This window comes from Protopterus annectens, chromosome 1.part1, assembly GCF_019279795.1.
Source record: "Protopterus annectens isolate FY-2018-M chromosome 1.part1, PAN1.0, whole genome shotgun sequence".
Lineage (NCBI taxonomy): Eukaryota > Metazoa > Chordata > Ceratodontiformes > Protopteridae > Protopterus > Protopterus annectens.
In genome coordinates, this window is record NC_056726.1 from 1,280,964,198 (window position 1) to 1,281,108,376 (window position 144,179).

The following is a 144,179-nucleotide window of genomic DNA, read 5'->3' on the forward strand; positions in this document are numbered from 1 at the left end:
TTGATATTGTGAACAACTTTATCAGAAGAAATCTTAATTTTTTTCAATTATTTATCAATAGATTCCCTGTCAGAAGTTCTGTCACCAGTTACAGACTGAAACAGCTATGAGTCACTCAAAGACATCTTTACAAGACAGCACTATGAAAAAGGAACTTCAAACAATAATTACCAGCATTCAAGATCTTTCTATAAAAACATATAATTTAGAGAAGATTATGGAAAATATGATGAAAGAAAGCAAAAAAAAAAAACAAATTGATGACTTAAATGAAATTATTACTACTCACTCTGACCAAATAGAAGCTATAGAAGAATCAGTAAATGAAATAGGTGGCAGGTAAATGGAAAATGATAACCAGATAAACTTTTTACTAAAACAAATAACCAGTTACTAGAAAAGGTGGACGCCAAGAGTGTAGATCCAGAAAAAAACAACATTAGGATCTATGGAGTTCCAGAGAAAATGGAAGGAAATAATATGATTCTCTTCCTAAATGATTGGCTTCCAAAAATACTAAACCTTCCTGAAGCTTTATCTTTCGGAATCAAGAGAGCCCACAGGTCCCTGTCATATACACCTGGATTAAAAAACTCAAATTCTGTGAGATCTATCATTGTAAAATTCATATCTACAGAAGACAAAGACTTAATACTAAGAGCTGCATGGTCAGGAAATCCAGTCCAAGTTGATGGGAAAAATATAAGTGCTGACAATGATTACACTTCCACTGTGATCACAAATGAAAAAAAAAGTGTGTGTCCCACTTATTAAAGACTTAAAAAAGCCAACATTAAAGCCCAGATTATGTTTCCAGCCAGAATTAAATTACCCTTTCAGATGGTCAAAAAATATTCAATTCTCTTGAAGAAGCATCAGCCTTTGTAAAGAAAAGCAACTTACTTGAGAAAGTAGAATAAATGGACCTTTCTTTGCAAAGTCTGAAAAGACAAGCTACTAATGGTAAAATAACTACAGCTGACAAATCTAGTAAGAAGCTTAAGATGAAATAGTATAAAAAACATTACTCTCAAAACTTGCTAGCAAACAATATATCTGAAAGCACAGCATACAAATGAGATCATAAGATACAAACTTTCTACTTATTTATTAAATATATATATATATATATATATATACTTAAACTTACTTTCTTCTATATTACATATCTTTATTTCTCAATCCTGCTTTCCTTTTTCATTTTATTCTTTTGTTTTTCATTCTTTTTATTTTTATTTTTGCATAATAATATATACAGTTGCTAAGTATTTCAATATAAATAAACTTGTTTCTATATTTATTTAAAAATAAGCTGCAGTAATATAAACACCCTACAGCAAGCATGTATTATGCAGACTATGCATTACATCAATGGTAACATATCATTGCTAGCCAGTACTTATTGATATTTACTTTCCTATCCATTCACACTGTTCTATTAATCTCACAGACACAGTCAACAAATGACAATAGCATTCAAACAACAGCTTCACACATTATACAAATGATACACACTACTTCAATTTACACTTATTAGTATTAACACACTATACCCATCATATAAAGCTATAATAAGATTTCTGTAGAAAGTATACATCTGCTATGACCATACAAACATTCCACACCGATTTTTGACTCTATAAATCAACATGAGATAGATAGCAGGAATGCCTTTATTTTAATATGTAAATAGTGCCAATTTTATATTTAAAAAGTATGTTAAAGTTCAAGGAGGTGGAAGGGGAAGGAGGGCTTTAAAATGTACAGATTTACTGTTCAAAGAGAAGTATTTTAAACATTTTACTGTATGATTTACTTAACTCTCCCTGTGTGTTTTTTTTTTTGCTATGTACGAGCGCCATACAACATTTTGAACACAATTTACTTGTTTAAATTACCTTCGTGCTGCATTTTGCCACCTAAAATTCAAAAAGCTTCAAAATAACCCTTTCCTGAGCTCAGAACACTTCCTGCTTGTTTATAAACTGATTACATCACTGTAACAGCGCAAATAGATGTGCAGTGTGACCTTTGACCTCTCAGCACACTTAGATGATGTTATCTGAGCAGAATAAGGAAATTAATGCCACAGAATCACCAAGAATAGAAGGACTACTTAGAAATGAAAGGATTTGCTTTATGTAAGTGCTAAATGCTGCACATTGTTATATCTTAATGGTAAATAATTTTTTGACTTTGTTAAAATGTGTATTCAGTCTTTTAATCACTTGTAATAATGCAGATACTTTAAAAAGCATTTAACTGAAGTTTACAGATAGGTCTGCAGAAAGGCTTTTATGTGTTCAGTTAATGAAAATATTTAATATACAGAAAACATTTTTTGTCTGTTTTTCTCCTTTTCTTTGTATGACAATTATTGTGCTTTCTACAGTTCAACTAACCTACCTATATCCCTAGTTTGATGAATGTAAGATATATATGCTTTTAAAAGACCAAAGTTTTTATTTAAGTACAATCTGTAAAAAAGTACCAGCTCTCATAAATTTACAGAGAGAGTTACTTACTAGTTTCTAGATACGTGTTTTGTTTTCTAGCTTTAATAACTAGCCTTTAGCTTATTCTAAAATATATATGCACAGATCAGTAACCACAAACTTTTGTATACATTTATAGCTCATATGCATTGCTCTATCTAGATATACATAGGTATGGCCCTATATGACTGGCACACAACCACCTTTATAATATGCAACTAGATATGTGCATTCATTCCATTTTTTTGTGATAATTTTTACACATGTATTGAGATATTTCTATTACTGACAGCAATTTTGCAACCTGATACATTATGTTTACATAACAGTATATATATATGAGTTTGAGATAATCAAGCTCACTTTACTTGTGTATCTATAGCATTTGCTGCTCAGCTGTTGCATATTACTGTGTTGTTTCTGCCATTTATACACATATATGTTGATAGTTGTCCCTAATACAGTATGTACAAAAGTCAGGTATTAGTAATTTCTTTCCTTGTTCTTGCCAGGACTTGCAATACCTGTTCTCATTAATTCACAGAGAGAGTTACTTACTGGTTTTTGGATAGCTATTGTGTCCTCTAGTTTAATAGATGTATACTTATGCATTGCTTAAAGAAGACAAGATATTTACATTACCAAATGATTATAGTCTCCCTAGTTATATTTTTCAGATAAAGTAGGCTGTAATTTCATATAGTTGCATGATTTGTTTCACACTCAGACATGAGATGCTCCCTTTGTAAGATCTGTGTTTCCTGCTTGTGCTAACATGAGATTCTATCAGATACTTTAGTCATTTTCCGCATCTCAAAACATTAGTAAATGATCTGCTGACTCTCCGGACTGCTAATAGACATAATTTTAGAGATTTATTCTACTCAACATCATCCTGCTTTTCTAATGAAAGAAAATAGTAACATCATACAGATGCAGGTTATTGAGCCAAGTACAGATTTAAGTGATTTGCCTAATTTTATTGTTTATCTGAACTCTTAATAGTCTTTACTTAAAATCATTGATAGTTCCATGTTTTTTATTAAATTTATCTGAAAAAATTTTTAGGTTAAACAGATAGCTAAAGGCATTACTCTTCTCCTACTCCTGTAATAATACACATAGGTCTTTTGTTTTAAGATGACTCTCTGATTTGGTTGTACAAAGATAATTATTTCTAATATGCATAATTACCACAAATAATTTATTAGCCTTAATTTCACACATTTTGATATTTACTGTTCAAATCAGTAATAATTTTAAGGAGTAGCTCTTTATTTTATTTCACTTCTTTCACTCCTTATTACATTCTGTACAGTTATTGTAATGGCAGTAGCACAGAATGGACAAAGAATACTGTTCTTAGGATGGATGAAGGTGGTTTAGATGAATTTCTTATCAAACCAGGAATTGAATATTCCATGTTTAGACTTGTAAATGGTTCTAAATGTTTTACAGTTATACTCAGTGTTCATGTTATGTTCATAACAGAATCTTTACTATCTAAGACAATCTATAGAAATGTTTTCTTATAAATGTATGTCCTTATATGTAAATGGACTCAGCAGCCCTATAAAGAGAGGAAGCTTAACTAAATATTTGAAAACTAAGAAAGTAGATATTGCATTCTTGCAAGAAACTCATATAATAGAAGCAGATTTTAATAGGATGTCTTTCAATGGCTACTCTATACTTGCAGAATCTCATTTTAAGACCAAAAGAAGAGCATCCATGATATTGTGGAGGAAAGCACTACCAGTTCCTAAAATAACTGATACATACTCAGACAAAAATGGCATCTTCTGCTTAATTATTCTAGAAAAAAATAAAATCTTATCACATTAGCTAACACTTATCGGATACCTGGTAATGGTGCTGCAACAGCGAATAAATATCTTGATTTACTTGCAATCAAATCTAAAGGAGAAATAATATATGCAGGTGATTTTAATTGTATCCTTTCCAGAAGTGACACTACTAAATCTGATAAGCTTAAGATATCTGAACCTGCTAAAAGATTGAACAACTTCATCAATAATCCAAATATAAGAGATATTTATGAAAAAATAGAACTCGAATCCCTAAAATACACACATTACTCATACAGATTCGGTACAGAAACTACCACTGACAAGGTATTGGTTACAGATTATTTATTCTCAAAAATTAAAGAAGTTTTTATTAGCTCCTGTCCAATGTCTGACCACAACCCTATTTGCTTTAAAATCAACATGAAATCTAGTCATCTAGCATATTGGCAAAAAACACCAGCATACATTGTTAAACTAACCGGGTTTAAGGAATGGTTACTGAAAGAAATTAAAATATTTCTGGACATAAATGATAATGATAGTACTTCTAAAGTTATTGTCTGGGATACGCTGAAATCTTATATTTTTGGTAAAATCAAAACCTGGTACCTAAACAAATGAAAGGAATGGGCTAGTATGCTATCGAAAATACAATGAAAAATTGTTGAACTAAAAAGAAACCTGAATAATAAAGACATAAATGCAAATACAGAACTGAAACAATTAAACATTGATTACATGGAAATTCTTAATCACAAAGTGGCAATAAATTTAGAAAGAATCCAAATATAGTCTTACTCTGTTAACCCAAAAAACATGCATAAATTAGCTGTGAAATCAAAAAACTTAACCAATGTCAAACATATAAGGGAAATTATTGATGAAACTAAAAATAAAACTAAAATTATAACAGATTTAGAAGAAACTTTTGAGACTTTCAGAAAGCATCATGAAATAATAAATAGCACAAATCCAAATATCAACAATAATGTCCTAAAAGATAACTTCTTAAATGAGAACATAGGCAATAAACTATTAATAGAACAGAATACCAAACTTCTCAAACCAATAACATTAAGTGAACTAAAAGAGAGGATTCAAAGTCTTAAGAGTAATAAAGCTCCAGGATTAGATGGATTAATAGGAGACATTTATAAAGTACTCACAGACGATACACTAAATATACTTTTAGAAGCTTTTAAGGAATTTAGAAAAAAGACAACCTCATTCCCTTCCTGGAAATATGCCATGATTTTCCCTATCCTAAAACATGACAAAGACCCCAAAATAGTAACTTCGTATTATCCCATTTTACTATTAAATGTGGACTATAAAATCTTTACATCAATATTAGCTAACAGATTAAATCAACTGATGCCCAACATAATAGGTGATGGTCAAACAGGCTTCATCCTAAATAGAAGAGTACAAGACAATACAGGTTATTTTCCTTAGTAGATCATGCTAACAAGAAAAAAAAGAACTATCAATTATTAGCCTAGACTTAAACAAGGCTTTTGACTCTATAAATTGGTCCTATTTAGTTAAAGTATTGGAAGTATGTAACTTTTCCCCTGACTTTATTGATATAATTAACAAATTATATGTTAACTCAATATCATACATCAAAATTGGTGCTTTTTTATCAGGTCCGCTCAACATCCTAAAAGGTATTAAATAAGGCTGACCACTTTCCCCCTTATTATTTGCTTTATCAGTAGAACCTCTAGCTAACTACATGAGAGCAAATTCTAATATAAGGGGGTTTTCTGTTAGTCCAAATTGCAATTCTAATATACAACTTTTTGCAGATGATATCATACTAACAATTGGAAATATAGATTCTTCTATAGATCATATAACAAAATCCATGCAAGTTTTTGAAGAGGTTTCAGTCCTAAGCTTTAATCACACCAAAACAGAAACATTATTAATAAATAAAAAAGTGGACACTTTATTAAGAAAACATAACAATTTTAACTGGGCAAATGATACCCTTAAATATTCAGGAATATACATAAAGTCAAGCTGGAATAATACTTTAAAAGCAAACTATAAATACCTTTTATCCACAGTTAAGGATTTTTTAAATAGATGGAATAAAATGTATTTCATGATAGAAAAAAGACTGTTATTAATAAAAATGATCATATAACCCAAAATTTTGTTCTATTTCCAAACTTTAATTGCCTCCTCATCCAAAAGTTAATGAAACAACTAAACTCTTAATAAATTTCCTATGGTTTCCTCAAAAGCCAAGAATCAGCCATGCTTGGCACTACAGAAGCTGGAAAGATGGGGGAATAGCATTCCAAAATTTAAAACTTTATGCAGAATTGACCATACCTAATGTGATGAGTCAATGGTTAAACTCCAAATACAGTTCTAACTGGAAAAATCTCCATGAAAGTATCTTATTATCTGACATAGATACAACTATTGATAATAATATGTTCGCAGAAAATAAAAAAAAATCTTCCTTGTTGTCAAAGACCATTTCTACAATACCAATAAGAATAAAAAAACTCTTTTTTCATTAATCATATTCAGTCTTTTTTCATTAATCATATACTAGATAATTTTAAAAATATAATAAACAAAAATAATATGATAAAAAGCTTTATATTTTTAAAATTTCCCATAGCATACACGAAGACATGTCTTAACTCTTTCAACGTATCTAAAATAAAAGTAATGGAAGAAAATGGTTTAGTTTCTGGCATCAGTTTTTATGTAATAATAATAATATCCACAAACCATGATCTCTTATAACCAGATATAACATAAAGCATAACAACTGGTTGAACATACAAATATTTAGAGAATATATAGTTAATGAATTTAAAATATGTCATATCACCAACACAACATCTATACCTAACATACTTTCTCTTCTTTGTGAAATAAGCACTTTGCATGTTAATAATATTCTGTCATTGTCAAGTATATATAAATCTTTAAGAACCAATATGCAAATCCCAGAGGACTCCTTACGAAATTTCACAGAAAGTATAAACAAATCCATTTTTTCAGATAGTAATAAAGAATTAGTACTTAAATCAATTAACAACACAACGTCACCCCCTTCTTGGAAAATCTTCACTTGAAAATGCATCCATAGGAGCTTTATTACCCCACATAAGATGGATTTGATATAAAAAAATAATCTTAATAAATGTTGGAGATGTGAGTAAACACTGCACAGATTGGGTACACATGTTTCTTACATGTAAAATAGTAACTCCATTTTGGATAGAGTTCAGAAATTTCATAAAAGCCATGTGGTCAGACAAGTGTGAAGTATCTGACTCATTATTACTGTTCAATGCAGCGATAACAACACATATCCCCAAAATACAGGTGCACTTTTTCTGGTCCTTACTTGCAATTGCAAGAAAAATCATTACGTCAAATTGGAAGTGTAAAAAAATCCTATCATTTACAGATTTTTTACTATTAGCTAAACTTGTATGCAATAGGGAGTTGCAAACTATTTCAGAAAGAACTACTAAGATAACACATAAGAAATTAACTTGGTTAGAGCTTGAAAAACTACTAGATAAAATATAATCACACAAATGACAGGGTCTATATCACTTCAACAAAATGGCTGAAGCTCGAACACCATATGTTCGAACTTCTAACCTCGAAGTGCAAAAACATCGAAGTCTAAGAACAGCGATTTTTTTCCCATGAAAACAATCACTGTTCCACCAAAAAAACAGCAATCCACAAATATACACTTAAAATCCTACATCTAACTCTACACTAAACTATACATACACTACTATCTATCCACTTACCTTAACCCAAACCCTAACCCTAAGGTCCATCACTATCGCACACACACCTGACTCGCACCCTAACCATAACTCACCTATCCTGCCCTAACCCTAAAGTCTGTCACTATCACACACCCACCTCACCCGCGCCCTAACCCTAACTCACCTAACCTGCACCCTAACCCTAACATCCGCACAATCGCACACTTAAGTGAACCCGACCCATAACTTTCCACCGCAGCGCTGACTATAGCAAAGCCACAGAAATACCCCAGGTGTTCTGCAACTTCGCAATAATCAATTTTCGGACATCACAGTTTGAACATATGGTGTTCGAACTGCTGATGTTTCGACGAACTGATAGCAACCCAAATGACATTGTATCTGTTATGGACATTGTAAATAGTTATTGTTTCATGTTATGATGTTTTTAAGACATGTAGTGTGTATATTTATATATCATATTTCTTGTATTATTTTATTTCATGAAAATCAATAAAAATTAAAAAAAAACTGCAAGCCTCCACAGAGCATATTTCATATAAACTACAAATCTATAAAGCAGACCTTCATCCATGCCCAAAGTAGCATAAAAATGAACAGAAAACAGTCTATTCATTTAAAACTATTTCTTTTAGAATAGTCTAGACTAAAAGTGATGAATACATGTACCATCTGGATGTTCCCCTTCAACGAAAGATGATCATTTTTCATCCCCTTTACTATTAGCAGAGCAGGGCTGAAAGTATATTTCATACTGTGTCACATTGTGTTACGTTAAATATAAGAAAATACCTCCCAAAATGCAGTAAAAGTTTATTCTGCTAGGGCTATTAGTTGTGCATATGCAACATGTGTAAATCTGCACAACTTTGTAAGATCCAATAACCTGGATGTGATTGCAAGGTTTGTGTCAACCTTTGGGGCTACTATATATTATGTATTCCATCATGTTGCTGACAATGATTAGCAACACAGGAGGTCTGGCCCATTGTTGAAGTGAAAGGACTGGATTAGATAACATATAAGCATTTTGTAATTACCATCATATCACATCTTTATGATCCATGTCTATTCACTCCAACATGCTTACCACCATCTCTCTACTGCGAGACATTTTCCTGTGTTAGGAATTTGAGAGTAATGCTTCTAAGGCCTGCAATGTAATATAGAGTTTTTAGGAGTTAAGTTCTCAAAAGTGGCAAACTCAATCAAAAGTGGAGCATAATGATAAAGCGAGGGGAGATTATTAAGCAAAAGAGAATGTTAAAGGTACAGAACAACTGCTGTCTGTGGTATTCTAGTCCAAAGAGTCAGCATGGGAGCCATGGGTAGTTTGTCCCCTGCCCTAATAAAAATAATAGGCAACTTTACACAAATGTAATTTTAGGCAGTTAAATATTCTTATGGCAGTCTTCTACATGCATACATCTTATACTCAATAACATTAACCTTGCATGTGTGCATTTTACTGGATTGTCTATGAGTGCTCATAGATGTACTCTTTATTTTCAGGCCAGATTTTTTGAGGGATTCAATGCCTGACAATTTATAGGTTCAAAGGTTTATACTAGAGTAAAGAGCACTAGGGCCTTTTTAAGCCTAGGTGTGCAATTCATCCCAGTTGTGTCCCTGTGTATTGTGTGTGCTTATTAGGAGGGAGTATGTTATGATGTTTCTACACGTTATGTGGGAAGGCTATGTTAGTTAGGGCATTACTATGTTCCTCTGTCTATCAGAAACTTAGAGGTCCACCCTGGGGCAAATTTCTGATTTCCCATCTATTGGTCAAGGTTACACCTAAATAGAGGTAGGGATGGACTCTGCGTCACATGGAGGGGAGTCTATTCCAGAGCATGGGGATCCTCTTAGATGCATTTCTGTCTCGCCAACATGTCTAATTTATGTCACAAGCTTATTTAAGGATATAAAATAATATGTTCTATGAATTTCTGTTCTGTATCTTATTTATTCCATTCCTGATATAAAATCTATAGCCCTGAACATTACTGCTCCATGCGTCTCTTGTCAAAATGTCACTAATAATATGGCATTTGAGATAACATGGGCCCTACTGTTTGTGACCAAGAGAATATTTTCTCTGAATGAACACTGGCAATTAAGGATCTGTGAAAAAACAAGCATCTCTTCTAAAGGGGTGCATCCCTAAACTCATATCAGAAATGTGAAACCCGTAACTGTTCAAAATTCCTAAAAATAAAAAGATTTTTCAGTATCATGACATAGAGAGATAACGTCTTAAATGTGACTTAGATGACCTGGGTTTGATTAGTGTCCTCAGAGATTATGAACTGATAAGGGACAATGAGAGTGCCTGTCCTATTTTTGTGAGTGCAGCGTGGGCTGTGCCATGCTGTAATGACTCTCATAGGAATAGGAAGACTGCCACAAAAATAGCCACGAGGTATGCAAATGTCTCAGCAAGCCATATGCTATCCTATAATGTGGATGGCTAATGACAGCCCTGCTTATCCCACCTATATCAGTCAAATCACTCATCTATGAATGCTGCATACAAGGCTACACCTAGAATTTTATGTTAATACTGTACACTGTGCAGTAGTTTCTGTACTTATTTGCTGTTGATTGCCTACACAGATTTCTGTCTCTTTTCTTTCTTGTTGCTGATTATTAAAGGCCTATAGCTGTATCTGGAACATGTATAGAGCAAATAAAATATTTCTGAACTGCAACTGTTCTACTTAGTTGTTTTTAATGTTTAAGGTATTTTATTGATTTTCTCTTTTGGGTTAATAGAGAGGCTTACCTACTCATTTGAATAACATTGCACTTTTTCAAACCGTTAACTGATAGCTGTTTGTATTGCTTTTGTAACCTTTTGTAAAATTATTGTATGTGTTTTGTGTGGAGATTTTCTGCCCTGGCTTTTGCTGAAAGGGACCTTGTGCCTAGTCAGAATATTCTGGTAAACAAATGTTAATAAATAAATAAGTAAATGCATAAATAAATAAATATCAGACAGCTAAGCTCAAATGGCCAATGAGTGTGTGTGTGTGTGTGGGGGGGGGTTGTGAGTCACTATGTATGTAATAGGCTGCAGTGAAGACAGATGACTGATAATGAAGGATGATGGAGGGAGGGGGTCTATCCATCCCCATACCTGTGGAAGGATGGTTTGAGCCAGATGGCTGCAACCCAGAACATTGACCAAAGTGTCACTGACCAAGAATAAATAGGCTTGACATTAGTAAGAAAAATGCTGATGATTGGTAGGCAAGTATAAAAACAACACAGAATATAATACATAAATAAATAAACTGTGTGTACAAGAAAAAAAAGTAAATTTTAAAACTCATCTTTGCGTAATTAAAACATTCTTGTAGGTGCTCTTTGCTACTTGCATTCCCTGATGTGGGGGGGGGGGGGTTCTGTGCCTCTATGCCCATGCTATATATTCTGCAATAAATTATAACTTCAAGATTGCTGTAAGTCGGAGAAAGGGGAACACAACCTCTGCATTTGTATGTACTCCCCTGTCATACTTGTAGTTCCACCATTCAAAGTATCAGAATTATAACTGTTTAGAATTTAAATAGGCATGCTTTCCTTACCATGGCTCTAAATAGTAAAGGAGTAGATAGGAGTGTCACACAGTTCAAGTCAACAAATACTATCTTGATGGATTTTGGGAGCGCTCACTTTCACTCATTATAAATTGTGTGTAACAATGATACTTTCTTTACTACATTGCTTTCTTCTGTTCATTCATCTATCCTTTCATCCCTTCTTCTAATATCAGTTAGGGATTAATGCATTGCAGGGTTGTGATGAATCATGGTAGCTAGAAAACACTGAGTACAAGACTATGGAACAGAAGCCTTTCCATCATTAAGCATCACTCACACAAGGACACAGCAACATAGATACAACATGGTATGATCAAACACACTCTGTTGAGGGAAGAGGAAAGTGGAGTATCCAGATCAACCACAAATGGACATTGACCGTGTAACACTCAAGTGATATGATTTAGGGTGCTATGGTTTTGGCCCTCACATTTAACCTTGTTCCTCCTAGATTTCTGATGTTACTCATAAAATCAAACCTGATTATGAGTACATACTTTATAAAATACACAAACTAAGCCCATGCAATGGCCTATTTATTACCACTAAATACACAGGGTTTAGTATATAAAGACCTTCTATTGTCAAATATAAGAAAATAATTTTCTTTCTGACCTTCTGCTATGATTTTAAAGTCCATTGCTATACTTTTGATGCTTGTAGGTTGAAAGGTATGATTGAGAGGACATGCAAACATCATACACAATTATACTTAAGATATGACCAAGCCTCAGCTCTACAGATGAGATGGATTAATTCTAAACACTCTGCCACTGTGCTGTTTCAGCTGTGTATGCATTGTCTAATTCACTTTGGCTCTAAGTGTTGTTTTATCCATCATATTAATAGCTTTAGTTACATCTGTCTGTGTGATTCTTCCTTTTCTTTGTACTATGCATAAAACTGCATTTGCAAAAATAATTTAAAATTACAGTACTTAGATAAAAAAGCATCTAGCTGAAACTTCATTTAATTTCCATATTTCCATTGCATATGGCCTTGGTACCAGGGTGCTAAAGTATCTATGAGGAGAGAGGTGAATATACTCACACACACACACACACACACACACACACACACACACACACACACACACACACACACACACACACACACACACACACACAAGTATGCACAGAGGGGACAGATCACAGGTTAATTAATTCAGCTTAAGTAACATTTTTATGTCACAGGCATACTTGCGAGTTCTATTTAAAGTCTACAGCACCCCATACAGGTACTTGGATGGATGTTTTTCAGTATGACACAGTTTATTTGTGTGACTCACAGCTACTTATTATTTTTTGCCCTAACTACTGTTTAGTACTTTTGTGTTAGCCTTAGCAACTTTTGTAATTCTTTAAAATGTTTGTCTGAGTGATGTAATTGTAATGTTACTGTTTTCAGTCCTGTTTAGTGTATAAGTTAACAGTTGTCCGAGCCAAGAAACTGAATATTGTATGTATGCTTTTCTCATTTTTCACACCTTACTAAAATTACTCTGCAAAGAAAACATAGCCAAAGTTAAATTTGCATTTATACTCTTTGTGTAGTGTATGTAGATAAATCTTTATTTTATTTAATTTAATAGAATAAGATCCTGAAGCTATTGTTTTCAGAACTCACAGTTCTGGAGTCATTATAATGTACTCAGAAGAGAAAATGATTAAACAAGCCACAATCACATCATCAAAGGGCCAGATCAAATGTTAAATGGCATTTCTGAAAGGCACCTATTGAAATATATGTGAGGTATGCAAAACCTCATCTGGTTTTATATTCAGTGTCCTCAGCAACAGTAACAAATAATACTGAAATCCAGAACAAAATGACAACATGCAATTAAACTTATTTTTAATAATGCAAAATCAGGTCTCAGCATTGCAGAGTTACAAACTCCAGATGGAAAATGTGACAATGTTCCACACATTGCATCATCCTTAGCAATACAGACCATGTTGCATGTTTTGAGTCAAGTTAAATGCCATCAAATGGCAGGCATGTGCCAGTGGGTAAGGTCACAGCAGTACTTGCTCATATTATACATGTTTTGGTATTAGATGTTAATGTGTACTGTATTGTGCACTTAATGGCAAAAGTGCAAGTGTCTTCTTTGTTAAATATTAAGAAAGGATGTGTGTGTTATAAAGTCAAGACTGATACTTTTTAAAGCTGACTAAAACTGTCAGGTCACATTTTCCACACTGAATGCAGACTATTACTTTAGTGGTTTGCAATAATTTTGTTCTGTCTTTTCAGCATGTGTTTTATAGCCTTTTTGTGAGCATTTCTCGTGTAAGTGGGATTCAGATGGTAACAATGCAAATACACAATCTCCATCTGAGTTGTAAAATAAAAAAAAAAGTAGTTTGGAGCTAAGTTTCAAAATGGCAGCTACCACATTCATTATATAATTTAAGGGAAAGAGAGTAAAGTCCCCTTTTAACTCTAATAAACTCCACAGACATATCCCTCTACATTTGGATTTCAACCAAATGATTTTGGCAAAACTGTGTGGTCCCCAAAATAGGTCACTAGCAATGTAAAGGTTTGTGTATCCTTCCTTAATATTGAGTCTGCTACTTTGCAGAAAAAAAAAACATTGCATTCTCAGAAAATATCAGAAGAAATAAGGAAATAGAAGAATCTAAAAGATTCCTACTTGACCTGATCAAAAAAACAGGGCATTGAGATGCATGATGATAATGATTCTGATGTAGCTAAGCAGCAATTTGTCTCAGGAATGTCAGGGTAAAAGGCACCAGAAAATGCAAGCATGGTTTCGCCACAGTTACCCTAAATTACATCCACAATATGTACTCCTTCTAGGAGAAATAAAAGAGGTTTCAATTGCACGTTATTGAGATAATGGGTTTCATTTCCAGCTACTTGAATTATTTAGACAGCATTCCAGACACAGTGACCATGGTAGTGTAGCAGTTAGCATTGTCGCCTCATAGCAAGAGGTTCTCCAGTTTGATTCTCAGCTGGGGTACCTTCTGTGCAGAGTCTGCATGTCCTTCCTGCAGGTTTCATCTGGGTGCTTCAGTTTCCTCCCACATTCCAAAGACATGCAGTAGGTGGGTTAGACACTCTAAATTGCCTGTGTATGCGAGTGAATGGTACAGATGAATTACTGCTGCAGGGCTAGCCACCCGGTGGTTTAAACCTTGGTTTGAGGTGATTGTGACAACCTGACTCCATGTGCAAAAATTGGAAAAAGGGATAGAGAATGGAATTCCAGACACAGTATTTGTCTTTTTTACACCAGAGGTTATTAAAGCTATATCAATTTTCTTGGGTTTTGCATTATACCTCATGCTGTTAAGTGCATTGACCTACTGGCACTGTATCCAAATTCAGTTCCCATGTGGAAGACAAGATGTGTCCAAGGTTTCTCAAGCTGACTTGCTCCCCTCCCCTCCCTGTTCATATTTTAACTGTCAAAATCTTGATTGATCTCCTGGCAGTACCATGGAAAAGGTCACTAGGGTCATCTTCCCCAGAACTTGAGGTTTAACTCAGCTAATCAAATACAATCTTGCATCCTTTCTTCTCTCTGCGACAACACTGTTAGGAAAAGTAGTAAGCCTCCAGATGCTGATTTATATCTGAAAGGAAAACTCTACTTTAGAATTAAAAAAATCTATTTGTTACTATCTCTGCTTCCTGAGCTATTTTAACACACCAAAATCACTCTGAGCGCTTCTTATATAATTTTAATATATTTTTCCACAAATGGTTGCCAATGGGGATTAACATATTAACATGATCTTGTTTTTCTTCACCCCACCTCTTTCCCATAATCCACATCAACTCTGTTTTGTATGAGTCATGTTGACATAAGGAAGTATTGATGCATTCCAGTGCCATTCACATATAATGGGATAAATGTCAGTTACTATCATCTTATATACCTTCTACAGGGTTCCTATTATACGTTGTCGAATGTTTAGGTTGTTGAATGCCTAAACGTCGACAGCTAAATGTCGAACGCTCAAAACCGTGACCAGCCAATTCCATGAATTTTTTCCCAGGGAAAAAATACACTTGTCCGTCATCGAATATTTGCCCTTTTTTTCCGATGTAGAACAATCTTGGAGTTGGCATATTTAGTTAGGGGTGTATGGGAGGCACAGCCAACCATATTGGGGGGTGTTGTGGGTGAAGCCCCCCACTTGATTAGGGTTTTAAAGTATATATATATTTTTTTGTTGGCCAAGTGAATTTTTTCAGTGGGAAAAAATTCACGTAATTGGCCAGTCACGGTTTTGAGCATCCGACATTTAGATGTCGATGTTTAGGCATTCAACAACCTAAGTGTTTGATGTTCTGGTATAGACCCCCTTCTTGTAACACTCTCCTTCTTTTTTTTCTGGGAATGGCCCTCATTTATGTTTGTGTCAGAGCCTGTTTTACACTATACTAAGGAGTTACGTATACAGCTGCAACCAAAAGTAGCTAAATTTCAGGCCTTTGTTCAAAGTATCATTTTGTAGTCCCAGATGACTTTGCAGTCCCCTTCACCCACACATGTAATTTCATGTGTGACAGCTGCTACAGGAAAGGAAGGGATTAGGGAATAAGTCTGTTCCCCAATGCCTGCGGTGGAAAGATTACTTATTTATTTTTTTAAACTGAATGTTGTAGAAAATGTTATATTATCATTTGTTTTAAAACTAAAATCATGTTCTTGTTTCCCCCTAGTAAATAAGTTTTGAAACAATATATGACCAACTTTCTATTCTTTAACTTTGGATAACTATTTTTTTCTGAGGCACAGATGTCTTGCAGCATTATAGTTCTATCTTTTTTTTTTTATTCTGCTCATAGAGTGATTTGTTAAAGCACAGGTAAATTACTCTTCTGCAAACCTGACTTCTCGATAATGGGACAGTAAAATTAAGGGACTGGAAAATTATTTTATTCCCCAATCCCTGCAGTGGGTAGATTTTTTTGGGGGGATATGGAATATTGTAGGAAAGCATTTATCAGTTGCATTTGTTTTTTTTTTAAGTAATGTAATGTTCTTTTCTTCCTACTACACTGTTCTGCAATTCAATAGCCATATATTATAAACCTTCTATTTCTTACCTTTGGATAACTTTTTTTTTTTTTTTTTTTGCTGTACAGATGTCTTCCGGCATTATGTTTGTCTCTTTTCTTTCTTCATCAAAACTGACTCCTCGATAATGACCCAAGTACTATTCAAGCTCTGGCTGTGTAAGACTTAAAAATCACTCTGTGTACTTTTATTTTATTTTTATTTTATTTTATTTATCATTTGTTGACCGGGAAAGTCCGACTAGGTTCCACAGAGCCTGTTTTCAGCGGAGGCCCAGGGAGAAATGCTCCAGATGCATGTCTTTGGAATGTGGGAGGAAACCGGAGTACCCGGAGGAAACCCACGTGAACACAGGGAGAACATGCAAACTCCACACAGAAGGCACCCCAGCCGAGAATCGAACCGGAGAACCTCTTGCTGTGAGGCAACAACGTTAACCGCTGCACCACTTTTAGAGGAAATTGCACTTCTTATGGTTACAACCATCAGTAAATTAAGGCATGCAACAACCCATTCCTATTTTATTAAACAAGAAACATCTTATTGAATTATCACGTATGACATAAACAAGCATATATTTATATAAATGAAAACATACTATATTGACATATTTTCAGTTGCAAACAATATACTTCACTTATAATCTTCTATATAGTCATGCTCAGTCAACCAGTACACAGCTCACTCATTTCCTGCCTTCTCTTAAATCTCATTCCTCCTTCAAAATATTATCCTGCTTATATTCTACCCACAATTCCCATTTTAGTCTATGTAATTTGCACCTATCCTTTTCCAAAGATCCTACTTCCATTTCTTTTACCTATGCATTCATTACTTCTAGTATAGTTGGTTTAGACTTTGATTTCCACTTTCTATTTTTTATTTATTTTTTTTTGGCAGCCACCGTAATTAAACTCAGCAAGGGCTTATTATGCCTAGGCAATTCTGATGCTGACAGCTCAAAAAATCATTTCCATAGTTACAACAATTTCCTCACTAAGTGTTTCTGACAGAGGGGTCTGCTGGGAATTTTTAAAATCTACCAACTCATTATATTACCAAAAATATGTTACTAATTATCTCTTTCCTCCCCATTATATCTCCAACATTTGCAATCTACTTGAGGAAAATTTGAGTTGACTAGAGGTATAAAATGTCTATGCAAATACTTCCAAGTAAAGATCCTAAATCTTCTAGACTTTATTGCATATATGGGAGCCATACATATATCCTCCCAATGTTTCTTTGTGAATTGCTTATTCAGTCACTCTTCTCAATTCTTGTTAACCTCCTCTAATTGATTCCTATATCTATCATGCAATATTTTATATGTACTACTGTGTTGTTTAACTGCAGCTTTTCTTCTAGAGTCTACTAAAAACTCTAGCATTGCTTATCTTTCACTTAGGATCCCCATATCCCTTTCTCTTTGCCTATACTCTAATATCAATCCTTGATAAGGAAGGCAATCTCTAACATTCTTGGCCTTTTCCCATTCTATTACCTTTCCCTCTCTAATTATTTGCTCCTCATACCTTGGTTCCTTTGTCAGTTTTATCCAGTAAATTTCAATCCCCTTTTAAGTAGTCTCTGTACCCCTAATTGCACTCCTCTATCAGCAGAAAATCCTTTCTCCATTCTCATGAATATAATGGATGGTGCAGTGGTTTAGCAATTGCATTTTTACCTTACTTACGTTCTCCAGTTCGATTCCCAACTGGGGTGCCTTCTGTGTGGAGTCTGCATGTCATCCCTGCATTCGTGTTGGTTTCCTCTGGGTACAAAGACATGCATCTGGACCATTTCTCCCTGGACTTCACATGAAAATTGCCTTTGTTCCAAGGTGGACTTTCCTGGTAAACAAATGTTAAATATAATCTCTCTCTCTCTCTCTCTCTCTATATATACATACATATATATATATATATATATATATATATATATATATATAATATTCTGTGTGGTTAAGGCTCCACATCCAAAATCCCAGTCTCTCATTATTTCTTGAGCTCCCCTGTTTCATCATCATCACTTTCCATTGTTATTATAACTTTCTACTTGCGCTATGTATAGGAGATTTAACTGTGTAGCTCTGAATTACCCCTTCAAAACAGGTAATCCCAAGTCACCTTGTTCTATTGGAAGGATTAACTTATCCCACTTGACTGTTTCCTTCTTCCCCATCCAGATAAAATCCTTCAACTTTTTATTAATTGCTATCCACAACTTCTCCTCTGATTGATAAAAATATACTTGACCTGTGTATAAAACTAAAGGGACTAAAAATATTTTCACTGTTTGTATCTTGCTATCCATATCCATAAAACTGAGTTTCCATTTTTTCAGTTTTTGTATTATCTTTTTTCTCTTCCAACATATGCTTAACTGCCATAACTGCATCCTTTTTATTCCATACTCCTAAGTATTTAATTTTATCATGTCCCAAAAATATGGGTATTGCTGAAGCAATTCATGTATGTGTACATAGTTTACAGCTATTGCCTTTGTTTTTACCTTCATTCGTTGTGTTTCCTTTAAGGACTATCTATCTCCCAGTTTTTCCTTCACCTCTTCTTTGTTTTGATGGATTCCATGACTTCTGCATCTGTGAATGGAAAAGAATTCTTTTCTAACTGACCTTATGCAAGAACTTTTGAAACTCCAAGAAGAAAAAAGTTTGAGTTAAAATTAAAAACAAAACAAACTGTAACATAACAGCTATGATAATAATAATACTAATACTACTACTACTACTACTAATAATAATAATAATAATACTACTACTACTACTACTAATAATAATAATAATACTAATACTACTACTACTACTACTAATAATAACAATACTACTACTACTACTACTACTAATAATAATAATACTACTACTACTACTACTACTACTAATAATAATAATACTAATACTACTACTACTACTAATAATAATAATAATAATACTAATACTACTACTAATAATAATAATAATAATAATACTACTAATAATAATAATAATGATAATAATAATACTAATACTACTACTAATAATAATACTAATACTACTACTACTAATAATAATAATACTAATACTACTACTACTACTAATAATAATAATAATACTACTACTACTACTACTACTAATAATAATAATAATAATACTAATAATAATGATAATAATAATACTAATACTACTACTACTGCTAATAATAATAATAATAATGCAAGTATCCAAACCTTAAATGAGTAAGTCCAATCCAAAATCAATATGCAGTCAGACAACATCAGATCACAATCACACAGCACTTCATCTAAATAATAATGCAGCTAAATACAAATTGCTTGCGGGATAAATGCAGGGATGATTTAACACTACATTATTTATTAGCTGGAACTTTAAGATAAAAAGCTGTGTCATGTCTAAGCAGATTATGTTTGCAGTTATCAGACCTATTATGCTTTTTGGAATGCTCAACAAATTATGACCTGCAGAGGTTTTCTGTTTAAAAAATGTGATTTGATTGCTTGATTTTTTTATCACTAAGTTTGCGTCTATGAGCTGGCCTCTTATTTTGTAATACACTCAGGAGGTACTGATAGTGACTGCAGTGATTTTGGTAATTTCAAAGTGGACTGAGCTTAGATTCGTGATTATAACTGAATTCCTGATGTTAGTTTTGAGAATGTATCTCGTTATATGTGGGTCAGGGCCTTGCCTCACTTGATTGGTTTCTGCTGGTCTAAGTGGTCTGGGACCAATTATTGGATCATTACTGCACAGGGCCATGCCTCACCTGATTGGTTTCTGCTGGTCTAAGTAATCTGTGACCAATTATTTATTGGATCATTACTGCACAGGGCCTTGCCTCACCTGATTGGTTTCTGCTAGACTAAGTAGGCTGGGACCAATTATTTACTGGATCATTACTGCAGCTGTGAATTGTGTGATCATTCTGCTTTGTTAAATGAGGCACTAGTGTCATTAGTCTGCAGAAACCTGCGCTTCATCTTGTCAGCCTTTGTAATTTCCATCTCGTCTCTTACTTTGCATTTATCTTTAAGGTTATTTAAAATGTGGTATATGCAAAATTTATTCCTTTATGACAGCTTATAGAATTCACAATAATTTTCAGCCTGACTTTTCAACTAGGCATAGCCTGATTCACTCACATACACACTAAAACACACACACACACATAGTCACACACATACTCTGCCAGTGTCATCATCAACCATCCAAACTCTTTCTCAAACCCATAATTTATGGTCTTACATTATCCCAAATTAAAATAACTTGCACACTTTATCACATCTGGACATATTTTCCAACAAACATGCCCTCATGCTTTTCTTATGGTCTCCTTATTTGTCTTTGCTGACATCAAACTTAATCCTGGCTCAAATATTAATATCTATGTCTATGACTAAAGGCTCCCAAATCACCATAACAAATACACTTCACTCCTCTTTCAGTTTTAACTCCCTTAACTCCCAGTTTTAACTCCCTTAATTATGGTGGTATGAGCAACAAATTATACCTACTTCATATCTAGATACTTCAACATAATCTGTATACCACATGTATGTGACAGACCTGACTCATACAAGATACACTGAATATCAGTGCCCAGTTCCCTACTTATAAAAGTGTCTGCTTGGACTGCTCTGGTTCTTAGATGGAACACGGATGCCTTCTTCCACTCAAAGGCCATCTCAGCAATTCAGTTCTCAGAGAATGATCTTCTCCGGCGAATTTTCCCTAACTAGCTCATTGTTGATAATTATCTTAATCAAGTTTGCACAATCCCTCAGTGAAATGTCAGTGCAATTTGTCCATACTGACATCATCAATTTACTCCCAGAAAACAAATATATAGGTTCATAGGTAAGCCCTAGCTACCTGCTCTTGTAGGCCATTGTAAGCCTGCTCATTTCCCTCAGAGGTGTGAATCAAACCCTGTTGCTTGTGTTTAGAGGGTAAGCACCTAAACCATTGCACCAACCCCCAACCCTAAATGGGAGAAACAAGCCCTGCACCTTTTTGTATGGAAGGGAAACACCTTAACCATTATACGAACCCCCAAATCAGGTAAAGACACTTTAACTCATTGCCTGAAATAAATACATACTTACACACACACATATGTACATGAATACATAAATAGCACTGATTGGACTGAGAATGCTATCCAAGGAAATGAATGTTTTATTGTAGAAGGTATCGCTGACTGTTATAAAGTTATGCTTTGCCACAGTGGTACTAAAAGGAAGGTTAAGAGGGATGAGTATGGTAATTTCCAAATACTAGGGAATCGTATCCTAAGATTCAAATAAATGCTAGACAAGAAATGAGTCATCACCTTCTTTTACTTTTAAAAGATGGCATAATATGAAAGAAATGTTTCATGTTTCTGGTGTGCATAGATTTTATCCACTGATGTGGAAAGCCAGTTATAGATGAAGCTATTATAATATATAAATTCCCATGCCCTGGATCAGCTTTTCCACAACCCCACCAGGGGTAACCATATCCTAGACCTAGTCATTACCAACATGAGTGATCAGTATTCCACACCTGAAGTCAACTCCTCTTTGGTCAGATCCGACCATAAGCTAATCACCCTAGATATCCACATCCCGCCTCCACCCCCCCTATTAAGAAATTCATGGTAAAAAATTTCTCCAACGCCAACTTCATGCTTCTTAAGACAGAAGTGGCAAACTTCATGACACCCATGCAGACGGATAATACAGTTACGACTGCTGAATCCTACACAGATGCACTCATTAAGCACTTACATGAGTGCATGCATCATGCTATCCCAAACAGAATCAAGATGCTATCCTCCAAAAAAAGGAAGCCAATCTGGTGGTCCCCTTCCATAAACAAACTCTACAACAGAAGGAAGAAACTGTTGCAAAAGAGAGTAAAATCCCATGAGTGGAGGAGCTCCGTGGTCAGCCTCAGTAAGAAGCTGAGATCCCTTATCAGATCCTCCAAAGCTAGCTAGGAAAACAAAATCATCACTGATTCTAGGGAGAACCACAAAGCATTCTATAGCTATGTCAAGAATCTCAATGGCAACACCCTGATATGCTCTAAGTTACAGCATAACAGCATGAAAATTACAGAACCAACTGATATTGCCAACGTCCTGGAAGGTTGGTTCAGTCCTAACTTTACCCCCCTCTCATACCCTAAAGGGCCCATAGCTATACAGGAAGAATGCAGAGTCCCTGTAATCACAACAATGCAGGGAAAAGCTGCACTCTCTAAAGCCAAAAATACTGCATCCAAGGGACCGGACAACATCCCAGGCTGCGTTTTACACGGACTTCAGAACGAACTTGCTCCCCACCTAAGCACCATGTTCAATCACAGTCCCACATCAGGCTTTGTGCCCACTGAATGGTGCACAGCAACAGTTATCCCACTCCACAAAGGGGGAGCCACCACTGATCTCGGGAACTATCGCCCTATTAGCCTGACGAGCCTGGTCTGTAAGGCCATGGAATGTATCATCATGGAACTCATAAACAAAGATATTGATAACCTCTAAACTCTGGACCCTACCCAGTTCGGGTTTGTGAAAGGCAGATTATGCCTCCTGAACCTGATCGACATCTTTGAGGCAGTCACCAAAGCAGTAGATGAGGGTAAGGTGGTTCACACAGCCTATCTTGACCTCGCCAAGGCTTTCGACACCATCCCCCATTCTGGAAATATAGCTAAACTCACTAAACTAGGTATAAATCTCTACATCAATAGATGAGTTACCAATTGGCTCACTGACAGAACCCACACTGTAAAAATTGCAGACTGCAAATCTGACTTCAAACCAGTGACAAGTGGAGTACCATGGGGTTCAGTCCTGGGACCTCTCCTGTTTGGTATTTACTTCTCTGAAGTACAGGCTAACACAGAAGGCCTTTGGCTAATGAAGTTCGCAGATGATTGCAAACTAGGAGCCATAGTTGAGTCCCCAAATGATGTGGACATCCTACGGAAGGGCCTCACTGAGACAGATGACTGGTTTCAGAGTCATGGCCTCAAGCTCAATGCCAAAAAGTGCATTGTCATCCCCTTTGGTAAAAACTCTGTACCCATGAACTACCACATAAGCGGAAGTCTACTTAACGCCGAATGTGTGATAAGAGACCTGGGTTCCCAGGTGGACAGTAGTCTCTCCTTTGTTAATCACATCATCACAGTAGTCAGGAAATCCTTCTATGTGGCACACCTCATCACAAAAGGGTTCTCATCTAGGAAAAAAGAGGTCATTGTTCCCCTCTACTCGACACTCATTAGACTCATTATAGAGTACAATGCCCCTTTTGTAACGTACCTTACAAGACATCTGCAGCAGCTGGAAAGGCCACAGAAGTACCCCACAAAGAGGATTACTGGCCTCAAATGGATGCCCTACACTGACCATCTCAAAAAACTCCAGCTCTACTCCATAGCATATCGCCTACTCCAAGGTGATCTCTGCCTAACATATAAAGCTATGTCAAACCCAGAGCTGTTGGACATGCTACACCTAAAGAAATCCCAGTCCCTCCGAGCTGCACGCTCTAGGGACCTAAACCTTGTCACCACAATAAACAGGACATGCTGGAGGGATAGATTCCTGTCCCAGAGACTTCCCATACTCTGGAACAAGCTACCCATCTTTGTCAAGCAAAGTTCCTCATTAGCACTCTTCAAGAAAAATCTTGATAAGTGAATGGGAAATAGGAAATACACCCTGGGGATCACTTCTGTGGCTCTGCTCGACAAGGGCACAGGAAAATAACTTTCTTGGGTGGCATAAGCCAGGGAACCTTGTTGGCTAGGCTTACTTAGGCCCTTGGGCCGATACCCTAGTACCTACCTATGAACCTATGAACCTATTATAATATTGTGTGTTGTGCTCTGTTACAAAAATAACTTTCTGTTTTGATAGTTATGCAAGCTGTAGAAATCCTATACTGTTATATGTATAGCCAAATGTATAACCTATTCTTATTTCTATATGGGGGTGACACTAATAATAGGGTTTAAAAAAATATATTTTTGTTTATTTATTTATTGCTTTTGTAGACCAGGAGAGTTTGACTGGGCAAAAAGCCCCTTTTCAGTGGAGGCCTGAGGAGAAAAGCTCAACAGAAAAACCCTCATTACAATGACTAAGATTATAGATTTTTTTTTATAGAATTTTTTTTTTTATAGATTAGTACTAAGCTAACTGCCCTTGTGGGCCATTGTAAGCCTAGCCAATTATCCCTTGTGAGACTCAAACCCTGCACCTTGTGTTTGTAAGGCAATCACCTTACCCATTAGGCGACCCTCCCAACCCTTTGCTGTCTTAACATAGTGTAGAAGATAAACACCTCACAGGGTTTATGATGTTAACAAACACAGTGGAAATTACGTACAATACAGAACATTAGTACATGAGATATAGTCAGTACAGTATAACACTGTTAGTAAACTATTCTGTTTTCTTATAGAGTGGTAGTAAAAGTAAGATAGGTAAAATTAGTGGGTACAAAAATTTAATTTGCATTTAATGGATGATACAAATACAGTAGATTTCATTTGATGAGCTACATAAGTACACTGCATCTGTTTAGGGTTGAGGCCGGAGAGCAGACGTGATGCATTATACCCGTAATAAGATTTTGTTATATGCTAACAGAGTTACCCTTGAGATAGGCATGGACAAGTTCCTGTAAGGAATTGCCTCAAGTTAGTTTTGAAGAGTGTTAGCTTGTCTAGTTGTTTCACTGAAAGTGGTACATCATTCCATAGCTTGGACATATAAAGAGAGTTTAAGGAGTCACCTGCGTTGTTGTTAGATTTAGAAATAGTAAGTAGGTTTTTATTACTTGTGTGAAGGTTCCTAGGTGGAGAGTAGCATAGAAGGATTTTATTGAGAGATGGGCAGTTTTGTGGCTTGTATATGAGGCTGGGGATGTGAGTTGCTTAGAACATGTGAAGTGGTAATGTGGTTCAAGCCAGTTGAGCTGTTTTAGAGATTTGCACTGGTGGGTCCTATTTGGGTGGATTGATGCAAACTTAGCAATTTTATTGTAGCATATTTCAAGCTTTAATTTTTGAGTAGAATGTACATTTGCTAGTATTGGTAAGGCATATAGGAAAGTTGGGAGAGCATATGCCTTGTATAGTACACTTAATAATATGTTAAATAGTAAGGGACAGGGTAGTAAGCCTTGGTGGACTCCAAAAGAGATGAGATAGCTGCCTGCCATTTCATTTAACATTTGTTTACTGGGAAAGTCTGACTGGGACAGAGCCCATTTTCAGCAGAGACCCAGGGAGAAATGCTCCAGGAACATGTCTTTGGAATGTTGAAGGAAACCAAAACACCCAGGGGAAACTCATGTGAATGCAGGGAGGACATGCAGACTCTACAAAGAAGGTTCCCCAGTCGAGAATTGAACCAGAGAATCTCTTACTGTGAGGTGACAATCCTAACTGCTGCACCAAATACCTGTTGCTTGTTCCTAAGACAGCTGTGAAACAAGAAGAGTGAAGAGTGGGAGAAACCAACGAGGTATAGTTCAGAGAGTAACTTGATGCGAGACAGTGTCAAAAGCTTTTACTAAGTTACCAGTGTTTCTATGGAAGTTAATAGTATTGGACATGTTTAGAAGAGCAGTGGAGGTTCTATGGTTAGGGTGGAAACTGTGTGGGGTTTTGGTAAGGAGATTATTATCTAGCATGTGTTTGAGGAGTTGTGTGTGTGTGTGTGTGTGTGTGTGTGTGTGTGTGTGTGTGTGTGTGTGTGTGTGTGTGTGTGTGTGTGTGTGTGTGTGTGTGTGTGTGTGCATTTTTCCAGGATTTTTGATAATGGAGGTAATAAAGCTATAGTGCGATACATAAATGGTTCACTGGACATCCCTTCTTTGTGTTGGAGTATATTGTCAGGTTTTTTCCACAGGGCAGGAACATAGTTTTCATTAAAGGATTGGTGTTTTAAAATGGAGACTGGGTAGGTGAGTATGTTTACTGCCATCTTGATGTATTCTATAGGAAGATTGTCATCAGCTAGAATAGCAGACCTTAGGTTATAGAGGTGTTTTCTTATGGCTGAGGTAGGGACCTGAATGTACAAAGCTGAATGTGGAAGGAAGAATGACAGTTTGCCTAAATGGGAATAATAAAGGGTGAGGAGTTATTCCTAATTGGAGAAAGCACTGTAGTAATGGAAAAGTTGTTGAACTCATTAGCGACAGTATCAAGAGCTTAACCTATTGAGGGTGCTGATGTGTTTTTAGGGATGCCCAGAATTTCTTAGGATTGTCTTGATTAGTCTGGAGTGATACGAATAAATAGGATTTTATATCTGCTTTTATGCAGTATTTTGTATAGTTTCTGAGATTTTTGCAATTTTGGAGGCCAGTATTAGTTCTGTTATGTAACCACTGTTTTTCAAGCGTTGCTCGTTAACTGATATAAGCTGTTTAGTATCTTTTGTTAACTACCATGCTGGGTTTGCTCTTATGCATTTTGTACAAAGTTGAGCTAGGTTGTTAAACATATTTAGGAAGTGGTGTTAAATCAGGAAAGTGCATCATAGTCCAGTTAAAAAGTCTTAGGTGGGTTAATGTGTCTTTATTTAATGGGAAATGGTCACTAAATGGGTCAGTAAGACAGCCAGTTGACAAAGTTGTGAGGGGCTGTTGTCATTCTCCAGCATAGGAGTGATTGTTTATTTATACATTTGGGAATTCCTGTGGGTGCTGAGATTATTTAGGAGAAGTTGTGGAGCATTTGAGGCAATGTAGATGTTTTTATGAGTATTTAGTGTTCGGTAGGAGACTAGAAGTTCTGTATTGTTAAGTTGTGGAATTTTTTGTAGATGTGGCGATAGTTGCAGTTTGGCAGAATATTACATTGCAAGTCCTCTTAACTTTTTTATGTTCACAACAATTTCTGAAAAGGTTATATGCTGGGGGGCTTCATTTTAAATTATTGGTTTTAACCAAGTTTCAGTGTCTACAAGTATATCTGGGGAATGCAGTGCTAAGTGTGAATGAAGATCGCAAATTTAGACTTCTTATGTCTATATTGTGAAATAGGTTTGTTTTTTTTTTTTGCTTTGTGTTTCTCGGCTGTGATGCTATTGCTGTGGGGTGTTAGATTTGTGACTTGGTTTAGGATTGGGATGATGCTGACTAATTCTAAAAAAATGTCAGTATGCAGGGAAAAGTTTACATTTGTAGCTTTGTTTTATGGTTAAATTTTAAAGGTTAGGGTTCCAATGTTTATAGATTGTTTTGTAGAGTTATATAATAGAGGTGTTAAAATGATTTGGAGATACTGCATGGGGGTAGGTGGTTGAGTTAAGGTTTTGTAGTATTTTATGGTAACAGGCAAGGATACAACTAAATGCTAAGAAATGAGTAGGGATAAGAATGTAGGAGGAGGAGAAAGATAGAGACAGAGAGAGACAGGGTGTGAGAGAGACAGAGAGAGAGAGAGAGAGAGAGAGACACAGAGAGAGAGAGAGAGAGAGAGAGAGGGATGGGAAGTTAATGTAATATGATCATTATGGAACATACATACTATTACAACAGAATAAAGGCCAGCTAGTCTCTCACTGGTGTTCTGAATATTCACATTGTAATTTCTTCAATTGGACCAGGCACAGAGGGAACTTCAGATGCATTTTTGTCATTTTATTTAAGTCTTTCCTTAAAAGAGAAAAGGGTAACAATTTCAGTTTGCTATGTGTGTTGTTACTTTACTGAAATTTGAAGGAATCTCCCCCTTATTATCATCCCTGCTGTTAATGGCTGATACCTCCCTTTAGTTGACCTTAGCGTCTGAATATCAAAATACAGACCATTTTGTTATTTTGTGCTTCAGGCAATATTTTGTCTTTTTGCATTTTTGAGCATCAGCTTTGTGAAAGTTGTCGATTCATAATAGAACTATACCATTCATTTTCCAGTGGTAGTTCAAAACCGAACATCAGCTACTATACAATAAGCTCTGTATAAAAGCAGTCTGGGCTGCTTCCGTTAAAATTCAATATTGAAGCATTTTGCAGTTATACATGGCAGTACTACATGTGACGAGGAAGTCATGTTTACTAGCAGTGTGAAACCTTCAGTTTAGTATTATAGTTCTTATAATGAATATGTTTCCTAGGGTACATGGCCTCTGTATATTCTTTCCTAAAGGTATTGCATTTGTTATGCACTGTTTCTTAACATTGTAGTTAGGGTTTTATAATGTGCTTGTTTTATGTTTTTATGTTTTTCATCACCTCTAAAGTTGCACTATTACAATGTGGCTTTTACAGATACCTTTTTGGCTTTTCACTGAGTTCCAGACATAGAAATTTGTGTATTCTCTTTAACTTTTATATTGCTTCTATTATATATTACAGATTTGTGTTGGCTGTCACTTATACATTTGATGACTGATGTATTTAACTTTTATTCACTCTCAGCTTTTAAATATATTTCTGCTTAAAAAGGCTATTTTTAAAACACAGGTTGCCTTTCTACCTTCATAAAAAATAGGCTGATACTTGCAGTTCTACAGAAAGTGATACATGTTTATTAATTGTTGGTTATAAAAGCTACACCAAATGTAATCTTTTATAATTCATTTATAGGATTACCATGTGTCCCTCTTTTAGCAGTTGTGCCTGTGAGAAAACTACAAAAACAAAAATTGAAAAAAAGGCAAATGTCCTCGATTTTAGTACAAAAATATTTCCTATCATCCTAAGTTTTCTTTAATAGCTGCATGAAACAGTTATTTTGTATTTAAAACACCTACATGTTATAAGAAATAGCATGCACAGCTCAAATACTACAATAATCAGCTTTTATTTTGGCAAAAAAAACTGAAGTTCTGGTTTTCACACTGGACGTAGATATGTTTTATTCTGCAAAGTCTCACACTTCTACAACAAATGTCCCAGTTTTGTCATTTGAAAAGGCTGCAACAATACTCATTTATCAGTTAAAGAATTTAAATATATTGCTGTAATTCCCTTATGGAAAAATATTATTCAATTGTTTATAAGAATTGGTATAAGTTCTAGCTCTTTTCTGCCTCAATTTCTATACATATTTTGGGGCTGGTTTATTAATGAGAAACATTGCTTCCACCATAGATAATTGGAAAAGTAAAAGATCGCAACACGGATTACATCAATAAAATCACAACAACAACCATTTGGCATTTCAGGCAGCAATGACTGCTCACTTTCATTTTGAATACAAGCAGCGTTATACTCCTCTGCTGACTTTTTGATCATACCAGACTTATGAGGAGCATACCACTTCTCACATCACTAATGAACTAACCAAAAACCATAATATGTAAAACCATCGGGGGGGGGTGGAAGAGGGGCTTAAGCTGAACTCCTCTTACTCCACCCACCAGCCTGATTTAGCAGGCTGTTCCTCCAGCTCACAACTGTTTAACCAAATCCTGTAAGAATAAGGCAGTCTGCATGTTAATCAAGTCAAATTTTAACTTGCTCAAATGTACCCCATCTTTCCAGTACCATATTGGGTCCCTGTCATCAAAATCTCTATGACTAGTCAAAAACAAACTCTGTGACTGACAAAATACCTAGCCTTTTCCAAACCCAAAAACTTGTCAGCCTGCTTACAAACTAATCTAGGTACAATCTCTGATGCCACTACCAACATTTGAGGACATTACTGCCTTAACTTCACCAGCTCACCAACAATCCATATCAATAACCTTTTTAGGGAGCCAGCCCAAATCATTATATGGGGTATCTCCAACACTGACTTCATCAATTCAAACTTACCCCAAAATTGCTGTCATCTTAAACCTCTAAATCTATGCCACGATATGTTCCACCTGACCTTTGAGAGACCTAACGTCCTTCCTCCTTCATCTCCCTTATCATATATGATATTAAATTTCTCTAGATGGATAACACCCTGCTTTTCTGATGGCCTCTACTGTCCTCTTCTAAATCAGACACTCTCCCAGTCTGAAATGAATGTGCATAAAACCTGCTCCCTAAAATACATTGACTATCCAAAACCCTCTAAATGCCCCAACATACGTGACCACCGCCATTGCTGTAGAAATCATATACTCAAACAAACTTTCTGACACAAGAGACAAACCTTTGAATAGCACTCTAAGAATCTGCTTTGTCATTGGGAAACTACCATCCTCTTTCCTCCCAATGACCCTCTCCCAACCTTTCAGCATCCTAGTCACAGCACACGCTTTCATGATATCTTCCAAAACTTCCAACTTATTAACCACACTGATGGCAGACATATGAACCTTAATTGATCTAACCACCTTGCCCTAGCACCACCTGTGCACTAGATATCGCATCCTTAACCACATTCTATCTTTCAAAGTTATATGACTTGCAAATGATGAAAACAAAGTTAACGCTGAGTCATATACTAAGTAGACACTGTCCAAGATTGGTGACTTAACCAACTGGCTATGGACTTCTAATTTATTTATTTATGTATTTATTTATGTACTTATTTATTTGTCATTTGTTTACTGGGAAAGTCCAAATTACGTGATATTCCATTTTAGCAGTGGCCTTGGGAGTAAAGCTCCACACTGACATAATATTGTTACAGTTAAATAAAGTTATTGCAAAGCCTAACACAGAAGAATGACATAGTCACTAAGTGAAAATTCAGCTTCAGTTCATACAGTGTGAACTTATACATACTTAGTGCAAATATCTGGACAGCTAAAACAAGTTGAGATAGAACATTGTCAATAGATAAAGTATTCACAAGCTGCAATTCACAGAGTTGACATTAAACACACTTAAGTATACTCTTTGGAACAGAGATGATTAGATAATATAGCCTAGGCAAAATATATTTAATCTTTTTATACAAAATATATTTTACCAATTCTCTCTCTGAACATAGCTAAAGTATGCTGGTGGTGAAAGGGGGGGGGGGGGACTAGTTCAGTCTGGGATAGTGCAGAAGCAGAACCAGGTTTCATTTTGTACCACACATTCCTCTGGGAGTATTACTGGTTTCACCCTTGCCTTTGGTACCATTGACCAAAACTTGCAAAAATTAAACCAAGGGAGTCTGTCACCTATATGATTTAACTGACTGTTTACATGCCTAGCTGAAAAAGTTTAAATAATTAACAAGTTCTGCAAAGCCAACAAAAAGTACAGTTTTGTACCTACCATAAATGTAGATGTTCGAGGATCCACATTGCTGCAGTCCTAACTATTGGGGTAGTCCGCTGTCCAGTCGGCCCGAATACCAAAGTATATGGCTGACGTCGGTCAGGGCGCATTAGACTGACGTCAGTACGTCAGGGTACTAATGCGCATGACCGACGTCATATCCTCAGTCTTTTCTTGCCCCAGATGTCAGAAGACCCTGAAAAGATAAGGCCAAAAAACAAACACTCTCAACATACCTGCACCAAAATATATATATATATACAGAATATACAAAAATAGCAGAATATAACCTCACCTACACAACCACCCCTAAACACAGAGGGGAAGGAGGGAGGGTAAATTGGACTGCAGCAATGTGGATCCTCGAACATCTACATTTATGGTAGGTACAAAACTGTACTATGTTCTTCATTCCACATTGCTGCAGTCCTAACTATTGGGTAGAATCCCAAAGCAGAGGTAAGGGAGGCTGGCAAATCATAAGGAAGTAGGAACTGACAACATGCCTTGCAAAATAGCAGTGGCAAAACCAGCCCTAGACTTAGAGTAGAGAGGAAGGTGATAATGCTTAGCGAAAGTATGCACTGAACTCCAAGTAGCTGCCTCCAAAATATCCTTAGTTGCCACCCCCCTTAGAAATGCTGTTGAAGTGGCAGTAGCCCTAGTGGAATGAGGCCTAATCCCAGCTGGAATTTCCTTGCCATGATGGGAATAACAAAATGTAATGCAACACCCAATCCATCTAGAAATAGTTTGTTTTGACACAGGCTTGCCCTGAGAACTCAAAGCAAAAGAAATAAACAACTGCTGAGACTGCCTAAAATCTTTAGTCCTGCTCAAATAATAACGCAATTGCCTGTGTACATCTAAAGTGTGCAAAATCTTTTCCCCTTTATTTTGGGGATCTGCATAAAAAGTAGGCAAATGAATAGTTTGGTTTAAAGCCACACTAGAAACCACCTTAGGCATAAAGGAAGGATTAGTACGTAAAGATACCCTATCCTTATGAAAAATCAAAAAAGGTTCCACTGCCATAAGGGCCTGTAACTCAGAAACCCTTCTTGCAGAAGTAATGGCCAACAAAAAAGCAGTCTTCCATGACAAGTATTTCAATTCAGCAGTAGCTGAGGCTCAAAAGGTTGTAGAGTAAGTTTCTCCAACACAAAATTGAGATCCCAAGCAGGAGTAGGAGCTCTACGTGGGGTCTTATATTCTTTGCCCCTCTAAGAAATTGCTTGAACAAAGGATGCGAAAACAATGGTGGGTCACAATCATAGTGAGCTGAAATTGCAGCAGCATGAGTCTTAATGGAAGAGAAAGACAAACCTTTGTCCAGTAACTCAGTAAGATATTGAAGAGCCACACTCAAATTTGGCTCCGAAATCTCCAAATTGTTTGCTGCACTCCAAAATAAAAATCTCTTCCATTTTTCTGCGTACACTTTCCTTGTACTAGGTCTCCTGGCTTCCATAATCACATTTAAAACTTGTTGAGGAAGTTGAGACTTGCTGCCTTTCAAAACAGAATATGCCAGGCTGTTAGATGAAGAGAGTGAAGCTTGACATTGAGCAGGTGACCTTCTCTCTGAGACAACAGGTGTGGAATCAAGGGTAAAGGCCATGGAGGCTTCTTTACCAGACTCCTCAGTAATGGGTACCAGTGCTGCCGAGGCCAATCTGGAGCTATTAAAATCATCCTTGGCTTGTCTTGTCTGACCTTTAGAAGCACTTTTGGAAGAAGAGGCAGAGGTGGAAACGCATACACATGAAGATTTTTCCAACTGAAAGAAAGAGCACCCACTTTCCAAGCTGTGTGATGAAACCTCTTTGTGCAAAACTTTGGCAGCTGGTGGTTTAGTGGAGAAGCGAACAGATCTATGTCTGGAGTTCCCCATGACACTGTCAAGTTTTGAAATACATGAAGATCCAGTTTCCACTCGTGGGGATTCATGATTTGTCTGCTTAACACATCTGCTAAGGAGTTCTGTGCTCCCGGCAGAAACCTTGCCTGAAGAGTTAGTTGCAAGCTGAGCGCAGTCTCCCATAAAATCATTGCTTGCCTGCACAATGGGTAAGAATGTGTTCCCCCTTGTTTGTTGATGTACCACATGACAGTTGTGTTGTCTGTTAGAATCAACACCTGCCCTGGAAGAAGTAACTCCTTGAAAGCCATTAATGCAAACTGGACTGCTAACATCTCTTTCATGTTGATATGTAGATGCTGTAGTCTGGCAGGCCACTTGTCTTGTATCCACTTTCCATTTAGATGAGCTCCCAAGCAATGTCTGAGGCATCTGTTGTTAGAATCTGACTCGCCTCTGGCCGGGTCACAGAGAGTCCCTTGTTTAGGTGACATTCCTGAGCCCACCACAAAAATTCCTTTTGAATGCAAGGTATTATTTGAATGACAGTGTCCAAATCCTGGCAGTGCTGTGTCCATACATTTTTGAGATACCATTGTAGCTTCCTCATATGCAGTTTGGCATTGGGAAGCACCAGAATACAAGATGCCATGAACCCTAAGGCTTGAAGGACTGTCCTTGCAGTCAGCCCAGACTGAAGAGATAGTTGATGGAAATAACTGGAAAGATTCTTTTGTTTGTCCGGGGTTAAAAAGGCCATCTGGGCTGCTGTATTCAGTCTCACACCCAGAAAGCACATGTCTTGAGAGGGTACTAGACTGGACTTTATTTCGTTCACAGAATACCCTAGGCATCTTAGCACTGCTATGACATATTCCAGATGCTGTAGAAGGTCTTCCTTTTCTTGAGCCAGAATCAGGCAATCGTCCAAGTAAGGGTAGATTTGAATCCCTTTTAGCCTGAAGTAAGCTATCACTGGAGCCAGAACCTTTGTGAATACTCTGGGCGGAGTAGATAAGCCAAAGGGCAATGCAGAGAACTGATAATGAGAACTTCCAGCTCGAAAACGCAGATACTTTCTGCAACTTAGTCTTATAGGCACATGAAGGTAAGCTTCCTTGAGATCTAAAGTTACCATCCAGTGATCTTTGCCCAGTAGAGGTAAAAGCTGTTGTAACGTCAACATTTTGAACTTGGGAATGTCCAGATAAGTGTTGAGGATAGATAAATCCAAAATTGGTCTCCACGTGTTCCCCTTCTTCGGTACTAGGAACAGGCGAGAATAAAATCCTAGGCCCCTTTCTGGCACAGGAACTGGCTGAATGGCCCCTATTTGGAGTAACAGAGAAATTTGCTTGTGCGCCTCTTGTCTTTGTAGAGGAGGAATGTCTGGCATGCCTTTGAAAGGAGGCAAGGTATGGAAATAAAACCTGTAACCGTGGTGAATGATATCCAGAACCCATCTGTCTTGGGTAACTAAATCCCAATTTTCTTTGAAAAGAGACAGCCTTCCTCCCAACGGTGCTGCCAGGCGAGAATGAACTGGCAGCTGAAAAGGCAGGTCATTGGGTCTGCTTACGAAAGGGCTGACCCCTGCCCTCACCAGAAGTCTGAGCAGGGGAACTCCCTGTCCTAGGCCTAAAAGAACCCTGAGCTCTGCCCGTACCACGACTAGACCTACCCCTAGACTGGGAATCATAAGCAGGATAAGTCCAACCCTTAGCAGGCCAATTTCTACTAAACTTGGAGGCTGCACCTGCAAAAAATCTTTAACAGTTTGCATAGATTTAGCCTTGTCCTCCATTTTCTTCAAAACTGCTTCCACAGGCGAACCAAACAACACATCAGATTGCAAAGGAGCATCCAAAATCCTTGTCTTAACATGCTCAGCTAAATTCTGATCTCTCAACCAGGCGTGCCTACGAAGAACAGAACCAGTGGCAGCCACCCTGGAGGAGGCCTGTACAGCATCAAAACCACATTGCAAGGAATGTTTACCCACCTGTTCAGACACATGAACTAAATCCTGCAACTCTTTACAGTCAATACCTTCCGCCAGAGCATCCACCTTAGATTTCAACTGTGAAAGAAGATAATTCTGATATTTTAACATGTGGAACTGACAATTCAACGCCCTCATGGCTAAAGTGGAAGAAGTATACACTTTCTTTCCCCATCTATCCAAAGCCCTTGCCTCTTTATCAGGAGGGACAGGATTTTTAACAACTGAGGCCTTTACACCTTTAGGCCCCTGAGAGACAGTTTCCGGGTCTGCCCTAGGACTCTTAAAAAGATACTTATGAGCTTCAGGCACCCTATAATACCTATCCGGTTTAACTGGGGCAGGAGGCAAAGAATCAGGATTCAGGGAAGCCTCTGCAAAACATCTTCCACCACATTCAAAACAGGAGGTATAGCTAAAGGCCTATGCTGGGGTAAAAACAAGAACTCCCTAAGCCTTTTCCTGGAATCAGAGAAATCTTGGCCTTCCCATTTAAAATGCTCCCTCATGGAATGCAAAGTCTCTGAAAATGAAAAATCCTCAGGAGGAGAAGCTGAAGGAGTAGAATCATCCACATCAGAATCAGAATAAGGAGGAACTCCTGCAAGTCTTCAGTCAAGACTCAGAAGCCTCCGAGCATTGTTCAAAACTCTCAAGCTCAGGTTCCACCCTAGGCCTCTTATCAGGAGGGGCATAGAACCCTTATCATAGTAATCAAATCCTCTGCCATTTTAAGCATATGTTTCTTAGGCAAAGACCCTGAAGCACTAGGAGAAACCCCACTGAAGCAAAACTTGGCCTGCCCCTTAAAGAAGCCTTGGAAACAGAAGGGGAGGCCCTAACCACCTTAGGAAGTGAGGGAAGAACAGCCACCTGAGAAGCCCCTCAGCCTGGCCTACTTCCTGAGAGGAAACATCCTGTAACAGTAAAGTCTCTCCCTGAGACTCCAAAGAAACACCTGGCAAAACCTCCGGCTCCACTGAGCCTCTAAAGAACCGATGTCTGGGACTGTCGGTTCTTCCTCTAGGCTTTGCTGTTTTGTCCTTGCGTTTTTTAGCCGAAGCCGCGTCGGAGCATCCGACGGCATTTTATAGTTACAACGCTTCCCAAACACTAACCTGGCACAGTCTAACCTTCTCTTAATAGTGCGTTTGTTAAATCTAGCACAAGAACGGCATCCAACAACGCCGTGCTCAGGCCCTAAACAAGGTATACACAAAGTATGGTAATCCCTATGAGGTATCTGTTTCCCACAAGAAATACAGTTATTCACTTTTTCTGACATCCGGTTAAATACTGAGGCAAGAAAAAACCAAAATATTCCCCAACGGGGTACTTAGCCAACTTTGATTCGGTCTGAAACTCTGACTTCAGAAATTTTCAGAACGCCAACCTGCACTCGCAAAATTGCTTCTGCATCGGACCATGCGGCAAAAAAGACTGAGGATATGACGCCGGTCATGCGCATTAGTACCCTGACGTACTGACGCCAGTCTAATGCGCCCTGACCGACGTCAGCCATATACTTTGGTATTCGGGCCGACTGGACAGCGGACTACCCCAATAGTTAGGACTGCAGCAATGTGGAATGAAGAACATCCAGCAGTGAGCCAGCCATCTTCCTGGTCAAAACTTGCACCACTGCTTTGTTATCAGACAAAAACATCACCCTCCTACATAATGTCCAAAAATGCAACATCCTTCCTACAGTCATCTAACCATCCTTCAGGCTAACTTGCCCCAGCAGCATCTGTAAAGGAACATAACTCATCATGTACCACCCATTCTTTCTGCCATAGTAAAACACCTTTAAAACTGTCAAGAAAAAGTGGCTGTTAGCTAAAATCCTCCTTAACCACCTTGATAACTCTCACCCAGTAAATTGTACTCCTTTTTCCCCAGCCAAATGGCCCTACAGGCAAAATTATCAATCACAGTAATTCCATTACTTCCTTAATCCAGATCTTCTCCTTTCCTTTAACCCGCTGAATCTTATCCCACAACTTCAACAACTTTTCCTATGGCAAACAAAAAAGGCCTAGAGCCACATCCAAAGTAATCCTAAGAAATTCAACAATTTACTCAGACCTTCCTGCTTGTCATTAACTAATGGTACATCCAAATTAGAAAACATAGCCGTAAAAGCCAACACGCCTTTTGATGCTCCCTCCTGTCCCTGGTCTACCACCAAAAAAATCATCTAAGTAATGGACTGCCCTCTGATTGTCAGCCCGCTGTTGTCAAATCCACTGTAACACTGAAATAATCTTCTGAAATATAAAACACAGTGCACAGCCCGTAGGCATGGCCTAAACAAAATAAAAGTTGCCATTCACAAACATCCCCAACAATCTGAAATCTCCAAGCTTCTTCTTAGGCACTAAACCCAAGAGGGAGACCCAGTAAATTGGAAAAAGAGGATTCACTAATGGGCCAAAATCGTGTCCCCAGCAACCTCTTATCTATTAACATCTGTACGTCATCCTTGCCTTTAATTGTTTGCAAATTCCTACATACCCTGTCACTCTCCCCAACTGCAGACTCCATAAATCCTTGAATAACTTCTGCTGCCAATTTCAGATCTAGAAAACCCTCCAGTGATTATGCTAAAACTTAGACATTAAAGGGGGAGTGAGAAAATCTGCTTTCCTGCCATTTTCCAAAAATGCAAAGTTAGTCTTTGCCCTCAAAAATTACCTCTACCCCACAAACTGGGCTGACCAACAGTTACATGTCCTCCGTTGTCCTGCGACATTGCTGCCACCTATCCAGCTCCCCATGCTTACACCAGCAGTTCGCTGTCACATGGTCTATGCCACAGGTACAATCGACATGACCAATCAGCATATTGGCCATGAACATATGGCCCAATGAAAGGATCAGCAGGTCCATGACTTAGCCATTGACTCTTTCCATTGACTCCTTCCCATATTTACCTTCACCACTGGCACTAGCAAACATGGCTGCTAACCAAATGTCTGTGTGCCTAATCTCCCACCACAGCATCTTATCAACAGCTTTCCTCTTGCAAAAATGCTGATCATACCACAACCAGACATTGCCTGGATGCAACCACTGAGCATCATGAATAGTGAGAAAATAAGCCAACATTAGGACAGTCAAAAACCATAGCCATGTAGTACACAAAACCCTGGATCCAGTTTTCTAATGTTCATGCACTAAACTTGCCTTGTCTCCTCCTTTGCTAATAAAGGCATCAACAGATTCTTAATCCCAGGAGCATGTACATCAGCTAACCTCAAACATCAGTATATTCTACTTTCCAAATCTTCTCCTTGACCACCATAGTAATATGAGGGGTAATTAAGATCTCAGAACCTCCAGACAAAAAGGAATGAGTAATCAACCACCTTCCTAGTTGAATACTTAACCAACATTCATTCCCCTCTGCAACCTGAGCTACCTGGCTCCTTACCTCCTCAACCACTGGCTCCAAAACAACCAGACCCTCTTCAGAACCTACTAAACCCATGTGATTCCTTACCTTTTGTAGCTGTTCCTCAAATCTCAACAATAACTGCAACCTTCTACAATCCTTTATCCGAACCATGTAACAATTCACCTAGTCCAACTACCCCTTTAACAAATAACAAGAATTCTGATTGAATATTCTCACTATTACCTGCAGACAGTTAGGGTCCACCACTACTGCTCCACTGCTCACTGTCCTTGCTACTCTTGTCGACTTTCTGGACTGCTTTCTCCCGGCACCAGTAGTCTGTTAATCCATTTCTTTACATTTTATGTGGCTTCTCATCTGGTGCACTGTTGAAGTGTGTGAGGCTAGGTTGCCAGTGCCTCCACTTCCTTAAATAATTCTCCCACTTGAGCTAATGTTCTGACATCCATCTATGAAAAAACAAAAACACAACAAACTTGATTTACAGTTTTTTATTTTGTTGTTACAGACATATGGTTACTTATCCGGAGTTTGTTCGTCATTATTGCTGGTGTTTGTTCATGTAAAGTTTTGGTAATTTCATATTGGTCTTGTGGGATTAGAAATTTTGTCTTTTCAGTCTATTAGGTAGACCCATATATATATATATATATATATATATATATATATATATATATATATATATATAATATATATATATATATATATATATATATATGTATACACACACACACACACACACACACACACACACACATATATATATATAATATACATATATATATATATATATATATATATATATATATATATATATATATATATACAAACACACACACACACACACACACACACACACACACACACACACACACACATGCACACATGCACACATATAGCTAGATATATGAAACTGCCAGCTGCCTGCAGTCCAATTGCACTCAGCTCAAGAACTGGAGGCAAGTCACAACCCTGCACCCTACATCTATGAAATGTAAAGTTAGCTTTATGCCTAATGACTCCCCCCTTTCCACTATGGCCATGCTGCAACTTCCAAAAATAGCTTCCTCTGACCACCCTGTCACCATCAACCCCCCCCCCCCAAATATAGTTGTCATTTTCCCCCTTATTTTAGCATTAACCTACCCTCAACTCTAACTGCAACCCATCCCTAAAACATCTAGCTAATAACCAGAGACCAGAATTCAACTTTGCACCTTGTATTTATGAGAACACGACCTTAACTTTTACGCCAACTGCTCAAGGGTCTTATTGCAGTCAGTCTTCTCCAATCTTCCTGATCCAATCACACAGCCTACCTCTGTCTTCTGCCTTTTTATTTTTTTTTTTTATAAAACAGTCCAGCGGGCAACACAAAAGAATCATATAGCAACGCAAAAGAATCATATAGCCCAGACCTCTTCCCAGCTGTGGACTCAAACCACAAGACTAGCTTTGCCATGTTAAGCATCTAACAAGTAGCTCTAATGCAGTAGACTAACACTGCCATCTGAAAGTCTACTCCACATTACCTGTCTCCAACTAAAACCACTCTTCCATCCCTCCTCTAGCTTCTAGGCCCATAAAAAGGAGACTTCCAGCTCAACCCGGGAAGGCTACAGCAGCCAGCTGTTGCAACCACAACATTCGGGCTGCCTATACATCAACTTCTTAAACCCCATAGTGAGCAATAGAAATGGCCTACTCACAAGCACAGCATGACTAAATATCTTACTTACTAACCCTGGGGGTTAGCACACCACCTAAAAGCCTTCTGTAATCTGTTGCTACTAAAGAGCCCTCCCAGCAGGAGGAGAGGAACAAGAGAAACAAACATGCCCACAGCCAAACTGCCAGTCTGGCTCCTCCAATGCATGGCACTCTCCACAATACCAACAGAATTTCAGCATGATGGACAAGCCACAGTCATTGCCAAGGCACCTGAATTCAATCCAGAAATCAACATTCACCCAGATAATGCTGACCACTCAAATCACTGTAAGCCAGAAAAAACAGCTATACCGATCATTTTCCACCAACGCTTCAACTTCCCACTGACAAGCTTCTTTTATTATGTGCAAGCAAGATTCACTATTCAACATCTGCTGTGAATATGCCAAATGTTACAATTATTCTGTTTAGAATCTTCTCCTTAAACCAACCCCCAAAAGGCACAGCTAAGTTAATTCCCTGCCAGCAAGAAGTAACACTCATGAACATTGTGGCAGCTACCCACAATGTCTCGTCACGCAAGCAAGCAACTAGCCCCTCAGTCGGCAGTGTCCCCTCCTCATCATCCTCACAGACACACAAAAAATCCCCTACAACAGTATATACCATAACCTCTGCTCACACATGCTAACCATGCTACATAAACCCTTACAGCCCAAACAAAATCTTTCCTCCAATTTCTTGACCATTAAAATCCTCTTACCTTCAAACCATCTCCAACTACCCAGGCATATACTTTCCTGGTTGCTTCAACATGGATAAGTGATAATTAAACAAACACCCCACCAAAGGACTGAAACCCTCCCCTGCCTAGCCTTAAAAACATAGTCCCTGACTACCTCACTTCATTTCTCCCCGACAACTTAACCCATTTTATCCTAGCTGCCTGACAAAACTATTGTTATCACTTAAACGTTTTCCCTCTCCCACTATACTCCTCCCAGCCCCCCATGCCCCCTTCTCCAAAACAACAATATCTTCAGACAAATATGTTTGCACACAAACTATATTTGTCTATAAATATTGTACACTTTTAGTTTTAAATGTTACATTAACTTCTTCATTTCTACTGACCCTAACATATTTTAGAGTGCATGATTTTTATTTTGTTTTATTCCAAGCCTAAACAATACTACCTGTACTTTTGTTAAAGTATTGAAATAATGAACTGCTAATACAGGAGGTTTGCAGCATTAATTCACCTTAGATGGTGTCAGCATACCTAGTTTTTTTAATGTCTGATGGAAAGCAGGTGCCCGTTCAAAGGTTTATTCAATGAGGTCCAGTGATTCAGAAAGTAGTACCTTTGGTTGTGGTGCTAGAAAATCTGAAAGCTCTGGTTTCTGCTCCTCCACAGCCCGAACTTTCTATTACTAAGACTACAATGCAGTATTAGTGGTTGCATCTTTATCACATTGTCATCCTTTGGATGAGACATTAAATTAACATCCAATCTGCCTGAGTTGGGGATAGCTCAAAGGGATGCAAAAGATCTCGTAGCACTTATTGAAAAGCATAGGGGTCATTACTTACAAACATTTGCAGAATGCACACACACACACGCACACACACACACATACACGCACGCACGCGCTCACACACGCACACACCCACATATGCATGCGCACACGCACACATACACGTGCACACGCACACACACACAAATAACATTATGTCTATCATCCTGCCCTCCCTTTTATCCCTAAACAAAATATTTATTTCAGTATAATTACCAAATTCCATTTTTTTGTTATATAACAAGTCTCCACATGTAATTTTCCACAAGCACCGCAAGCTTAAAAAAACAAAATAACAAAACAAAACTAAACAGAAAAAACCCTCTTCTATCAATATTTTCAATACCTACTTTATTGTCACTGGAGAGACCATAAAATGTGTATAATATCATAAAAGTGTCAGTTTTTTTGTAAAACATCTTTCTGCCATAATATCTCCCTTTTTCCCCCAAAAACTTTGAACCATCTGACATTTTTAATTGAGCCAGATTTGGATAACTTTGTTCCACTGAGTAAGGGAATTTGTGTGATGAGCGTCCATAAATAATTATGTATGTATGATTCAGAGCCTCAAATACTGGTAGTGACAAATGAGAAACAGCGTATCTGGGGTGATGTATGCTACTGACCAAATAATGATATGATGAGGAAAATTGCTAAAATGTGCATCCTGGTCCATGAGAAGGAGCAAAATAAAAATAGCAGAATGATTCAGAAATGAGGAAACAGCATGTCTTGAAGTGGTGCACGCTACAGAATTCACTGCCATTGATTCCTGGTGTTGATGTATAATCCTTTAAAAGTTTTGCTTCAGATTTAAGTGTGGAATACAAGCAAATAAAACTCAGAAGTTAGGTATTTTAAGCTATAGAAGTTAGGACTTTTCTAGGTAGAGGTTAAGCAGGTATTGTAATTCAACAATTTTTTGAGCTCAGTCTTGGTAGTATGGACCAATGGTTTCTTCTGTAGTGCACTGCAAAGCTTTCACTCACACGTATGCAGGTGTCTGCGCTCAATGATTATGCAAATGAAGGTTCAATGTACAGAGTTTCTGAATTTCTCTTTCACATCATGCAGACTGGCTAAAAATCATACTGCCTTCCCTGTAAGATCATACACTTACCTGGGCATCTGCAGGCAGAAGCGCTCAGGCACAATTCATTTCACACTCTAGATGTATGTCTGTAATTCCATATATGCTTTGGGAGGAGGACCTGTAATGCATAGCTCACTGCTACCACATTCCAAGAAGCTGGGCTGCTATGTTTCACACCTTAAACTGCTATGTTCAACAATATTATTCATTATACTGGGCTTTTCAGCCACTGGATGGGCAAGTGAACTGTTGTCTATTGTGTGGCAATTTGTACATGTTAAAATAGGAATGACCGACAGTTTTCATACATTTTGTTTTTTTGCAAAGTACTGTAGTGAAAACTATGGCTTATGAGGGAAAGTTCAGAGCCGAAAAGTGATGCCCCAAGAAAAACAACAATCTTCCCGTTTCTCCATGGAAGACTCCAGGGGCTTCAATAAAAGTCAGAGGCCTGGTGCAACCTGGCATAAAACATGTCAAATGCCACTGGCATACTAACATGTGGTGACCAGTGCTGCCACCATTACAATGAAATGAAAAGGAGAAATCCTGACCACCTGGCCAATGGAAGGCTAAAGTGATCAGGCACCACCTATGTACTTAAAAAATCCATGGCTTACTGCCATGTGCAAATTGCCACCGTTTGCCGCAAAAATGTCTAAGAACATCCAATTTCCTTCTCCACAGTCCCTGAAGAGTTTGCAGGGAATGTGCAGCTGCACAGGGGGAGGCATGAGAACCCCAGGGAGTATCATGGAGTATGCCTGTTACATGTAGTGCATGCATACATGGTAACAATCCTGTCATTTGTCATAGCAAAATTCAGGGTAGGTATGGGTTCTAACCTGAGCTGTCACATTATCAAATATCCAGAGCAGTACTTTATTACTTTATACTTATGATTTAACAGCAGTGTCATAGACTGTGGATTGAATCAATACAGTGCAGGGAAGATGTATGTTGTACATGGTTAGTTGTTTAGCATCTAGCCTAAGATACAAATGTAGTAACTGACTGCAAGTACAACAGATATGTTAAGAAAAAAAATTCCCCCTAACACTTTGGGACGTTTTTCTATTTTGTCAATTATTTTGCAAATCACAAGTGCTCACACTGTCATTATCCAGCATAAAGGGAGAATGGTGTTAGACCCTATTGTGTACAGTATGGGCACTTAGGTTGCATATTCATTGTTGCGTGAGAGAACTGTATGATTGCCCTTTAGTGTTATGCAGCATCTAGGTACCATTCCTCTCTTGGTACACAACTGTGATACTAGCTATGTTTGAGTTTTGCTTTTGTTGTACTTAACAGTACTGTGGGTACTACAGTTAATCGAGCAATTATGTCAATTGTCTTCCCCCATAATGCCTTTTATAGGCAATGCCAAACTGAATGTACTTCCAACATAGCCAATCAAAACCAAGAAAATCTAAAGGTATTACAGATCAATGCTTGGAGTCTAAACAAAAAACTCCACTCCCTAGAAGCTCTCTTCATCCTAGAGAATGCTGATGTCTGTTCTTTCACTGAGACATGGTTTAAAGCTATGGACATCACACCAAAGGTGCAAGGATATAATGCTTCCACACATTTAAACCAGCTACTACACAGACAGGGACTAAAGGTGGAGATGTCTCTATTTATATCAAAAATAAATATACCTCAAGGCTGGTCTAACAGGACAATGCACTTAAGCTACTCCATGTTCAAATCACAATAGGCAAAATCTAATATCACTTCCTTGCCAGCTACATGTCCCCTCTATGACCCAGGAAACCCATACCATGTATTTAAACTTATTTTAAGCCACGGTGGTGCAGTGGTAGTGTGATTCTGCTGTTCGATTCTCGGCTGGAGCACATTCTGTGTGGAGTCTGCATGTCCTCCCCGTGGTCGAGTGGCATTCAAAAGACATGCCTGAGTGGGCATGCCTTCGTTGAAGGTTGGATATCGGGCTGGCACCTCGGCACTGTAAAAATCTACTGCCAATCATCAGCGGACTGGAGTTCCGCTGTGGCGACCCCTAACTGGGAAAAGCCGAAAGAAGAACAGAAGCACTAAACATCCAACCCAATACCATATTCATGGGTGACTTCAATTACCCCACTATTAACTGGAAATCATGTACACCAAATGTACAGGCACAGAGATTCCTAGATTTTGTAAACACAAACTTCCTAAAGCAGATAGCCATTACACCAATCAGGGGTGCAGCCATATTGGATTTGGTCCTCACTAATATGGGAGAATGCTGCAAACCCCCAACTATAATGTCTTCCCTGGTATGGTCAGACCACAAAATGGTCTCCTTTGAAGTAAAAATAAATCCTGGACCACCAGCTAAACTTGGAATATTCAGGAACTGCTCTAAGGCTAACTTCCTGCTATTAAGGGATAACCTAGCAGAATTTCATGTCCCTATAAACCCTGAGAACACTGCTGCCCATGCAGAACTGTTCACAGAATCCCCATACAGGCATGTTAGTAGCTGCAGAGAGGCAGCTGTACTCACCAGGAAGAATTACAGAACTAGCCCAAAAAACAAACCACCCTGATGGAATCACAAAATCAATAGGCTGTATAACAGAAGGAAGAACATCATGGCAAAAATTAGGAGTTGCAGCACCCAGCAGGATAAAAGCACTCTCATCAAACTAAACAAACATCCCAGAGGACAAATTAAGTCCAACAATGCCAACTCTGAGTTGAATTTGGCCTCCCAGGCCAAGGATAACCACAAGACATTATTTAGCTATGTCTGCAACCTCAAAGGCAATACACAGTTGTGTGCAGAACTCGTTGTAAATGGAGCCACCTGTACTGAGCCAGAAGATATAGCAAACCCACTGGCCAATAAATTCAGCTCCAACTTTACACGTCTCCCCTCTTCAAACTTCCCTCAGGAAATACCATCAAATATAACTCCAAGTTCTATCACTAGGGAACATATCCTTAATGCTATCTTTGAGACCAAGAACACTGCATCAGTGTGCCCAGACAATATCTCAGGATGCCTTCTAAATAGCATGAAACATGACCTATCATGTCCTCTGGAATTGCTATTCAACTATAGCCTCCAAACAGGCTGCATGCATCATGAATGGAGAACAGCAACAGTCATCTCTTTGCACAAAGGTGGGCCATCTATAGACCCTGGAAACTACAGACCCATAAGTCTCATTAGTCTTATATGTAAAACCGTGGAAAGAATTATCATGGAAATGATTGATAGAGGTATAGCAAACTCCAGAGACTGCAGCCAACACAGTTTGGTTTTGTCAAGGGCAGATCATGCCTAGTTAACCTGGTGGACTTCTTGAGAAGGTCACCAAAGCTATGGATGAGAGCAAAACGGTTCACACTGCCTACCTTGACCTGGTCAAGGCAGTTGACACAATACCCTACTCAGGCATGTTGACAAACTCACGAGATTAGGTACAACCTCATATGTCACCTAGTGGATAGCCAACTGGCTAACAGACATGACCCAGGAAGTCAGAACTGTGGAGTCCACCTCTACAAAGAGGCCAGTCACAAGTGGAGTCCCTCAGGGATCAGTCCTTGGACTATTCCTTTTTAGCATTTACTTCTCTGATGTCAATGGCAATGTCAGTGGTCTCTGGCTGACTAAATTTGCAGATGATTGCAAATTAGGAGGTGTCATTGAATCCCACACTGACACAAATGTTCTCCAGGAGGGGCTGACACAGACAAACAGCTGGTGTCAGAGCCATGTACTAAAACTAAATGCCAAGAAATGCATATTAGTATCTTTTGAGAAGTCATATTGCCCCTTAGAGTTGACCCAGTAGTCAGGGACTTAGGGGTACACATAGATAATAATCCAGCCTTTGACCAACAAAAACAAAAAAAAAAACAAAAACAAAAAAAAAATCTTGCTTTTTTCCCACTTTTCTGAAGATTCAAAAAAGTTCAAGTTACAGGCTTGCTGTTCTTGAACTGTTTTGTAAGTTTCTGTGAGGCCATTTTTGCTTGGGCTCCCTGTGGGAGTGGTTACTGACTTGAAACTGTAGCTTTATTGGCCAAAAGGGGTCATTTCTAAAATGCCTTCATCTTCCTCTCTTAAAACCTAGTTGCCTCGTGGTTTTGGCGTCTTTGCAGGCTTGTTGGCTGTTGGTGAAGCACCTACCAAGAGGAGAAAATGCTGAGAGAAGAAAGGAGCCACTTTTGAGATTTTAAGTATTTTTCCTCTGTTTATTTGATACGTTTTTCTGCATAGCTGCCTAGTTTGAGCATTTTCTGGCTTGCTAAACTGGATTTCTGCATTAGTAGCTGTATTTAGAGCACAACCAAAAGCTGTATACTGAATTTCCTGTTTGCACTTAATTTTAAAATCGTTTTTTTCTCAAAACTTGCATATTTTTTGTCTTTGAACCTAGCACTCTTGTGTGGGGTCATTTACTGCACTGTTATAACTTGATATTACTTGTGAACCTCTGCTATCTCTGAAAAAACAAAAACAAAAAAAAAAAAATCTTGCTTTTTTCCCACTTTTCTGAGATTTAAAAAAGTTCAAGTTACAGGCTTGCTGTTCTTGAACTGTTTTGTAAGTTTCTGTGAGGCCATTTTTGCTTGGGCTAAAGGAAAGTCTCTCTGTTGATCAGTGGCAGTGATAAACATTGAGCTGCTTCCCTGCCCCCCGTGGGAGTGGTTACTGACTTGAAACTGTAGTTTTATTGGCTGTTTTGGGTCAATTCCTGGCTCTTTCCAGCCCCTGCTATCAAGCACGCTTTAGAGTGCTTTAGAGTGATTTAGCACGGAGTTGCCACTAGAGCAGCATCGGGCAGCGCCATTTTAACAAGGTTAAACTTTTTCTGGCTCCATAAAGTCTGTTCTTCATTTTTTCCCTTAGAACTGCTCTACTAGTAATCTAAACAGTATATCCCGTAACTAAGAAGCACAGCACTTGTTCCTAAAAGCTTTTACTTGTCTTAAAAGCATCTTCTTTTCAGGTTTAGCACTTCTGTATTATACAAAGTCCCTCACTAGCAAACCCCCAGGAGTACCCACTTCCTTACTAAGTCCTCTCTTATTCAGTTACACCCCTAACTTCTAAATTTCTCTAGCATGTCGAAGGGCCAGATGCTGACGTCCTCTCCTGTCCAGTTGGTGAATTTGGGAATATTGAGGCAATGTTACAATTGCCTCATGTACACTGACAACCCTCTCCTCCTCCCACATAACACAAATACTTGCGAGAGATGCAGCTATTTAGCCAAACTGGAGGCTGAGCTCTCTCAACTCAGGACTGGCAAGACCAGACAGAAGGAGAAGGCAACTAGACACACCACAAAACCAGTCTCACATAAAGCTATCACAACAATGAATCAAACACATAAACACACAAAGTCATACTCGGAGGCTCTGAGCAAAAATTTACCTAAACAGCAGAGACCTCCAAAGCAGACATCCAAGCAACTGCCACCTCATGACACACCACAGGCAACACATAAACCACAAAATCAGTGTGCAAAGCAGTCACAGCCCTTAAGGCCAAATACAACACCAAACATACTTGTCATAGGTGACTCCATAGTCAGACACACTGACGTCCCACTCACCAGGCTGAACAAGGAGAGAGTCACAGTAAGCTGCCTATCGGGCGCTAGAATCCACCACATAACACAAGCACTCGGGTCACTCCACAGCAAGTACAAATATGACACAGTCATTGTCCATGCTGGTGTGAACAACCTGAGACGTACCTCCCTGGACTACATGAAAAGAGACATAGAGGAGCTCTCTAATTATGTAACCCAGGCAGGTATGACTCTGACCCTGAGCAGTATCCTTCCTTCACCAAGAATGATGCCACAACATAGAGACAAGATGATCAGCTTTAACAATTGGCTTAATTTCTGGTGTCATTCAAAGGGGATCCAGTGTCTGTCTGCCTGGGATGACATGCTTGACAAGCCACGCTGCTTCGCAAGGGATGGCTTGCACCTGTCACCCCTGGGATTCCGGATATTGGCTAAGGCTCTTGCCACCCCATAGTGCCTTTTTAGGCAAGGCTCAAATTCTAAACCTACCACCCTAGAAAACAAAAATGGGAAGAAACCAAGGGTAATGCTGCTCAATGCCAGAAGTCTAAATCTCAAAATGCACACTCTCGAGGCCCTTCTCAGTATGGAGAACATCGATGTCTGTGCTGTGACTGAAACCTGGTTCAAGGCTCCTGAGAGCACCCCGGCACTATCAGGTTTTACCTCATATCATGCGTTCCGGCCCCAAAACCTGGACCACACCACAAAAGGAGGGGGTGTATCCATATTCATCAAGGATACCCACACCTCCAGATTGGTGGCAACGCACGAAGCATCGGAAACCATCCAGGTGCAATTAACCATAGGCAAAACTGCTCTACAATTTGTAGCATGCTACAGGCCACCCTCTCAAACTCAGGAAACCCACACAGCCTTCCTGAAGACACTGGAGGGTATAAATGTATCTCCAAACACCATTATATTGGGTGACTTCAACTACCCGAAGATAGACTGGGAACATTACTCAAGCCCCAACTTTCTAGCCCAAAGGTTCCTGGAGTTCATAAATTCAAATGCCATGGAACAACTAGTCACCGTTCCCACAAGAGGAGAAAATATACTAGATCTCATCATCACAAACATGGGGACAAAATGCTCCACACCGGAAGTATATCCCTCATTGTTGAGATCAGATCACAAACTTATCTCACTGGAAATCCACATCCCACCCCCACCCCAAACAAAAAAGACCACAGTGAAGAACTTCTCTAAAACAAACTTAACACTACTCAAGACTGGTGTGGTATCCTTCAAGGCCCCCGAGCCAGTGGAAACCACAACCCAGATCCACTAGAGCAAGCAACTTAAACCTTAGCACGGATATAAATAGGACATGCTGGAGGGATTTGTCACCCAGAGACTCCATATGCTGTGGAATAAAATCCCAGTCCATGTGAGGCAGAGCACCTCGCTGGCTCTGTTCAAGAGAAATCTTGACCGGTGGATGGGAGATCGTAGGCTTACCCCGGGAATCATCTCTGTGTCACTGCTGGACAGAGGCACAACAAACTAATGGGCACAGTATTTTTTAACATAAGGGGTGGCGTAAGCCACACAACTTTGGGCTAGGCTTATAAATGCCTTAGGGCAGATAGCCTAGTATAAACCTATGAACCTATGAACCATCACATATCTACAGTAGTGAGGAAATCATTCTATGCTGCCCAACTTATAAAAAAAGGTACGGCATCTAAGTCCAAGAAAGTCATTGTTCCACTGTATTCGGCATTCATCAGACTTCTCATTGAGTACAATAGCCCGTTTGGTATGTACCTAACCAGGCATATCAACTGGAACATTCATACAGGTTCCTAAATAAAATAATACAGGTCTTAGGTAAAATGTCCTATGCAGACCACCTCAAGGCTCTATCCCTATATTCTGTCTCCAACAGGCTTTTGAAGGGAGATCTATGTCTGACATTCTGGACATTATCAGACCCCACTCTGATGGACCTCCTGCATATCTGCAAAATAAACAGCACCGGAATTACCCATTTTAAAGACATAAACCTTGCCTGTGATATAAATAGGACCTGCTGGAGAGAGCGGTTTGTATCCTAGAGATTACCCCATCCCTGGAACAGGCTCCCCATCCATGTGAAGCAGAGTTCCTCCCTAACCCAATTCAAGTGCAACCTGGACAAATGGATGGGGAACAGGAAATGTATTCCTGGTTTGGCACCTATGTCTCTAATGGACACAGGCAACCTGTAAATGGTTCATCTCCCAGGCCCTAACTTGTAAATGTTCCGTCTCCCAAGCTCCTGGTTACACTTACCAAGGGTATCAGAACTTGTCAGAGATTTGGGATGTATGGCTAGGCTTAAAAAGGTCTTTGTGGTCATTAGCCTAGTAAACACCTATGAACCAGAGATGCAGACATCATTGCATTAGTACACTTTCACATGTATATGATCTTAAACTGCCTGGACTGATAACATTAACATATATTTAATGGCAGCTTTCAGTATGATTGATCAGATAGCCAGGCAGATTGAGGCTTGACTTGTGCTTTGGATATGGTCATGGCTTTGCGATGTAGTTCCGACTCCTGCTCTTTTCTTCGGCTGTCACACACGTCTTCTAATGGTTGTTTCATTGGTCCTTCTGAGTTCAATGTCCAGAACAATGTCATTTACACATTAGTGTAAATACATGTTGTCGTTTTCATTTTGCAAGTGTGTGACACACACACATACACAAACACACACCACTGATGTGTGTTTAATGCAGACTTTTGATAGACTGCTGATGTAGATCAGCACGTAAATATATTGCCTTTCAGTTTACATTTACTGAAGTCCTCTATGGGTTGTATATTGGCAAATCATTGTTACGGTGGGGTGGCCATTGCCCTACAATAATTGTAAAATAGTCATTATCTGGTTATGTTGCACTATCATATTTTCACAGTATTTGTACCTTTTTTACACCTATCCTCTACCTTGTCATTTGTATTTTTTGTTTCCCTCCATTTATTTTACATTTATATGCAACAGCATCCAGGCCAGCACCCCCACCATCCAAGCCTGTCACCACCAGTGACTAGTTCACCACTGTCATCAAAAACAGACATCAGTGACCTCAGCTCTTGCTATCTTCTCTACACTTCCAGCAGCACCTGCAGTAGCCACTGTCATTCATCTGCTGAAGAAGATGCTGCTATAGCACCTGACTGAAGCAGTGAGAGTGACACGTACTACTCCAGAGACAGCTGGAGAAAACAGTGGAAGGCCTTACTGATAGATAGCCAGATGCTCAGATTGTCTATTTAAAGACCATCCTCTCATGATTCTTGGAGTTCTGTAACTGCCTGACATTGGCTTTACTATCAGTGTCATGTCCCAGTGGTGAGGGAGGCCAGAGGGGTACGAATAAGCTCACAGTGGGTTGTAGCTGGCAGTGAGTGCAGCTGTGTACCACATTGTATCCCCTCCAAGTGTTACCCTCCCTTTTTTGACAATGTTCACTCATGTTTGTTGTCCATCCTCTCTATTACCATTACCATCTGTGTGTCTGATGTCTCCTTCTCCAAAGTCTTCTTCATCCATGGTTTCGTCAGCAACTTCTATGTCAGTCTTATCTGTCTTCTATCCATGTTTGTGCCCTCCAGCTACCTTAACTCTCAAGTCGAATTTATTGGCATCCATGTCACAAACACATAATAAGAGGGCTGTGATTAGAGAACTGATCATAATCTTCTATAATATAGTATCACCCAAGCATGTTTATTTTTGTTTTATTTTGCTTTTCATTACTGGGTTTGTCCTTCTGTATTTGTCAAACACCACTTTTCTGTGGAGGCCTATGAAGAAAAGCATTAACATACTACAAACATTTTAAAAGACATTCAGTAATATACATGAACAGACATTAAGCAGTATGTATTACTGATTCCCATTAGTGTAGCTAGGATGGGAGGAAGCACAGTGGGATGATCCCAGACAATTCTACATAATAGTGCATACCGGCCAAGCTGAGCTGTAGTGCTCCATGACTGGTGTAACTGTAATAATTGCTTAATACATTTGTAGCGAGCTGAAGCTTTGTACAGTATATCACATGCACAAAGCATTGTAAGGCTCAGATTGTCTTAAAGAAAAAAAAAACTCTTTTTTTTTTTTATAGGTTCATAGGTTGGTACTAGGCTATCGGCCCTAAGGCCTATGCAAGCCTAGCCATAACAATTCCCTGGAAATTTCTTCCCACAATATTTACTTCTCTGGGCCCCTGTCTAGCAGGACGACTGACATGATCCCTGGGGTGAATTTCCTATCTCCCATCCAATCATCAAGGTTCCTTTTGAAGAGGGCCAATGAGGCGCTTTGTTTGACATGTATGGGCAGTCTATTCCAGAGTATGGGGAGTCTCTGGGTCAGGAACCTATCCTTCCAGCATGTTTTGTTCATTGTGATGATAAGGTTTAGATCCCTGGAGCATGTGGCTCTGAGGGATTGGGATTTCTTTAAGTGGAGCATGTCCAACAGCTCAGGGTTTGACATGGCCTTGTATGTTAAGCAGAGATCACCTCTGAGTAGATGATATGCCACAGAGTATAGCTGGAGTTTTTTTAGATGGTGGGCATATGGCATCTGCTTTAGGCCTGCAATTCTTTTAGTGAGATATTTCTGTGGCCTTTCCAGCTGTTGCAGATGTCTTGTGAGGTGCATACCAAATGGGGCATTATACTCTATAATGGGTCTAATGAGGGATACAGTGGGACAATGACCTCTTTTTTTCTGGATGAAAAGCCCTAGTGATGAGGTGTGCCATATAGAAGGATTTCCTGACTGTTGTGGCAATGTGGTTATCGAAAGTGAGACCACTGTCCACTTGTGTCCCAAAGTCTCTCATCACACTTTCGATGTTTAGTGTCCTGCCACCTATGTGGTAGTTCATGGGTACATGTTTTTTTCCAAAGGGGATAACTATACATTTCTTGGCATTAAGCTTGAGCCCATGGCTCTGGCACCAGGCATCTGTTTCTGTAAGGCCCTTGTGGGAGGTGGAAAGTAGAGGTGGAAACAAGAATCTGGTCTGGAGGATGAGGAATTGCCTCCCAGGAAAAAGATGAATTTCCTCCTACTGCCATCTGTAACTTTGATGAATGATCTTCAGAACCCATTTGTCTGAAACTGTTGCCAAAGAGGAAAGTGAAGATTCAGACTTCATAGAAAAAAAATGGGCTGCCAGGGTGGAACAAAGTGTCAGTCATTCTTTCCCCTTTAAACTGTAGCAAACATTTGTAGCTAACTGGTGGTATAGTTTATGTCGGGCACAGTGTGCTATGGTGCTCAGATTTGTCATTAAAAAAAAAAAGAAAGAAAATACTCTTTTTTTTTTTTTCCTTTTAAACTATAGGAAACTGCTTGTTACATTTATAGTTCCGCCTGAGGGAAAATAATATGTTTACTATCTAGGAGCTACTGTTTATCGCAAGCCTTCCTGACAGCATTATACACGTCTGTGGCATTAACAAATATCACCTATAAGACATCACAGTCTATTACTACACTATGGCAGTTGTGGTCCACCAAACGCAACTGACATGCAAACGTTGCATTTTAAACTGAAGGATTTTTTATGTTAATAACTCAAATGCCTTAACAATCTGTTTTCCTTGTGCATGAACTATAGCAACTGGGTTTTTTTTTTTTTTACTTTTAACTGATAGTGTGGGGTTTGGATACAGAAATGGGATCTGATTGTAAGATCACAGACCATCTGTGTTTTTTTTTTTTTTTTTTTTTTTTACTCAGAGCTGTGGAAGAAGGGTTGGAGATTGCTCAAGTTTGGACAGTAGTTAAGTTTTGAAGGTCACTGAGAAATTGGGGCAGAATAGAGGAGAGATGGCTGTAAGAAAGTAGATGATATACATCTTCTGGCAATATCAGTATTGTTGGTATTTACTCTGTATAATATATCTAGTTTTTGAAAAATTTTTTAACCATGTGTGACACATTTTGTTTGGATTTCAACTGGTCATTTATGATGGCACCCAGTAATTTTGTGTGGTTTGCTTGTTCTAGCATGGTGTTGTTGGCTAAGGTGATAGAGAATAGTGTTGTCTCTGGCAGAGATGTGATTTGGGGTAAAGAGAAGTAATTTGAATTTTTTAGAGTTTAGCAGTAGCTATCAATTATCTAGCCACATTTCAGTCAATATTGTTTAAGGGTTTGGAGTTTAGATAGAGATTTGGCAGAGATTAAGTAGTAGTTATCAGTGTATTGAACTAGGGTAGCATTTTTGGTGGGGTTGTAGCTGCAGTGGTGCAGCGGTTAGTGTTGTCACCTCACAGCAGTTCTCCGGAGGTTCTCCGGTTCAATTCTCAGCTCGAGTGCCTTCTGTGTGGAGTCTGCATGCCCCCCCCCCCCCGTGGTTGAGTGATGTTTAAAGACATGCAGGTAGGTGTGTGCATGAATGGGTGTGCCTTCTTTGAAAGTTGGGTGTTGGGCTGTCACCTCAGCACCGTAAAAATTCATTGCCAATCATCAGTGGACCGGACTTCTGCTGTGGCGACCCCTAACCAGAAAAAGCTGAAAGACATTAGTTTTAGTTATTTTCGGTGGTGTGGCAGTATAGAGATCAAAAATGAATATGTTGAAAAGTATTTGGGCCTAGTACAGAATCTTTTGGGATACTAATACCTGCTGGCAAAGAGGTGTAGAAATAATTTTTTGCATTTTACTGCTTGTGCTCAGTTTGATAAGTAGCTATGGATCCATTGCAGTGAACAGCTAGTGAGCCATAATGATTTAAGTGAGTGTTTATGCGAGAGTTTTTGCTTGCACACAGTATCAAAAGCTTTTGATAAGTTTAAGAAGATGTTGGAGACTAGACTTCCAGCATTTCTGTGGGTGTTGGCAGTATTAGCAACATTTATCAATGTAGTAATTGCACAGTGGTGAGGATGGAAGTTGGGTTGAAGACAGAAGATGGTTATATATATTAGATAGTTGAAAAGTTGTGTATGAATACATTTTTCTAATATTTTTGATAGGGCAGATAAAATGCCAATTGGCCTATAGTTTGAAAGACCTGTATTGATTCCACTTTCATGCAGTAGAATAATAAATTATTTTTCCATAGTGAGGGGCCTCTTTTTTTCAGATATGGATCGATTTATCAGAATTGAAACAACATGCAATAATGCATTGTTTAGCATATTTTTAGCAAAACCAGTCGAGAATCAATATTAAGTTAATTTCTTTCTTCCAAAGATGGCATTTAAAATACCGTTGTTGATAACTGAATCATTGAACCTTATGCAGAAGTAATGTTCAACTCCATGACTAAACTTTGAGACACAGATGTCAAGCATTGCAAAGTGTGAGTATAAAAGTGCGCTTTGGAAAAAGAATTAAGGTAATAGTGGAAACCCACCATGACAATATTAATGCATACTTTCAGTGGTTTCACCTCCTGCACCCCAGCATGGGTGGGTGGGGAGGCTGCATGCCTTCACCCCTCCTAATTATTCACATTAGTTCTAGGATTACTGTAAATCACAGTAACGAGAATTATCTGTGATACGGCTGTCTCAGAAATAGTGTATACTAAACTACAAGCATCTTATTGTTCACAAGTTTTAGAATCAAACACCTATGGATTGGACATTGGCTTTGGTCCTATAATATTTATGGCATTGGAAGCACTAGCTGATGGAGACTAGTGACATGTGAACCCAGAACAATAAAAATAGTTTGATTACTAAATAACTAATGACAGGCAGTCATGAGTTTACACAAGGAAGCAGTCTGAGCAAGAATTTTGAAACCTCCTCTGAATGGATCATTTTAATTTTTCCTTCTTACTGTCTTAAACATCTAAATGCTCCAGCATCTCACTCTGACCCATTTCTTTCCCAATGCCAACTGTCTTGGTAGTGGGAGATTATATATAAGCTCTGGTTGGCTGTTATCACTGAATGCTGAAGAATTAATCATTATGTGTCTGACAGACACTTTAATGGCTCTAAAGGCTATGCCTCAATATGCAGTAAATTATATTAAGTCTTTATTTGCATAGCTTCTATATAATTGCACATGTCATCCCTTGCCTACCCTTGATCACTGTGCAGGGGTTTTTGACCTGACAGTCTCCTCCAGAAGATACAATCATAGCTAGCTGGCTCTCTACACGGTGTCTTAGAAGGTTGGCCATCCAATGTAAAACTCTCACTTCCATCTCTATCTGTTGGCATTTGAAAGACTCAGCCTCAGTATTTAAGCCTATATCACTGATTAAGGAGTTACATCTCTGTTTCTGTCGACTTCCGTGTAAGTCACACTTCAGATTCAGATGGACAGAGCCTAGATGTCCATTACTGTGATGTACAAGTATGGTTGATACAAGGGGTAGAAAGGATTGTGGCACCTGCATTATTTGTACTTACTAGCATCAGACCTTGCCATTGTACCTAGGCACTTTTTTATTTTTCAAATACAGCTTCACTGGACACATGAGTGATGCCTGAGGTCTGAGTAGAAACATATAATATAGTGTTTAGAGTTATGTGTTTTATTTGCTTTAGCAATTTGTTTACTAGCACAAAACCAAACAGTTAACTATTTCCTTTCCCTTGTGAGACTTGGCAAGTTTAAATGTTCCTTGTTTCAACATCTGAAGTGTTTCTAATTAATCTGATTTGGATTTTTTTGAACAAAGCCTTTTTTACATTGAGTAAAACTGAAAATAATTGTAATTTCAGCGAAAAAGGTATTGTCATCCAACAATACTGCCAGTTCATTATGTGTCACATTAATCTGAGATGCTTCTGTTTATCACTCTTTAATAAAACTGATTAATGAACAAAAACATGAATGCATATTATATTTATACAGCAGCCCATAATCCTTATGTCTTTTTGATGTCTCACAAATTTGGCAGATGGTAGGTAATCATGATCTAAGCACACAAAAATAGGTTGAGCAGCAGATAACATTCGAACAATCATCACCTACAGTTTGTATAACATTCCAAAATATTATTTTTTATACATCTGTTGGTAATTAAGTACGTCCACCAGTCACAAGTATCCCTTTTCACTGGCAGCCCGGCAGCACTTTCTGGCTAAGTGACTTATTCACAGCAGGAAGATGGAGGTTTAGGGAATCAAACCCTGTATGTTAGGATAGATGAAGCATCTTGTTAACAGGTCAAAACTTTAATGTGCGCACTAACTGAAAGAGAGTATTGATAAGACATTATGCATCTGTAGCTCCTTTCAAACTTTACTTTTCACAGAAACCTGCACAAACTAAGCTCTTTTAGACTAGCAATTATTTTTTAAACATTCATCCCATTTACCTCTAACTGATCCATAACAGTAACTTGAACAACTGTTGTTAAGTATTTCCATGAAACACATAATGTAAGCTGACATAGTCACTTTCCATACTGCAACCATAACTGAGATGAACTGGGAAACAAAGTGAGCCTTATTTCAAGCAAACTGGAAAATGTACATTTTTATGTTTAAATTGTTCTAGTCCAAATCCACAAACATTCAAGCTATTATTATGGTGTTAATTTAGAATTAACAGTACTGACATTATACTGTGTAAAATGTTTCAACAACTGAATGGATGAATTTGTTAGCTAGAATAGGTTTACAAAAAAGTTAATGAGTACCATATCTTTACTGTTTTATTTGTTTGCTGATTAGGTGGGATTTTTGTAAACAGACTGCAGACTTTATTATATCAGCTTCAAAGATTATGGCTAAGACATCAAGGAGATTATGTTCTGTAAAAAATGCCACGTTGGTGATTGTAAACAATCTTGTTGGGGGGGGGGGGGTTGGATCATGCCTACAAAAAGGATGAAGGATTTATTAAGGTACAATTAACATAAGAGCATGGCTCAATAATTAAGATAAAATGAATGCCAACCATTACAGATACCACTGATTTTGTCAGTCGAAAGGATGCTTGCTTGCTTGAGCAAGGAGCATTTATACGTTGGAGGACCAGCATGTATTTAACAGGAAGCTGTTGGATGTGACTTTTGAGTGCATTGAATAAGGGCACCAACACTGCTAAAATGCAATTTTATGAGAGAAATAATGTGACATCTATGCCCATACAGTCAAGTAGATATGGTATAATATTTACTCATTTGTTTTCTACAAGTTTATTTCACACATCTGTTTATAGTTATTGACAGATTTGTCATAGAAAAAAAACATCTTGTGAATTGCATGGATTACAGCAAAATCTATAGTTAACCTTGTGGCTTCGTTACAGGCAATTTTTTTTTTTTTTGTAAGTGTAACATAGTTTACTATAATACCATCTTAAAAAGGTTATCTGCAATCTATAATCACACACACTGCTTGTAATTAAGAATATAGCTGATAAGTTACTGGGGTCAAGCATATTCAAACATAAGACACACATCCTTCCAACAGATAACTGCATTCCTGTCCACAGGAGGATCATCATTACAATAAGTTTACTAATTATAAAGGTAGCAATTGGTATTTGCACATGATCGCTGTGTTCCTTGTTATATTGCCCACATGAGCACTATGTTTCTTGTTATCTTACTCACATGAGCACAGTGTTCTTCGTTATATTACCCACATGACCACCGTGTTCCTCGTTATATTATCTACATAACCCCCGTGTTCCTTGATATATTACCCACATGACCACTGTGTTCCTTGTTATATATTGTGCTTTATTTTTTCATTTGAGGGAGGTGCCATCAATGTTTCTGAGAGAAAACTATATTGCTCAAAACACAGGACTTTTGCGCAACTGCACTTGCCTTAGGATGTTTCTTGTGAAGCTGATGAAGGTGACAGCTGTTAATGGAGCCCCTTTTTACGATTAACTGTTTAAAACTGTCCTGTGACCTTATATCTTTCAACAAGTACCATTTTTCTTGAAACTGTGAATAACTAGAAATTGTTTAATAGCCTAAGGAGCCTGTACTGTAAACAGACACTTAAATTAATTAAAAAAAAAAAAACAATGGCTCACCAAAAGTATGCCAAAGAAAGATAAAGAAATACTTTATATAGTCTGCATAACAAATGTTTCCTAGAAATCCGTCATCAGATCATTCTTCCTTACTCAAACAAAGTATGAGCATTAGAAAATATTATCATCTGCACACAAAGGCTGCAGGTGAAACCAATTATCCATCCTTAAGAGGGCAATGAACCAGCTATTTAAAACACCCAGCGATGAAATATTTATACATGAGGATGACAGAAATATACCAACAACCAAGCCCAGCCCCCCCTCCCCATGAGGGGCACACACTGCCTCTCTCTCCTTCTCTCTCTCCCTCTCAGCCACATAATTCAGTGACTAAATGTGCACAATCAAAAAATTATTGTGTAGTGAAAATGTACACTGAATAGCAGACTAAAGATCTGATGCCAACGTCATTTAGGTTTTAAATAAAAGGTCCAGTCCTGATGTTGTCTCCCCACATTTTGTGCATGTGTGTGTGTGTGTGTGTGTGTGTGTGTGTGTGTGTGTGTGTGTGTGTGTGTGTGTGTCTGTATCTTTGTGCATGGGGGGGGGTATGTGCTTGACTGCATAAAATGCAAATTGAAATTTAGATTTGTTGTTTTCCCTTACTTCATATGCATTTTATTATTGTCTTAAATCAAAAGTAAATGCTTTAAAGATGACTGCAAATTCATTCTTCCAATTGCTAATATTCAGATTATCTCAATCAGTGACATAGGGAGTCTGAGCTTATTCAGGCAACAAGTGTAAGGCATGGAATTGACAGGTCACCAGTCCATCACAAGGTAAGCACACATAAACACACACACACACACACACACACACACACACACACACACACACACACACACACACACAAGGATGCACACACGCACACGCATGCACACACACACACGCACATGCACCCACACACACACACACACACACACACACACACACACACACACACACACACACACACACACACACACAAATGCGCACGCATGAGAGATCTATACCTGTCATTCAAGGCATAGTCAGACCACACCCTAATGGACATTCTGCATATCTGAAAAACAAACAGCACCAGTATTACCCATTATAAACACTTAACCTGCCATGTGATTGAAATAACACCTGCTGGAGAGACAGGTGTGTATCCCAGAGACTACCCTTTCTCTGGAGCAGACTCTCTATCCATGTGAAGGAGAGTTCCTCCCTAACCCAGTTCAACTTGGTCATTTGGATGGGGAACAGAAAATTCATCCCTGGTTTGTCACCTATGTCACTAATGGTCACAGGCAGTGTGTAAATGGTTCATCCTGCAGACCCCTGCTTATAAATGTTTCATCTCCTAGCCCCTGCCTACACTTATTGTGGGTAGCAGAACCTGTCACAGATTTAGTATGCATAACTGGCTTAAAAAAGCCTAGTGATATTTATCCTAGTACACACCTATGAGCTTGTGAGCCTATAAGAGTAAAAAAATAACAAAAAAAAGCACAACAAATAATTATTTTTTTGGTCATTGCACAATGTTTGTATGTTTGTATTGAATTTTGACAGCAAGTTATCCTGATTTAATAGTTATGTTGACTCAATTCGATTAGAAGTAAAGAAACATTTTACACTGCTAGATGACTACATTACCCATCAAAAATACATAACACTACAAGGGATGATTATATCGGTGAGAAGAAGCTGGGGTACACTTTGATACCTCAAATAAAGAAAATAACACTGATGGTAAAGAGTATCATTTTGTAACTGAAAACGATTGTCCTGCTAAAAGTGTATGCAAGAAAGAACTTTCAACTTTAAATATAAGGACATTGAGTATGACTCATCAGAAAAAACATTGGCTAAAATTGAATGATCTATTAGAAAAGTGTTAATGTTTTGTTTTACTGTATTACTGCTGTGAACTCTTGTATATAGTTACATTTTGGTCATTTGTTATATTTAAATTGTATTTTTTTTAATTTACAAAATTTAATAAAAATTATTTGGAAAAAAAAGATTTTCCTGCAGTCCATAGGTCTAAACTGTTCTATGGGAATGTATATAATTTAAAATCTAAACAGGATTTTCCTGTATTACTCTGGTCAGAACAGATTGCCTCTCATACCTATTACCCCCCAGAACCAGGATCAAGCCAACCTTTTCCCTCAGATCCTGAACATCAATACCCAGACAAGAAGCAGTACAAGAGGAGGAAATGGAGAGGGAAGGGCAATAATTGGTAATTGTTTCTAACACTAAAGATATTATGATTATATGTAATGGTTTTAATGTTTTTAATTTTAGTCATCTTACTATTACACAAGACCATTTTTCCTTAATTACAAAAGGGTATAAATTTATTCCAACTCTGCCACTGAATATTTTGAATTGATTTTTGAACTGAAATTGTTCATGAGAAAATTAAATTTGGCTTACTTCTTTAAGAGTCAAGATGTTAGTTTTACACCATAATAGGGAGGATATACATGGAAAAAGAAAAGTTGTTTTACAACTGATTATTCAATCTTTTCAACAAGTTTGAAATAAGGACTATTAGAGATTAGGTAAGAATTCTAAATTTGTTAGGAAATTTAACCTCACTTTGACTGAAAAATGTAACAGAAATGATAGAAACATTAGGGTTATGAAACCCAACAAATGCAGGGAATAGTAATTATGAATACTTTTGACTACGCTACAGCAATGATGGCTATTTTAAGTGATTCTATGACATATACTCAACTTTCCTGGAAAGAGGTCAACATAGTTTATCAAAGGATTCAGTTAATTCTAGAATAAATGTTATTGAAGGGGAGGATTACACAACATCTGTTTTCTTTTCTCCTTATATAAACCCATAGTTCCAACTATTTTTGGAATACCAAAGATTAATAAAGGTATTCAGAATTTGAAAATCAGACTGATTGTGGCAGCTAGTGGATTGGTTACATAACCTTACCTACTTTCATTGATAGAAAGTTGAGATAATTTTTTTTTTCAACTATAATCATCTTTTAATAGATTCATAGGACTTTTTGGGGAGGCTAAACACTAATGTTTGGTCAATAAATCTTTTTGCGATCATTGATGTAGTAGACCTCTTCATCTCCATTCTGAGGGAAGAAAGCTTAGAATTGTTCCAGGAAAGTTTAATATCTTGTTCATTTTTGTTAGCCCTGGATATGTGAAACATCACTGAGCTTATAGCTCTAGTTTTTGATAACAATTTCATATTTTTGAAGGCAATTTTTATAAACAAATGATAGGTGTAGCAAAGGCGGCTGTTTGTGACCTGGTGTACTGTAATTTGGCGCTTTTGGCCTGAAAAATATGTATGCTTTCAAATCATAGGTCCATAGGTTCATAGCAGGTTATAGGCTAGTGGCCCTAGAACCTTTTCAACCCTAGCCATGTTAATCCTAGGTATCCTTATTTGTACTTTTTGGGTAGTTTGTGGAAAGAATTTATCAACTGCACAGGTCTGTGATCAATATTGGCTACTGCTGTCCATGAGGGACATGGGTGACACCCCAGGGGCAAATTTGTGGGCTCCAATGCAATTATCTAGGTTGCATTTGAATAGGGTCAGTGACGAGCTCTGTTTTACATGAATAGGAATTCTATTCCAGATAACCGTCAGTTTCTGGGAGACATATCTGTCTCTCCAGCATGTTTTGTTAATTTCACAAGCTAGGTTAAGATCCCTGGAGTGAGTGACTCTTGTTCCATTTGACTTTCGGACATGCAACATTTCCATTAGGGCATGGTTGGATATTACCCTAGCCAGGCACAAGTCACCTGTCGGCAGCTTATAAGATACAAAGTAAAGTGACAGGGCTTTCAGCCTGTTAATGTAGGTCATGGCTTGGGGTCCTTGCATTTTCTTCGTGAGAACCCTCTGCGGTTTCTCCAGCTGCTGCAGATGGCTGGTGAGGTACATACAAAAGGATACATTATACTCTATTAGTGGTCTGAAGAAAGTTAAGTACAGTGGAGTTATAACATCCCTTTACCTGGATGCTATGGCCTTGCATATGAGGTACAGTACATAGAAGGCTTTCCTTACTACTGTGGAAACATGGTGGTTGACGTTCCGATTGCTGTCAACCTGTGTTCCCAAGTTTCACGCCACTGGGTTGGAACTCAGGAGGTGCTGTCAGTATTATAATTTATAGGGAATTCCTTTTGGACAAAGGGAATAAAAATGCATTTTTTTGCATTTAGTTTTAGACCATGGCTTTGGCAGCAATCATTTGGTTGTGTTAGCACTTCTTGTAACATGTTGACATCATTGGAGGACTCAATGATTGCTGCAAGTTTGCAATCATCAGCAAACTTGGTAAGCCAGAGACCATCTACTCTGGCCTGGACTTCTGAGAAATAGTTGCCAAATAGTAGCAAAGGTACTAGGCTGTAGTTAGTTATGGTGAAGTTTTTTTTATAATTTTTGTTCCTGTATGGGTGCCAGTTCCAGTAGTTACTAAAAATGATACTGATCTGTGGTCTGACCTAACCAGGGAAGGCATCATGCATGGGGAAGTACAGTGACACCCCTTGCTGGTGAGTACTATGTCCAGAATAATAAAGCCCCTAATGAGGTTGCATACTATCTGTTCCAGAGCATGTGTGTTGATAAAGTCCAGGAACTTCTGGGCAAGTGTGTTTTTACTCATGTATGTCCTCCAGTCTATGGAAGGATAGTTGAAATCTCCCATGACTAAGGTGTTGGGCTGTATGGTGAAGGATTCCAGTAAATTAAGGTAGGTGGTGTGCTTATCCTGGTTCATGGTGGGGGATCTATAGCTAGCAATGATGTGGTATGGTAATTTCCAAATAATTAATTGGAGATGGAGTAGTTTGAGAAAGTCATGCTGTCTGACCAGTCTTGAAGTGTATTTGGTTTTAATGAAAATGGATACACCTCCACCTTTGGTTCTTTCATGTGGATTTTGAGGTCTGAATGTGTGGAAGGCATTATAGCCTTGCACAAACTGGGTGCTCTAAGCAGCCTTGAACCATGTCTCAGTAACTGTACAGACATCAGCATCTTTCAAGTTGAGGAGTGCTTCCAGGCAGTGCAGTTTCATGTTTAAACTCCTAGCATTAAACAGCATGACCCTGAGTTTGTCTCCATTAGATTTTGTTACATTTGAACATTTGTTGTTTTGAAATTGTCTAAAAAAGGCACTATGGGGGAGGCAAAGGTCTTTGCCAATATCAAAAGCCTGGGGGGGGGGGCAGGTGCAGACCATTTCTTCCAAAGCAGCTAGGTCTGTCATAGGTTCATAGGTGTTTAGTAGGCTAATGACCACAAGGGCCTTTTTAAGCCTAGCCATGCATCCTAAATCTCTGTCAAGTTCTAATACCTTTGATAAGTGTAAGCATGGGCCTGGGAGATGAACCATTTACAGGTTACCTGTTTGCATTAGAGACATAGGTGCCAAACCAGGGATGCATTTCCGGTTTTCCATCCAATTGTCCAAGTTGCACTTGAATTGGGTTAGGGAGGAACTTTGCTTCACATGGATAGGGAGCCTGTTCCATAGACGGTGTAGTCTCTGGGATACATACCTATTTCGCCAGCAGGTCCTATTTATATCACAGGCAAGGTGTAAGTCTTTAGAGCAGGTACTTCTGGTCCTGTTTGTTTTGTGGATATGCAGGTATTCCATCAGAGTGGGGTCTGACAATGCCCTGTATGCCAGGCATAGATCTTCCCTCAAAAGCCTGTAGGAGACAGAATACAGGGCTAAGGCCTTGAGGTGGTCTGCATAGGACATATTACTTACTCCCTGTATTCATTTAGTGAGGAACCTCTATGGACATTCTAGTTGTTGGATATGCCTGTTTAGGTACACACCAAAGGGTGTATTGTACTCAATGACAGGTCTGATGAATGCTGAATAGAGTGGAATAATGACTTCCTTGGACTTAGATGCCATATCTTTGTTTATAAGTCATGCAACATAGAACGATTTCCTCACCACTGAAGACACATGATGATCAAGTCTAGATTACTATCTATGTGTGTCCCTAAGTCCCTGACTATTGGGTCAACACTAAGGGGTGTGTTGTCAATATGATAGTTACCAGGGATGAATGACTTCCCAAAGGATACTATTATGCATTTCTTGGCATTTAGTTTTAGTCCATTGCTCTGACACCAGTTATGTGTCTGTGTCAGCCCATCCTGAAGAATATTTGTGTCAGTGTAAGATTCAATGACAGCTCCTAATTTGCAATCATCTGCAAATTTCAACCACAGACCACTGACATTGGCCTTGACTTCTGAGAAGTAAATACTAAAAAGGAGCAGTCAAATGACTGATCCTTGAGGGACTCCACTTGTGACTGCCCTCTTTGTAGAGGTGGAATTCCCAATTTTAACTTCCTGGGTCTTGTCTGTGGGCCAGTTGGCTATCCACTGGGTGGCATATGGGTTTGTACCTAACCTTTTGAGTTTGTCAGCAATGCCCAAGTGGGGTATTGTGTCAAATGCCTTGGCCATGTCAAGGTAGGCAGTGTGAACAATTTTGTCCTCATTCATTGCTTTGGTGACCTTCTCAAAGAAGTCCACCAGGTTGAGTAGACATAATCTGCCCTTAATGAAACCAAATTGGGTTGGGTTCAGTGTCTGGAGGTCTACTATATGTCTGTTGATCATCTCCATGATAATTCTTTCCATGGCTTTACATATAAGACTAATGAGGCCTATGGGTCTGTAGATGACCCACCTTTGTGCACAGGGATTACTGCTGCCTTTTTCCATTCATGAGGCACAAAGTCTGTTTGGAAGCTATAGTTAAATATTAATTCCAGAGGCCCTAATAGGTTATGTTTCATGCAATTTATAAGGCATCTCGGGATATTGTCTGGGCCCATTGATGCAGTGTTCTTGGTCATAGAGAGAGCATTAAGGAGCTGTTCCCTAGTGATAGTAGAGGGAGTTATATTTGATGATGTTTCCTGAGGGAAGGTTGAGAGGGAGAGAGGAGTAAAGTTGGAGCTGAATTTATCAGCCAGGAGGTTTGTTATATCTTCTGGCTCAGTATAGGTGGCTACATTTACAATGAGCTCTGCACACAATTGTATATCGCCTTTGAGGTTGTGGACATAGCTAAAGAATGCTTTGTGGTTGTCCTTCACCTGGGAGGCCAAACATATGTCAAATTTCTCTGTTAGACTTTATTTGTCCTCTGAATTGTTTGTTGAAGTAGGATATTGCTTAGGGCTAGGACCATACTGTCTGGGACTCATATTCAGATATTTCCATCAAGTCTCTCTTCATATAGTCCAGAGAGGTATGTCTCAAGCCAATCAGTCCAACAAGGAATATGACAGAGTCATAACAGTACTTGTTGGAGTGTATGCATGATTTGTCAGATCCTGGCACCTGATAGGCAGCTGACCATCACCTTTGCCTTGTCTAATCTGCTGAGGGGGACATCTGTGTGTCTTACTATGGAGTTACCTATGACCAAGACATTTGATGTGTTTTGCCTTAGAGGCTTATTTGTTGAGACATATGTGTGTGTTGATATATGTAGTGGTTTCTTTTTGCTTAGTGGTGAGTGTGGGTGGTATGCATTTGGGAGGTCTCTGTTCTTTTGTTAGGCTTTTGGTGAGTACCTCTGCATATGTGGGTTTATGTGTCGTGACCTTATTTTGTGTGAGAGCTGAGGTTTGCATGTGATGTGAAGTGTGTGTGCGCTGACAAACTCTTTGATGTCTACTTTGTTTTTATGTGAGTAAATTGACTCTAATTCCACAGTGTATTTGCATCTGTCACATACGGTGTTTGTTTGCTTTAGGAGTTATCAGTATACATGAAACAATTGCTACATTGCCTCAAGACCCATATCAATCAAGCTGGCAGGAGAAATGATGGGAAACTGTCTGTCCATTGTGACAGGATATTTCTGTATGTGGAATTTGGGAAGGAAGTGTGCTAGCTGGACTTAAGACTTTGGCTTAATTAGAGGGCTAGTTTGATGTGGAGTAGCAAAGGTAGTGGGTGTATAGTAGGCTGAGGATGATAAGTGTGAGAATGCTGCTTAGAGAGCAACCGAGCTGCAGGGAAGCTTTGAGGGTTCTAATGGATGGTCTCTAGGAAAAAATAATGTTCCCAGACATCTGCATCTATACAGGGCACTGCTGAACCCCATTGTGTGGTGAGCAGCAACAGGCAAATGCTAGGCTTATATGTACATGTGGATTTAAACAGTTTTTAACACAACTACCAATGGGAAAGCCCCAAACTGAGCCTGTCACCAGCAATCCCCAACTCAGATGGGTCCTGAGCTACACATTTCTGCCACAAGGGTGCAGGGAGGCCCTCATAATGTAAGATGGCTGGTTTAAGAACACAGTGATACCAAACAGTCTGGATTCAGTACGGCTGAATATAGACTATGATATGTAAGGCAAGGAAACACAGTTTCTAGATGGGAAGAGGTAGGGGAGAGCCACTGAAAGGTCAAAGTGAGAACGTTTAGTAGTTTATTATTAGATGATCTGCATTGGTTCCACCTTCGGCACAAACTGGCAGTTCTTTGAGCAGCTTTGAGCAGCAGGGACTATGGAGAGCATTTTCTATAGAGACTTTAAACTGGAGTGGTTTGCTTATATGCAAACACAAGTTAAGCCATCAGTCCAATCATATAAAAACACAATAGACTATCGACCAGTAGTTCACATCTTGGATGTTTTGAATTTAGCTCTCTGTTCCCACTAGAGTGCAAAAGATCCCTCCTAATGCAAAACCAGCTGGTTTTGAGCTCAAGTGCAGTAACAAACGCTTTACAACAAAAATCAGAATGCCAGCAACATCAGAAACCTTGGAAATAAGTTCACCAACCCTGTGAAATGTTCACAATATACCAAAACTTTGCAAAACTTAGAATATTTTGGTAGACTCAGCAGAATGTTGGCAAACTCATAACAGCTTTTGCTGTATCAGAGAAGATCAGGAATATCAGAATACTGTTAAAACAACCCAAGAGCAGTATGGTAACAAATGCTGTCCACACCACAGCACTACTTCAGCCCTACTAGCTTTCACCAACACCATAAACCATAATCGCAACAATAATCACATATCCTTCTTGGATCTTTCCAAAGCATTCGACATGGTTGACCACCAACTTTTAATACACACCCTGCAAATATTCTGTCTAGACACTAAGACCCTTCAGTGGTTTACATCCTACCTGAATGGGAGACAGCAGGCTGTTCTTTGGCAGAACAACTCTCTAACCTACTACCTAACACCCTTGGAGTACCATAAGGCTCTATACTAGGGCTCTTGCTGTTTTCCATCTTCATTAACGACCTGTATACTGTCATCCCAAATGTCAGTTATATCCAATACACTGACGACTCTACCCTGATCTGCTCAGCCACATCTCCAACAGACTTATGGTCTGCTACCCAGTCCACCTTTAACACTACTGAAAACTGGGTCTCTGAACATCGTTTGATACAAAATCCCAATAAACTAAAATGCTGTTATTCTCACCAGCACAACGATTTCCTGCTTTTACCTTTACCATAAATGCAAATGATGACACAATAATCTCCCCTGACACCTCTACAAAACTATTAGATGTCATTATAGATAACAATCTAAAATTAATCCTACATGTAAACCAATCAATCAAAACCATCAATAAAAAACTAGGGTCACTTTACAGAATAAAAGCCTTCCTAACCCCTCCAGCCAAAATTGCCATTGCTCGCTCTCACCTTCTTTCAACACTTTTGTATGCATCCCTTCTACTCTCTAATCTAAACAAGACTGTACTTAAACTCTCAACCTGCTATAACCACATTGACAGGTTTGCCACTGGGCTGCCTTTTAGGACACATCATTTCATCAATCTTAACCAGCTTGGGTGGCTTGAACTACCCATTCTAATCCAGTATAACCAACCGATCATGGTTTATAAATTCCTTTATAATCCGGATAATACTCCTGCACTTAAAAATCTTATCACCCCCTAAAACAATCTGTGACTGCTTAGATCCTCTAACAGACTACTAATTCAGACAAGCAAAATTAACAACGCAGTTGGTGACTCTTTCTTTGCAAACTCTGTAGGCAGATCCTGGAACTCACTTCCAGCTGACATTACTTTACTCTCCTCCCTAGGTCAATTTAAAACTAGATTAAAAAAACATCTGGCACTAAAATGGCTATGTGATTGTATCAAGCCTGGATAACTCTCTTCGAGAATGTGTAATATCTATTAATCAGCTTACTGTTTAATTTACCCCTGACTTCCACCAAGGATTAACTCTAACCTGTGGAACATGTTTATTCTTGTTTGCTTATGTACTCTTTGTTAAAATTATATTTGTAACATGATTTATTGTTTGTTTACCTTGGAGCTTTTCTCCCCGGGCCTCCGCTGAAAATGGACATGCATCAAGTTAGACTATCCCGGTCAACAAATGTAAAATAAAATAAAATAAAATAAAAATAAATAAACTGCAGGCTGTAAAACACTGTAGACTCTAATTGAGATACCTGGATAACATTTTTATTTTATTGGATGGACCTGAAGAGGTAATTAATGATTTTATTAATTATTTAAATAACATTATAACATACTTTAAATTTTCCTGGAATTATGATGCTATGGGTATTATGTACCTTCTTGACAGCTGGATTTTAACAAATGACACAGGCTTTGTACTGAAACTCCAAAAACGAATGATGAGTGTGGCAAACAATGTAAAAAAACAATTCCTTTTATTGAATGAAGCGCTTTTTGTCCAATCCAGTACACTAACCTCTTCAGATCCAATAACAAAAGTGCTTGTTACTTTTTAAATAGGCAAAGAAATGCATCAGCTGACGCTTCAAAATTTAAAGCGCCAAAACGTATTTAAAATACTTCATATTAGGAAACTTTTTATATAATAAAATAGTTCTATTATTAATAAATTTAACAAATATTGTTCCCATTAAAACCAAACACCATTCCAAACATGGAAAAAGACTAATATTAAGCTAGTTAAAAATATGTATACTATTGATAGCTTATACAAATCAAAACATTCTAAACAGCAGCAGCAGATGGCAGACTATTTTACATTCAGCACCGTCTAGTAGTAAATCACCTTATCTACCTCCAATTCCTAAAAACACAAAATACTAATACAACATATTAGATCGCACAAATTATTAAACAGTCTATCTACAAAGACTTCTCAACTTTAATATAGGAATAATGGAGCACATATCATTCAGACCCGGAAAATTATATGCATATAGTCGGATCTGCCATAATAATTCTAACCTCTTCAATTCTACCTCTATTGGTCCTCCTCTCATATTTGGAACCAACTGATCCACAATCCAAAATTTAAATGCATGGCTGGGATATTCTAGGATATGCTTAGCCAATGCATTTTCTTGTTTAAGTTTAGCTATGCTATACCATGCTCATATATTCTTTCTTTTAATTTACGAGTTGTCTTGTCCACATAAAAACATGGGCAATACTGACATTTAGCTAGGTAAACCACCATTTTGGAAATACAATTATATTTTCCTTTACTTGTCAGATCTAAGTTATTTATGGTTACACAACTGCTCACTAAAATATACTTACAGTATGAACAAGATCCACAATTATGCATTCTTTTTGATTGTTATTATTATTATTATTGTGTATACTTTCAAATAAATTTTTAAAATTTGTATCTCTCCTTACTATAAATTTTGGTATTTCCCCTACTTTATCCAATACTTCATTATTTTCCTTAAATATATTCCAGTTTTTACATACAATATTTTTTATGAAGTAGACGTCAATGTTAAAAGTAAGGATAAGACTCTGCCCTAATCGTGAGGTATCTTTAACTAAAGTGGTATCCAAAGGAACATCCATTACTTCCAAAGTCTGATTCTCATGTGTATTTGTAAATACCACATGGGTAACGTCCTCTATTACACTATTCGCAATAGGTTAATAAATACCTCTAAGTCTTTTTCCTTTTACTTATCTATGATACTATCAAGGAATGTATTTGGATATGCTCTCCTTAGAAACATCTGTTTTAAATTCCTACATTCATCATCAAAGTCATCTTCCCTTGAAATCATTCATGCCGCCCTCACTAATTTTCCTTTCACTACAGACTTTTTTTGAAAGGTGGGGTGCACACTTGAAAAATGTAGGAATGTATTGGAATAACAAGGCTTCCTATAAATTCTTGTTTCATACTTCTTGTGAGTATTATCCTTAACCAGTAACACATCCAGAAATGGAATTTGTTTTTCCTCAAACTATATGTGAACTCAAGAAAATCAGTGCTTTGATTAAAGTAATGTATAAGGTTCTTTGCTTGCTCTACGTTACCTTTAAATAATATAAATATATCATCCAGGTATTGTGTGTAATATATTATTTGTGAATTTATACACTCATTGTTAAATATATAGGACCTTTCCCAGTAGTTCATGACTAAATTCGCAAAACATGAGCCGTAAGGTGAACCCATTGCCACCCCGCTTTTTTGATGAAAAAAATTGTTCTTGAATGTTATGAAATTATGGGCCAATACTATATTAAGTAATTCTTCCACTAAAATCAGTTCCGATGTGGGTGCATCTTTTTCTTTAAGATTCAAGATGACCCATTCTATACCTAATTCTTGTGGAATTGATGTGTAAAGGTCTTTTACATCTACTGTTAGTAGGTTATAATGTTCTTCAAAGCTTATATCATTAATCTTCTCCAAGAAAGACCAAGAATCTTTACTTATACAAGTTTCAGAAGCTACATACTTCTTAAGGAGTCCATCCACTACTTTCGCACATGCATAAGTTGCACTATTCCTACCATCCACAATAGGTCTAAGAGGTGGATCACTTAAATTCTTATGTATTTTTGGCACACCAAATATACTAGGAGCAAGGGATGCTGGCATAATCAAATAGTTATATAAATCAGTATCAATTCTCTCTGTTATAAACAGATCATTGATATAAATTTTAATCCTATTATTTGCCTGATTATATTCATTCAAGGACACTTTATCATATGATTCAGATGTTAACATTAACTCCATTTTATTCTCATAATCTAGTAGGTCCATGAAAACCAGACCACCACCCATATCCGGTTTCATTATATGAACCCTTGTGTCCTTTAAATACTTAATCCAGTCAAGTTCTTCGCTTGACAGATTATTTTTACTTCCAGAGCCAATTCTCCATTGTTCCATGTGCCTAAAATCAATTTCACACATTTTTTTCAAAAGTATATAAAAGATTGTGTAATGCTGGGTTATAAGTGCTAGCAATTCTAAATTGGTTACCATCCATCAAATTTATATTACCAAAAAATACTGTCAGATTTAATTTTCTCACAAACATTTTTAAGTCCAGTATACATTGAGTAACATTCAGTCTTTTTGAGGGAATAAACATGAAGCCTTTGGCTAGCAAGTTAGCTAGGTCAACAGGGACATCTACTGAGGAGTAGTTATAAATAGAAAAGTCACCCTCAGAATTTCTAATAATAAGGGGGTAGTTGCTAGAATCATTTTCCAATGGCTCACTTATTTCCATTTGTTGTGTTTTTTTCTTTGATTCCGTTTGCTCTGTATTCTCCCCCTCTGAAAACGCTGCTGATTATTATTGCCCCATTGGTTGTTGGTATTAGGTCGCATATTAGAAGTAGACTGATTCTGTAAACACTGACTTCTATCTGGCCCTTCCTCATTATTTTCTCCATCCGGGGAAACACCTGTTTGCGAGTTACTGTCAGTACAACCCCTGTACAAAATATTAGTCCCTTTTATATTCCTTTCTTGTGTACTTGAATCATGTTGATTTTGTGTGGTTCCCAAAACCAAAATGTTATTTGTATTTCCTTCAGTTTCCCTAATATTCCCACCTATTCTCCATTTCTGTGCTGGTGGTGGGTGTGGGTAGGCAGACCCTTGCTGATATTGCAAACGATCACATTGTAATTTTTTACATTTCACTACCCTTGCCTTATTCACAAATGCATCAATTGTTTGAAAAATATGTGAGTATTCATATTTATATCTGTTGAATTCAGGATGTGATTTGATCTGTGTATCCAACACAGTGATATTGTCCTTTAATTCTTCCACTGTTATTGTATAGTTTTTACTCATCACTTCTAACAATTCCAATCCCTGTTTATTAAACAATTTGATTAATTCCACATGAAACTGAGAATCAGGAACTAGGCCTGTAAGGTACTGACAAATTCTAAGACCCTTAGGCATTAGTTCAAGTCTGATACATTCAGTGAAATACTCTATTTCAAGGCTAGGTTTTTTATATTTCAACAGTACATGGTCAAACAAGTTCAATAAATCCACCAAATTAGACTCTTCCCTAGCCAGTCTCACTGTTGCAGCTGTACAGTTAAGTTGATTCAGTCCCATAGGTGTAGTAAGCCATTCCATTAGATTCGGGAGTCCAATAAGCCCTGGGTTAGGAGTACCGATTACATCCATTGAGCCTGGACCATGTGTTGCATTAACATTAGTACCACTATCAATGTTTTGTCCTCGCATATTTAAACCACCTTGACAGTTAGGGATGGAACCCGATAATATCAGAGAGGATGGCCGTTGATTATGTGCTGTTGTAGTTGTTAATACCATGCCGGTATTGTTAGTGCCATTATTAGAACTTATAACGGCTCTATTTACAATATTCGAAGAAGAACACTGATGCTGCTGCTGCTGGTTATGTAGAATGCTAAGCGTATCTACTTTCTCTGTCAGTCTCTCTACCTGTTGTGCTAGAGTTTGCACAACAGTGAGAAAACCATTATTGTTGTCAGCTTCAGTTGCTGGTACAGTCGCTGTCCCAGGAAAACGTTCAGTGGAATTGTCCAACTGAGTGTTCGCCATACTACAAGACCGCTAAACCAAACAGAAACAATTCTAATTTTATATAGTGACTTTTATATAGTGACTTCTATGTACTACCTCACAACTGTAGACTTGTTTTGGGTATATAACTTTAATGGAAGTTAATTGAATGATTATGATTAATTATCATGCTTCCTATATATATGTGTTTTTCCCTTGTATATGTTTGGTCTGATGAAGCTCCTAAGTGAAAGCGCTTACCATCATTGAATAAACCTGTGTTTTAACAGATTTTTTATCTTGTGTTAATGGACTTTTATATGTGGTTGCCGCTGTGTGGAATTATTTCTTAGCCTTGGTTGCTCCGTGTCCAGTTATTTGTTTTGTTTTATTTTGATTTTGGACTTTGGATCATGGAGCTCTTATCTCAAGGTTTGCCAGTTACTTTGTTTTTCGAATTACAATAAGAGTTTAATTAAGGAGAAAAGTATCAGAGCGGCCAGGATTACTTCAAATGTGAGTGATCTGAAAAAAGAATTTGCAACTTTAGAAAGTATGTTTTTGGAAAGGTTGTATCCAATTAAGATTAATATGAATATCATGAAGGAAGTGTTCAATGATATAAACCCCTCCTAGGTGTAGGTCTTGATGATGGGGATATAAACCCCTCCTAGGTGTAGGTCTTGATAATGGGGATATAAATCCCTCCTAGGTGTAGGACTTGATAATGGAGATATAAACTCCTCCTAGGTGTAGGTCTTGATAATGGGGATATAACCCCCTCCTAGGTGTAGGTCTTGATAATGGAGATATAAACCCCTCCTAGGTGTAGGTCTTGATAATGGGGATATAACCCCCTCCTAGGTGTAGGTCTTGATAATGGAGATATAAACCCCTCCTAGGTGTAGGTCTTGATAATGGAGGTATAACCCCCTCCTAGGTGTAGGTCTTGATAATGGAGATATAAACCCCTCCTAGGTGTAGGTCTTGATAATGGGGATATAAACCCCTCCTAGGTGTAGGACTTGATAATGGGGATATAAACCCCTCCTAGGTGTAGGTCTTGATAATGGGGATATAAACCCCTCCTAGGTGTAGGTCTTGATAATGGAGATATAAACCCCTCCTAGGTGTAGGCCTTGATAATGGGGATATAAACCCCTCCTAGGTGTAGGTCTTGATAATGGAGATAACATGAACACAGATACATTAGAATATCATGAAGGAACCTCTTACAAAAGAGCATTAGTTTAGGAAAACAATGATTTGGCTAAGCAAATTAAAAAGGTAATAAAAAGTAATTGGAATATTTAAAAAAAAACAATGCCGGTACAGATGAATTTCTAGGAAAAAAATCCCAATTTTGTGTTCAAAACTTCACAAAATTTTAAAGAAAATTGTTGGAATATGGAAAAAAAAAAACAAGAAAAAAAGGAAGGAAGGATAAGTGGTAAGTTCGGGTACAGTGAAATGTAATGTGTGCAACCAGTGCCCGTATATTCATACCATGGACTGTTTTACTTTAGAAAATTCACTAAAGAGTAAAGTTCAGTTAATAAAAAGTAATTATAAAACCATGGGGGTAGTATACATCAAAAGGTGCTCAGGCTGTTCATGTTTTTATGTAGGAAAAACAGAGTGTGGACTGCATAAAAATGCATATGAACATCTCTATGATATTAAGACCTGTAATTTGAATAATGCATTTTACAAACATTCCACTGTATTTAATAATTTATGAATTTCAAATTTGGGGTTTTAGAGAAAGTTACAATTTACCATAGGGGCAGGGAGTAGAAATCCCAGCTGGAATACAAGGAATTATTGTGGCAGTTAAGGCTTTATGCTATGAATCTACTCAGGTTAAAGAAAACTGTATTAATACTGCCAGTGCTTAAGATGAAGGCAGCTTAATTGTAGAGTTACAAGATATATATATATATATATATATATATATATATATATATATATATATATATATATCTAGGACACATGCTCGACTAGCATATGTCCAAATCACAAAACATCGAACACACATACATGAAAGCGCTTAACATCGAAAAACGCTGCCGTGTATGTGTAGTTCAAAAAAAAATCTACGTTTCTGCAGGGGGGATTCACCCCCCCCCAACTTTATTATTCTCACTCTGAGATCACACTACAGTGGGGAAAAGGGAATTTTCCCTTACCAGCACTGTAGTCCAATCTATGAAACAGGCACAAATACACGGAAGTGCTTGTCGATGTTAAGCGTTTTCGTGTATGTGTGTTCGAGCATGTGTCCGGATTCCCATATATATATATATATATATATATATATATATATATTTATATATATATATATATATATATATATATATATATATATATATATATATATATATATATATATATGTGTATACATAGAGATATAATATATATATATATATATATATATACATATATATATATATATATATACATACACGTGTGTTTGGTAGTTAATACTGACTTCCTCCTTGTCAAGGAGGGACATGGGAACTACCCCAGGAGTGAATTTGCTGTCACCCATCTATTGTTCTAGGTTGCATTTGAAAAGTGTCGAGGAGGAGGTCTGTTTCTCATGAATTGGATGATTGTTCCAGAGAAGTGGCAGTCTCTGGGATATGCATCTATCTCTCCAGCATGACCTGTTCATTTCAAAGGCTAGGTTAAGATCCCTAGAGTGAGTGACTCTCCTGCAGTTTGGTTTACAAATTTGTAGCATTTCCATCCAGGCCAGGTCAGTGACTACCCTGTAAGCCCAGGCACACGTTACCACTTAGCAACGTGTAGGAGACAGAAAACAGTGACAGGGATTTCAGTCTTTTCATGTAAGATTTGTTTTGTGCATACTGTAATTTCTTGGTGAGAAACCTCTGTGGTCTCTCCAGATGTCGAAGGTATCTGGTGAAGTACATGCAAATGGGAGCACTGTACTCAGATATTAGTCTAATGAGGGCAGAGTATAATGAAATGAAAACATGCTTACATCTACATGTGATGCCTTTACTTATAAGATGTGCCACATAGCAGGATTTTCTCACTGCTGCAGATACATGGTGGTCAAAGTTCAGCTTGCTATCAGTCTAAGTACTCAGATCACATACCAATGGGTCTATACTTAGGGGGGTGCTGCCCATACTGTAATTAGCAGGGATTTCAGCTTTCCCAAAGGGAATAATAATGCATTATTTTGCATTTAGATTTAATCCATGGCTCTGACACCAATCATTTTTCTGTGGTTACCCTGTCTGCAGCATATTAATATTGTTTGGAGACTCGATGATTGTGCCAAATTTGGAATCATCAGCACACTTGGTCAACCACAGGCTGTTCGGGTTTGCCTGGACTTCTGAAAAATAAATTCCAAGTAAGGATCCCTGCACAGAACTCTGTGGTACACCACTCATGACTGGTCTTTTGCTGAGTTGAAGTCACCCATTTTAACAGTATGTGTCCTGTTGGTGAGCCAGTTGGCTACTCATCTGGTAATGTAGGGGTTAATTATGAATTGGGAGTGTTTCTCTATAATACTTGAGTCAGGGATTGTGTCAAATGCCTTGGCTAGGTCAAGATGGGAAGTATGTACTGTCTTACCCTCATCAAGGGCCTTGGTGACTTTCTTGAAGAAGTCAACCATGTTTAACAGGCATGACCTACCTTTAACAAATCTGAACTGGGTTGAGTCCAAAGATTGCAGATTGCCTGTGCCCTTGTTAATAAGGTCCATAATGATTCTTTCCATGGCATTACAGATGAGACTAGTCAAGCTTATGGGCCTATAATTTCCAGGATCGGTTGATGGTTCAACTTTGTGCAGAGGAATTACTGTTGCTATCCTCCATTCTGTAGAAACAGCCAGTTCACAGGCTGTGGTTAAACAGGGATCTAAGTAGATCTGCTAGGTCATGTTTTAAATTGTTTAGAAGGCATCCTAGGATGTTGTCTGGTCTCATTGATGCATGTGTTTGGCCTTGGAGAACACTGAGATGACCTGCTGTCTTGAGATAATAGGCTGAAGAATGGTGTTAGGTATACTTTGGTAGATGACTGGAGGGCACAGGGGGTGAAGTTTGCTCAAACTCTTTCAACTAGCAGGTTGGCTATTACATCCAGTTGAGTATGGGTGGTGCCATCTACAACCAGTTCAGTGTGTAGCTGGCTATTCCCTTTTAGATTTCAGACCACCTTGTGATTATCCTTAGCTAGGGAGACTATTTTTGCTTCATAATTAGCTTTAGAGGACTTAGCACAATCTCTAAATTGTTTGTTGAAGCTAGAGAGGAAATTCTTCATCTACTGAGCTAGTTCCTTCTTGTTCTTGGACATTAATTTCTATCTCTAGTTGTATAGCCTGTTTATACTAGTGGTCCACCAAGGCGGCTTGTTTTTTTGGCAAAACCTGGTTTTAATCCGGTCAGGTATAGCCAGTTCTGTGAAACTGCTTAAGTGGTTACACAGGGCTTTGATGTACACTACTGCATAGGATTCTGTGTTATCTGCATTCAAAGGGGCTTTGAAACATCTTTTACCATTACATAATAGGAAGTAATTTGTCTTTGAAAAATTCTTAAGTATTGTTGATTTTTATGCAGCATCTGGTCTTATAATTACATCAAATGAGACTTATTTATGGTCCAATCTTGCCAGGGAGGACATCACAATGGGCATGCAGGGCTCTCTCACCTTAGTGAGTACTATGTATAGGACATTTGAGCCTTTTGTAGGCGTGCTGACTAGCTGTTCCAGAGCATTTGAATTGACAAAGTTCAAGAACCTCTGAACCAGCATGCTTGTGGTCATATCTGTTTCCCAATTGATGGTAGGATAATTAAAATCACCCATGCATAATGCTGACTGTATGGCAATTAACTCCAGTAAGTTCAGGTATGAGGTATGCTTTTCCTGTATCATGGTGGGGGGCCTATAACTAGCCATGAAGTGGCAGGGTGCTTTTCCTACAGTTAAATGGACATAGAATAGCTCAAGAGAATCATACTGTTTGACCAGTCTGGAGGTGTACTTATCCTTAATGAAGATGGATACAGCTCCTCCTTTGGTGTCCAGGTGTACTTATCCTTAATGAAGATGGATACAGCTCCTCCTTTGGTGTCCAGGTGTATGTATCCTTAATGAAGATGGATGCACTTCCTCCTTTGATTCTTTCATGCTCAGTTTGTGGTCTGAATGTATGGAAGGCATTGCAGCCTTGCATGGCCAAGGTGCGTTCCGTGCCTTTGAACCATGTCTCCATGACTGGACAGGCATCAGCATCTTCCAAATTGGGAAGTGTTTCCAGGGGAGTGCAGTTTCTTGTTTAGACTCCTAGCATTAAGCAGCAGTACCTTGAGATTATCTAGATAGGATTTTGTTATATTTGAAGATTGGTTATTTTTTGACACTGCCTAAACAAATGCACGATAGGGGTGGTGGATGCCTTTTCCAGTATCTGAAAGCCTAGAACAGACAGGTGCAGACCATCTGTTGACCATGTCTTCCCACGCTAACAGATAGCGGACTTACACCAGAAGCTAAGCCAATAGTTAAAGTCGATCATTTTTGTTTATATTGTGGCATCATCCTTGGAGAAGGTAGAATGCTGCCTAAGGCTAGACTTATACCTACCTGTGACACCATCTGATTCTCCATCATATCTCTTTTCATCTAGTCTAGTTGTGCATGTTTCAAGCCATTTACCCCCACATGGACTATGATAGAGTCATACCAGTGCTTGTTGTTGAGTGACTTGAGTGTTAGAGAGACTTGACGGATTCTGGCACCTGACAAGCAGCTAACCGTAACCTGCTCCTTATCCAACGTGGTGAGGGGAACATCCATGTTTCTCACAATGGCGTCACCGTTGACCAATATATTAGGTCTTGTTGTGTTAAGCCTTGTGGGATTATTTGTTGAGACACTAGGTGTGTGTGTGTGTGTGTGTGTGTGTGTGTGTGTGTGTGTGTGTGTGTGTGTGTGTGTGTGTGTGTGTGTGTGTGTGTGTGTGTGTGTGTTATTATGTGTTGTGGTTGTTTTTTACATTGGTATATGGTTTCCATTTGGGAGGCCTCTGATATGTTGGTAAGGTAGTATCTCTGCATATGTGAATTTATGTGTTGTGTCCTTATTTAATGTGGGAAGTGTGTGCGTGTATTCTGACAGCCTGTTTTGCATTTGACTTGTCCTTATGTGAAAATCTTGCATCCAGTTTCAAGGTGTAACTACATTTCTCACATAAAGTATTTGTTTGTTTTAGGAGTAAGTGGTTGCCAGTATACATGAGACAATTGCTACATTGCTTCAGGATGCCCATGCCTATTAAGCTGGTCAGAGAGATGATGGGAAACTGCCCTTCCATGATAATAGGTTCTCACTCTAAGTTTTATTAGGGAAGGGAATGGGTTAATTTGACAAGACTGTGCTGGTAGCACCATGAGTATAAGAGGGGGCCTATACTTTGTATAGGCTAAGGTTGATCAATAAGGCATCGTTGCTCAGTGCACAACTAAGCTGCTGCTAGAGCAGTAGAAAAGCTTGTAAGGGTTTCAATGACAGCTGTTTAGGGAAAAACTGAGCTTCTATGCTTTTACGTCTATACAAGGATACTGCTGACCACTGCTGCACTAAGAGCAGCAACACACAAATGTGAGGCTTAAAAATGAACAAATAGTTTTTATTTACTTATTTATTTTTATACATTTGAGTGACTAAACTATGCTTGTGCATGTGCAGTATAGTCACGGCATGATTTAAGGACTGCCTCTGTCCATCAGAGACATAGGATCTTAGGATCATAGGAAGTTACTAGGCTAATGGCCTTGCAGCCTCTACAAGCCTAGCCAGGTTCTACTCTTATTATCATTATCAGCATCAACTGTCTCTGTCCAAGGGGGACGCAGGTAAAACCCCTGGGGTGAATTTACGGTTACCCATCCAATCTTCCAAATTGCATTTGAAAACTGCCAATGAGGTCCTCTGTTTGACATGAACTGAGAGTCTGTTCCCAAGGCATTCTTTAAAGTATTCAATTGTATTTATTACTGCTTGGTAATAACTTGATTAAAGTGTAGCTATCATTCTAAGTCTTTTGGATTAAGCACTTGGGCTTCAGACCAGTTGTTTTACATTAGGAATGTTTGTGGCCTGCACTGTGGTGGCAGGACAGGTAGCTTACATCCTTCTAAGTTGGGAAATGCTGACTGAGGGCTCAGTGTCTGTTATTCTAAAAGTGTATTAGTTCTGGTTTAAGCACTTGGGCTTCAGGCCAATTATTTTACATTAAGAAGGTTTGTGGTCTGCACTCTTGTGGGAGGAGATGCTGGACTCTGCCCTTCTGATCTGGGAATTTCTGGTTAAAGGCTTATAGTGCCTGCATATTTGAACTGTTTCTTACTGAAATTGGTACACCTTGTTTGCTGTAGCATAGACTAGATCCAGGCCTGCTGAATCTAGCTTTGTTTGTATGCTTGTTGTTTGTTTGCTTGTTATTTCCCGGAAACACTAATTCCACCTAAAACGCGGCTTTTCAGCACTTCTGTGGATCCCTAGTGATATCTGCATTGCTTACTGTACTTATTTCCTTGTTTCACTTGAAAGAAAGTTACTGTTTGTCATTTTTGCATTTAAGTTACCTGTAACACATTGCATTTAAGTTACCTGGCAGTTGCTCACTAAGTCAGCATTAAAAAATTAAAAGCACTACACCCTCACAAACTCCCCTTGAGTACCTTGTTCCCCATTGGCCCTTTTTTCAATTATAAAGGAATTCCCAATACTATTCTAGCATGTTCAAAGGTCAGTTGTCAATCTCCTCTCCGGTCCAGCTGGTGAATCTGGGAATCTTGAGGCAATGTTACAACTGCCTCATGTACACAGACAACCCTCTCCTCCTCTGAACAAATTCCAACACATGTGAGAAATGCAACCATATAGCCAAACTAAGCTCTCTCAACTCAGTACTGGCATAACCAGTCAGGAGGAGAAGGAAACCACACTCACTACAATTCCAGTCTCACATAGACCTACCACGACAGCAAACCAAACACATAAACACACAAAAGCATTCTCGGAGGCTATAAATAAAAATCTGCCTAAGCAGCAGAGACCTCCAAAGCAGACACCCAAGCAACCGCTACCCCAAAACAAAACACGTGAAACACATAGCTCACAAAGCCAGTGCGCTGAACAGTCACAGCCCTTAAGGCTAAACAACACACCTGATACACTTGTAATAGGTGACTCTATCGTCAGGCACACTGACGTCCCGCTCACCAGACTGAACAAGGAGAAGGTCACGGTGAGCTGCCTGTTGGGCGCTAGAATCTGCCACATAACACAAGCACTCAGGTCACTCCAAAGCAAGTACAAATATGACTCAGTCATTGTCCATGCTGGTGTGAATGACCTGAGACGTACGTCCCTGGACTACATGAAAAGAGACATATAGGAGCTCTCTGAGCATGTAGTCCAGGCCGGTATGACCCTAACCTTGAGTAGCATCTTACCCTCACCAAGAATGATGCCACAATATGAAGACAAGATGATCAATTTCAACAACTGGCTTAAGTATTGGTGTCATTCAAAGGGGATCCAATGCCTGTCAGCCTGGGATGACATGCTCGACAAGGCATGATGCTTTGCTAGGGACGGCTTGCACCTGTCACCCCTGGGCATTCAGATATTGGCAAAGGCTGTTGCTACCCCCATAGTACCTTTCTTAGGCAAGGCTCAAAAGACAAACCCACCTCCATAGGTATCACAAGGGATAAGAAACTAAGAGTAATGCTACTCAATGCCAGAAGTCTAAACCTCAAGATGCATGCACTTGAAACTCTCCTTAGCATGGAGAACATCAATATCTGTGCAGTAACAGAAACCTGGTTCAAGGCTCCCGAGAGCACCCCAGCACTACCAGGTTATACCTCATACCATGCTTTTCGGCCCCAAAACTTGTACCGAACCACAAAAGGAAGGGGAGTATCAATATTCATCAAAGATACCCACACCTCCAGGTTGGTGGCACAGCACGAAGCATCAGAGACTATCCATGTGCAACTAACAGTGGGTAAAACTGCCTTCCAGTTTATAGCCTGCTATAGACCACCCTCCCAAACCCAGGAACCCCACTCGGCCTTCCTGAGAACACTGGAAAATATGAAGGTCTCTCCAAACACCATTATATTGGGTGACTTCAACTACCCAAACATAGACTGGGAGCATTACTCTAGCTCCAACACCCTAGCCCAAAGGTTCCTAGAATTTATAAACTCAAATGCTATGGAACAACTTGTTACCACTCCCACAAGAGGGGAAAACATACTGGACCTGATCATCACCAACATGGGGACTCTATGCTCCAGACCAGAAGTGTATTCCTCACTGGTAAGATCAGACCATAAACTAATCACACTGGATATTCACATCCCAACCCCACCCTCTGCCCAGAAAACCACAGTGAAAAACTTCTCTAAAGCAAATTTCACACTCCTCAAAACCGAGGTGGAATCCTTCAAAGCCCCCGGGCCTGTGGAAAATACAGCCCATACCGCAGAATCCTTTATAAACACATTCTATGAACACCTTCAGGAATGCATGGATCATGCAATCCCAAATAAAACCAAGACCCAATCCTCCAAAGGCAGATGTCCTGTCTGGTGGACCCCAGCCATAAACAAACTATACAATAGAAGGAGGAAGCTACTACATGATAGAGCAAAATCCCAAAAAGGGATGGAATCTCTGATCAGTATTAGCAAAACACTACGGGCACTCATAAAATCATCTAAGGCCAGCTTCGACAGAAAAATTGCACAGGACACTAAGGATAATCACAAGGCTTTCTTTAGTTATGTTAGGAACCTTGGTGGGAATTCACAGATACGCTCAGAATCAGTCCAAAATGACAAAAAATACACCGAACTCACAGACATTGCCAACAACAACAGGTTCAGCACAAACTCCCCCCCCCTCCCCACCAAAAGGGCAAATATCTATCCCAGCAGAGTGCTGCCCCCCTGACATCTCAGATGCTCAGGTAAGAGCCACCCTCTCCAAAGCAAAAAACACAGATTCAATGGGACCAGACCGTGTCTCGGGCTGCGTCCTACATGAACTCCAAGAAGAGCTAAACCCAAACATAAAACTACTGTTCAATCTCAGCCTTACTACAGGAAATGTACCCAAAGAGTGGCATACAGCAACAGTGGTCCCTCTCCACAAAGGTGGTGCCTCAATGGATCCTTGAAACTATCACCCCATAAGCCTGACTAGCTTGGTCTGCAAAGCTATGGAAAGGATCATCATGGACCTCATAAATAAAGATATTGGGGACCTACAGACATTGGATCCTACCCAGTTCAGCTTTGTTAAGGGCAGATCCTGCCTCTTAAACCTGGTTGCTTTCTTTGAAACAGTCAACAAGGCCATTGACGAAGGGAAGGTGGTCCACACAACCTACCTGGACCTCGCAAAAGCCTTCGATACAATACCCCACTCGGGCATTATAGATAAGCTCACCAGCTTAAATATAAAGCCCTATGTCCCTAGATGGGTTGCAAACTGGCTCAAGGACAGAACCCACATGGTTAGAATTGCTGGAGCCATGTCAGACTCCAAACCAGTTACAAGTGGCGCCCCACAAGGCTCAGTCCTGGAATCCTCTCTTGTTCAGTATATATTTCTTGGAGGTAAAGGCCAACATGGAAGGACTGTGGCTGACCAAGTTCGCAGATGACTGCAAACTAGGCGCCATAATCAACTCTCCAGCCGACACAAGCATCCTCCAAAAGGGCCTCATAGAAACAGACAACTGGTGCCAGAGCCATGGCCTCAAGCTAAACTCCAAAAAGTGTATAGTCATCCCCTTTGGCAAAAACAAAGTGCCCACAAATTACCACATAGGTGGTAATCCATTAAGTACAGAAGAAGTAATTAGGGTCCTGGGGACCCAAGTTGATAGCAATCTCTCATTTGACAACCACGTGGCCAAAGTGGTTAGAAAAACATTTTATATTGCCCACCTAATCATGAAGGGATTCACATCTAGATCAGGGGAGGTCATCGTACCGCTTTACTCATCCCTCATCAGGCCCATAATTGAGTACAATGCCCCTTTTGGGATGTACCTTACCAGACACCTGCAGAAACTGGAAAGACCCCAAAAGTACCTCACCAAGAGGATCAAAGGGCTCAAACAGATGCCATATGCTGCCCAGTTAAAGAAACTCCAGCTCTACTCAGTGGCATACCACCTGCTCAGAGGCGATCTGTGCCTGACGTATAAAGCCATGTCCAACACTGAATTAATGGACATGCTGCATCTCAGAAAATCCAAATCCCATCGAGCTACGTGCTCAAGAGACTTGAACCTCAGCACTGAAATAAATAGGACATGCTGGAGAGACAGATTCATAACCCAGAGGCTCCCTTCACTCTGGAATAAAATCCCAGTCCAGGTTAGGCTGAGTCCCTCATTCACTCTCTTCAAGAGGAATCTTGATGAGTGGATGGGAAATCGTACGTTTACCCTGGGTATCACTTCTGTGTCACTGTTAGACAGAAGCACAGTATACTAACCTCGAAAAAGGGCATGGGTGGCGAAAGCCAAACACACTCTGGCTAGGCTTATAAATGCTCTAGGGCAGATAGCCTAGTATGAACCTATGACCCTATAAGGTTTGGTAACCTCTGGAAGACAAGTCTATCCCTCCAGCAGGTTCAGTTAATGTCACATAACATGTTAAGGTCTTTAAAGTGAGTAATCCATGTACCATTTGACTTATGGAGGTACAGCATTTCCAATAAAGCAGAAATTGCCTATGAGTAGTCTGTATGAAACAGAATAAAGTGACAGTGATTTCAGATGATCCACATAGGACAGATGCTGAAGACCCTGAACTCTCCTTGTGAGGAAGCTTTGTCATTTCTCTAGTTGCTGCAGGTGCTTTTAAAGATACATACCAAAAGAGCCATTGTACTCAATTATTGGTCTGATGAGGGAAGAGTACAGGGAGGTTATAACTTCTTTTTTTTCTTGAGGCAGTGCCCTTACTTATGAGAAGAACAACATAGTATGCCCTTCTTACCACTGTGGAGACATGGTGGATAAAGGTAAGGCTGCTGTCAACCTGTGTGCCCATGCACTGAGTGCATGCTTAAGGTATTGCTACTGATGTTGTAGTAAGCAGGAACATCGCCCTTACCGAAAGGGATGATAACACATATTTTTGCATTGAGTTTAAGGCCCATGACTTAAGCTGTCAAACCAGGGATGTATTTCCAATTTCTCATCCACTCGTCCAGATTACACTTGACTAGGATTAGGGAAGGGCTCTGCTTCACATGGATGGGAAGCCTATTCCCAAGAATTGGGATTCTCTGAGATATATACCTGACCCTACGACAATATTTAAGTCACAAAGTTTAAATCTTTAGATATATTAGTTCTGTTTTTGTTCAGTTTGCAATCCAAAGATGCCTTATATGCCAGACATAAATCACCTCTCTGTAATTTGTAGGTAACAAAATATAGAGGTAGGGCTTTGAGGCCGTCTGCACAGTATTGTGAAACGTAACAGTCTGTTATCATGCCTTCGGCATTAAGTGGGCTGCCACCTATGTGGTAGTCTATGGATACAGGGTTTTTACCAAAGGGGATGGCAGTGCAGTTTCTGGTGTTGAGCTTGAGGCCATGGCTCTGACACCAGGCATCAGTCTCAGTGAGGCCCTTTTGCAGGATGCCCAAGTCATTTTGGGACTCAACTATGGCACCCAATTTGCAGCCATCTGCGAACTGTGCTAGCCAGAGGCCCTCTGTGTTGGCCTGCATTGAGAAGTAGATCCCAAACAGGAGGGGACCCAAGTCTGAACCCTGTGGTACTCCACTTGGCACAGGTTTGGAGTCAGATTTGAAGTCTGAAATTTTTACAATGTGGGTTCTGTCAGTGAGCTATTTGGTGACCCATCTTGTGACATATGGTTTCATACCCAGCTTGGTGAGCTTATCTATATCAGAATGGGGGATGGTATTGAAAGCCTTGGTGAGGTCGAGATAGGCTGTGTGGACTGCCTTACCCTCATCCATGACTTTGGTGACTTTTTTTAAAGAAGTCATTCAGGTTCAGCAGACATGATCTGCCCTTCACAAATCTGAAGTGGGTGGGGTCCAGAGTTTGGAGGTTACCAATATCCCTGTTTAAGAGTTCCATGATAATACACTCCATGGCCTTGCTGACCAGGCTCATCAGGCTAATAGGGCAATAGTTTCTGAGGTCCATGGGGGCTCCCCCTTTGTGTAGTGGTACAACTGTTGTCATGTACCATTCAGTGGGTACAAAGACCATCGAGAAGCTATGATTGAACATGGTGCTTAGGTGGGGGGGGCTAGTTCATTTTGAAGGTCGTATAGAATGCAGCCAGGGATACTGTGCAGTCCCATGGATGCTGTGTTCTTGCCTTTCGATAGCACAGTTTTCACCTGTTCAGTTGTGATTGCAGGGACACTGCATTCTTCCAGTATGGATATGCGCCCTTTAGGATGTGAGGGGGGGCAAAGTTGGCACTGAACCTATCAGCCAGGATGTTGGCAATATCAATTGGTTCTGTGAATTTTGTGCCATTGTGCTGTAACTCAGAGCAGATCTGGGGATTGCCATTGAGATTCTTGACATAGCTGTAGAATGCTTTGTGGTTGTCCTTAGAGTCAGTGGCAATCTTGTTTTCATAGTTCATTTTGGAGGATTTTTATGAGGGATCTCAGTTTCTTGCTGAGGCTGACCAGGGAACTCCTCGACTCATGGAATTTTACTCTCTTTTGCAGCAGTTTCTTCCTTCTGTTGTAGAGGGGGGCCACCAAATTGGTTTCCTTTTTTTAGAAGACTGCATCTTGGTTCTATTAGGGATAGCATGATCCATGCACCCATGTAGGTGCTTATAGAGTGCATTTGTATAAGATTCAGCAGTGGTAACTGTATTGTCCATCTGCATGGGTGTTGTGAAATTGGCCACTTCTGCCTTAAGCAGTGCAAAGTTGGCTTTGGAGAAGTTTTTGGCTGTGGTTTCCTTAGTAGGTGTGGGGACAAGATGTGGATATCTAGTGTGATTAGTTTATGGTCAGATCTGACCAACGAGGAAATGACTTGAGGTGTGGAGCACCTTTCTCTCATGTAATTACTAGGTTTAGGATATTATTGCCCTGGTAGGGGTGTGGACAAGTTGATCCAGGGCATTGGAGTTTATGAATTCTAGGAACCGTTGAGGAAAGGAGTTGGTACAAGAGTAGTTTTCCCAGTTAATGGTGGGGTAGCTGAAATCTCCCAATATTAGGGTGTTAGGTTGGACCCTGATATTCTTTATTATATCAAGAAAAAAAGGAGTGGGAATGCTGGGACATGGTGGGGGATCTGTAGCAAGCTACAATGTGGATTGCAGTTTTGCTCAGAGTTAGTTGCACTTGGATAATTTTAGATGAATTATGTTGGGCAACTAGCCTGGAGATGTGGTTGTCCTTAATGAATATCTGCACACCTCTGCCCTTTGTGTTTTGGTCCTGATTTGATGGCCGAAAGGTATGGTATGAGTTATATCCTGGTAATGCAGGGGTGTTCTCTGCAGCCTTGAACCAGGTTTCAGTCACTGCACAGATATTGATATTCTCCATTTTAAGGAGTGCCTCGAGTGAGTGCATTTTGAGGTTTAGACTTCTAGGGTTTTAGCAGCATTACACTCAGTTTTTGCTTGCCTGTATCATTTACAGTGGTGGTTTTGTTTTTGAGCTTTGCCTAAAACAGGCACTATAGAGGTGGCAAGAACCTTAGCCAATATCCAGAATCCCATGGGTGACAGGTGCAGGCCATTTCTGGCAAAGCATCATGGCCTGTCGACTATGTCATCCCAGCCAGACAAATACTGGATCCCCTTTGAATGACATCACAAGCTTAGCCAATTATTGAAGTCAATCATTTTGTTCTTGTATTGCGGTATCATTCTGCATGAAGGTAGGATGCTACTTAGGGCTAAGGTCATACCTGCCTAGATTACAAGATCAGAGAGCACCTCCATGTCTCTTTTCATGTAATCCAGGGAGGTGCATCTCAGGTCATTCACACCAACATGGACAATGACTGAGTAACATTTGTACTTGTTGTGAAGAGACCTTAGTGCATGGGTTATGTGGCAAATCCTGGCACCCAACAGGCAGCTAACAGTAACCTTCTCCTTGTCTATTCTGGTGAGTGGAACATCAGTGTGCTTGACTATAGAGTTACCTATGACCAATGTGTTAGGTATGCAGTTTTGCCTTTGGGCAGTGGTTGTGTGGCACACTGAATCAGTGTTTTATGTGTCTTATGGGTCGTGGTGAGGGCTGGAGGTTGCTTGTGTTTCGGCTTTGGAGCTCTCTGTTGTTTAGGTAGATTTTTACTGAGAGCCTTCGAGAATGATTTTGTGTATCTATGTGTGTGTCTTGGTGGTGAACATGTACTAGAATTATGTGGTGTGTGCAGTGTGGAGTAGGTGTTTGCCTTCTCCTCCCAAGTGAAATGTTCAGTCTTGGGTTGAGAGAGCTTTGCCTCCAGTTTGGGTACATAAATGCATCTCTCAAAGGATGTAGCGTTGGGTGGTAGGAGGAGAGGGTTGTTGGTGTACATGAGGCAATTGCTACATTGCCCCAAGATGCCCAGATTCATCAGGTAGACAGGAGACTACACCGGGAGCTGTCCCTTGGACATGCTTGGGTAATCTCTTTTTCCTCTAGACAGTGAGGGTAGTAAGCACTCGGGAACTGTTAGCCACTAGGTAATGAGAAAGGTTTAGTGCTTCAGAGATTTGCAGCTTATTTAGTGCTATCAGCTGTTCTGAACAAGTGCCGAGCACAAAAAAATAGATTCAATAGCTACAAATAAGAAACAGGCTAGTTCTAAGGGAGAAAATGAAGAGCAGACTTTAAGGTGTCGGAAAAAGTTTAAACTTAGCTGAGTGGCACTGCATGATGTGCAAACTAGCGCAAACCCACGCAAACACAGGTTTTTACCTCAGAAACTTAAAAGGGATAGGAATTAGCCCAAAACGGCCAATAAGGTAAATTTCAGAGCTGGAGACCACTCCTCTTGTGGTAGATAGGCTGCTCTAATGCTTACCACTCTCACTGATAAGCAGAAAGACCTCCCACTGGCACAACAAGGTCTGGATGACTCAGAAACACAAACTAAAGTCCTGAAACCAGAAGTTCTGGGATCCAGACTATTCTAGAATAGGAAAGGGTGGTAAACGAGCAGTACAGATAGTATTTTTGTATCTGCATCTATAGTCTCGACCATATGAAGTTCAAAGTTTTGAAACTTTGAGCTTTCAGATTACACCTATATATATATATATATATATATATATATATATATATATAGATATATATAGATATATACACATTAATATATATATATATATATATATATATATATATATATATATATATATATGTGCGTGTACACACACACACACACACACACACACACACACACACACACACACACACACACACATACCAGAACACAATCAACTCAGATTACTTACATATGTGTTAAAGAGAAACATTCTCAGCAGTTCTAAGAAAGCTGTCCTTACATTTCCTAGGGGTATGTTAGTCAGATTTACTTGACACTTTTAAATCCTTTTTTATAATAATGAAGTGGATATCATTTAATGATGGCCATGAGCTTTTTCCTTTTATTACGGAGTTTTTTGGTAAAGTAGTTGCACCACGTGGGTTTAGTTCTAAACTTGACATTACGCTTATTCTGGACTGGTACAAATAACTTAATGCATCTATCCAAAAGGGAGTAAAGCTCAGCCTCAGTTACAAGGTTTGTTGTGGATCTGTACCATTTGTGATTGTCAATCTGATCAGTAGATAGTAAATAATTGGTCTTTGAATAATTCCTGAATTTAGTGGAGTTATCTGAGGCCACAGAACAGACTTCCATAGACAAGATTACAGCAAGATGGCCTGATTTGACACTGGGGGCAGGGTAACAAACAGGCGGGTGCACTTGGAAGAAATGCTTGTGTAGAAATGAAACAAGAAGATTAACACATCTGGAAGGTATGGGGGGCAGTTTGGTCACGTGCATTGTGATTTATAAAGTCCATAAACCTCTGGTCGCACTTGTTGCTGGTAGTAAATGTTTTTTAGCTTCTAAGTAGATAGTTGAAGTCACCCATTGGAAAGATGTTTAGATAAACTGCTACATTTTCTACCTGGTTAAGATATTCTGCATGCTTAGAAGGGGTCATAGATGGGAATCTGTAATTGGCTATAATGTGGTAATTATTTTTATTGAGTTAATCTATTCCAGTTACGCAAGTAAAATTAGCTTTGAAACGTTAGTAACAATGAATAATAAATCTAAGTGATAAACTACATATGCTTTGCTCAGTTGCTGAGTGCTATTAGCACTTAGTAATGCATTAACATCTTAGACATAATTTTGTTTTGGTTTAAGTTGAAGTGCAATTAATCAACTTATATTGGTGCCAATATATATAATGAGCCAAAGGAAAGGCAAGTTTGTATTTAAGAAACAATCACAATTGACCAAGGACTGCTCTGAAACTGTAAGTCATTTCTTAACCATTTCCCAGGTGGAAAAACAGGATAACCTTGTATCAGTAGGCTACTGTGGTCTCAATTTAAATTAACAAACACACAGTATTGATCAGTTATGGATACTATTTGTAACTAGAAGGGAATAAGAAAGTGGAAGATGAGTGAGGGTGTGTGTGTGTGTGGGGGGGGGGGGGCTGCTTACAAGCCAAAGCAGAGTGCTCTCCAGGAGAAAATGAATATTGGCTCAAACAGGTGGACACATACTCAAAGTTAAAATTAGCTGTTTGCAGACAGTTCAGACCCAGACTGCGCTTTTCTTATAAGAATGATAATGGTGGTACCGCAGTGGAATACTTAAGAGTGGTGTAAGGTGTAGAAAAAAAAGAGTAGAGAGAGGAGTAAACACTTTGGGATGGTAAAGATATATTAGAAATATTACAAAAAACAAACTGAGCAAATAGCTACTGTATATGCAGGAAAATGTGTTGAACCAACAACTAGTATATGCAGATACTGAGCCAATTGGAAACACATCTGTTAGAAAAACCTCAAGAGAGTTATGCAGTCACAGATACAAATATAGCGAGCAACACTCTGTCAAGGTTGTCCAATATGATTCTATCCACCAGTAACTGCACAATTATATAGAAATAATTTAGGCACCAGTATGAGCTTTCTACACACAACACAATTACATGAATAACATTAGTGAACAAGGTGCAGCTATTCAAACAGACCATACTAGTATACTAAAAACAACTTGGTGCAGACAAAATGCTGGCATGGCATAGTAACTTCCAATAATAAAGCATAAATCATATTAGATGTCTAACACAATTCAACATAAACATATACAGTTGTAAAATGTTTAACACAATTCAACATAAATAGGCAATTACAGTTGTAAAACACTTACTGGAGAGACACTGAGCTCTTTCATGGGGCCTATAGCAGAGTGGATTGTAGTTGTAAAAATGGTACCTGCCACAGGTAATATTTATTAACTTTGGGATTGTCTTAAGGTAATAAACAGAGAAGGGGGAAGGGAAATCAAGGGTGTGAGCAGGCAGTTCTTTGTACTGCTGCTACTGAGCCAAAGCAAAGACAAGTTTGTGTTTAAGAAACAATCACAATTGACTAAGCACTGCTCTGAAACGGTAAATCATTTCTAACCATTTCCCAGGTGGAAAAACAGGATAACCTTGTATCAGAAGGCTTACTGACTTGAAACTGTAGTTTTATTGTCCGTTTTGGTTCTATTCCTGCTTCTTTCCAGCCCCTGCTATCAAGCACGCCTTAATGTGCTTTAGTGCGATTTAGCACGGAGTTGCCACTAGAGCAGCATCGGGCAGCGCCGGTTTAACAAGGTTAAACTTTTTCTAGCTCCATAAAGTCTGTTCTTCAATTTTTCCCTTAGCACTGCTCTGTTAGGAACCTAAACAGTTTATACCTTCACTAAAAAGCACAGCACTTGTTCCTAATTGCTTTTTCTTCTCAAAAAGCTCAGCACTTGTCTTAAAAGCATATCCCTTGTCTTATAAGCATTTTCTTTGCAGGTCAAGCACTCCTATATTATACAAATCCCTCACTTGCAAACCCCCCCAGGAGTGCCCACTTCCCTGCTAAGCCCTCTACTTTTCTGTCTCATACCAACTCATAATTCTTTCTAGCATGTCGAAGGGTCAGATGCTGGCGTCCTCTCCTGCCCAGTTGGTGAATCTGGGAATTCTGAGGCAATGTTACAATTGCCTCATGTACACAGACAACCCTCTCCTCCTCCCACATAACACTAACACTTGCGAGAGATGCAGCTATTTAGCCAAACTGGAGGCTGAGCTCTCTCAACTCAGGACTGGCAAGACCAGGCAGGAGGAGAAGGCAACTACACACACCACAATACAAGTCTCACAAAACTCAACCACACCACTGAATCAAACACATAAACACACTAAGACATACTCGGAGGCTCTGAGTAAAAATTTACCTAAACAGCAGAGGTCTCCAAAGCAGACACCCAAGCAACTGCAAACTCAATACACCACACAAACAACACATAAACAACAAAATCAGTGTGCAAAGCAGTCACTGCCCTTAAGGCCAAATACAACACCAAACATACTTGTGATAGGTGACTCCATAGTCAGACACACTGACGTCCCACTCACCAGGCTGAACAAGGAGAAGGTCACGGTAAGCTGCCTATTGGGCGCTAGAATCCACCACATAACACAAGCACTCAGGTCACTCCACGGCAAGTACAAGTATGACACAGTCATTGTCCATGCTGGTGTGAACGACCTGAGTCGTACCTCCCTGGACTACATGAAAAGAGACATAGAGGAGCTCTCTGATTATGTAGCCCAGGCAGGTATGACCCTGACCTTGAGCAGTATCCTTCCTTCACCACGAATGATGCCACAATATAGTGACAAGATGATCAGCTTTAACAATTGGCTTAATTTCTGGTGTCATTCAAAGGGGATCCAGTGTCTGTCTGCTTGGGATGACATGCTTGACAAGCCACGCTGCCCATGAAGGGATGGCTTGCACCTGTCACCCCTGGGATTCCGGATATTGGCTAAGGCTCTTGCCACCCCCATAGTGCCTTTTTTAGGCAAGGCTCAAATTCTAAACCTACCACCCTAGGAAACAAAAACGGGAAGAAACTAAGGGTAATGCTGCTCAATGCCAGAAGTCTAAATCTCAAAATGCATGCACTCGAGCCCTTCTCAGTATGGAGAACATCGATGTCTGTGCTGTGACTGAAACCTGGTTCAAGGCTCCTGAGAGCACCCCGGCACTATCAGGTTTTACCTCATATCATGCGTTCTGGCCCCAAAACCCGGACCATACCACAAAAGGAGGGGGTGTATCCATATTCATCAAGGATACCCACACCTCCAGGTTGGTGGCTACGCACGAAGCATCGGAAACCATCCAGGTGCAATTAACCATAGGCAAAACTGCTCTACAATTTGTAGCATGCTACAGGCCATGCTATCAAACTCAGGAAACCCACACAGCCTTCCTGAAAACACTGGAGGGTATAAATGTATCACCAAACACCATCATATTGGGTGACTTCAACTACCCGAATATAGGCTGGGAACATTACTCAAGCCCCAACTTTCTAGCCCAAAGGTTCCTGGAGTTCATAAATTCAAATGCCATGGAACAACTAGTCACCGTCCCCACAAGAGGAGAAAATATACTAGATCTCATCATCACAAACATGGGGACAAAATGCTCCACACCGGAAGTATATCCCTCTTTGGTGAGATCAGATCATAAACTAATCTCACTAGAAATCCACATCCCTCCACCCCAAACAAAAAAGACCACAGTGAAGAACTTCTCTAAAGCAAACTTCACACTACTCAAGACAGGTGTGGTATCCTTCAAGGCCCCCAAGCCAATGGAAACCACAACCCAATCTGCGGAAGCCCTTACAAATGCCTTCTATGAACACCTTCAGGACTGCATGGATCAGGCAATCCCAAATAAAACCAAGACTCTTTCCACCAAGGGCAAACGACCAGTCTGGTGGACCCCAGCCATAAACAAACTTTACAATAAGAGAAGAAAGCTATTACATGATAGAGCAAAATCCCAAAAAGGGAAGGCATCTTTGATCAGTACTAGCAAGAAACTACGATCCCTCATAAAATCATCCAAGGCCAACTTTGAGAAAAAAATTGCCATAGATTCAAAAGACAATCATAAGGCCTTCTTCAGCTATGTCAGAAACCTGGGTGGAAACTCCCAGATATGCTCAGAATTTGTCCAAAATGATACAAAAATCACTGAACCCACAGACATTGCCAACATACTGGCAGACAGGTTCAGCGCAAACTTCACCCCCCCCCCAAAAGGAGAGATAACTATCCCAACAGAGTGTAGCCTCCCAGACATCTCAAATGCGCAGGTGAAAGCTGCTCTCTCTAAAGCTAAAAACACAGCATCAATGGGACTGGATGGTGTCCCCAGCTGTGTGCTACATAAACTCAATGAAGAACTAAACCCGCACATAAGGCAGCTGTTTAATCTTAGCCTTACCACAGGACATGTGCCCAAGGAGTGGCGTACGGCAACTGTGGTCCCACTCCACAAAGGCGGTGCCTCTATGGACCCTGGTAATTACCGCCCCATAAGCTTAACAAGCCTGGTCTGCAAAGCTATGGAGAGGATCATAATGGAACTCATAAACAAGGACATAGGGGACTTGCAGACCTTATAGCCAACCCAGTTTGGCTTTGTCAAGAGCAGATTTTGCCTTTTGAACTTGGTCGACTTCTTCGAAACAGTTACCAAGGCCATTGATGAGAGAAAGGCAGTCCATACAGCCTACCTTGACCTTGCAAAAGCTTTTGACACAATACCCCACTCGGGTATCATAGAGAAACTTACCAGCTTAAATGTAAACCCATATGTCACAAGATGGGTTGCAAACTGGCTAAAGGACAGAACCCACAGGGTTAGAGTTGCTGGAGCCATGTCAAACTCCAAGCCTGTTACAAGTGGTGTCCCACAGGGCTCAGTCCTTGGCCCCCTATTGTTCGGCATCTACTTCTCAGAAGTACAGGCAAACATAGGAGGACTATGGCTGACAAAGTTTACGGATGACTGCAAACTGGGTGCCATAGTGGATAGTACATCGGACACAGACATCCTTCAGAGGGGTCTCACGGAAACTGATAGCTGGTGCCAGAGCCATGGCCTGAAGTTAAACGCAAAAAAGTGTATAGTCATACCCTTCGGGAAAAACAAGGTAACCCCAAGCTGCCATATAGATGGCAACCCACTAAGCACAGAAGAGGTTATCAGGGGCCTGGGTACCCAGGTTGACAGTGGCCTCTCGTTTGACACTCACATTGCTAAAGTGGTTCGAAAGACCTTCTACATTGCCCATCTGATCATGAAGGGATTCACATCCAGATCAAGTGAGGTCATTGTTCCCCTGTACTCTTCACTTATCAGACCAATGATCGAGTACAATGCCCCATTCGGGATGTATCTCACCCGACACCTGCAGCAATTGGAGAGACCCCAAAAGTTCCTCAGCAAAAGGATAAAGGGACTCCAAAACCTGTCATATACTGCCAGACTGAAGAAACTCCAACTCTATTCAGTTGCATACCGTCTGCTCAGAGGTGACCTGTGCCTGACATACAAGGCCATGACCAACCCGAATTAATGGACATGCTCCACCACAAAAAATCCAAATCCACCAGAACCACAAGAGCAAGTGACTTAAACCTTAGCACGGATATAAATAGGACGTGCTGGAGGGATAGATTTATCACCCAGAGACTCCCCATGCTGTGGAATAAAATCCCGGTCCATGTGAGGCAGAGCACCTCGCTGGCTCTGTTCAAGAGAAATCTTGACCGGTGGATGGGAGATCGTAGGTTTACAGAGAATCATCTCTGTGTCACTGCTGGACAGAGGCACAACAAACTAATGGGCACATTATTTCTAACATAAGGGGTGGTGTAAGCCACATAACTTTGGGCTAGGCTTATAAATGCATTAGGGCAGATAGCCTAGTATAAACCTATGAACCTATTTTGTGGTCTCGGTTTAAATTAACAAACACACAGTATTGATCAGTTATGGATACTATTTGCTAACAGAAGGGAATAAGAGAGAAAGTGGAAGATGAGTGTGTGTGTGTGTATGGGGGGGGGGGCTGCTTACAAGCCAAAGCAGAGTGTTCTCCAGGGGAAAATGAATATTGGCTCAAACAGGTAGACACATACTCAAAGTTAAATTTAGCTGTTTGCAGACATTTCAGACCTGGACTGCGCTTTTCTTATAAGAATGATAAAGGTGGTACCGCAGTGGAATACTTAAGAGTGGTGTAAGGTCTAGAAAAAAAAGAGTACAGAGAGGAGTAAGCACTTTGAGATGGTAAAGATATATTAGAAAGATTACAGAAAACTGAGCAAATAGCTACTGTATATGCAGGAAAATGTCTTGAACCAACAACTAGTATATGCAGATACTGAGCCAACTGGAAACACATCTGTTATAAAAACCTCAAGACAGTTATGCAGTCACAGATAAAAATATAGCGAGCAGCACTCTGTCGAGGTTGTCTAATATGATTATATCAACCAGTTACAGCACAATTATATAGAAATAATTTAGACACCAGTATGAGCTGTGTACACACAACACAATTACATGAATAACATTAGTGAACAAGGTGCAGCTATGCAAACAGACCATACTAGTATACTAAAACAACTTGGTGCAGACAAAATGCTAGCATGGCATAGAAACTTCAATAATAAAGCATAAATCATATTACATGTTTAACACAATTCAACATAAACATATACAGTTGTAAAATGTCTAACAAAATTCAACATAAATAGGCATTTACAGTTGTAAAACACTTACTGGAGAGACACTGAGATCCTTCATGTGTCCTGTAGCAGAGTGGATTGTAGTTGTAAAAATGGTGCCTGCCACAGGTAATATTTATTAACTTTGGGATTGTCTTAAGGTAATAAACAGGGAAGGGGGAGGGGAGAACAAGGGTGTGAGCAAGCAGTTCTTTGTACTGCTGCTAATGGTACCAGGTTATACCTCATACCATGCTTTTCGGCCCCAAAACTTGGACCAAACACAAAAGAAGGGGGAGTATCAATATTCTTCAAAGATAACCACACCTCCAGGTTGGTGCCAAAGCATGAAGAATCACAGACTATCCATGTGCAACTAACAGTGGGTAAAACTGCCTTCCAGTTTATAGCCTGCTACAGACCACCCTCCCAAACCCAGGAACCCCACTCGGCCTTCCTGAGAACACTGGAAAATATGAAGGTCTCTCCAAACACCATTATATTGGGCGACTTCAACTACTCAAACACAGACTGGGAGCCTTACTCTAGCTCCAGCACACTAGCCCAAAGGTTCCTAGAATTTATAAACTCAAATGCTATGGAACAACTTGTTACCACTCCCACAAGAGGGGAAAACATACTGGACCTGATCATCACCAACGTGGGAGCTCTATGCTCCAGACCAGAAGTGTATCCCTCACTGGAAAGATCAGACCATAAACTAATCTCACTGGATATTCAAATCCCGACCCCACCCACTGCCCAGAAAACCACAGTGAAAAATTTCTCAAAAGCAAATTTCCCACTCCTCAAAACCGAGGTGGAATCCTTCAAAGCCCCCAGGCCTGTGGAAAATACGGCCCAGACCGCAGAATCCTTTAAAAATGCATTCTATGAACACAGTCAGGAATGCATTGATCATGCAATCCCAAATAAAACCAAGACCCAATCCTCCAAAGGCAGGCATCCTGTCTAGTGGACCCCAGCCATAAACAAACTATACAATAGAAGGAGGAAGCTACTACATGATAGAGCAAAATCCCAAAAAGGGAAGGCATCTCTGATTTATTTATTTATTTATTTCAGTTTGATTACCGGGGAAGTCCACTGGGCCAAGAAGTGCCCATTTTCAGTGGAGGCCTGGGGAGAAAAGCTCCATGTACAATAGTAGTATGATAAGGGTTACAAAACAATGAGAAAGGTTACATAATTTTGGAGCTGAGATACAGTAGTATGGTTCATACATTCAGTGGAATTACATACATTCAAATGAAAAACGGTAATATTCATTGTGAGACAGTATATAACAAAAACTAAAAAAATTTTTTTTTTTCTTCGGATTTTTACAATATTTACAAATATGGAGTTTATTTAAGTCTGATAGTTCAGGTTCTTGGAGGAATTAGATGAAGCTTGAGAGTATAGGAGAAATTAGATTAAGCTAAGATTAAGATAGATAGTATAGTAAAGCAGTAGTATGGAGAGTTTAGTGGGGGGAGTTATGTGGAGTGAAAGCAGGAGCATTTCCATTTGGAAGAGAAATATTGGAAGAGTTGGTTTTTGAAGGATTCAATGTTAGGTATTGTCCTAAGTGAGGGAGGGAGGGAGTTCCATTTTTTACCTAGAGAGAAGGAGAGTAGAAGCTGGCCAGCGGGTCATTTTGGTTTGTGAATGGTGATTAGGTTTTGGTGTTCAGACCTCAGAGATCTATTTAGGGTGTAAGGGGGAAGAATGTTTTTTAAGGCTGGGCATTTATCAGAGGAGAATATTAATTTGTGAGCATTGGTTAGTTGTAGATTGTCTAGGTGGTTAGGTAGTTCTAACCAATTCAGAGATTGAAGGCAGAGGCAGTGGTGAGTTAAAGTTTTGGATTTAGTGGCAAATTTGGATATTTTATTATAACAAGCTTCAAGTTTAGAGGTGTTGGAAGCGGACAGATTTGTTAATAGTGGGGCACCATATAGAAGAGAAGGTAGGAGGTAGGAGATTGCCAGGGTAAGCCTAGAGGGGTTGGAGAGAAATTGATTGTTTCTATATAGCATACCTAGTTTTTGGTGAGTTTTCTTTATGTTTTGTTGTATGTGAAGATCGAATTTGAGGTGTTCATCTATGGTAATGCCAAGGAGTTTTGCAGAGGAGACTATTTCTATAGTAGTGGAGGATTGGCTAATGACATTGAAAGTGTTTTTGTCAAAGGAGGAAACCTTGGAGGGGAGGAATATTAGAATTTTAGATTTACTGGAGTTGAGGGAAAGGTGATTTTGGTGCATCTCGTTCTCAGTAGTGGAAAAAGCTATTTGGGTTTTGGTCAATAGTTCAGAAATGTTGGGGGCGGTACAAACCAAGGTAGAGTCATCAGCGTATTGGATGACTGTAGTGTCAGGGATGATGGTGTGAAGGTCATTTATAAAGATGTTGAAAAGCATGGGTCCAAGGATGTACCCTTGAGGAACGCCGGTAGGTGTAGGCAAGAAGGAAGAGGAGGAGTTCTTCCATTTGACAGCTTGAGACCTGTTGGATAGGTAGCTGGAGAACCAGGAAAGAGTATTAGGGGAGAGATTAAGGTTGGTGAGATGAGGGAGAAGGTGAGTATGGGCGATGGTGTCGAAGGCTTTAGAAAGATCTAGTAGTATAGTGGATATGATGAGTCCAGAGTCCCGGGCTTGAGTGATATTGTCTAGGAAAGATAGTAGGGCGGTTATGGTACTATGGCCGGGGTGGAAGCCATGCTGGGTGGGTGTTAGAAGTTGATTCTGAATTAGGTAAGGCCAAAGCTGGTGGTGGACACATTTTTCTAGAATTTTAGAAATTGGTGAGAGTAGGGCAATGGGGCGGCAGTTAGAAATAGAGGTGTTTTTGCCTCCTTTGTGGAGAGGAAGAATGTAGGCTGAACACCAGAGTTTGGGCACATATGATTCAGTTAAGGATCTGTTAATCAGAATGCTGATTGGGACAGCAATTTCTTCTGCTGCACATTTGAGGAAGGAGGAGGGTATGTTGTCTGGGGCATTAGCGCATGGCCTTAGTTTGGACAGAAGTTTTTTTATAAGATTGGTGGCTACAGGTTTGAGGTGGAATTTAAGGGGATTGTTATTTAGGTAGTTGGGTGTTGTGTGGAGGGAGTTGGGTGGGTTATTATTTGGGAAAGTTTTAGTTAGGTTAGCTATGGATTCAATAAAGAAGGTGTTGAAATTGGAGCTTAGTTCAATGTCAGTTAAGCTAGGATCAGGGCACGGGTTATTTCCAGATCCAGGATGGAGAAGGGAGTTGACAGAATTCCAGAATTGTTTAGGGTTCTTGTTGTTGTTGGACTGAAGTTTATTATAGTAATTTTTCTTGTATTTGGTAATAAGTTTTTTTACTTGGTTGCGAAGTTGAGTATATTGGAGCAAGGCAGAGGACTGTTTACTTTTCTGATCAGTCTGATCAGTATTAACAAAAAACTACGGGCAATCATAAAATCGTCTAAGGCCTGCTTCGAGAGAAAAATTACACAGGACACTAAGGATAATCACAAGGTTTTCTTTAGTTATGTTAGAAACCTGTGTGGGAATTCCCAGATATGCTCAGATTTAGTTCAAAATGAAAAAAAATACACCGAACCCACAGACATTGCCAACATCCTAGCTGACAGGTTCAGAGCAAACTCCCCCCCCCCCTCCCCACCAAAAGGGCAAATATCTATTCCAGCAGAGTGCTGCCTCCCTGACATCTCAGATGCTCAGGTAAGAGCCGTCCTCTCCAAAGCAAAAAACACAGCATCAATGGGACCAGACGGTGTCCCGGGCTGCGTCCTACATCAACTCCAAAAAGAGCTAAACCCAAACATAAAACTACTATTCAATCTCAGCCTTACTACAGGATATGTGCCAAAAGAGTGGTGTATAGCAACAGTGGTCACTCTCCACAAAGGTGGTGCCTCAACGGATCCTGGAAACTATCGCCCCATAAGCCTGACTAGCTTGGTCTGCAAAGCTATGGAAAGGATCATCATGGACCTCATAAATAAAGGTATTGGGGACCTACAGACACTGGATCCTACCCAGTTTGGCTTGTTAAGAGCAGATCCTGCCTCTTAAACCTGGTCGATTTATTTGAAACAGTCACCAAGGTCATTGACGAGGGGAAGGTGGTCCACACAGCCTACCTGGACCTCGCAAAAGCCTTTGATACAATACCCCACTCGGGCATTATAGAGAAGCTCACCAGCTTAAATATAAACCCCTATGTCACTAGATGGGTTGAAAACTGCCTCAAGGACAGAACCCACATGGTTAGAATTGCTGGAGCCATGTCAGACTCCAAACCAGTTACGAGTAGCGTCCCACAAGGCTCAGTCCTGGGACCTCTCTTCTTCGGTATATATTTCTTGGAGGTACAGACCAACACAGAAGGACTGTTGCTGACCAAGTTCGCAGATGACTGCAAACTAGGCGCCATAATCGACTCTCCAGCCGACACAAGCATCCTACAAAAGGGCCTCATAGAAAAAGACAACTGGTGCCAGAGCCATGGCCTCAAGCTAAATGCCAAAAAGTGTATAGCCATCCCCTTTGGCAAAAACAAAGTGCCCACAAATTACCACATAGGTGGTAATCCATTAAGTACAGAAGAAGTAATTAGGGACCTGGGGACCCAAGTTGATAGCAATCTCTCATTTGAAAACCAAGTGGCCAAAGTGGTTAGATAAACATTTTATATAGCCCACCTAATCATGAAGGGATTGACATCTAGATCAGGGGAGGTCATGGTGCCTGTTTACTCATCCCTCATCAGGCCCATAATTGAGTACAATGCTCCTTTTGTGATGTACCTTACCAAACACCTGCAGCAACTGGAAAGACCCCAAAAGTACCTCACCAAGAGGATCAAAGGGCTCAAACAGATGCCATATGCTGCCCGGTTAAAGAAACTCCAGCTCTACTCAGTGGCATACCGCCTGCTCAGAGGTGATCTGTGCCTGAAGTACAAAGCCATGCTGCACCTCAGAAAATCCAAATCCCATCGAGCTAGATGCTCAAGAGACTTGAACCTCAGCACTGAAATAAATAGGGCATGCTGGAGGGACAGATTCATAACCCAGAGGCTCCCTTCACTCTGTAATAAAATCCCAGTCCAGGTTAGGCAGAGTCCCTCATTGACTCTCTTCAAGATTAATCTTGATAAGCGGATGGGAGATCGTAGGTTTATCACAGGTATCACTTCTATGTCACAGTTAGACAGAGGCACAGTATACTAACCTCGAAAAATGGCATAGCAAAATTCATTTAAAATGGTTGGCGAAAGCCAAACACACCCTGGCTAGGCTTATAAATGCCCAAGGGCAGATAGCCTAGTATGAACCTATGAACCTATAATGAGCCAAAGCAAAGACAAGTTTGTGTTTAAGAAACAATCACAATTGACCAAGGACTGCTCTGAAACTGTAAGTCATTTCTTAACCATTTCCCAGTTGGAAAAACAGGATAACCTTGTATCAGTAGGCTACTGTGGACTCAGTTTAAATTAACAAACACACAGTATTGATCAGTTATGGATACTATTTGCTAAGAGAAGGAAATAAGAGAGAAAGTGGAAGATGAGTGAGTGTGTGTGTGTGTGTGGGGGGGGGGGTCTGCTTACAAGCCAAAGCAGAGTGCTCTCCAGGGGAAAATGAAAATTGGCTCAAACAGGTGGACACATATTCAAAGTTAACTTTAGCTGTTTGCAGACAGTTCAGACCCGGGCTGCGCTTTTCTTATAAGAATGATAATGGTGGTACCGCAGTGGAATACTTAAGAGTGGTGTAAGGTCTAGAAAAAAAGAGTACAGAGTGGAGTAAACACTTTGAGATGGTAAAGATATATTAGAAATATTACAAAAAACAAACTGAGCAAATAGCTACTGTATATGCAGGAAAATGTGTTGAACCAACAACTAGTATATGCAGATACTGAGCCAATTGGAAACACATATGTTAGAAAAACCTCAAGACAGTTATGCAGTCACAGATACAAATATAGTGAGCAACACTCTGTCGAGGTTGTCTAATATGATTCTATCCACCAGTAACAGCACAATTATATAGAAATAATTTAGGCACCAGTATGAGCTGTCTACACACAACACAATTACATGAATATCATTAGTGAACAAGGTGCAGCTATTCAAACAGACCATACTAGTATACTAAGAACAACTTGGTGCAGACAAAATGCTGGCATGGCATAGTAACTTCCAATAATAAAGCATAAATCATATTAGATGTCTAACACAATTCAACATAAACATATACAATTGTAAAATGTTTAACACAATTCAACATAAATAGGCAATTACAGTTGTAAAACACTTACTGGAGAGACACTGAGCTCCTTCATGGGGCCTATAGCAGAGTGGATTGTAGTTGTAAAAATGGTGCCTGCCACAGGTAATATTTATTAACTTTGGGATTGTCTTAAGGTAATAAACAGGGAAGGGGGAAGGGAAATCAAGGGTGTGATCAGGCAGTTCTTTGTACTGCTGCTACTGAGCCAAAGCAAAGACAAGTTTGTTTTTAAGAAACAATCATAATTGACCAAGGACTGCTCTGAAACAGTAAGTAATTTCTAACCATTTCCCAGGTGGAAAAACAGGATAACCTTGTATCAGAAGGCTACTGTGGTCTGGGTTTAAATTAACAAACACACAGTATTGATCAGTTATGGATACTATTTGCTAACAGAAGGGAATAAGAGAGAAAGTGGAAGATGAGTGTGTGTGTGTGGGGAGGGGGGGGGGCTGCTTACAAGCCAAAGCAGAGTGCTCTCCAGGGGAAAATGAATATTGGCTCAAACAGGTGGACACATACTCAAAGTTAACTTTAGCTGTTTGCAGACAGTTTAGACCCGGACTGCACTTTTCTTATAAGAATGATAAAGGTAGTACCACAGTGGAATACTTAAGAGTGGTGTAAGGTCTAGAAAAAAAGAGTACAGAGAGGCGTAAGCACTTTGAGATGGTAAAGATATATTAGAAATATTACAAATAACAAACTGAGCAAATAGCTACTGTATATGCAGGAAAATGTGTTGAACCAACAACTAGTATATGCAGATACTGAGCCAATTGGAAACACATATGTTAGAAAAACCTCAAGACAGTTATGCAGTCACATACAAATATAGCGAGCAACACCCTGTCGAGGTTGTCTAATATGATTCTATCCACCAGTAATAGCACAATTACATAGAAATAATTTAGGCACCAGTATGAGCTGTCTACACACAACACAATTACATGAACAACATTAGTGAACAAGGTGCAGCTATTCAAACAGACCATACTAGTATACTAAGAACAACTTGGTGCAGACAAAATGCTAGCATGGCATAGTAACTTCCAATAATAAAGCATAAATCATATTAGATGTCTAACACAATTCAACATAAACATATACAATTGTAAAATGTTTAACACAATTCAACATAAATAGGCAATTACAGTTGTAAAACACTTACTGGGGAGACACTGAGCTCCTTCATGGGGCCTATAGCAGAGTGGATTGTAGTTGTAAAAATGGTGCCTGCCACAGGTAATATTTATTAACTTTGGGATTGTCTTAAGGTAATAAACTGGGAAGGGGGAGGGGAGAACAAGGGTGTGATCAGGCAGTTCTTTGTACTGCTGCTAATGAGCCAAAGCAAAGACAAGTTTGTGTTTAAGAAACAATCACAATTGACCAAGGACTGCTCTGAAATGGTAAGTCATTTCTAACAATTTCCCAGGTGGAAAAACAAGATAACCTTGTATCAGAAGGCTACTGTGGTCTGGGTTTAAATTAACAAACACACAGTATTGATCAGTTATGGATACTATTTGCTAACAGAAGGGAATAAGAGAGAAATTGGAAGATGAGTGTGTGTGTGTGTGTGTGTGTGGGGATGGGGGGGGGGCTGCTTACAAGCCAAAGCAAAGTGTTCTCCAGGGGAAAATGAATATTGGCTGAAACAGGTAGGCACATACTCAAAGATAACTTTAGCTGTTTGCAGACAGTTCAGACCCAGACTGCGCTTTTCTTATAAGAATGATAAAGGTGGTACCACAGTGGAATACTTAAGAGTGGTGTAAGATCTAGAAAAAAAAAGAGTGCAGAGAGGAGCAAGCACTTTGAGATGGTAAAGATATATAAGAAAGATTACAGAAAACTGAGCAAATAGCTACTGTATATGCAGGAAAATGTCTTGAACCAATAACTAGTATATGCAGATACTGAGCCAATTGGAAACACATCTGTTAGAAAAACCTCAAGACAGTTATGCAGTCACAGATAAAAATATAGCGAGCAGCACTCTCTTGAGGTTGTCTAATATGATTCTATCCACCACTAACAGCACAATTATATAGAAATAATTTAGGCACCAGTATGAACTGTCTACACCCAACACAATTACATGAATGACATTAGTGAACAAGGTGCAGCTATGCAAACAGACCATACTAGTATTCTAAAAACAACTTGGTGCAGACAAAATTCCAGCATGGCATAGTAACTTCCAATAATAAAGCATAAATCATATTAGATGTCTAACACAATTCAACATAAACATATACAGTTCTAAAATGTCTAACACAATTCAACATAAATAGGCATTTACAGTTTTAAAACACTTACTGGAGAGACACTGAGCTCCTTCATGGGGCCTGTAGCAGAGTGGATTGTAGGTGTAAAAATGGTGCCTGCCACAGTTAATATTTATTAACTTTGGGATTGTCTTAAGGTAATAAACAGGGAAGGGGGAGGGGAGAACAAGGGTGTGAGCAGGCAGTTCTTTGTACTGCTGCTAATGAGCCAAATCAAAGACAAGTTTGTGTTTAAGAAACAATCACAATTGACTAAGCACTACTCTGAAACTAAATAATTTCTTAACTATTTCCCAGGTGAAAAAACAGGATAACCTTGTATCAGTAGGCTACTGTGCTCTCAGTTTAAATTAACAAACACACAGTATTGATCAGTTATGGATACTATTTGCTTATAGAAGGGAATAAGAGAGAAAGTGGAAGACGAGTGTGTGTGTGTGTGTGGGGGGGGGGGGTCTGCTTAGAAGCCAAAGCAGAGTGCTCTCCAGGGGAAAATGAATATTGGCTCAAACAGGTAGACACATACTCAAAGTTAAATTTTCCTGTTTGCAGACAGTTCAGACCCAGACTGCGCTTTTTTTTTAATGAATGATAAAGGTGGTACCACAGTGGAATACTTAAGAGTGGTGTAAGGTCTAGAAAAAAACACAGTACAGAGAGGAATAAGCACTTTGAGATGGCAAATATATATTAGAAAGATTACAAAAAACAAACTGAACAAATAGCTACTGTACATGCAGGAAAATGTCTTGAACCAACAACTAGTATATGCAGATACTGAGCCAATTGGAAACACATCTGTTAGAAAAACCTCAAGACAGTAATGCAGTCACAGATACAAATATAGCGAGCAGCACTCTGTCGAGGTTGACTAATTTGATTCTATCCACCAGTAACTGCACAATTATATAGAAATAATTTAGACACCAGGATGAGCTGTCTACACACAACACAATTACATGAATAACATTAGTGAACAAGGTGCAGCTATTCAAACAGACCATACTAGTATACTAAAAACAACTTGGTGCAGACAAAATGCTAGCATGGCATAGTAACTTTCAATAATAAAGCATAAATCATATTAGATGTCTAACACAATTCAACATAAACATATACAGTTGTAAAATGTCTAACACAATTCAACATAATTAGGCATTTACAGTTGTAAGACACTTACTGGAGAGAAACTGAGCTCTTTCATGGGGCCTATAGCAGAGTGGATTGTAGTTGTAAAATGATGCCTGCCACAGGTAATATTTATTAACTTTGGGACTGTCTTAAGGTAATAAACAGGGAAGGGGGGGAGAACAAGGGTGTGATCAGGCAGTTCTTTGTACTGCTGCTAATGAGCCAAAGCAAAGACAAGTTTGTGTTTAAGAAACAATCACAATTGACCAGGGACTGCTCTGAAACAGTAAGTCATTTCTTAACCATTTCCCAGGTGGAAAAACAGGATATCCTTTTATCATTAGACTACTGTGGTCTCAGTTTAAATTAACAAACACACAGTATTGATCAGTTATGGATAATATTTGCTAATAGAAGGGAATAAGAGAGAAAGTGAAATATGAGTGTGTTTGTTGGGGGGGGGGGTGCTGGTTACAAGCCAAAGTAAAGTGCTCTCCAGGGGAAAATGAATATTGGCTCAAACAGGTAGACACATACTTAAAGTTAACTTTAGCTGTTTGCAGACAGTTCAGACCCGGACTGCACTTTTCTTATAAGAATGATAAAGGTGGTACCGCAGTGGAATACTTAAGAGTGGTGTAATGTCTAGAAAAAAAAGAGTACAGAGAGGAGTATGCAGTTTGAGATGGTAAATATATATTAGAAAGATTACAGAAAACAGAGAAAATAGCTACTGTATATGCAGGAAAATGTCTTGAACCAACAACTAGTATATGCAGATACTGAGCCAATTGGAAACACATCTGTTAGAAAAACCTCAAGACAGTTATGCAGTGACAGATAAAAACATAGCGAGCAGCACTCTGTCGAGGTTGTCTAATATGATTATATCAACCAGTAACAGCACAATTATATAGAAATAATTTAGACACCAGTATAGGCTGTGTACACACAACAAAATTACATGAATAACATTAGTGAACAAGGTGCAGCTGTGCAAACAGACCATACTAGTATACTAAAACAACTTTGTGCAGACAAAATGCTAGCATTGCATAGTAACTTCAATAATAAAGCATAAATCATATTACATGCTTAACACAATTCAACATAAACATATACAGTTGTAAAATGTCTAACACAATTCAACTTAAATAGGCATTTACAGTTGTAAAACACTTACTGGAGAGACACTGAGCTCCTTCATGGGTCCTGTAGCAGAGTGGATTGTAGTTGTAAAAATGGTGCCTGCCACAGGTAATATTTATTAACTTTGGGATTGTCTTAAGGTAATAAACAGGGAAGGGGGAGGGGAGAACAAGGGTGTGAGCAGGCAGTTCTTTGTACTGCTGCTAATGGTACCAGGTTATACCTCATACCATGCTTTTCGGCCCCAAAACTTAGACCAAACACAAAAGTAGGGGGAGTATCAATATTCTTCAAAGATAACCACACCTCCAGGTTGGTGCCTCAGCACGAAGCATCACAGACTATCCATGTGCAACTAACAGTGGGTAAAACTGCCTTCCAGTTTATAGCCTGCTACAGACCACCCTCCCAAACCCAGGAACCCCACTCGGCCTTCCTGAGAACACTGGAAAATATGAAGGTCTCTCCAAACACCATTATATTGGGCGACTTCAACTACTCAAACACAGACAGGGAGCCTTACTCTAGCTCCAGCACACTAGCCCAAAGGATCCTAGAATTTATAAACTCAAATGCTATGGGACAACGTGTTACCACTCCCACAAGAGGGGAAAACATACTGGACCTGATCATCAACAAAACGGGAGCTCTATGCTCCAGACCAGAAGTGTATCCCTCACTGGTTAGATCAGACCATAAACTAATCTCACTGGATATTCAAATCCCAACCCCACCCACTGCCCAGAAAACCACAGTGAAAAATTTCTCTAAAGCAAATTTCCCACTCCTCAAAACCGAGGTGGAATCCTTCAAATCCCCCGGGCCTGTGGAAAATACGGCCCAGACCGCAGAATCCTTTAAAAACGCATTCTATGAACACCTTCAGGAATGCATTGATCATGCAATCCCAAATAAAACCAAGACCCAATCCTCCAAAGGCAGGCGCCCTGTCTAGTGGACCCCAGCCATAAACAAACTATACAATAGAAGGAGGAAGCTACTACATGATAGAGCAAAATACCAAAAATGGAAGGCATCTCTGATCAGTATTAACAAAAAACTATGGGCAATCATAAAATCTTCTAAGGCCTGCTTCAAGAGAAAAATTACACAGGACACTAAGGATAATCACAAGGCTTTCTTTAGTTATGTTAGAAACCTGGGTGGGAATTCCCAGATATGCTCAGAATTAGTCCAAAATGAAAAAAATACACCAAACCCACAGACATTGCCAACATCCTAGCTGACAGGTTCAGCGCAAACCTCTCCCCCCCCTCCCCACCAAAAGGGCAAATATCTATCCCAGCACAGTGCTGCCCCCCTGACATCTCAAATGCTCAGGTAAGAGCCGCCTTCTCCAAAGTAAAAAACACAGCATCAATGGGACCAGACGGTGTCCCGGGCTGCATCCTACATGAACTCCAAGAAGAGCTAAACCCAAACATAAAACTACTGTTCAATCTCAGCCTTACTACAGGATATGTGCCAAAAGAGTGGCATATAGCAACAGTGGTCACTCTCCACAAAGGTGGTGCTTCAACGGATCCTGGAAACTATCGCCCCATAAGCCTGACTAGCTTGGTCTGCAAAGCTATGGAAAGGATCATCATGGACCTCATAAATAAAGATATTGGGGACCTACAGACACTGGATCCTACCCAGTTTGGCTTTGTTAAGAGCAGGTCCTGCCTCTTAAACCTGGTCGATTTATTTGAAACAGTCACCAAGGTCATTGACGAGGGGAAGGTGGTCCATACAGCCTACCTGGACCTCGCAAAAGCCTTAGATACAATACCCCACTCGGGCATTATAGATAAGCTCACCAGCTTAAATATAAACCCCTATGTCACTAGATGGGTTGAAAACTGGCTCAAGGACAGAACCCACATGGTTAGAATTGCTGGAGCCATGTCAGACTCCAAACCAGTTACAAGTGGCGTCCTACAAGGCTCAGTCCTGGGACCTCTCTTGTTCGGTATATATTTCTTGGAGGTACAGACCAACACAGAAGGACTGTGGCTGACCAAGTTCGCAGATGTCTGCAAACTAGGCGCCATAATCGACTCTCCAGCTGACACAAGCATCCTACAAAAGGGCCTCATAGAATAAGACAACTGGTGCCAGAGCCATGGCCTCAAGCTAAATGCCAAAAAGTGTATAGCCATCCCCTTTGGCAAAAACAAAGTGCCCACAAATTACCACATAGGTGGTAATCCATTAAGTACGGAAGAAGTAATTAGGGACCTGGGGACCCAAGTTGATAGCAATCTCTCATTTGAAAGCCACGTGGCCAAAGTGGTTAGAAAAACATTTTATATAGCCCACCTAATCATGAAGGGATTCACATCTAGATCAGGGGAGGTCATGGTGCCTCTTTACTCATCCCTCATCAGGCCCATAATTGAGTACAATGCCCCTTTTGTGATGTACCTTACCAGACACCTGCAGCAACTGGAAAGACCCCAAAAGTACCTCACCAAGAGGATCAAAGGGCTCAAACAGATGTCATATGCTGCCCGGTTAAAGAAACTCCAACTCTACTCAGTGGCATACCACCTGGTCAGAGGCGATCTGTGCCTGAAGTATAAAGCCATGTCCAACCCAGAATTAATGGACATGCTGCACCTCAGAAAATCCAAATCCCATCGAGCTACACGCTTGAGAGACTTCAACCTCAGCACGGAAATAAATAGGGCATGCTGGAGGGACAGATTCATAACCCAGAGGCTCCCTTCACTCTGCAATAAAATCCCAGTCCAGGTTAGGCAGAGTCCCTCATTGACTCTCTTCAAGATTAATCTTGATAAGTGGATGGGAGATCGTAGGTTTACCACAGGTATCACTTCTGTGTCACAGTTAGACAGAGGCACAGTATAGTAACCTAACAAAAATGGCATAGCAAAATTCATTTAAAATGGTTGGCGAAAGCCAAACACACCCTGTCTAGGCTTATAAATGCCCTAGGGCAGATAGCCTAGTATGAATCTATGAACCTATAATGAGACAAAGCAAAGACAAGTTTGTGTTTTAGAAACAATCACAATTGACGAAGGACTGCTCTGAAACTGTAAGTCATTTCTTAACCAATTCCCAGGTGGAAAAACAGGATAACCTTGTATCAGTAGGCTTCTGTGGTCTCAGTTTAAATTAACAAACACACAGTATTGATCAGTTATGGATACTATTTGCTAAGAGAAGAAAATAAGAGAAAGTGGAAGATGAGTGAGTGTGTGTGTGTGGGTGGGGGGGGGGGTCTGCTTACAAGCCAAAGCAGAGTGCTCTCCAGGGGAAAATGAATATTGGCTCAAACGGGTAGACACATACTCAAAGTAAAATTTTGCTGTTTGCAGACAGTTCAGACCCAGACTGCGCTTTTCTTATAAGAATGATAAAGGTGGTACCACAGTGGAATACTTGAGAATGGTGTAAGGTCTAGAAAAAAACACAGTACAGAGAGGAATAAGCACTTTGAGATGGTAAATATATATTAGAAAGATTACAAAAAACAAACTGAACAAATAGCTACTGTAAATGCAGGAAAATGTCTTGAACCAACAACTAGTACATGCAGATACTGAGCCAATTGGAAACACAATTTTTAGAAAAACCTCAAGACAGTAATGCAGTCATAGATACAAATATAGCCAGCAGCACTCTGTCGAGGTTGTCTAATATGATTCTATCCACCAGTAACAGCACAATTATATAGAAATAATTTAGACACCCGTATGAGCTGTCTGCACACAACACAATTACATGAATAACATTAGTGAACAAGGTGCAGCTATATAAACAGACCATACTAGTATACTAAAAACAACTTGGTGCAGAAAAATTGCTAGCATGGCATAGTAACTTCCAATAATAAAGCATAAATCATATTAGATGTCTAACACAATTCAACATAAACATATACAGTTGTAAAATGTCTAACACAATTCAACATAATTAGGCATTTACAGTTGTAAGACACTTACTGGAGAGAAACTGAGCTCATTCATGGGGCCTGTAGCAGAGTGGATTGTAGTTGTAAAAATGGTGCCTGCCACAGGTAATATTTATTAACTTTGGGACTGTCTTAAGGTAATAAACAGGGAAGGGGGGGAGAACAAGGGTGTGATCAGGCAGTTCTTTGTACTGCTGCTAATGAGCCAAAGCAAAGACAAGTTTGTGTTTAAGAAACAATCACAATTGACCAAGGACTGCTCTGAAAATGTAATTCATTTCTTAACCATTTCCCAGGAGGAAAAACAGGATAACCTTCTATCATTAGGCTACTGTGGTCTCAGTTTAAATTTTACAAACACACAGTATTGATCAGTTATGGATATTATTTGCTAATAGAAGGGAATAAGAGAGAAAGTGGAAGTTGAGTGTGTGTGGGGGGGTGTGGGGGGGGCTGCTTACAAGCCAAAGCAAAGTGCTCTCAAGGGGAAAATGAATATTAGCTCAAACAGGTAGACACATACTCAAAGTTAACTTTAGCTGTTTGCAGACAGTTCAGACCTGGACTGCGCTTTTCTTATAAGAATGATAAAGGTGGTACCGCAGTGGAATACTTGAGAATGGTGTAATGTCTAGAAAAAAAGAGTACAGAGAGGAGTAAGCACTTTGAGATGGTAAATATATATTAGAAAGATGACAGAAAACTGAGCAAATAGCTTCTGTATATTTAGGAAAATGTCTTGAACCAACAGGTAGTATATGCAGATACTGAGCCAATTGGAATCACATCTATTAGAAAACCCTCAAGACAGTTATGCAGTAACAGATAAAAATATAGCGAGCAGCACTCTGTCGAGGTTGTCTAATATGATTCTATCCACGAGTAACAGCACAATTATATAGAAATAATTTAGACACCAGTATGAGCTGTGTACACACAACAAAATTACATGAATAACATTAGTGTTCAAGGTGCAGCTATGCAAACAGACCATACTAGTATACTAAAAACAACTTGGTGCAGACAAAATGCAAGCATGGTATATTAACTTCCAATAATAAATGCAAAAATCATATTAAATGTCTACCATAATTCAACATAAACATATACAGTTGTAAAATGTCTAACACAATTCAACATAAATAGGCATTTACAGTTGTAAATCACTTACTGGAGAGACACTGAGCTCCTTCATGGGGCCTGTAGCAGAGTGGATTGTAGTTGTAAAAATAGTGCCTGCCACAGGTAATATTTATTAACTTTGGGATTGTCTTAAGGTAATAAACAGGGAAGGGGAGGGGAGAACAAGGGTGTGAGCAGGCAGTTCTTTGTAGTGCTGCTAATGAGCCAAAGCAAAGACACGTTTGTGTTTAAGAAACAATCACAATTGACCAAGGACTGCTCTGAAACTGTAAGTCATTATTTAACCATTTCCAAGGTGGAAAAACAGGATAACCTTGTATCAGTAGGCTACTGTGGTCTCAGTTTAAATTAACAAAAACACAGTATTGATCAGTTATGGATACTATTTGCTAATAGAAGGGAATAATAGAGAAAGTGGAAGATGAGTGTGTGTGTGTGGGGGGGCTGCTTACAAGCCAAAGCAGAGTGGTCTCCAGGGGAAAATTAATATTGGCTCAAACAGGTAGACACATACTCAAAGTTAACTTTAGTTGTTTGCAGACAGTTCAGACCCGGACTGCGCTTTTCTTATAAGATAGATAAAGGTGGTACTGCAGTGAAATACATAAGAGTGGTGCAAGGTCTAGAAAAAAAAAGAGTACAGAGAGGAGTAAGCACTTTGAGATGGAAAAGATATATTAGAAAGATTACAGAAAACTGAGCAAATAGCTACTGTATATGCAGGAAAATGTCTTGAACAAACAACTAGTATATGCAGATACTGAGCCAATTGGAAACACATCTGTTAGAAAAACCTCAAGACAGTTATGCAGTCAAAGATAAAAATATAGCGAGCAGCACTCTGTCGAGGTTCCCTAATATGATTCTATCAACCAATAGCACAATTATATAGAAATAATTTAGACATCAGTATGAGCTGTGTACACACAACACAATTACATGAACAACATTAGTGAACAAGGTGCAGCTATGAAAACAGACCATACTAGTGTACTAAAAACAACTTGGTGCAGACAAAATTCTAGCATGGCATAGTAAATTCCAATAATAAAGCATAAATCATATTAGATGTCTAACACAATTCAACATAAACATATACAGTTGTAAAATGTCTAACACAATTCAACATAATTAGGCATTTACAGTTGTAAAACACTTACTGGAGAGACACTGAGCTCCTTCATGGGGCCTGTAGCAGAGTGGATTGTAGTTGTAAAAATGGTGCCTGCCACAGGTAATATTTATTAACTATGGGATTGTCTTAAGGTAATAAACAGGGAAGGGGGGGGGGAACAAGGGTGTGAGCAGGCAGTTCTTTGTACTGCTGATAATGAGCCAAAGCAAAGACAAGTTTGTGTTTAAGAAACAATCACAATTGACTAAGCACTGCTCTGAAACTAAATCATTTCTTAACTGTTTCCCAGGTGGAAAAACAGGATAACCTTGTATCAGTAGGCTACTGTGCTCTCAGTTTAAATTAACAAACACACAGTATTGATCAGTTATGGATACTATTTGCTAATAGAAGGGAATAAGTGAGAAAGTGGAAAATGAGTGTGTGTGTGTGTGGGGGGGTCTGTAAAAATGGTGCCTGCCACAAATAATATTTATTAACTTTGGGATTGTCTTAAGGTAATAAACAGGGAAGGGGGAGGGGAGAACAAGGGTGTGAGCAGGCAGTTCTTTGTACTGCTGCTAATGAGCCAAAGCAAAGACAACTTTGTGTTTAAGAAACAATCACAATTGACCAAGGACTGCTCTGAAACTATAAGTCACTTCTTAACCATTTCCCAGGTGGAAAAACAGGATAACCTTGTATCAGTAGGCTACTGTGGTCTCAGTTTAAATTAACAAACACACAGTATTGATCATTTATGGATACTATTTGCTAATAGAAGGGAATAGGAGAGAAAGTGGAAGATGAGTGTGTGTGTGTGGGGGGGGGGCTGCTTACAAGCCAAAGCAGAGTGCCCTCCAGGAGAAAATGAATATTGGCTCAAACACGTAGACACATACTCAAAGTTAACTTTAGATAATTGCAGACTGTTCAGACCCGGACTGTGCTTTTCTTATAAGAATGATAAAGGTGGTACCACAGTAGAATACTTAAGAGTGGTGTAAGGTCTAGAATAAAAAGAGTACAGAGAGGAATAAGCACTTTGAGATGGTAAAGATATATTAGAAAGATTACAAAAAAGAAACTGAGCAAATAGATACTGTATATGCAGGAAAATGTCTTGAACCAACAACTAGTATATGCAGATACTGAGCCAATTGGAAACACATCTGTTAGAAAAACCTCAAGTCAGTTATGCAGTCACAAATAAAAATATAGCGAGCAGCACTCTGTCGAGGTTGTCTAATATGATTCTATCCACCAGTAACAGCACAATTATATAGAAATAAATTAGACATCACTATGAGCTTTCTACACACAACACAATTACATGAATAACATTAGTGAACAAGGTGCAGCTATATAAACAGACCATACTAGTATACTAAAAACAACTTGGTGCAGAAAAAATGCTAGCATGGCATAGTAACTTCCAATAATAAAGCATAAATCATATTAGATGTTTAACACAATTCACCATAAACATATAAAGTTGGAAAATGTCTAACACAATTCAACATAAATGGGCATTTACAGTTGTAAAACACTTACTGAAGAGACACTGAGCTCCTTCATGGGGCCTGTAGCAGAGTGGATTGTAGTTGTAAAAATGGTGCCTGCCACAGGTAATATTTATTAACATTGGGATTGTCTTAAGGTAATAAACAGGGAATGGGGAGGGGAGAACAAGGGTGTGAGCAGGCAGTTCTTTGTACTGCTGCTAATGAGCCAAAGCAAAGACAAGTTTGTGTTTAACAATCAATCACAATTGACCAAGCACTACTCTGAAACTATATAATTTCTTAACCATTTTCCAGGTGGAAAAACAGGATAAATTTGTATCAGTAGGCTACTGTGCTCTCAGTTCAAATTAACAAACACACAGTATTTATCAGTTATGGATACTAATTGCTAATAGAAGGGATTAAGAGAGAAAGTGGAAGATGAGTGTGTGTGTGTGTGGGGGGGGGGGAGGTTCTGCTTACAACCAAAGCAGAGTGTTCTCCAGGGGAAAATAAATATTGGCTCAAACAGGTAGACACATACTCAAAGTTAACTTTAGCTGTTTGGAGACAGTTCAGACCCGGACTGCGATTTTCTTATAAGAATGATAAAGGTGGCACCACAGTGGAATTCTTAAGGGTGGTGTAAGGTCTAGAAAAAAAAGAGTACAGTGAGGAGTAAGCACTTTGAGATGCTAAAGATATATTAGAAAGATTACAAAAAACAAACTGAGCAAATAGCCACTGTATTTGCAGGAAAATGTCTTGAACCAACAACTAGTATATGCAGATACTGAGCCAACTGGAAAGACAACTGTTAGAAAAACCTCAAGACAGTTATGCAGTCACAACTAAAAATATAGCAAGCAGCACTCTGTCTAGATTGTCTGATAGGATTCTATCCACCAGTAACAGCACAATTATATAGAAATGATTTAGACACCAGTATGAGCTGTCTACGCACAACACACCTACATGAATAACATAAGTGAACTAGGTGCAGCAATGCAGACAGACCATAGTAGTATACTAAAAACAACTTGGTGCATGCAAAATGCTAGCATGGCATAGTAACTTCCAAAAATAAAGCATAAATCATATTAGATGTCTAACACAATTCAACATAATCATACACAGTTGTAAAATGTCTAACACAATTCAACATAAACAGGCATTTACAGTTGTAAAACACTTACTGGAGAGACACTGAGCTCCTCCATGGGGCCTGTAGCAGAATGGATTGTAGTTGTAGAAATGGTGCATGCCACAGGTGATATTTATTAACTTTGGGATTGTCTTAAGGTTATAAACAGGGAAGGGGGAGGAAAGAACAAGGGTGTGAGCAGGCAGTTCTTTGTACTGCTGCTAATGAGCCAAAGCAAAGACAGGTTTGTGTTTAAGAAACAATCACAATTGACCAAGCACTGCTCTGAAACTAAATCATTTCTTAACCATTTCCCAGGTGGAAAAACAGGATAACCTTGTATCAGTAGGCTATTGTGGTCTCAGTTGAAATTAACAAAAACACAATATTGATCAGTTATGGATACTATTTGCTAGTAGAAGGGAATAAGAGAGAACGTGGAAGATGAGTGTGTGTGTGTGTGTGTGCGTGTAGGGGGGCTGCTTAGAAGCCAAAGCAGAGTGCTCTACACGGGAAAATGAATATTGGCTCAAACAGGTAGACACATAATCAAAGTTAACTTTAGCTGTTTGCAGACAGTTCGGACCCGGACTGTGCTTTTCTTATAAGAATGATAAAAGTGGTACCGCAGTGTAATACTTAAGAGTGGTGTAAGGTCTAGGGAAAAAAAAGAGTACAGGGAGGAGTAAACACTTTGAGATGGTAAAGATATATTAGAAAGATTACAAAAAACAACCTGAGCAAATAGCTACTGTATATGCAGGAAAATGTCTTGAACCAACAACTAGTATATGCAGATACTGAGCCAATTGGAAACACATCTGTCAGAAAAACCTCAAGACAGTTGTGCAGTCACAGATAAAAATATAGCAAGCAGCACACTGTTGTGGTTGTCTAATATTATTCAATCCACCAGTAACAGCACAATTATATAGAAATAATTTAGACACCAGTATGAGCTGTCTACAGACAACACAATTACATGAATATCATTAGTGAACAAGGTGCAGCTATGCAAACAGACCATACTAGTATACGAAAAACAACTTGGTGCAGACAAAATGCTAGCATGGCATAGTAACTTCCAATAATAACGCATAAATCATATTGGATGTTTAACACAATTGACCATAAACATATACAGTTGTAAAATGTCTAACACAATTCAACATAAATAGGCCTTTATAGTCATAAAACACTTACTGGAGAGACACTGAGCTCCTTCATGGGGCCTGTAGCAGAGTGGATTATAGTTGTAAAAATGGTGCCTGCCACAGGTAATATTTATTAACTTTGGGATTGTCTTAAGGTAATAAACAGGGAAGGGGGAGGGGAGAACAAGGGTGTGAGCAGGCAGTTCTTTGTACTGCTGATAATGAGCCAAAGCAAACACAAGTTTGTATTTAAGAAACAATCACAATTGACCAAGGACTGCTCTGAAACTGTAAGTTAATTCTTAACCATTTCCCAGGTGGAAAAACAGAATAACCTTGTATCAGTAGGCTACTGTGGTCTCAGTTTAAATGAACAAACATTCAGTATTGAGAAGTTATGGATACTATTTGCTAATAGAAGGGAATAAGAGAGAAAGTGGAAGATGAGTCTGTGTATGTGTGTGTGTGTTTGTGTGTGTGTGTGTGTGTGGGGGGGGGGGGGCTGCTTACAAGCCAAAGCAGAGTGCTCTCCAGAGGAAAATGAATATTGGCTCAAACAGGTGGACACATACTCAAAGTTAACTTTAGCTGTTTGCAGACAGTTTAGACCCGGACTGCACTTTTCTTATAAGAATGATAAAGGTGGTACCGTAGTGGAATTCTTAATAGAGGTGGGCGGAGGAGTAGCACTTATATATTCCTCCTCCCTAGTAGTTTCTCCCTACAACAAACCTATCCCACATTTTAACAACGCTGAACTACTCCTCACTCTACTACAAATCAATAATCACAAACACATATGTATAGCTTCCCTGTATATCCCCCCAGGGGATAACATCTCTACACTTGAACTTATACTCTCTTGGCTATCCAGTAACATTAGCAATGAAACCATAATCCTTGGAGATGTAAACATTAACTGGGCCTCTATCCAGGCTCCTGCAAACACCAACAATATTAACCTCTACAATTTCTCACAACTAATCAACTTGCCCACCTACCCAGCCAATAACCCCTCAAATGGGAGTATATTGGATTGGATTCTAGTCTCTCATCCCCACTATTTCACCAACAGTGGTATCCTTCCTGACCCACTAGGTGACCACCTACCCACCTTTACCCACCGATCTCCCACTATCCTTCAACAAACCCACAACATCATTACTATCCATGACCAAAAAAACTTCAACCCAATAACCTTTTCTAACTCACTTAAAGCAGTAAATTGGACCTGTCTAAAAACACTACCTCTAGACAATGCTGTCTCATACTTTAACTCAACATTCTTAAAAGTACTTGACTCCCAAGCTCCCCCACGCACCAAGAGAATAAAAGCTAAATCAGCCCCTTGGCTATCTAAAACTACTCTTTCTACCATGAGGTAAAGAGACAAAGCTTGGGCACGCTTCCAAAAACATAAGGCAACCTCACTCCTTAACGAATACAAAATGCTTCGCAATAAAGTTAAGAAACATATCTCCTGTGATAGATGAGACTATTACTCTACACTCCAAAACCATAACAAAAACAACCCTCAAAAATTCTGGAAAGGAATCTCCTCTCTCCTCCACTCCAGCAAACCAGATACTCCCATCCCAGACCCAAATGCTTCAGACCTAGACTTAGCCACCCAATTCAATTCCTACTTCATTGACTCTATTTCTAAACTTACCTCCTCTTTCTCTATCTCCTCCCCAACAGCTAACACCCCTTCACCCACCCCCATTATCTCTCCATCCACTCCTTATTCACCACCCACTAATCCCACTATCCCCTATCCTACACAAATTCCACCCTCATCTTTACCACCCCAGAACTCAACACTCCCTGACTGCACTCTCTTCACTTTAAATCCCATTCCTACTGCTACCATTAAGAAATTCCTTCAGAAATTGAAACCTTGTACCAATGCTCCTGATAATATCCCATCTTACTTTCTCAGTATTGCTGCTGAAAGCCTTGCCTATCCCATTAGCATCTTAATTAATCGCTCCCTACAAGAAGGCACAATTCCCCAAATTTGGAAACAAGCATTTATCATACCATTACACAAAGGTGGTAACAATAACAGCATTAATAACTTCCGCCCCATAGCCATCCTGTCCCCCATTTCAAAAATCCTCGAAAAATGTGTACAACTCCAACTCCTTCCTCATCTCCTAGACAACAAACTTATCACCCCCACACAACACGGTTTCAGACCTAATCACAGCACGATGACTGCCCTTCTCTCCTTTCTTGAAATCATCAACAAAGCCCATGACTCAGGTCAAATTGTTTCTACCATACTCCTCGATCTTTCAAAAGCCTTCGATACTATCTCTCACAGTCTGCTCCTAACAAAACTCTCCAAACTCTACCTCTCTACCTCCTCTTTGAACTGGTTCTCTAGCTATCTATCAAACAGAAATCAAGCTGTTAAATGGAAAAAAGCAACTTCCTCTTACCTAACTACCCCTACTGGAGTTCCACAAGGCTCCGTACTGGGTCCTCTACTCTTCAATATCTTTATTAATGACTTCTACAAATCTATCCCCCTCTCGAGCATCATCCAATATGCTGATGATTCTACTATCATCTGCTCTGCCTCTTCTATCCCCACACTACAAAAACTTACTCAAGATGCCTTCTCTTTGACAGAGAAATGGATGCTAAACAATCATCTAGCTCTCAATGCCACTAAGACCAAATTAATGTTATTTACTCCCTCTAAACTCACTCCCCCCAACATTAAGTCATTCTTAGTTACTAGTCAAAATAACTTACCTCTCGAAATAGTGTCAGACACCAAACTACTTGGGGTCCAGATCGACAACAATTTAAAATTTAATTCCCACCTACAAAAAAACATAAAAAAAACACATCAAAAACTTGGCATGCTGTATAGACAAAATGCCTATCTTACATCCACCACTAAAACCACTCTAGCTACTTCCTTTCTTATCCCCTCCCTTCCCTATGGTGCCCCTCTACTTACAAATCTTCAGTCCTCATTAAAAAAACAGCTCTCCTCATGCTATAACAAAATTGCTAAATTCGCCACCTCTCATAGGTCTTCCACTCACCACTGTATCTCCCTCCATAAACTAAAATGGCTAGAACTTCCCAACTATCTCACTTACACTCAACTAACTCTAGCCCACAAACTGATTCTAAACCCCTCCAACTGTCCCTCCCTTTCTTCTGCCCTTAAAATGCACCAACCAAACAGAGTTCTAAGGTCTAATAATCAAAATCTACTAGAAGTTCACAAACCCACTCATCCCCCAGGCAAAACCTTCTTTCCTTCAGCCTCGCTCGCCTCTGGAACTCTCTACCACCTAACATCCGCATTACCACTAACCACTCTACCTTCAAGAAATCTCTTTTCTCACACCTAGCATCTCTATGGGAGTGCTCATGCACCCACCCCTCATAACCTACTCTACTATATAACCAACTCTACTATATGCCCTTTCATACCATAACCTACTGTTTTCATCTTCTATGTTTGCTCATTAATCTGCTTTTATGTTTGTGTTTGTTGCTTCTATAGCATGTACCAATGCTGTTACTATCAATTTTAACAAACATTTATATTTTGCTTATGTTCTTTTACTATGATGTACCTAGAAACTATTGTCAATGTTAATGTAGATTTATTTCTGTTTTGGAGCTTTTCTCCCCAGGACTCCATTGAAAACGGGTTCTTCAAGGCCCAATGGACTATCCTGGTAAACCAACTGCAATAAAATAAATAAAAATAAAAATAAGGTGTAAGGTCCATAAAAAAAGAGTACAGAGAGGAGTAAGGACTTTGAGATGGTAAAGATACATTAGAAACATTACAAAAAACAAACTGAGCAAATAGCTACTGTATATGCAGGAACATGACTTGAACCAAAAACTAGTATACGCAGATACTGAGCCAATTGGAAACACATCTGTTAGAAAAACCTCAAGACAATTATGCATTCACAGATTAAAATATAGTGAGCAGAACTCTGTCGAGGTTGTCTAATATGATTCTATCCACCAGTAACAGCACAATTATATAGAAATAATTTAGACACCAGTATGAGCTGTGTACACACAACACAATTACATGAATAACATTAGTGAACAAGGTGCAGCTATGCAAACAGACTATACCAGTATACTAAAAACAACTTGGTGCAGACAAAATGCTAGCATGGCATAGTAACTTCCAATAATAAAGCATAAATCATATTAGATGTCTAACACATTTCAACATAAATAGGCATTTACAGTTGTAAAACACTTACTGGAGAGACACTGAGCTCCTTCATGGGACCTGTAGCAGAGTGGATTGTAGTTGTAAAAATGGTGCCTGCCACAGGTAATATTTATTAAATTTGGGATTGTCTTAAGGTAATAAACAGTGAAGGGGGAGGTGAGAACGAGGGTGTGAGCAGATAGTTCTTTGTACTGCTGCTAATGAGCCAAAGCAAAGACAAGTTTGTGTTTAAGAAACAATCACAATTGACCAAGGACTGCTCTGAAACTGTAAGTCATTTCATATCCATTTCCCAGGTGGAAAAACAGGATAACCTTGTATCAGTAGTCTACTGTGGTCTCAGTTTAAATTAACAAAAACACAGTACTGATCAGTTATGGATACTATTTGCTAATAGAAGGAATAAGAGAGAAAGTGGAAGATGAGTGAGTGTGTGTGTGTGTGTGTGTGTGTGTGGGTGTGTGTGTGTGGGGGGCTGCTCACAAGCAAAAGCAGAGTGATCTCCAGGGGGAAATGAATATTGGCTCAAACAGGTAGACACATACTCAAAGTTAACTTTAGCTGTTTGCAGACAGTTCAGACCCAGACTACGCTTTTCTTATAAGAATGATAAAGGTGGTACCACAGTGGAATACTTAAGAGTGGTGTAAGATCTAACAAAAACAGTACAGAGAGGAGTAAGCACTTTGAGTTGGTAAAGATATATTCGAAAGATTACAAAAAACAAACTGAGCAAATAGCTACTGTATATGCAGGAAAATGTCTCTAACCAACAACTAGTATATGCAGATACTGAGCCAATTGGAAACACATCTGTTAGAAAAACCTCAAGACAGTTATGCAGTCACAGATAAAAATATAGCGAGCAGCCCTCTGTCGAGGTTGTCTAATACGATTCTATCCACCAGTAACAGCACAATTGTATAGAAATAATTTAGACACCAGTATGAGCTGTCTACACACAAAAAAATTACATAAATAACATTAGTGAACAAGGTGCAGCTATGCAAACAGACCATACTAGTATACTAAAAACAACTTTGTGCAGACAAAATGCTAGCATGGCATAGTAACTTCCAATTATAAAGCATAAATCATATTAGATGTCTAACACAATTCAACATAATTAGGCATTTACAGGTGTAAGACACTTACTGGAAAGACACTGAGCTCCTTCATGGGTCCTGTAGCAGAGTGGATTGTAGTTGTAAAAATGGTGCCTGCCACAAATAATATTTATTAACTTTGGGATTGTCTTAAGGTAATAAACAGGGAAGGGGGAGGGGAGAACAAGGGTATGAGCAGGCAGTTCTTTGTACTGCTGCTAATGAGCCAAAGTAAAGACAACTTTGTGTTTAAGAAACAATCACAATTGACCAAGGACTGCTCTGAAACTGTAAGTCACTTCTTAACCATTTCCCAGGTGGAAAAACAGGATAACCTTGTATCAGTAGGCTACTGTGGTCTCAGTTTAAATTAACAAACACACAGTTTTAATCATTTATGGATACTATTTGCTAATAGAAGGGAATAGGAGAGAAACTGGAAGATGAGTGTGTGTGTGTGTGTGTGTGTGTGTGTGTGTGTGTGTGTGTGTGGGGGGGGGCTGCTTACAAGCCAAAGCAGAGTGCCCTCCAGGGGAAAATGAATATTGGCTCAAACACATAGACACATACTCAAAGTTAACTTTAGATGATTGCAGACAGTTCAGACCCGGACTGTGCTTTTCTTATAAGAATGATAAAGGTGGTACCACAGCAGAATACTTAAGAGTGGTGTAAGGTCTAGAATAAAACAGAGTACAGAGAGGAGTAAGCGCTTTGAGATGGTAAAGATATATTAGAAAGATTACAAAAAACAAACTGAGCAAATAGCTACTGTATATGCAGGAAAATGTCTTGAACCAACAACTAGTATATGCAGATACTGAGCCAATTGGAAACACATCTGTTAGAAAAACCTCAAGACAGTTATGCAGTCACAGATAAAAATATAGCGAGCAGCACTCTGTCGAGGTTGTCTAATATGATTCTATCCACCAGTAACAGCACAATTATATAGAAATAATTTAGACACCACTATGAGCTGTCTACACACAACACAATTACATGAATAACATTAGTGAACAAGGTGCAGCTATGCAAACAGACCATACTAGTATACTAAAAACAACTTGGTGCAGACAAAATGCTAGCATGGCATAGTAACTTCCAATAATAAAGCATAAATCATATTAGATGTCAAACACAATTCAACATAAACACATACAGTTGTAAAATGTCTAACACAATTCAACATAAATAGGCATTTACAGCTGTAAAACACTTACTGAAGAGACACTGAGCTCCTTCTTGGGGCATGTAGCAGAGTGGATTTTAGTTGTAAAAATGGTGCCTGCCACAGGTAATATTTATTAACTTTAGGATCATCTTAAGGTAATAAAAAGGGAAGGGGGGGAGAACAAGGATTTGAGCAGGCAGTTCTTTGCACTGCTGCTAATGAGCCAAAGCAAAGACAAGTTTGTGTTTAAGAAATAATCACAATTGACCAAGTACTGCTCTGAAACTGTAAGTCACTTCTTAACCATTTCCCAGGTGGAAAAACAGGATAACCTTGTATCAGTAGGCTACTGTGGTCTCAGTTTAAATTAACAAACACACAGTTTTAATCATTTATGGATACTATTTGCTAATAGAAGGGAATAGGAGAGAAAGTGGAAGATGAGTGTGTGTGTGTGTGGGGGGGGGGGGGCTGCTTACAAGCCAAAGCAGAGTGCCCTCCAGGGGAAAATGAATATTGGCTCAAACACATAGACACATACTCAAAGTTAACTTTAGATGATTGCAGACAGTTCAGACCCGGACTGTGCTTTTCTTATAAGAATGATAAAGGTGGTACCACAGCAGAATACTTAAGAGTGGTGTAAGGTCTAGAATAAAAAGAGTACAGAGAGGAATAAGCACTTTGAGATGGTAAAGATATATTAGAAAGATTACAAAATACAAACTGAGCAAATAGCTACTGTATATGCAGGAAAATGTCTTGAACCAACAACTAGTATATGCAGATACTGAGCCAATTGGAAACACATCTGTTAGAAAAACCTCAAGACAGTTATGCAGTCACAGATAAAAATATAGCGAGCAGCACTCTGCCGAGGTTGTCTAATATGATTCTATCCACCAGTAACAGCACAATTATATAGAAATAATTTAGACATCACTATGAGCTTTCTACACACAACACAATTACATGAATAACATTAGTGAATAAGGTGCAGCTATGCAAACAGACCATACTAGTATACTAAAAACAACTTGGTGCAGACAAAATGCTAGCATGGCATAGTAACTTCCAATAATAAAGCATAAATCATATTAGATGTTTAACACAATTCACCATAAACATATAAAGTTGGAAAATGTCTAACACAATTCAACATAAATAGGCATTTACAGTTGTAAAACACTTACTGAAGAGACACTGAGCTCCTTCATGGGGCCTGTAGCAGAGTGGATTGTAGTTGTAAAAATGGTGCCTGCCACAGGTAATATTTATTAACTTTGGGATTGTCTTAAGGTAATAAACAGGGAATGGGGAGGGGAGAACAAGGGTGTGAGCAGGCAGTTCTTTGTACTGCTGCTAATGAGCCAAAGCAAAGACAAGTTTGTGTTTAACAAACAATCACAATTGACCAAGCACTACTCTGAAACTAAATCATTTCTTAACCATTTTCCAGGTGGAAAAACAGGATAAATTAGTATCATTAGGCTACTGTGCTCTCAGTTCAAATTAACAAACACACAGTAATGATCAGTTATGGATACTAATTGCTAATAGAAGGGATTAAGAGAGAAAGTGGAAGATGAGTGTGTGTGTGTGTGTGGGGGGGTCTGCTTACAACCAAAGCAGAGTGTTCTCCAGGGGAAAAAAATATTGGCTCAAACAGGTAGACACATACTCAAAGTTAACTTTAGCTGTTTGGAGACAGTTCAGACCTGGACTGCGCTTTTCTTATAAGAATGATAAAGGTGGCACCACAATGGAATTCTTAAGGGTGGTGTAAGGTCTAGAAAAAAAAGAGTACAGTGAGGAGTAAGCACTTTGAGATGCTAAAGATATATTAGAAAGATTACAAAAAACAAACTGAGCAAATGGCCACTGTATTTGCAGGAAAATGTCTTGAACCAACAACTAGTATATGCAGATACTGAGCCAATTGGAAAGACAACTGTTAGAAAAACTCAAGACAGTTATGCAGTCACAACTAAAAATATAGCAAGCAGCACTCTGGTTAGATTGTCTGATAGGATTATATCCACCAGTAACAGCACAATTATATAGAAATAATTTAGACACCAGTATGAGCTGTCTACGCACAACACACTTACATGAATAACATAAGTGAACTAGGTGCAGCAATGCAGACAGACCATAGTAGTATACTAAAAACAACTTGGTGCATGCAAAATGCTAGCATGGCATAGTAACTTCCAAAAATAAAGCATACATCATATTAGATGTCTAACACAATTCAACATAATCATACACAGTTGTAAAATGTCTAACACAATTCAACATAAACAGGCATTTACAGTTGTAAAACACTTACTGGAGAGACACTGAGCTTCTCCATGGGGCCTGTAGCAGAGTGGATTGTAGTTGTAGAAATGGTGCTTGCCACAGGTGATATTTATTAACTTTGGGATTGTCTTAAGGTTATAAACAGGGAAGGGGGAGGGGAGAACAAGGGTCTGAGCAGGCAGTTCTTTGTACTGCTGCTAATGAGGCAAAGCAAAGACAAGTTTGTGTTTAAGAAACAATCACAATTGACCAAGCACTGCTCTGAAACTAAATCATTTCTTAACCATTTCCCAGGTGGAAAAACAGGATAACCTTGTATCAGTAGGCTACTGTGGTCTCAGTTTAAATTAACAAAACACAATATTGATCAGTTATGGATACTATTTGCTAGTAGAAGGGAATAAGAGAGAACGTGGAAGATGAGTGTGTGTGTGTGCGTGTAGGGGGGGGGGCTGCTTACAAGCCAAAGCAGAGTGCTCTACACAGGAAAATGAATATTGGCTCAAACAGGTAGACACATAATCAAAGTTAACTTTAGCTGTTTGCAGACAGTTCGGACCCGGACTGTGCTTTTCTTATAAGAATGATAAAAGTGGTACCGCAGTGTAATACTTAAGAGTGGTGTAAGGTCTAGGAAAAAAAATGAGTACAGGGAGGAGTAAGCATTTTGAGATGGTAAAGATATATTAGAAAGATTACAAAAAACAACCTGAGCAAATAGCTACTGTATGTGCAGGAAAATGTCTTGAACCAACAACTAGTATATGCAGATACTGAGCCAATTGGAAACACATCTGTCAGAAAAACCTCAAGACAGTTATGCAGTCACAGATAAAAATATAGCAAGCAGCACACTGTTGTGGTTGTCTAATATTATTCAATCCACCAGTAACAGCACAATTATATAGAAATAATTTAGAGACCAGTATGAGCTGTCTACAGACAACACAATTACATGAATATCATTAGTGAACAAGGTGCAGCTATGCAAACAGACCATACTAGTATACGAAAAACAACTTGGTGCAGACAAAATGCTAGCATGGCATAGTAACTTCCAATAATAATGCATAAATCATATTGGATGTTTAACACAATTGACCATAAACATATACAGTTGTAAAATGTCTAACACAATTCAACATAAATAGGCCTTTATAGTCATAAAACACTTACTGGAGAGACACTGAGCTCCTTCATGGGGCCTGTAGCAGAGTGGATTATAGTTGTAAAAATGGTGCCTGCCACAGGTAATATTTATTAACTTTGGGATTGTCTTAAGGTAATAAACAGGGAAGGGGGAGGGGAGAACAAGGGTGTGAGCAGGCAGTTCTTTGTACTGCTGATAATGAGCCAAAGCAAAGACAAGTTTGTATTTAAGAAACAATCGCAATTGACCAAGGACTGCTCTGAAACTGTAAGTTATTTCTTAACCATTTCCCAGGTGGAAAAACAGAATAACATTGTATCAGTAGGCTACTGTGGTATCAGTTTAAATGAACAAACACTCAGTATTGAGAAGTTATGGATACTATTTGCTAATAGAAGGAATAAGAGAGAAAGTGGAAGATGAGTGAGTGTGTGTGTGTGTGGGGGGGTGTGGGTGTGTGTGTGTGGGGGGGGGCTGCTCACAAGCAAAAGCAGAGTGATCTCCAGGGGGAAATGAATATTGGCTCAAACAGGTAGACACATACTCAAAGTTAACTTTAGCTGTTTGCAGACAGTTCAGACCCAGACTACGCTTTTCTTATAAGAATGATAAAGGTGGTACCGCAGTGGAATACTTAAGAGTGGTGTAAGATCTAACAAAAACAGTACCGAGAGGAGTAAGCACTTTGAGTTGGTAAAGATATATTAGAAAGATTACAAAAAACAAACTGAGCAAATAGCTACTGTATATGCAGGAAAATGTCTCTAACCAACAACTAGTATATGCAGATACTGAGCCAGTTGGAAACACATCTGTTAGAAAAACCTCAAGACAGTTATGCAGTCAAAGATAAAAATATAGCGAGCAGCCCTCTGTCGAGGTTGTGTAATATGATTCTATCCACCAGTAACAGCACAATTGTATAGAAATAATTTAGACACCAGTATGAGCTGTCTACACACAAAAAAATTACATGAATAACATTAGTGAATAAGGTGCAGCTATGCAAACAGACCATACTTGTATACTAAAAACAACTTTGTGCAGACAAAATGCTAGCATGGCATAGTAACTTCCCATAATAAAGCATAAATCATATTAGATGTCTAACACAATTCAACATAAACATATACAGTTGTAAAATGTGTAACACAATTCAACATAAATAGGCTTTTACAGTTGTAAAACACTTACTGGAGAGACACTGAGCTCCTTCATGGGGCCTGTAGCAGAGTGGATTGTAGTTGTAAAAATGTTGCCTGCCACAGGTAATATTTATTAATTTTGGGATTGTCTTAAGGTAATAAACAGGGAAGGGAGAGGGGAGAACAAGGGTGTGATCAGACAGTTCTTTGTACTGCTGCTAATGAGCCAAAGCAAAGACAAGTTTGTGTTTAAGAAACAATCACAATTGACCAAGGACTGCTCTGAAAGTGTAAGCCATTTTTTAACCATTTCCTTGGTGGAAAAACAGGATAATCTTGTATCAGTAGACTACTGTGGTCTCAGTTTAAATTAACAAACAAACAGTATTGATCAGTTATGGATACTATTTGCTATTAGAATGGAATAAGAGAGGAAGTGGAAGATGAGTGTGTGTGTGGGGGGGGGGCTGCTTACAAGCCAAAGCAGAGTGCTCTCCAGGGGAAAATGAATATTGACTCAAACAGGTAGACACATACTCAAAGTTAACTTTAGCTGATTGCAGACATTTCAGACCCGGACTGTGCTTTTCTTATAAGAATGATAAAGGTGGCACTGCAGTGGAATACTTAAGAGTGGTGTAATGTCTAGAAAAAAAGAGTACAGAGAGGGGTAAACACTTTGAGATGGTAAAGATATATTAGAAAGATTACAAAAAACAAACCAAGGAAATAGCTACTCTATATGCAGGAAAATGTTTTGAACCAACAACTAGTATATGCAGATACTGAGCCAGTTGGAAACACATCTGTTAGAAAAACCTCAAGACAGTTATGCGGTTACAGATAAAAATATAGCGAGCAACCCTCTGTCGAGGTTATCTAATATGATTCTATCCACCAATAACAGCACAATTATGTAGAAATAATTTAGACACCAGTATGAACTGTCTACACCCAACACAATTACATGAATGACATTAGTGAACAAGGTGCAGCTATGCAAACAGACCATACTAGTATTCTAAAAACAACTTGGTGCAGACAAAATGCTAGCATGGCATAGTAACTTCCCATAATAAAGCATAAATCATATTAGATGTCTAACACAATTCAACATAAACATATACAGTTGTAAAATGTCTAACACAATTCAACATAAATAGGCATTTACAGTTGTAAAACACTTACTGGAGCGACACTGAGCTCCTTCATGGGGCCTGTAGCAGAATGGATTGTAGTTGTAAAAATGGTGCCTGCCACAGGTAATATTTATTAACTTTGGGATTGTCTTAATGTAATAAACAGGGAAGGGGGAGGGGAGAACAAGGGTGTGAGCAGGCAGTTCTTTGTACTGCTGCTAATGAGCCAAAGCAAGGACAAGTTTGTCTTTAAGAAACAATCACAATTGACCAAGGACTGCTCTGAAAATGTAAGCCATTTCTTACAAAAAGTTTGTGTAGTAATATTAATGAGGCACGTGTAGAGGCTAAAGAAATAATATCTGCTTTTATTAAAAGGGGTTATGACCAAGAAAAAGTACATAGAAGTTATACTAAGAATTATAACAATAAACAATTACGGACATCAGAAGAATGCATTAGACAAAATAAAATGAAGGGAAGTGTAGTTGAGATTGAGAGCTCTGAAATGTTTTTTGTTACCAAATATACTATTTTCTCTAAAAAACTCAATGAATTGGTTAAGGGTTATTGGAAACAAATTAAAGGAGAAGTCCCCTCATTGTTGAGAATAGGACTGAGACTTTCCTATCAAAGGGGATGAAATCTTAAAGATGTTTTGGTACGTGGAAGATATATAAGGCCAAAAAAAAAAATTCTGTATAGTGTTATGTCAAGGGGGACTTTTCCATGTGGAAAATGTTCCATTTGCCAGTTTGTAACAACTAAAGTAGAAAAAATATGAGGGAAAAGATTTGACACGTTGGGAACATATTCCTGTTTAAGTAAAGGAGTAATTTATATTATAAGCTGTCCTTGTGATAAATATTACATAGGGGAAACCAAGAGAAGTCATGCAGAAAGAATAAAGGAACATGTAAGGGATGTGAGGAATAATAAGGTTACAAGTCCAATAGCTGCGCATTTTAATAGAGTGCATAAAGGGCAAATTAACAGAATGAAGGTGACAATTTTAGAACAAATTTTGTATCAATATGGGAATGTAGACATGCTGAAATTTGTACTGAGGAGAAAGGAATCTATTTTGATAATGAAATATGATACTTTGCAACCAAAAGGTTTGAATAAGGAATGTAATTGGCAAAGTTTTATGTAAAGATGTTTTTACTTTAAATATTAATTGAATGGTATTTTATCAATTTGTATATAATTAATTAATTGAAGTGGAATGTGTTAAGAAGAGGTATAAAATGAAAGATTTTTAGAAGGAAAAGTTCTTTACTCTGTAAAGGTTGTGGCCGAGGCACTAAGAGAAATTCTGTTTGTATATTAAACAGTCTTTGGTGTGAAGTAGAGCTGTTATTCACTGGTTATTTTCTTGTTGTTAGAATTTGGGACAGTTTGTTTGTTGTTGCAGTTGCATTTATGACCAGTGAATCTCTGTGCTCCTTTCCTCGAATTTTTCGAGAAACAGGAATGGGCTTTGTGAATAGAAGTGGGGAAATAGGAAGCCGAGGGGGCACACAAACTATGGAAAATGGTGAAGGAATCCAGTATGGACAGAAGAGTGGTACAGTAGATGTTCAGAGTGGAGCAGTACCCAATGTATTTAAGAAATGGGAAGATTCCTGACAACGGATATCCACCAATCCATTTGCCATGGTGGGTAAAAAGACAGAAGCGTCTGCGATACCGGCAGCGCAGGAATTATGTTCTCGATTAGAAAAATTAATTTTCAAAGAGACCTTGATGTTTTACAACATTAGTAGTCTCCGGAGATATCAAGAGTTGGGGATTACACCACGGGGTCTCAGGGCAGTGAGAAATCCATCTTCCCCATTTGAATTGTCTGAAGAGTTGGAAGTCAAGTTCCAGGAGAGATGGATAGCTGCAGCAGATTGCTGCAGCCTAGAATGGGTGGCCATTCTGATAGAGAGAGAGATAGAATTAAGAGGGACAAAAGTTTAGTTGAAACAAAACAGATATGCGAAGAAATTGCAAATGTTACTTCTAACTCTGCATTAGAGACTTGTCTAATAAATATAAATGATAGACTTTCATCCTATGAAAAAGATCTCATAAATCGGAAGAAGAGCAAACTGCAGAGGGATATTCGAGATTATGAGTGGAAGAAAGCCTTTGTGCTTTCAGCCAATCAGCGACAAAAGAGGAGGAGTGTCAGTTTTCAAAAGGAAAATGCTGCTTCTGGGCAGCATAAGAACAGAAGTTTTGTTTCAGGTGAAAGTGGGGCGTCCTCGTTTGATGAGGAAGAAGGGCTGAATCAAGATTTCCCGGAATTACAGAGGGCAGCAAATGGAGAATCTTTTTGGAGAACATTTCGGGGGTTTAATGGACAAAATAACAACAATAATACCAGGAAACAAGGATGGCAAGGACAAGACCATTATAGAGACCCGGGAGAGGGACAATTCAAATGAAGTAAATGGACAAATTAAGCAGGTAGATGGAGAAAATGTGAAAGAATATGTTGTCAATTTGTCGAATTATGTTTTTGATGATATAGAACTGTTGGTTTTAGATAAGAGTTTGAAGGTTATTCCGACAGTTCTACCACGTATGTATGAGATTAAGGGAGAAATTCTGAGTTTAGTACGTAAGATGCACTTAAAAGAATATTTCTTTAATTCTGAAGTTAAAAAAAGTAATGGTGCCTGATATAGAGACTGACTCTGAAAGTAGTGACAACTTTTTTTCTTGTGAGTCAGAAACAGAAAATAATACATATACTTTGTTAGTTACAAGTAAAATAAAAACAAAAGGTACTTTTATGCCACCATGCAAAAATACACACATACAGTGCTTCAATAATGCTTTCAATTTAATAATAGAGAAAGAGCTAAATGAATTTGGAAGCTCAAAGAAGAAATATAATTTGACCAAGAATGAATGGATTAAATTACAACAGATGAGTAAGAATCAGGATTTAATTTTTAAACCCTCGGATAAAGGAGGCAAGCTGGTAGTAATGAATTCTATAGATTATCTGAAGATGTGCATGCAACATTAATATAATGAGAATATTTATAGTAAAGTGGATGAAGTCTGTTTGGTACAGGCACAACAGGAATTACAAATTTTGTTAAAGAAGGGAATAAGGTTGCATTATTTTTCAGTAAATGGTGTGATACATAAATTAAGTATGAAGAATAGTACAGTGGCAAAGTTCTTTTGTGTACCTAAGATACACAAAAGTTTATTGCAACCTCCCGGACGTCCTATAGTGTCAGCAACAGGTTATTTTACATACAACCTGAGTTGCTTATTGCATGAGATTTTGTTAAAAGAAGTTTTAAAGTTACCATCTTATATAAATGATTCTTTTGACTTTTTAGAGAAAATAAAGGATGTAATATGGACTGAAGTCATGTATTTTATAACAGGAGATGTGGTGAGTCTATACACCAATATATCACATGACTTTGGTCTGTAAGCTATACAATACTTTTTAGGGAATAGCCCTAGGATGCAATATATAAAAGACTTAACACACTTTTGCCTAGTAAATAATATTTTTTAATTTGATGGAAATTTATACAGGCAAAATAAAGGTACAGCAATGGGGGCAGCTTTTGCCCCAGTATATGCAAATTTGTTCATGGGGCTAGTAGAAAATGAGTATATTTATAGGAGTGAACTTTTTAGGAAATATGTGATAAGATATTTCCACTTTATAGATGATTTAGTTTTTATCTGTAAAGGGGGATATAATGTGTCATCTATGTTTATAGAACACTTAAATGCTAGTAGATACAGGATTAAATCTGATAATGTTCAAATAGGTTTAAAAATTAATTTCCTAGACATAACATTGAGAGGAAAAATGCAAGAAAGAATTCACACTACTGTATATAGAAAATTTAATCAAATAAATTGGATGTTGCATGCTACTAGCTGCCATCCAAGTCATACATTGGAATCCATTCCTTTTGGAGAAATGCTTAGAACAAAGAGGTTGTGTAGTAATATTAATGAGGCACGTGTAGAGGCTAAAGGAAATAGAATCTACATTTATTAAAAGGGGTTATGACGCAGAAGAAGTATATAGAAGTTATACTAAGATTTATAACAATAAACAATTAAGGACATCAGAAGAATGCATTACTCAAAATAAAATGAAGGGAAGTGTAGGAGAGATTGAGAGCTCTGAAATGTTTTTTGTTACCAAATATACTATTTTCTCTAAAAAACTCAATGAATTGATTAAGGTTTATTGGAAACAAATTAAAGGAGAAGTTCTCTCATTGTCGAAAATAGGACTGAGAATTTCCTATCAAAGGGGATGAAATCTTAAAGATTTTTTGGTACATGGAAGATATATAAGGCCAAAAGAAAAAAAATCAGTATAGTGTTATCTCAAGGGGGACTTTTCCATGTGGAAAATGTTCCATTTGCCAGTATGTAACAACTAAAGTAGAAAAAATAGGAGGGAAAAGATTTGACACGTTGGGAACATATTCCTGTTTAAGTAAAGGAGTAATTTATATTATAAGCTGTCCTTGTGATAAATATTACATAGGGGAAACCAAGAGAAGTCTGGCAGATAGAATAAAGGAACGTGTAAGGGATGTGAGGAATAATAAGGTTACAAGTTCAATAGCAGCGCATTTTAATAGAGTGCATAAAGGGCAAATTAACAGAATGAAGGTGACAATTTTAGAACAAATATTGTATCAATATGGAAATGTAGACATGCTGAAATTTGTACTGAAGAGAAAGGAATCTATTTTGATAATGAAATACGATACTTTGCAACCCAAAGGGTTGAATAAGGAATATAATTGGCAAAGTTTTATGTAAAGATGTTTTTACTTTAAATATTAATTGAATTGTATTTTATCAATTTGTATATATTTAATTAATTGAAGTGGAATGTGTTAAGAAGAGGTATAAAATGAAAGATTTTTAGAAGGAAAAGTTCTTTACTCTGTAAAGGCTGTGGCCGAGGCACTAAGAGAAATTCTGTTTGTATATTAAAGAGTCTTTGGTGGAAAGTAGAGCTGTTATTCACTGGTTATTTTCTTGTCATAAGAATGTAAGTCATTTCTTGACCATTTCCCGGGCGGAAAAACAGGATAAACTTGTATAAGTAGGCTACTGTGCTCTCAGTTTAAATTAACAAACACACAGTATTGATCAGTTATGGATACTATTTGCTAATAGAAGGTGTAAGGTTCAAAGTTAACTTTAGCTGTTTGCAGACAGTTCAGACCCGGACTGCGCTTTTCTTATAAGAATGATAAAGGTGGTACCGCAGTGGAATACTTAAGAGTGGTGTAAGGTTCAAAATTGGTCCCAGTGGTCCTAAACTTATACTTCACTAACCACTCCCCCCTTATTCTCATCCTGTCACAAACCTCATCATCATTAGGCCACTTCCCTATCTCTTTCCTTCCTAATTAGTACTAATTAACTCTCTTTTGAACTACTCCCTCACCTTTTCTAACCAGTCTCTGTACTAACTACTTCCCAATTCTACCTCCTTTACAACCTCTACTAATTTCTTATTTGCATAATTTACACCCTGCTCAATCTCCTGAAACACACTCTCCTATTTTCTGCTTTACCTACTCACACAAACTACTCACAACTCATAACTACTTATAACTACTTATTACTATGGCCTCAACACACAAAACTATTTTCACAAACATACTACTGTTAACTACCACGATAGCCTCTCTCAATCTCCTGAAACACGCTCTCCTATTTTCTACTTTACCTACTCACACAAACTACTCACAACTCATAACTACTTATTACTATGGCCCCAACACACAAAACTATTTTCACAAACATACTACTGTTAACTACCACGATAGCCTCTCTTACTATACCTTACTCGCTTACCTTCTTTGAAAATCTTTCTCCACCTGAAAAAAACTATAGCTTCCAACAAACTTTTACATCTTCTTTTGTTTACTCTCTTAACCATAGAAACATAAGCTGTACCTCTAACTATATACTACCAAAATATCACAGAGCAACCCATGTTACTTACTTCACTTCCAAAATGAATTTTAATAATTTCCACTATATCCCCAGCAACACCCCCTCCTAGACGGTGACATTCATCTAAACCCTGGCCCCAATACTGACTTTACCTATAACCTTAACAATTTAACATTGCCTGTGATTTCTATATTATCTGAACCACCTAACTCCCTCCTGATAGCTCACCTTAACATTAAAAGTATCAACAATAAAATTTCCCACCTGCATGCACTCCTTGATGTGCACTCATTTGATATTCTATGTCTTACAGAAACTTGGCTAAAACCATCTACTCTAGACCAGGAAATTAGCCCTCCTGGCTATAACATCCTTAGATGTGACCGTAAAACCAAAAAAGGTGGAGGTATAGCCATTCTCTATAAATATAATCTCCAAATTTCCCCCTTTAATGTGCTTCCATCATTAGACACCAAATCTGAAATCCTGACTATCAAACTCCAAATCAATAACTCCAAATCTATCTGTCTAATTTGTATGTATCTCTCCCCCTGGCAACAATACCAATACTCTTGAAAACTTACTTAGTTACCTCTCTACCCAATTACCCCAGGAGACCATTGTACTGGGTGACTTTAACATCGACTGCTCCACCTGCAGTTCCCCTAAACCTACTAATCACATAAATCTCTTTGTATTCTCACAATTAATAACCACTCCTACTAGAATCCACAAGCCTAGCAGTAAGGAAACTACTCTTGACTGGATCCTTACTAACAGCCACCCTAAAACTTATACTCCAGACACCCTTCCCGATGATATCAGTGACCATATGATTACCTACATTATTAGACAAAAAGTCCATATCCCAAATAACCTTAATCTCAAAACCTCCCGCTCAAAAAAATTCTTTAATCCAGACAGCTTCCTAAACGAACTACAAGCATGTGACTGGTCACCACTGACCCATCTTGAACTTGATGAGGCTGTGACCTACTTTAACACTAACTTTCTTTAAATCCTAGATTACCATGCACCTTATCGCTCTACTAGAATAAGAATCAAATCTACCCCTTGGCTCACAAAACAAACTAGGCAAAAGATGCTCCTCAGAAATAAAATCTGGGCTAAATAGAGAGCCACCAAATGTCCATCAGATCACCTCCACTTTAAACAGTTAAGAAATGCCACCAAGAACGATATTCTTAGAGACAAAAAATACTTTTACCTTCATCTCCAACAAACTAGCCAACAAACACCACAAAAATTTTGGCCAGGGATACACAAACTTCTTCAGCCAGGACACTCTACTACTCCGACCCCAGCAGGTTTCAATCATAATAACTCCAACCAGATCCTTGAAGCCTTTAATAACTACTTTACAGAAGCCATTCAAATCCTAGCCAATTCTTTACCACCTTTTACTGCTTCTCCACTAAATACCTCCAAGACTTCATCTCCTACCTTTCAAATACAACCTGTACCTACATCTCTCATTTGTAAGCTACTTCAAAAACTGAAACCTTGCACACCTTCTGCTGACCGTCTCCCATCTGAATACCTACAAATTGCTGCAAAAGCCATAGACTATCCCATCTCTATCCTTATTAACAGAACTATCTCAGAAGGCAAAATCCCTACCATATGGAAAGTATCCCACATCATCCCTCTACATAAAGGTGGATCTTCTATTGAGCCTTCTAACTTTCGCCCTATTGTCTTACTCTCCCCATTAGCTAAGATAATGGAAAAATGTATTCACAAACAATTACTGAACCACCTACTACAATATAACCTACTAGCAAACTACCAACATGGCTTCAGACCATTCCATAGCACAACGACTGTCCTACTATTCTTCACCAACTCTATAAAAAAAAATTTAAACAACAACTCTTTTTCCTCTGCACTATTTATTGACCTGTCAAAAGCCTTTGATATGGTTAACTATAACTTACTTTTAGACAAACTAAAGGCCCATTCTCTTGATCCACAAGCCTTACAATGGTTTAGGTCGTATCTGGAAAATAGACAACAAGCAGTACTTTGGGATAACAATCTACCTACATTACTTCCAGTAAATATTGGGGTACCCCAAGGCTCTATCTTAGGTCCCCCTCTTTTTTCCTTATTTATTAACGATCTACACATGAACATACCTCAAGCCACCTGCATTCAATATGCAGATGACTCCACCTTATTCTGTACAGCTAAGAATATAGCCTCTCACCAGACCCTCTCCCAAATTGTTTTTCATAATGTTGAAAACTGGTTTATGCAACACTACCTCCTCCTAAACCCCAAAAAAACAAAACTACTGCTATTTACTCCAACTCTTAAATCACCTGATCCATTCTTCTCTATAACCTCTAACAATACTACCAACATAACCCCAGATACTACAACCCACCTACTAGGCGTAACAATTGATAATCGTCTCAACTACGATGACCACATCAACTCCAGCATAAAATCAGTTAACAAAAAACTTGGTACCCTCTATAGAATGAAACCCTTCCTTACCCCTTCTGCCAGGAAAACTATTGCCCAGACCCACCTCATTTCTACCCTTTTCTATGCCTCTGCTATATATACTAACCTATCTAAAAACAACCCTCCAAACTTTCCACCTGTTATAATAGCATAACTAGATTCATCACATGCTCCCCCTTTAAAACTCACCACTGCCTCAACCTCAAACAACTTGGAAGGCTAGAACTGCAGAACCATATACTCTGTCAACAATTACCTATCACTCAAAAGATCCTATAACACCCCAACAATACCCCTGTCCTCACTAATCTGATTACACCATATAAAAATCTAGCTACACTACGTTCTGCTAAGAAGCTCCTTGTCTCCTCGACTAAATCTAACAACAAAGCTGGTGACTCACTTTTCTGAAACACAGCAGGTAAAAACTGGAATAACCTTCCATCCGAAATATCAACCCTTGCTTCCACTTCTCTATTTAAAAAACATCTTAAAGAACATCTTATAACTCATTGGCTTTGTCCGTGTGCTAACCCAGACTGATATCTCTTTCCCCTTCCTGCTCTTACCCCTTTCCCTACTCCTCTAACCTTTGCCTACAAATCTATTTACTACTCTTTTCTTCATAGTAAGAGAATAAAATATAAGGGCTTTTCTCTCTTAATTGGGTCTTGCTCATACCTGCTATTGTGTTTAGTATAATTTTTTAGTATAATTTTTATAGTTTACAATTTTATTATTATAATTTTTCTTTTGACCAATGCTGCCTCTGTATTGTGATTTTACACGTCTTTTTATATATTGTTAACTTTGTCACTGTTCATGCTTGGAGCTTTTCTCCCCGGGCCTCTACTGAAAATGGACATATATCCAGTTAGACTAGCCCAGTAAACAAATGTAAAATAAATAAATAAATAAGTTAACTTTAGCTGTTTGCAGACAGTTCAGACCCGGACTGCGCTTTTCGTATAAGAATGATAAAGGTGGTACCGCAGTATAATACTTAAGAGTGGTGTAAGGTTCAAAGTTAACTTTAGCTGTTTGCAGACCGTTCAGGCCCGGACTGCGCTTCTGCGCTTTTCTTATAAGAATGATAAAGGTGGTACCACAGTGGAATACTTACGAGTCGTGTAAGGTTCAAAGTTAACTTTAGCTGTTTGCAGACAGTTCATATATATATACATATATATATATATATATATATATATATATATATATATATATATATATGCATATATATATGGATCTAATACAGTTGATCGAATGATCAAACGCCCAAATCCATTTAGTGCGAGCATACTTATGCAAAAGTGATTTTCACCAAAGAAATACTTTCATGTAAGTATGCCTGTTGCTGAGGCCGTACTATGGTGTGGATAAGGGAAAATTCCCTTTTCTCCACTGTAGTGCAGTCTCGGAGGAAGAATATTAAAGAAGGGGAGTGTGTGAGGCATAGCCCCTTACATGGGGGGTGCAGGGTGGCAAAGCCACCCTGCAAAAATGTAAATGTAGTGTTTGTTTTAATTTTTTTTATTGGCACGCTTTAATGAAAGCACTTTTTCAGTTAAAGCGCTTTCGTTAAAGTGTGTTCAGTGGTTATGGATTTGATGTTTGATCATCCTGATCTATAGATATATATATATATATATATATATATATATATATATATATATATATATTTATATATATATATATATATATATATATATAAATATGTATGTATTTATATATATATATATATATATATATATATATATATATATATAATATATATATATATATATATATATATATATATATATATATAATATATATATAAGTTCATAGTTAGGTAGTAGGCTATCTGCCCGAGGGCATTTATAAGCCTAGCCAGAGTGTGTCAGTTTTCACCGCCCCATTGATTAATTAAACGAGCCTCTGTCAAGAAGAGCCAATGAAGTGATCCCAGGGGTGTATTTTCTGTTACCTATCCACTCGTTAAGGTTTCTCTTGAAGAGTGTTAGTGAGGGGCTCTGCCTAATGTAGTTAGGAATTTTGTTCCAAAACATGTGGAGTCTCTGTGACAGAAATCTATCCCTCCAGCGTGTTCTATGTATTGTTGTGGTGAGGTTTAGCTCACTAGAGCGAGTGGCTTGCAGTGACTTGGATTTCCTTAGGTAGAACATGTCCGTCAATTCTGAATTGGACATGGCTTTGTAAGTCAGGCAGAGTCCACCTCTGAGTAAGCGATATGATGTGACTTGAATACAGCTGGAGTTTTTCCAGTCGGGCTGCATAGGACATATGTTTGAGGCCAGTAATCCTTTTGGTGAAGCATTTTGTGGTCTTTCCGGCTGTTGGAAGTGTCTTGTGAGGTACATCCCAAATGGGGCATTGTACTCTATGATGGGTCTAATGAGTGACGAGTAGAGGGGCACTATAACCTCTTTATTTCTAGATGCGAACCCTTTATTAATTCGATGGGCTACATAGAAGAATTTCCTAACTATACTGGCAATATGATTGTCAAAGGAGAGATTACTATCTACCTGGGTCCCCAGATCTCTTATTACCTCTTCTCTATTAAGGGGGCTGCCACCTATGTGGTAATTCATGGGTGTTTTGTTTTTCCCAAACGGGATGACTATGCATTTTTTGGCATTTAGCTTGAGACCATAACTTTGACACCAGGTGTCTGTCTCAGTAAGGCCCTTTTTGAGAATGTCGGTGTCAGCCAGAGAGTCAATTATGGCTCCCTCTTTGCAGTCATCAGCAAACTTGGTTAGCCATAGTCATCCTGTGTTTGCCTGTACTTCTTAGAAGTATATGCCAAACAGTAGGGGTCCCAGGACCGAGCCTTGTGGGACACCACTTGTTCATAGGTTCATAGGTTCATACTAGGCTATCTGCCCCGGGGCAATTATAAGCCTAGCCCGATTCTGTATGGCTTACGCCACCCCTTGATTTGAGTATACTGTACCCTTTTTAAGGTTTAGTTTACTGTGCCTCTGTCTAATAGTGACACAGGAGTAATCCCTGGGGCAAACCCACGATCCCCCATCCACCTATTGAGATTCTTCTTGAAGAGATTCAGTGAGGTGCTCTGCCTCACATGAACTGGAATTCTATTCCAGAGCGAAGGGAGCCTCTGGGTTATGAACCTGTCCCTCCAGCAAGTTCTATTTATTTCTGTGCTGAGGTTCAAGTCCTTCGAGTGTGTGGCTCTAAGGGATTTAGATTTACTGAGGTGGAGCATGTCCATTAATTCTGGATTTGACATAGCTTTGTATGTCAGGCATAGATCGCCTCGAAGTAGGAGGTATGCAACTGAGTAGAGCTGGAGTTTTTTTAACCGAGCAGCATATGGCATCTGTTTGAGACCCTTGATCCACTTGGTGAGATACTTTTGGGGTCTTTCTAATTGCTGCAGGTGTCGGGTAAGGTACATCCCAAAAGGGGCATTGTATTCTATGATGGGCCTGATGAGGGATGAATAAAGGGGCACGATTACCTCTCTTGATCTAGATGTGAAACCCTTTGTGATGAGGTGGGCTATGTAGAAGGTCTTTCTAACCACTTTGGCAATGTGGTTTTCAAAGGAGAGATTGCTATCAACTTGGATCCCCAGGTCCCTAATA